The 127,425-nt window shown below is 44.7% G+C and overlaps 2 protein-coding genes across 5 annotated transcripts; one reads left to right on the plus strand and one right to left on the minus strand.

Annotated features, from left to right (window-relative positions):
• Window positions 1–19,531: 19,531 nt before the first annotated feature.
• MAPKAPK3 (MAPK activated protein kinase 3) lies at window positions 19,532–73,356 on the minus strand. 4 transcript variants are annotated; one of them, XM_039695449.1, is made up of 11 exons: window positions 72,350–73,356; window positions 65,567–65,916; window positions 33,778–33,917; window positions 32,897–32,961; window positions 30,593–30,672; window positions 29,044–29,167; window positions 27,508–27,583; window positions 27,204–27,328; window positions 25,274–25,359; window positions 22,591–22,671; window positions 19,532–21,212 (listed from the first exon to the last, which is right to left on the minus strand). In XM_039695449.1, the coding sequence occupies exons 2-11, from the start codon at window positions 65,789–65,791 to the stop codon at window positions 21,054–21,056; spliced, it is 1,161 nt and encodes a 386-aa protein (XP_039551383.1). In that variant the 5' UTR covers window positions 65,792–65,916; window positions 72,350–73,356; the 3' UTR covers window positions 19,532–21,053. The 4 variants fall into 4 exon arrangements, with proteins under 4 accessions (XP_039551383.1, XP_039551381.1, XP_039551384.1 ...); XM_039695447.1 differs by lacking the exon at window positions 72,350–73,356 and adding an exon at window positions 66,663–67,362; XM_039695450.1 differs by lacking the exon at window positions 72,350–73,356 and adding an exon at window positions 66,357–66,654.
• A 612-nt stretch (window positions 73,357–73,968) lies between these two features.
• CISH (cytokine inducible SH2 containing protein) lies at window positions 73,969–82,740 on the plus strand. The gene is made up of 3 exons (XM_039695453.1): window positions 73,969–74,499; window positions 79,020–79,243; window positions 79,726–82,740. Exons 1-3 carry the CDS (start codon window positions 74,453–74,455, stop codon window positions 80,226–80,228), a joined length of 774 nt encoding a protein of 257 aa, XP_039551387.1. The 5' UTR covers window positions 73,969–74,452; the 3' UTR covers window positions 80,229–82,740.
• The last annotated feature ends 44,685 nt before the right edge of the window (window positions 82,741–127,425 follow it).

The raw sequence follows: 127,425 nt of genomic DNA on the forward strand, positions 1-127,425 counted from the left end.
TAGCTCTTCCCTGGCAAAGCAGTGACAAAGGTTTGAAGTCCATGGAGCCCATAAGAGACAAAGAACCAAAATCTCTCCATGCCATTATGGGGCACTGACCACCACTGCTCCCCCTCTCAGCTTTGATCCTTCTTCATGCTCCTCCAAATGGTGCCTCTGTGTGTGTCCCACCAAGGTCAGGCACCTCAGAGGCAAAAGATCCCTGAGTTTATTAATCCCAAAGGGAGAGACCAATATGTACCAGGGCACTGGGCAATTATTTTGAATTTCATGGAGTTCTCTCAGGAAGTGAGAGGTCAACACATAATTACAATCCCCTTGCCCTACTGCTGTCCTTTTGTAAGCAGTGGTGTCTCAGGAACGTAGGAAAGTGTCTGGTTTTTATATGCATTGGCATTCTGAACATGCTATGCAGAAAGCCAGGGGATCAGTAAAAACTGTATTTCAGAATAAGTTATATGGTTTGCTTTTCCCAGCTTCCAAAAAGGAAACAGCAGTTTACAAGGGAAGCACTCTCTTGTGTTCATATTAACTTTCTGAAGCTGTACTATGCAAAGTTCTTTCATTAGAGCTCAAATACACAATGTCATGTTTTAAACATCCGTGGAGTTTGGGCAGATTTCTTGGGAGATTTAGGTGTGCTTTAGGAAAGAAACACAAGTACAAATTTACACGTTGCAGAGTGCAAAACCACATCCAGCTATGCCACAAGAAGTGCCCAAAGAATCCAACTTACCAATTAAACAGTAGTTCTGGAGGAAGGAACAAAAGGTGTTTTCCTTCTCCCTGCTCCTAAGAAGCCCTTGAAGCCAATTCTGCCCTTGTGCAACATCACTTTCCTTAGAGCAGCCAGCCAGGCCCAGGTTCCAGCTAAATGAGCTCAGCCAGGGCAAAGGGAAGAGCTGTTGTTTCCAGTGGTCAGGAGCCAGGTGCCCTGTGAGTACTTCTGAGTTCCTTAATTGATGCAGCTCCTGTTTCTCCCTGAGCATGCACATGCCTTCTCCAACTCTCCTGCACACTGCTTACAGAAATATTTCACAATGCACACATAACTGAAGTTCAATCTACAGCAGCCTATAACTGTTCTTTTAGCAGTGCCCTCAGAAACAGTCCTTAAACTCCCTGGAAATCCCCAGATCACAAACTGGTAATGCTCTGAGTGATGTCTGTCTCTAGAAACCACAGGCTGGAGACCTGAGGACTGAACTGGATTACAAATGATTCCCTTCCTCCTCACACAGCCCTTCCATTTACCCACTGAGTTTAACAGTGAATAGTTGCTTTGTTGCTGGACTAACTTGCACTGAACTTTTAAACTGGCCATTATATTCATCTCTTAGTGTGCTCTGAACAGAAGGTTAAGTGTAAATAATATCTATAAATTTACTAACAAATAAGGGATTTTCTTACTTAAAACATTCTGTATAAACAGAATACACATAAACAAGATGGGTTCTTGTTCCATTTTTCTGATGTGTGTTCTTATGAAGCTCTTCCAGTGGTTTTCACTGCACTTTAAAAGCTGGATTTGGTTCTACCACCATCTGAAGTCAGGGGATCCTGGACTTCCAATTCCCACAGTTTTTGTCTCAATTGCAGTTCCTGTTTTAAGTCATCCCAATGTGCTCCCTGGGATGACTGAGTTGAGACCCATCAGCTCAAGCTGCAAAGCTGTAGGGTCAGCTCTACATTCATACACCAATTTTCCTCTTTTTTTGCCTTACAGTAGCACAGATAGAATGTATGGTACATAATACTTGGGATTTTTTTCTTGCCATATGGACTTCAGTTCATAACACAGAATTTGAACCATAAAATGTCTTTAAAAGTTTTCCCTCCCCAGTTTACAGGAATGGAACTGTCTGCCCAAATGTAGAAGAAAAAACAGATAAATTTCAATCACACTCAAAGTTCTTTTCTCTTTTTATGCTACTTAACTGGAAGAGAGCTTATACTATTTTCCAGGAACTATTTTGGAGAAACTAAGTTTCATCCAGAACCTCTATTTTAAATTTGTGACATTGCAGTGCAACCAACATGAATAAAGGAAAATCTGAATGCCTCAAAACCTTATTTCCCTGACATAACTCAAAAGCACTTTTAAGACTTCATGAGAAAACTACACTGGAAGGGACCTCTTTAATCATAACCCCAATTTCTAATGGGGAAGGAAAGGATGAACACACACAACCAGCTGCTCTCAGGAGCTACAGAATTGTTAGTATTTAAGTTAAAATGTTACCTGTTGAGGTAAAAATGAAAAAAATAAAAAATTCCAGAGTCTGACTGTGAAAACCCCAGGTGGAGCAGCGCGGGCAGAGGCCTGGGGCTGTATCGGTGGGACAGGGGCGAGCTGAGGCCGTGCCTAGCAGGGGTGTCAGCCTCCAGCCCAGGCACAGGGACAGGGCCGAGCCCAGCCCGGGCAGCAGCGGGCACGGCCCCGGGCTCATGGCCAGGCTGCTAAAGACCCGCGGCTGGCTGCAGCTCCAGCCATTTCCAGCATTTCCAGCGGGCTCTGTCCCTGCACAAAGCCGCGGGTCCCCTCAGAGCCGGCAGCGCCGGGCACAGGCCCCGCTCCGAGCGCGGCCTCCCCGAGCAGGCACAGCGGACTGGGAGGGACGGGAGCACAGGTCAGGAAAGAAAGAGGAGAAAGCAGCAAAGAAAGAGGAAAGAGACACTTGAATCACAAAATGGAAGGTTAGGAGCCGTTTTCTAATCCTGGGCTCCTCACCAAACTTCCCCATCACTTAATTCTTCTAATTTCATTTACCCCATTGGTGCACAATTTGCACGCTACAAACAACTTACTGTTCTTAAAGCATTCTGAAGCTACTAGAGGCTTATTAATAAAGATGAGACTGAGGTACACTGAAGGAGAGAAAAGAGAAATTGAGAAGAATAATTAGAGTAACATGGGAAGGATTTGCAGATGATTTGAGTTATGGTGCAGCAATAAGAGAAAAGCTGAATCAAAAGGAGTCAGAAAAATGTATCAGCAGAATCCTTCCAGCCCAAACTCTACAAGACTGACCACAGAGAGGTTTGCAGGTGACCTGCTGCTGACCTTTGAGTCTTTGTCATTCATGATAAAGGGTTATTTTCCTAATCCTAATTCATTTTCAAGTACAGCAGATTAACAAGAAGGGATCACTATCAAGCTGAATAATCTCCTAGCTCTAAATAATCACTGAAAGAGGAGCAGAAAAGGAACCATAATAATTTCCTTTAACACTGTGGATGAGGAATGTGCAAAAAGCTAACACAGAAAGGTGCTAGCATGCTGTATTTTCATAACAATTGGGGTTTTTTTATCCTAAAATGAACCCAGTCAAATTAAAAAAGTAATCTTATTTATTTCACCCTACAGTGTTACCCACATACAGAATTATTCAAGATAAGGGGAAAATTATTGGTTGTCTATCTAGCAAGTTAAATCAGATTAAAATACTGTATGAATTTTAAACAGAACTGTTCCTACACACACTTATTTCAGGGGAATTTAATTTACTTAGAGAGAATTAAGCTAAAAGAACCAGACTTGCAGAGTTCTCAGTAGCAGGGTGCCCAAATTCAGCTATGCTGTGTCTTATGGCTATTTTTCAAAATTTTCACCTTCCTTTGCTGAACATCAAACACAGGATACTCACATGCTCCTACAGCTCTTAACTCAGTTCCTGCCAGCTCTTATACACTTACAGCAAGAATTCAGCTCTCCAATTTTTTATGTGTACATATGTGTGCACACATACAAACACACAGTTTCCTGAATTCAACTGAGAAAATTACAACACAATCTAAATCCTAAATTCTTAGAGAATTAAAATATAAACCATAGAACAGAATGGGAAACTTGGCAATTTTACCTTACATCAGAGCAAGATAAGAAGTAAGAGGTGTTAAGAGGAACAATATTGCCCACATTACGCAAAGAAACACCTCAAATGTGTGAAAACCAAAATATACTGGCCAATATCCAAATCAATGCACCTGTTGGCAACAGGCATCATATCTCTTAGTCTAACACCAGGAGCATGTGTGCTCAGATCTCATCAGGTGTGCCTCATTACTGCCTGCCTTTTTAAAAAAATCTTGATTTTAAGAAATAGTTCAAGTTCCAGAGAATTTAGAGGAATTATCTTTCTATTGCTCACAGCATAACTCTCATTAATCAGCACAAGCTTTCCTTCCTGTGAGCAGGAACACAATCTACCAGAGTGGAGCACAAGTCCCTCTGATTCATTGGTTAGGCAAGGTGGGGAGAGAGGAATTGGCAGCCCCTCCTGCTCCTAGGTGATGCTGTAAGATCACTGCTCAGGGCTCCTGAGCACACGGATAAATCTTCCCCTGACACAGCAGGGAAAGAGTGAACCAGGCACAGAGGAGCCTCCCAACTTCACCTGTCAACAAGACAAACTCAGCAAACCTTGTTTGCTCCCTCAGATTTATGAGACATTATTTACAAGATTTGTGTGTTGTTACTGCCTGTCCTGGGATGTTTTATACTCATCTGGGCACTGAACACTGCCTGTTCTGTAACACAGAACTCCAGCCCAGCAGCCAGCCAGGGGAGAAAAGCCATTCTAATCAGAGAAAACAACAGAGGCATGACAGACTCATGGATTTTAAGCTGTGGCACAAGAACTAACTTTAAAATATTACTTCCATGAGCAATTTTACCCTCAAATCAAATGAAACCAAAACAAAATGAAAAACACAATAAATAAAATCTCAAAAAATATTAATTTTGAATTTGAATACAACTCTAACCAAAGCATGTGTGTGAATCAAGAGAAGAGACAGGAACTTCTTGAAGGTAGCAGGGAATTGTTCTCACCATCACTGCCATGTACTTGGTGCTTCCCCAGAGCTCTACTGCTGTGTCATCATCCTCCCATCTCCTTCCATCTCCAGCATGTCCCTAATCCATTACCTGGGGAGTGTGGATCTCTCTCCATTACCTGGGGAGCATGGATCTCTCTCTCCTCCAGCATGTCCTTATCCCTTACCTGAGGAACACAGGTCTCTCTCCCTCACTGGCAATTCCAGCCTGCTGCTCCATGTGTCACCCATGGCCTCAGGATGTGCTGTGTTCCAGGTGAGAGCTCCCTGCCAGGACCTGCTCTGCACAACTTTCCAGAGGTATCCCTACAGTGTTGGCTGGATTTTTGTGCTACCGAGGTCAGCGTTCATCACTCAACAGCAACTTCTTTACTGTTCTTGCTGCACACCAGGGAAATGCATCACCTACAGCTGAATTAAAGTCACAGTGGTACTTAGCCAAGAAACCATCTAGACACTCACTTTAGGACTAATTCAAGTCTCCCCCTTTTTTTTTTTCTTTCCTTCTAATATCTGAAGATGGTACCTTGTCCTACTTCTGTGATTTCTTTCTTTTAAGACTGATTTATGGTAACAATTTTCTCCCATCTGTTTATCCATGCAACTTGGGGGCCCTGCAGCAGAGCATAAACTCATTCTAAAAATAAGGTGGCCTCACAAAAACCTGAAGCCATTACAGAACAGCCCTGGTGAGCCATGAGCACATCACAGACAGCACAACAGGGACCCTGTGGCACACAGCAGCCCTAAACTATTCTAGGCACAGCTTTATCTTTAGCAAGCAGATAAAAGATGACTCTTGGTTTTTCAATCTCTAAAGAATTAGAAGACATTCACCTTGGATTAGAGTAGGGACCATGTATGAAAAGAGACAGACAAGAGATTTCTCTATGGGAGTAATTTTTCTCATGAACTTGTTCTGATATTTCTGTGGGTTCCTGGTTACTCAAATTAATGATTCGTGACTGCTTTCAACATTTGCAGTATTAACTTACTGGATTAGAACCAAGGATTTATGGCTTCCTTTGGGGACATCAGAAAAAAAACCCCATCATCCACCAGCATCTATGTGGAAGCCTTACAGGTTTTATATTTTGGTTTGGTTTGGGGACATCTCCTATGTGTAAATCACAAATAATTATCCAGACAAACATTTAAATAATTTACCAAACATGCAGGTACTGATAATAAAGTGAACAGAAAAGTGCTAATCTACAAGCTACTAGCACCACTTACTTCTCAATGGCAACTGGACTGCAAACTCCATGTATAGGTCTGTCTATGGATAAGGGGAGAGGATATTCAGAGTGGAATTGCATTCCCTACCACAGCTGTCACCCTGCCACAAGGGAGATGTAAATGCCAGTGTAGAAAGCTCCTGGATCATGGATGCCACAACTCCAGATGCCAAGGCTGGATGTGGAATTCAGACATATTTTGCACCAGGAATGAGTTTGAAGGGTTTTGTGAAAGTCTCATGTAGGGCTGAAGAAGACTGAAGGAAGCTGTTTGCAACAGCTCTGCCTCATTGCCAGGCAAAGGACATCTCACTGATGATGCTGAATCTGCTTCTTGCACAAGCACTAAGTTCACATGGTTTAACTTCCTTATAAAATTTATTTTCAATCCAGGAAAAATGTTCCTGGACTTTGGCATTACACGGAACTGAGGAAACCCTTCTCAAGGCTCTGGATCTGTTAGCACAGCATGCATAGCCTGATTATTTTTAAGAACTCCAGAAATAAACACCTCTAAAAAATTCCCTGATCTCAGAAAGTTCATCAACATAGTGTTAAGTTCATGATTAAACATGGCAGAGGTTAAGAAAGCATCTGCCATGAAAGGAATGAAAAGCCTGGAAGAATGTAGTTTGGTTTAATGCACTGTGTATGGTTACCAGTTAATGAAGAGTACAAACTTCAACTGTGTGCAGAAAAGCTGCAGTACAGAGTCTGAGAACAGATGACCTTGGAAAAGTTGTGTTGGCCAGTCTATTTTAACTCTGAGAAATGGTGATTTTACCTTTTGTCATCTCCATGCAGAACTCTCAGTGAACTTCTGAGGGAAGGCAAACTGCTGCAAATATCACAGTTGTGTTCCCACTGTGTCTCTTCCCTCTTTTTTTCCCTTAAACCTGGTTCTAAACATAGAATCAGAGTCGTTAGGTTGGAAAAGACCTTCAAGATAATTAAGTCCAACTGTAAACCTAACACTGCCAAGGCCACACTAAACCATGTCTGACAATTCTGTCCTGCTCCCCCTGACACCAACTCCTGAGATGCTGTGACCCTCAGGCAAAGGAAGTCATTCCTGAACAAGGACTGGACACTGCATCCTGATCAGATCCACAGGGACAGAGGAAAGGATTAAGACAGTCTGTCTAGCTAAGCTTGCATACAGAACAGTGAAGACAGTGTTCAGTCCAGATTAGTCTCTACTGATATTTCCTCTAATTTAAAATAATAATTGAAAAAATACTCCTTAAAAAAAAAGGAAAGAAAAATAAAAGGCTGATAGTTGCAATAACTTTGTTAGTTTGCTTCCTTTGCTAAACCAGCTAAACCAGAAAACTTCTGTAACTTTCCTTCCTATCTAGAACACAGCCTTTGATTGCTCATGCAGAAAGCTGGCTTGTGATTATTGGAACACTCTGATATCTGGTAAGTCAAGTATTTTTACAAATAAAAATTCTATGCATTCCATGGGACACCCAGAAAACCACCCTGGCCCTCTGCCATCATTGTGAGCACAGAAAATCACACTATTAGATTGTAATTATTAGACATTGACATTGACCTGGCTCAAGATACATTTTTTTGTTATTTAGTGCCAGTTTAAATGTTAGGATGAAGGCAAGACTTGGATCAAATGAAAGGGAGAAATGATCTGAATCAGAGCATCACTCTGGGCAGGCACCACAGATAAGCAGCTCGGGTCTGTTATCACCTGAGATGATCCCATCTGCAAATCTGTAGGGCCATGGTCTCTGGATCCCTCAAGTTTCCCTCCTTCCTGCTTCTTTTAAAGTTTAATTAAAATTAATTCTTCTTATTAATTTTAAGTTACTTATTAATTCTTCTTATTAATTTTAAGTTACTCCTTGAAATGTTCCTTTTCAATCACCTGGGAAAGCCAACCCTTCTGGGTGTGCTCATCCCTTTTCAGCCTTTTGGCCTCTAGGAACAACAAAACACTTGAGTGCTGCCCTGAGAAGAGAAAAAGTGCAGGCAGGACCCAAGAGCCTGTAATGCAGCAACAGGCTCTGTGGGGGAACTGCAAAGAAAACATGGAGCCAGGGAGTGTTTCCCCTCCATCTCCAAGCAGGAAGTGACACTTGCAAAAGCAGTGAATGAATTCCCATTGCTGCTGGGCTCTGGGCTGCCAGCCACATCCTGCTCCCTGGAGAAGGAGGTGACACTGCCCTGTTGCTCAGAGAAACAGGGGACCTGACCTTACCCTGCCTGCTCCACAGTGAACCTCAACTGCTGCCTCTCTGCAGTTTATAAACTCTGCTCCTGCCTCCTGTGCTGACCTAAATACTGCAAAATGTTTGGTTTACAAACATATCAAGGGAAAATTGGTTTTGCCCTTGCCCTACATTTCCCCTTCTCTTCCCAGTTTAGTGTCTCTAACATATTTCACTTACACAAACTATGTAAACTTGTTTTTCACATAACATATTTTAGTAATTTGCTGGAATTCATAGGCTTGTGAGGGGACTCCATCTTCATTGTTTAGGTGGCCAGCACTGAATCAATTTATTTATATTAAATAAACAATTAACAATAAAAAAAATTAAATGCTCATGTTTTGATTAAAGTTTGTAAGGCTATTTAAAACAAAATTCAGCCTGTTAAGGAAAACGTTTCTTGTTATAGCTTATAATGCATAAAATAGAGACTCACCTCTTCTGACATTCATTTTTTGTTCCATCAGACTATTCCCTCTGCACACCTGCTCTCTATCTCCATTTGTCTGATTAATTATCCTCACTTCTTCTCTACAGGCTTTGACAAGTTCCTCTTCCTTCTCCAGCCTCATCCTCGTTTTTCACCTTGTGTGGCTTAAATCTCCACCCTAAATATACTGGCTCCTCTCAAAATAAAACAACATAGAAACTACCAACAAACAGTTTGAAATAAATAGTAAATAGCAGAACATCTTGGCTATAAACCAATTTTTGAGAATTCATTAATTAAGCATTTTTCAGAGTAGGAGCTGGCTGAGGGTTTTAGGTTTCCATGTGATCAGTACTCCCATGGAGGAAAAAGCCAGAACCAAAGAGGTCTTTAGGACAGCATTTCACAAATCATTTCCCTTAGATGACAAGGATGCTGAATTGATAATAAATTCTAATACGAATGCTGAGCAGCATTTTCTGTATTTGAAAGTATCACATAGGTGCATCTCAGTTTATTTTTTCCAACATCAGAATTGCCTGGTAGTATCTGCTATAAATTAATTCTTCTCAGGATTCCACAATTATTATTCCACTCTTGTCCTGCTTTCAGTTTGTTGAACCTTGCAAAAAAAATAAAAATTGTGCTGTTAAACTAAAAGATACCTGTGCTTCATCACTCATGCAGCTTTTAATATGGAAAATTTTAGATTTTTATTAGTAAATAATTGAGAAGCAGATCTATCACCTTCACAAAGATGGGTCTGAGTGTTCCTTGGGAAGGTGTAGTGGAGAGGACCAAGATAGTTGGGTGTTCCAAGTGCCTCTGTGATATGTGGTTCTGTGTTTGGTTTCCTTCTCTGCCCAAAATCCATGTAACCTTTCCAAGATTCTCCAAGGACAGCGAGTTCTTGAGTATCCTGAAATCAGAGCAGTCTCACTATTCTCCTTTCTCCATGTTGTGAGACTGGTACAGGTTTGAGCATCACCATGGGTCAGTTGTGCTGTGTTGTGTTGCTCACCTGTGTGAGATCACACACACTGTCCCTGCTCTTGGGCAGAGGGGAACAGGGTGTGAGAAAAGGCCAAGTTGCACAGAAACATTTACAAAGCTTCACATTCCACCAGCCTGTTCTTCCACACAGATCTAAACCACTCTGCACATTTTAGATGCTCATTTCATTCTTTTGCCCTGAAGTTCTGGCTGTGATTCATTCTTTACATTTAACAAAGAGAATCAGCTCACATATGTAAGGTGAGTTGTGGGTGTCCTGACAGAAGGATTTGGCCTTATACGTCCCACCTCCAGATATTTCTATTCTCTTTTTCTTTTTTCCCCTCCAAGCATGTTGTTACTGTCCATGAGTCATTTCATTAATCCAGAGAGAAGGCCAGAAAACAAGTGAATAAACACCCTGCTTCACAACCTTCTGCTGCACTGTTTACTTCTCTGCTAATGAATGAACAGCTGAAAACCAGAATCCTCCTAACTGGGGACATTCAAAGGGACATTATCTCCCCTTTGTCAATGGCTGGTGCCTGGCCCAGCCAGTGACTGCACTGCAGGATCACAGGATCATCTCTGCATGTTCCTTATAACTCACACAGTGAGTGCAGTGACTGTAAATCATAGAGCAGTCACACAACAGTCTGGGTTGGAAGGAACCTTAATCCCAGAAACAGTGGAAAGGAACATACCTGCAAGTCAAAAAGAAGAGCACAGGAATCTTTTACCTTTCCCATTAAAAAAATAAAAATTAAAAAATAGTTTGAGAAACACAAAGAGCTGTGATGCCACACACAGGGGCCTGCCTGCAGCAGCACAAGGTCAGATCTCATGTGAAGCAGGCTGGAACTCAGCCCACGCTCTGAGTCCTGGGCTTGGCTCTGTGCACATGGCCAGGGCTCTCCATTTATCATGGATATGGCTGGCAGCCACCTGAAATGTCCTGCTCCCCCTCCAGAGCTGTCAGAGCCATCCTATCTCCAGTGACGTGAATAAAGACAGAAGATCAAGGACTAAATGAGAAACAAATTAGAGTAGTCTCAGTTTTGCCTTGCCAGTTACAGGAATTCAAGGTCTATGTGCCATCATGGAAGCCTGGCTTTGCCTGTCCCTTGCAGACCTGCAGCTGCAGGTGCAGATGGACTGCTGCTCAGTGCAGCTCACACTCCATCCCAGCTCATTTGGGAATCACAGAATCAATGAGCCTCCCTCAAAAGCACAGACAGAGCTAAACCTCAGGACCATAATTTCTAACACTGTAAGGTGTTTAGTAAGTCCCTTTCAACTTTAAAGGATAGGAATGTAACCTTCATAAAATAAATATCTGATGCCCAGAGATGGCACTCCAAGTAACATGCAGATTATTATTAATTATTTTCAAAATAAGGCATGAAGCTAAGCTTGTGCACTTTACATATGCTTTTCCCTTTGTTGCTAGATGTGCTTGAGATTTTGGAATTTAGTTTAACGTTTATATTTCTGCACTTTGATGCACAGTTGAACATACCCTGCTCTGATCCATTTTCAAAGAGAATCCATTAATTTTTATATCAAGGAGGGTGATGTTCAACCCCTCAGCTAAACACACAGTCCAACAGAACATGAAATTCAACATTTGATGACTTCTTTTCGGGCTCCCACTGCATATCAGGACAGCAGCTTTACATGACTCCTCATGTGAGTGGTATATTTCCATTTTCTGTGACAATTGGTCACATGAGAGGTTTTTGACCCAATTGTACACAGAGGAATCTGCCTAAAACATATCCCTGGTCTGTGATATTGCCACAGCACACTGAGTTGTGTCACCTGGACTTCTCAAGACTTACAAGGATGGACAGAGAGCCTCCAAACCTATCTGAGACAGGATGCTGGCATCCTCGTGGCTGGCAGCATTTGAGATCAAGTCACTATTTCATCACACTCCTTGATGGCTTGTGACACACAAACCAACACAAAGCTGGCATTCAGCACATCAAACATCCTTTCCCTAATGTAAGGCTATTTCAACAGAACAGAATTTTCTTATGATCCAATTGTTGCAGAAAAAAAGCCAGAAGAAACCCCAAATATGACATAGAAGTGCTCATGATCTGCCAGGCAGCTTCCCACAGCCCTGCAGTTTCCTGCAGAGCCAAGGTGCAGATACCGAGCAACATTTACAGACCCACAGCATCCCATCCTGCCAGGCCTCACCTGCATGTGCTGAACGACACAGACAATTTCTGCCAGGGCTCTTCCCTCTGCTGCTCTGCTCCTCTTCCTTGGACAAGGCAATGCCCAGGGGCAGAGGGGAAAGAGAAAACTGAGAAATGGAACCACACAGCATTCACTGGCAGAGAGAACCTTACCTGTGTGATGCTGTGAGAAAGGGCAAAGGAGAACCTGACAACAACATTTTTGGAGGCTTTGTGCCAGAGTACCTACTTCTATGCACATAAATATATATTTGTGCTTCTGAATTGAAAGCATTCGGGTCACAAAACTTGAAATACTTCTGTTTGTACATTAGGATATATAACTTCAAAGACCAAAGCAACACAAAAATCACTCTTGACATGGACATCATCATCATCCAAACAGAAAATTAACATAGCTTTTTTTTAATCATTTAGGCAGGATAGTATTTCTGATTAATAGAAATTTGAATTAAATTTCTCCTTTCATGTATGCAGCAGTTAATTCTAATCAAGCAAGCTCAAGGTCTTCCGTTGCCTGGATAGTACTAATTAGATTCTTCCACATTATGACTTCATCATATGCATCCATACATGGCATACAAATATCAACTTTCTTTTCAACAAATATGAACTTCCCTTTCAATTCCTCACTGGAAATAATTTTCTGGTGGTGGGAACAATGTCTGCTCTAAAGGAAATCACAAAATGTCAGGAATCCTACAAAACAAGTATCAGGCTTAAAAGAAAGTGCTTTGAAATTAATTTACTTGGTACAGAACGTGACCACCATGAAGGTTCTGCACAAAAAAATAACACTTCTTGTGGGACTGTGGTTATGGAAATAAGGTTTGATGTGTGTGAGTGGCTGCAGATACTATAAAACAAATATTAATAAAGTGATGACTGACTGCTGGGCTCCTGTTGGCCAGGCACGTCACTGTCCAACAGGAGCTGACAGAAGCTGCAAGGAACAGGAGCAGCACATGCCTTGTGACACAGGCTGTACCTTCTGAGCTAATCACTGCTGCTCCAGGATCCACAAGGAACAGCTTAAAAACTGACTTTGTGCAGGAATGACAAATCATTGGAGAAAACATCTGATAGCTCTCCCGAGTGCCAGCCAAGGTTTGAGCTGGATGCAGAGAATCTCTTATGAAAGAAGGAGGCAGACCGAGCTGAGTCACTTTAAATCAGGAAATGCAATTCCTTCCTACTCAGATTTAAAATATCCTACAGCATAAAACTTCTGTAGGATTTTTTTTTTTTTTTTATGTTTAGAGAAGAAGCCGAACCACTGCAGTCAGGTCTCTCTAAAGGAAGCACTCATGACTTCCAAGCAGTGTAAAATACATCAAACTATTGAAATCAAGGAGCAGAGGAAAACCAGAGGATTTTAAAGGACAATAACCAGACCACCTCATTTTACTCTTTTTAGTTGGGTGCATTTCTTCGTAGAGACCTTCTCTTTTCCTCAGAGGGTGATTTTTCCTGCAATTAGCCATTGCTTAGAACTTTCCTCCTTACTATTTTACAGACAATGAAGTTTTTTGCTTCCTGCCAGGTAATGGGATTCCTTGAAACTCTTCCAGTCCTTTACACCACAAAGAGTTCAGAAATAAAAAAAAAAGTGGTGGTACAACAGCAATTGAGCCAAGAAAAGAGAAAAAAACCCTTGCATCATGGAATGGTAGCCTTGGGACAACTAATTAGAATTTTATTCACGACAAAATCAAACGTGCAGTGGTAAAGTGCAGATAGAAATGCAAAATTCCAAAAGCAAAAAAGAAAGGTAGCTTCACCTTTCAAGCTTTCTGCAAGCAGCTTACTCAGGCAACTTTAGGAGAGCAGAAGTTAATCTTCAAAGATTATTTATGCAGTTATTAGTACAGAACGTGACCACCATGAAGGTTCTGCACAAAAAAAATAACACTTCTTGTGGGACTGTGGTTATGGAAATAAGGTTTGATGTGTGTGAGTGGCTGCAGATACTATAAAACAAATATTAATAAAGTGATGACTGCTGGGCTCCTGTTGGCCACGCACGTCCCTGTCCAACAGGAGCGGACAGAAGCTGCAAGGAACAGCAGGACATGCCTTGTGACACAGGCTTCACCTTCTGAGCTAATCACTGCTGCTCCAGGATCCACAAGGAACAGCTTAAAAACTGACTTTGTGCAGGAATGACAAATCATTGGAGAAAACATCTGATAGCTCTCCCGAGTGCCAGCCAAGGTTTGAGCTGGATGCAGAGAATCTCTTATGAAAGAAGGAGGCAGACCGAGCTGAGTCACTTTAAATCAGGAAATGCAATTCCTTCCTACTCAGATTTAAAATATCCTACAGCATAAAACTTCTGTAGGATTTTTTTTTTTTTTTATGTTTAGGGAAGAAGCTGAACTACTGCAGTCAGGTCTCTCTAAAGGAAGCACTCATGACTTCCAAGCAGTGTAAAATACATCAAACTATTGAAATCAAGGAGCAGAGGAAAACCAGAGGATTTTAAAGGACAATAACCAGACCACCTCATTTTACTCTTTTTAGTTGGGTGCATTTCTTCGTAGAGACCTTCTCTTTTCCTCAGAGGGTGATTTTTCCTGCAATTAGCCATTGCTTAGAACTTTCCTCCTTACCATTTTACAGACAATGAAGTTTTTTGCTTCCTGCCAGGTAATGGGATTCCTTGAAACTCTTCCAGTCCTTTACACCACAAAGAGTTCAGAAATAAAAAAAAAAGTGGTGGTACAACAGCAATTGAGCCAAGAAAAGAGAAAAAAACCCTTGCATCATGGAATGGTAGCCTTGGGACAACTAATTAGAATTTTATTCACGACAAAATCAAACGTGCAGTGGTAAAGTGCAGATAGAAATGCAAAATTCCAAAAGCAAAAAAGAAAGGTAGCTTCACCTTTAAGGTTTTCTTCAAGCAGCTTACTCAGGCAACTTTAGGAGAGCAGAAGTTAATCTTCAAAGATTATTTATGCAGTTATTAGTTGCTCTAGAAAACCCCAAACCTCTATTTATTTGGTTCACTACCAGCATTTACTCAAAAGTTTCATTTATAAACATTAAGCTGATCCTTGCTTTAGACTAACTCAGAAAAAAAACCCTGGAGTCTGTACTGTAGATCTATCTTTAGGAAAACATAATTATTTCTGAATCCAGGAACTGCTCTGGGTTGGAGCAGCAGCTAATATCCTAACCAGAATCTCCTTGAGCATTACTCAAGCAGTAGCATTTTTATTTTTAAAAAAACCTTAGTCCTCCTCCCCCACCAGTTTCCCCATTTCTCTTCTAACACATTCCATTCTAATTTTAGTCTTTTGATAAGGTTTTTTTCCAGATCAACCCACTCTTTTTCACATTTAAATAATTTTCAGTTTTTAAAAGAGCTCAGTTTTAGCAGGTGCTTCAGTAGCTAGGCAATAAGAAGTCTCTTGGGAACATCTTCCATGTTTCCCAAATGGATTAGCCTGGAAGTTTGAGGAGAACACATTAGACAAAATAACCATGCTGTTTAAGAGTTTCATTCCAGCTTTGAAATTCAGAGAAAGAAATGCAGTCCCCAAAAGAAGCATTTGTGCTCCCTGTTAACAAATGAAGAAACAGCTGCTACACTGGCACTGCTGGGATGGACCTTGGAGGCAGGGAAATTCAACAGACACACTCAGAAGCCAGACATGGAAGCAAACAATGCAGCTCCCCCTTTTTGGCATTATTCAGCTTCAGTGTAGCCCCAGGACCAGGAATTCTCCATGGTTTGCAACCCTGGCCCCAGTGAGTGCATTTCCCTGGCTCACAGTGGGAAAGGGCCCAGCATGGTGCCAAAGCAGCAGAGACTTCCCCAGGGCTGCAGCCCCTCTCAGCTACAACACGTTTGTTATCAGCAGCTCTGGGAACTGAACTCAAGGCCAAGACAGCTTTAGAATACCTCCCCTGATAAAAGAGAGCCTAGCCCTGTCCATCATCTCCAGCTATTTGAAAAACACCTTTTTCCTCTTTTGGCTCCTGGAAACTCAAAGCACTGCAGTACATTTCAGCAACTGCTTCTTCTTGTGGTCCCAAATTGCAGGAGGAAACCCACTGACAGTGATGTCTCTGTGCCTTCATGCAGTTAGAGCAGACCTGTGAGACTTTGGCATCTGGCAGATTCATGAGGCAGGAAATTTAAAAATAAATTTAATGCTAGGCATCATTTACAGATCTACCAGAATAGATGTTCATCTACAGTCACAGGGTTATCTTCCACATTTCCCTAGAGTGCAGCAACATCCTCCTTCTCCAGTGCTAAAAAAGACTAATAAAGAGTTGAATCTATCTTGCTATGTCTGTACAGAGGTAGCACTTGCAGTAAAAAAAGTAAGTTGGAGTAGAATACAACAGCAGACATTTCTTATCTTATTCTTCAACATGACATATCATCCCCCATTTCTGCTCCCTTTGCTCCATTAAATTCCTCTAACCACACAAACTGGAAATAAATAATCCTATTTTAAAGCTGGACTTAATTCTCAAAAAAGAATTTTCTTACCTGGTGCAAAGATTTCAGGGAAACATTTCCTCAGCAAATGTTATTACCGACATTTGCTCTAACCTCTATTTTCCACAGGTGAGATGCATTTCAGCACGGAGATGAGGACTTGCCTGTTAGCTTGCAAGGATTTTTAACAAGATTTTTTTGTTTTGAGTATGTGTTCTCTGCCTTTCAATTTTGCTTCATTGCCTTCATCCTTTTTAGGCTCTCTAAAAGAGAATTAACCATGTCCATTCCCAGCTTTGCCAGCTCCACTACCGAGAATAGTTGGGTGAAGAGGGGAAATATTGGAACCTAAAAAAAAGAAAATTCTGGTATTTCCACAATAAAACTCCCCAAAACATTTATTCTTAGAAAAAATGAGTTTTCCTGCATGTGAAGTCATTCCCTGCTTGCTTCCTTCTCTTTGTCCCTGAGGTTTGTTAGCTGAGCTGGCTCCATCCTTGGGCTAAGCAGGAGAACACATCAGAGCAGCTGAGCACACATTAACACCTCCTCCCCACCTGGACCACAGGTCTAAAACAGTACAAGTGCTCATGATTCCCTGCAAGTAATTAAAACCTTTGGCTCTCTCCTCCTCACTAAACCTTCCTCTTCTCAAAAGCACCTCTGTCTAAACATGGGCCAAATAAAGTGTGAATTGAAAAGAGGACAGGGAAATTAGATCAAACTGAGTATGTAGCATTCTCATTATCCCTCATGTCAGACAAGTCAGAAGCACTTATGTAATTGGGCCTCCAGACTCAAGGCAGTGAAGTGTTAAGACAGAAAAGCAATCCCAGGACTGCATGCTGGGTTTTGACAAATAGAAAACCACAGAATTAGGCCAAGAGCTTATCATTAATGTGAGTTTTTAATTGTAGCATGTCAAACCCAGGTTCACCATGTGCCACATGTGGTCAAAGAGGCAAGAACGTGTGTAGTGCAAAAGCTGGGAAAGTGAGGGAGGGAATTTCCTGGGTGCCTGGGTACACATTTGTGTGTGGATCAGAGCAAGAGCCCTGGTGAGAGCCCATGAACCACGTGTGTGAGGAGCACAGTGCAGAGAAACACAAGGGGAGGCAGCAGCCCATGAGCAATCACTGTGAAAAGGGATGGGGGTGGGGAATTGTGCACAGTCCTTTTTTTAGCTTCTGCTGTAGAAAATAAATAGACCTTTTAATCTGTGTTCTCCTTGAAGCCTTCTCTATTGACCATTCATTTCTTCTGTCCCTTCCCAGCTCTTTACCTCCTCTATATGGCTGATGAATATGCAAATGCATAATCAGTTCTGTAATAGCCTATCCTTTCTAAAAACAGGCTATAAATTTGGATCCTGAGCAGCAGGTTCTAAAAAGCCTATTATATGACATGGCTGAGGGAAGAGGCCAAACACCACCACGAGCTCACCAGAGCTCTTTATAACGTGTGTGAATTCAGGGAGGAGGAGGGTTCTCCCCAGAGCCTTGCTGGCAGCCAGAGGGACAACACCTTCTGCAGAGCCATGCACCCAGAGCAGGGCTGAGACCCTGCAGGGTGTGGGGAGCTGAGGGCAGGCTCAGATTTGGGGAGCTGAGGGCAGGCTCAGATTTGGGGAGCTGAGGGCAGGCTCAGATTTGGGGAGCTGAGGGCAGGCTGGTTTTGGAGCGCTGAGGGCAGGCTGGTTTGGGGGAGCTGAGGGCAGGCTGGATTTGGGAAGCTGAGGGCAGGCTGGTTTTGGGACGCTGAGGGCAGGCTGGTTTGGGGGAGCTGAGGGCAGGCTGGTTTGGGGGAGCTGAGGGCAGGCTGGTTTGGGGAGCTGAGGGCAGGCTGGTTTGGGGAGCTGAGGGCAGGCTGGTTTGGGGGAGCTGAGGGCAGGCTGGTTTGGGGAGCTCTCAGAGCCAGCAGGGCAGGGGAGCGGTGGTGCAGCGGGGCCGGGCGGAGCAGAGTCCATCGGGTGCTCTGTACATCCCTACATCTCCATGGAGCACACAGACCCTGCTGGGAAATGCCTGCACCCAAACCTGGTCCCTGGCAGCCCCCCCAGCTCCAGGTGACACAGAGCCAGGTACAACACGAGCTGTCCTGCTCCACTGGGCTGCAGAAGGCAGCAGTGCCTGGAGCAGGGCAGCAGTTCAAAGCTCCAAACATTGCAGGGCAGCTGCTTCCCAGCTCCCAAGGAGTCTCCTCCTTCCCTCTGTGCAATAAACACAAACCCTTCTGTCCAATACTTGCATACACTTCCATGTCTGCCATTTTGAGGCCCTCCTCTGGTTTGTGCAGGGCTTTACAGCATTCCTGGGTGCTGTTGCTGCAGGGTAGAAGGCAAGAACTGTTAGTCTGAGTTTAATGAGATGGGATTGTCCTGCTACACAGGGACAGAAAGCTGAAGGTGCTGTACCAAGTGCCTCAGTTCCAGCTTCTGATCTGCAGTAAATACTGGGACCCCACAGGAAGGAATCAGGCCCAGGTGTGCTTTACAGGTTTTTTACACCCAGGAACAGACACATCTTTGAGCTCCAGACTGAACTGACAGGCCAGGAGGTACCAGGTGGGAACTGAGAGCTCCTGCTCAAACCTTGGCCAAGGCAGAGGAAAAAATGTTGGTTTGCAACAGTTTCAGTGGCACTGCCATTGAGACAGACAGACAGACACACTGATCGCCCTGGGAACATCCATCACCCCAAAGGGGCACAGAGATGGAATGGCAGCAATCATGTACATACCTCCCTCAAAATAATTAGATAAAGGGACAGAAACTTGGACCTGGCTCTAATTCCAACTGTTGCATCCTGAACACATCACAACTCTTCATTTGCCGGTAGTGAATTATTTGCATAATTCATTGGAGTAATATGGCCAAACAAAAACATACAGGACATGCTATAATCACAGATACCTGAAATATGAATTCATTTTAAAACACAACTTTACAGAGATGGATATTTAATACCAAAACGTTGTGATCTTATAAAATGTTCAACGTTGGGCAGCCTTTAAATGTGGACATCACGGAACATTTTCCTTCTCCCCTTCCCTGTGACCTTCAACACAATGTGTCTTGCAAAGCAATGCAAACTCTGCAACAACTCAACAAAAACAGGGATGACAGAAGGAAGGAATGTTAAAAACTGATTTTAATAAATCATGTTACAAAACCCTAGGACCAGTTCACAAAGGAGAATTGAGGTCTCACTCACCACTCTGAAGATGGGAACTGGGCTCCCCAGACAAGGTCCAAAGCCTTGAGCTGAGCTTGGCTGTGTGTCACTCTGATCTGACAATCCAGATCCACTCTGGAGCCCTGTTTTCCTTTTTGTCTTTTTACACTCTTGCAAGCCTATTAACACACCAGTACTGTGTGCCTACCTCAAAGGCTACCACTGGAAGCACATCATATTCATCCCAGACTCTGATAACTCTTTCACAAATATTTGCTTCACCTCAACTAAAAATAAAGCCAAACCCCAAAATACAGTGAGAGAAAATATTTTGATCACAAAATAAAACATACCAGCAAACCAAAGCCAGGTTCCCATGAAATGACAAGAATTAAAATAGGAAAAAAAAACAATGGGTGGATGTACTTAAAAGTAATCTTCCTTCAGCAGCGAAAATCTTTGGATCCTGAAACACCACTAAATCACCACAAATAAAGTACCATCCTCCCCCCTCCTGACCCCAGGAAACAAACCAACCCCAGCACCCCACAATTTGCTGTGATCAGCACATTTTAAGCACAGGATCTGGAGATAATTACCAGAAGGGATGCTGGCAGATTCCAAGGTCCATTCAGAGAACATGCATTAGCCACTTCTCCCCCGAATTTCAGAAGTCTCTCTTCTAAAGCAATCCCTTACATGTCCAGCTGCACACCCTGGAGGTTGTGGATCCAAGGGGAACAGCAATATTCTCTGCAGAATACTTTCAACTACTTAAATCCCGACTGAAACTCTTCACATAAAGTACCAGTTAAATGGAAAACATTACAATAGAGGGGTCTGACAGTGGCAAAGATACAACATAGTGGCTACAGCTCAGAAAATTTACATGTTATCTAATGGGAATCCATGACAAACTCAAATTATCACATGAGGCTACACAGAAGACTTTATGGAAATGGAAATGTATGGATGCTTTTTCCTGTAACAAGAATATCTGTTTACAGTTTAGGTGATATTCTGTAACTATAGGAGGTAAGTTGGGAAATATAGACTATTACCAATTCTACTAAACTACTAAAACACTCTTAGCAGAACACTTGGCACTTTCCTATTCCCCAGTTTGAAACAGCAGCAGAAGTTAATCTTGTAGATGGCTGTTAAAGCCTCAGTGCATTAATGTGCTGAGACTGCCTCCTGTTCTCTCTTCTTGTCCTACACAGCTAAAGCCAACCCAAAAACCTGTAACATTTCTGGCATTACTGTCCCTTCCCTTGCAATATGCAACAGAATCATGTCAGATCCATTAGTGTTCAAAAGTGATTCAAGTTATCAAAACATTATCACACTGCTCCCTCTTTGCAGATAGCATCTTGACAGTCTCATTGCCTTTGTGGTGCGGACTGAGGCGATCCCATGATTTGAAATTGCTCTGTTTAACTTTTATCCCCCGCCCACAGGTCCCTCTTGGCCTCTGCCCTCACTGGTTGTTGCAGCCCGGGGCCGCAGAGGAGGCGCCCGCCTGCTTCTGCTTCTTGCGCCGCTTGTTCAGGAGCCGGTTGTTGGACGTTTTCAAGTCTTTGATTTTCACTTGGTCATAGTCCACCCTCATGGTAGCCAGAGCACTGGTCATCTCCTCCTGAAAGCAAATAAGCAATGTAGTGAAGCCCCTGAGGCAGCGAGCCCACGGCCACCCCACCCTACAGCCTGGAGAGGAGGGACACAAGGAGCCCTCTGTCACCCCCCGGCCAGCAAGGGCTGAGCCCTCTGTGCACTGCACCAGGAGCCAACCGCTTCACTGGGGGCTCCTTCCCGCAGGGGCTCAGGCAGCAGGAGCTGTTCCCACAGCATCTCACAGTGAGCACACAGGACCACGCTCTGCTGCCCTAAATTCCACGTGTCCCTGTGCCCAGCATTTCTCCCTGGCTGGCTCTGCGCCTCCACACAAAGATCTTTAAAAGTCTCTGCTTCAAATTCACACACCTCCTCAGTTTGAATTAATGCTTAAGTACAGGAACATTTTAAACTTTTTAATAAGGTTGTAAAGAAAAGTCTGTTTAAGTAAACAAATGTCTAAGCATTTGGTTCAGGAAAGGAAAAACAATTCAATATCATGGGTATGTTGGTAGCTTGAGGGAATACCTCTGGGACCTACCCATAAGCACAAGCATAAGAAATTCTCAGAAATATGGAAAATAAGGCAGCTAAATGAAAATATCTGCTTGATCTCTGATTCAGAAGGAAAATGTTGCCTAGGTCCTAAAAAGTTTTACCATTACACAGCTCAACAGCTGAGACTACACATCAGTGATTTAAATAAAATCAGTAATCAATAAAATGCACTACAGGAATGTTGCAATTATCAAAATTCTAGAAATTTGAAGTGCAGAAAATTCAAAATTAATTGTAAAAGCATGCCAACTTGTTAAAGGCCAGCAGGAAAGAGTTAAGAGTTTCAGTGTGCCCTACAGCTTCACTTTGCAGGAAGCATTCAGCAGTATTGGTACACACAGCAGGTGAGGCACCTGCTTACATTAAGATAATTCTTTTTTCTCTCCTCTTCCCCCCGCCAAATGTCATAACAAGACAAGACTAAGGTTATTCAGTGTTGTTCCACAATTCAAAAGCACTGCAGAAAACCAGAATGCAGCTCAGCCCTCCCACCTGTCCCCCTACATTTTCATCACATGCTTCACTGCAATGAAGTTCAAACTGCCCCAGCACTGTCCTTCTCCTCCCTGGGTACATGCAGTGCCTCAGCAGGGGCATCATTCATGCCTTTGATCATAAACACCACCTTTGCTGGTATCTGGTGCAGCTGTAAGGCTGCCAATGAAGCTCAAATAGCATTCCTTCTTTTTTTAAACAGTTCTCATATACACTACTGTTCTAACCAAGACTGTTTGTGCCACCCTTGTTTGACATGATTGTATTCAAAATAGCCACAGTATCCAAGGCAGCACATTTCATCTCCTATCACACTTGACTGAAAGAAATCTGAATTTGGATTGACTCACTTTAACTTCATCCCAGTGGTCTTTATCCTCTTGCAGGACTCGTGCAGTGTGAAGAGGTGTAGGTGGCACTGACATTGATCTCTGAGAACAAAGAAAAATACCAAAAGAACTTCTGAAAAACAATATTTGGGAAGTGATTTCGTGCTCTTCTCTGTGTATGAAGAGCATAAAATTTGATCTAATATCTTCCAATGGCCCTCATTATTCCTGCTTCCAATCACTCCACAAATGAACTCGTGTAGGAGAACAGGACTACATTCTCCATGCAACATTTAAAGAACAAAAAGAGAGAGAAATCAGTGCTGAGCTTCTTTCACTCTACTCCCTTCCAGTCTGAACAATTTATCCAACCAGTGTTGGATAAATTTTTATGTATGTTTTAGATTTTAACTGTCATTTCACTGTTCATTAGCCAATGTCTTCAAGTGGTTAATTTGACCTTTATCTCCTAGGATTTGTTGTAGGAGACATTTTCTTGCACGTATGCATTAACTGAGATCACTATGACACAATTGTTCTGAGCAAGGCACAGCTCAGAAGACAGTGCATCCACATGAAACTGAGATCTCTGCTCACCTGCCATGAAAGATCAGGAGATACTTTACATTAGAAAAAGGGACAAATTCTAAAGCATGAAGCACAGTTCCCTGGCTGAACTCAGCAAGAATCATGGCAATTCTTGCCAGCCCATAACCCAAACTACAATTTCACTTGGATATTCTATTTTCCTTATGCTTTCTACCCAAACTTGCTGTTTACTGCTGTGGCATCCTACAGCTGCATGTCAGCAAAGTCTAAGGAGATCCTATAAAACAAACCCTACACTGGAACCAGTGCTTATGTTCCCCTGGGCTCAGAGCAGCAGTGCAGCAGTCACAGAAGTGAAGCAGAAATCCTGACTCCTGTATCCTGTGGACAAGCACCCCAGCTGGCCAGGGTACAGTTTTATCAAGCACAGCTGGGACATGAGAAATGGAAAACAAGCAGACTGGTTTCAGGGGTGTCCCTGTCCCTGCTTCCCTGTGGAAGGTGCCTTCTGCTGTGAGCTGCTGCTTGTTCAAAAAAAAATCTTATAGACAAGGAACTAAATGAGTCTGTGCTCCCTCCACCTGAACTGACAGTTTTGCCTACTTCACAGTAAAACACTTCTGTCATCCCTCTGAAAAAAAAAAAGGAGGGGAAAGAAAAAAAAAAAAAGGAGACACAAGCACCCTCCTCCGCTGCTTGTGCAACTCCCCAGACATGTTTCCACTTTGGGATTTAGGAAAAGGGAGAACACAGACATTCACTGTATTGGTCTTTCCCTCTCCCTCCCTCTGCCCCCTGTGAGCAATAGTTCTGCAGAAAAGAAAGCCAACCTGCAGCTTCCTTCCAGGAAGGGTATTGGAGCAGGGCTGCAGTTGGAGCAGGTGCAGCAGAGTCTGCAGACCCTGCCTCTAATCTCCTCATTAATTGGCTCTGTGCATATTCCAAGTAACAAGTGTCACTGTAGGTGGCAGCTTCCTTAGCTATTAGGCACTCACTCCATGAAATTCCTCACCAGCTGACTTCTGAAACACTTTTTTGGGGCTTCAGACACTCAAACCTGGAGGTATTTATTCTGAGCAGTGATTACATTTTTATTTGGTTAAAAAATACTCAGAAACATTGCCTGGGGTCTGTTCTACAGAGTCTTTACAACCTCAGTTTCTCAACTCTGAATGACAACACCTTTCTACTTCATCAGGATGTCCTACAGCTGATTCCAAGGGCTTCCAGATCCTGCAGCAGGTATTGTAGGAACAGGGACAATCAGCCACACCTCTGCTTCTGCCCCATCCTTTGAGGATCAGCAGAGACACACCAGCACTGTGGGAGCAAAGGGAATTCTACGGCAGAAATTATTCTGTTCCTGGCTGGTGATTCTTTGGGCAGCGACAACAAGACTGGTATTTTTTTAGACACAAATGTGAGAAGTGCAACCTACTATTTTGAGGGACACCTACAGAGCAGAGATGGTATCATGAAACTCAGTCTTGTAACTTCTGGGATTTGTCTCTTATTTGAAATAGTCCATGTTGTATTCATAAAGTATTTTTTTCTTTTTTCCCCAAAAAATTCTTTTAAGGAGAAGTAAATTCAACCAAGTCATAGAATGAAACCTGAACTGGGACCATGAATAGCTCTGTGTACCACCCTACCTGGCAATCTCTCACATGGCAATGAGACCCTTGCTCCTCCCCCATGCATTTCCAAACTCTGGCAAGGATGAGAATTCCCACTGAGCACAGGAGCATGTTCACCCTAACACAGCTATGCACAATGGTGTCTGAGACCACTAATAATAGCTCTTTAAATCCTGCACTGATGAAGTAAGCACACAGAGTTTATTTTTATATTTTTAAAGAGAGTAACACATGCATATGCTGCAGAGTCAACAGAGACTGCCTGCTCACAGAATATAGAGACATTTTTGGCTGTTGCTTCCAAGGACACGATTGTGGGTGTCTCCCCTTGTGTGTCCTCTGCTAACAGCAAGAAGAATTGTGGTTTTATGGGCAGGTGACCCTCTGTGGAGGGCACAAGAGGTTAATTAAGGGACCAGCAGTAATAACAGCCCTTCTCTTGCTGTGCTGTGTGGAGCTATACCCAAGTTCTGCATGTAAGAATCAATTTGTGGTGGAAAAAGAGATCTAAGACTCACATTAATCCAAGGGTGATTCATAAACTGAGAGACTGTCATCCTCTCTGTTGGGTCAGTCTTCAGTAAATGGCGAATGAGTTGTTTGGCTGAAAAACAGAACCAACAGGGCATGGTGTAGTCTAGGACTGCATTCCCAAATAACCTTGGGAACACAAGGACCTGCTGAATGAGGAAACACAATTTTGCAGAACTGAAAACACCTCCCAGTTGTTGTGACCATGTTAAGAAGCCACGTACAGTGGGGCAGGTTACTGTGTTTAAAGGGGCAAAACAGGAAAACACCCAAAACAAGAGGCAAGAAGGAAAGAAAAGACTGGGAATTCCAGCTATGCTCTCTACATCACCAAACCAACTGCTCTGAGAGCAACAGCTGGAGGACAAGAGCACAGGGACAGAAAGCTGCTAAGCTGCCTGCCTCAAAGATGGCAACAAGCTGGGCATTATGGGCTCAATGAATACATAAACTGATGTTTTGAGAAATGATGGAGGACAGCAACTGCCACAGGCTGTGGAAAAAAGGGACAACAAACTTTGACAACTGAGAGACCACTAAAAAGACAAAAAAGTAAAATAAATGGATTGCACAAACTGGCTTTGCAGCAGCTTTCTGTGAACATGGGATTTGCCAAAGCAAGAGCACTAATAACTGAGATATGAGATGGTGAGAGGCTAGACAAGAGTTCCATTAATGTGGGTGGACAGACTGGAAACACTGCATCCAAAGGAAGTTATTTAGAAGGACTTACACAAAACTTGCTTAGGAAACCTATAAGAACTTCTCAATAAGAGTTCTCTTTTAGGAACATCACATGCAAGATGACTAAACGCTTGTAAGAAGTTGCCAGAGGTACAACTTTAATTTGTTGAGAGAGGCTGCAAAGGACAAGGACAGAACAACACAGGGAAAAAAGCAGCAACCTGCTGAAGGTGCCTCATCAGCCTACAGAGCACCCACAGATGAGATGATCTTAACAGGATGGAAGGTAGAGGGCCCTGTCTCCATCCATGCAAGCACACAAAAACCCAACCCACAGTCCAAGTGCATGTTCTCTCACTGAGCTCCTCTAGCCTGTTTTTAACTGCTGGAATATGAACAAGACCCAAAGCAGAGAAAATATTAAGCCAGTAACCCATGACTAACACATCTCCCTCATCAATGTTCAGCAGACTGTGCTGCACACAGCCACAGGATCCAGTGAGGGGTGAAGATGCCACAGAGCCCAGCAGGGTCCAAGGATAATTTGTTACTGCTAAAAAGCAGACAAAACCAGGATCACAGCAATATAAAGGGCTTGTAAGAAAAACAGATAAGCCCAGATATTGCTGACCCTTCCCTTTAATATGACAGGCAGGTGAGACTTCCAGCTTATGAGACTGTCAGGATAAGAGGGAATCAAGAATACCCACTTTCAGGACACTGATTTGAGCCCAGCAGCTTTTGATCAATGACTTATACAAAATAAATTGTTGACCTTGATTTAAGTGGTGGCTGGCCAATTCCCACATCCCAAAAAGCTAGCATGAAAACTTGCCATCTTTGCTGGCTGGATCACCAAGGAGAGCAAAGACTGAATAAATTCTTAAGAGAGTTTGCCTTTCTCCCAGCTCAGCTTGCATTGGAGCTGTCCAGGCTGTCTCCTTTCTTGGGATTAGAGATTTCTGTTTCAAGAGGGTTTAATATCAGCATTCACTAGCACTAGCTGGATTTTGAAAGAAGGTTTTCAGTAGTCATTTACTGTTTCTAGCACAGAGATTGCTGGCTGGTATCTGAGTTCCCAGTCATCCTCTGCAGCACCTTACAAAAAATTGATTTAAACTGTGGAAGAAAGGGAAACAAAAGCTCAGACAGAATTTTAGAAATAGTCTCTTTGTAAGCACTGCAGCACTGCATACCACCATGCCCACACTCTGCACCAGGGAGGATTTCTACCTTCCTCTGATACTTCAGCCCACTCTGGATTGGGAAATCCATATTGCCCCATCCGAATTCTTCTCTTCATCCCTGGAGAAATGGCTTGACCGGTGTTGGAGTAGAATGGAGGGAACCCACACAGGCTGTAAGAGTGGACAAAAGAATTTTCATAACTAGGGGAGTCCTTTCAGCTTTTAAAAAATTTTATTCAAGCTTATATTCTACTGCAGGCTGCAGGATCCCAGTGAACAATTACTTGTGAGTGCAGATTTAACAAGTTGTGTTCTCTTTCTGTTCCCCAAGTTCCTTCCCAAATACTTACAGAATATATGTGATGACACCCAATGACCACATGTCACATGATTTGTCATACTTCTCAGGACCAAGGACTTCTGGGGCTGGGAAAGATTAAAACCACATGTAAATAAGAGTACCAGGTATTTCTCTTCATCTCCATCACCTTGTAAGTAGCAGCACACTTCAACAACAGGTACCAGAGGCATTAAAAAACCACAACTCACTGCAGGAACTGGGTAGCACTTTCAACTGACAAGATCCTAAAGGCATCTAAAGTAGCTTTAAAAAGGAGTAACAGAACTGGAAAAATGCCCTACTCCTCACCTTGGTGTCTCTCTGCTCAAGGGAGTACTAAGATTACCAAAAAGCAGAAGGAGCTGCAGCTAAATGTGTGCAGGGAGACACTGCACTGAAAGAGGCAGGAGCATATGTTCCAGCAATCAGAATAGAAAGGCCCTACTGGAGCTGTGATAAAATTTTGAATGATACCTGAGTGGTGTGTTTAGCTCCAGCAGCTACAGGGCACTGTATTTTTCTTTGGCCTCCAGAGCATTATATTTTTTCCACTAAGTAACAAAATTAGACAGAGATACATTTAGAGGGGAATTTTTTTTTGTCCCCTGGGGCAGGTAAACTGCCAGGGAGCTTGATTTTGTAAGGAAAATTATTCTTTAAACATATGAGCAATCATGCTGGTTTATAAAAAGGTGTTGAGAAGGGAAATGTCAGCTTGTTTATACACAAATATAAAGGCATAAAAACATGCGTGTGTAAACTCTTTAACATTTTATCACTAAACCCAGCATACAAAAACACAGAAGAAGGCATCAAAAAAAGAGTATTGCTAATGTGATTATCTGCTCCCAGTGAATAAGTCTCTTTCAATACAGAAAACTATACAAACTTTTATCAGAGAAGTAATTTTTCAAACAAATTAAGTCCTTTTTCCAGCAAAGAAATTCCAAGCATGGAGTGCCCCAGTCAAACCATATGATGAATGACTATTAACTCAAGACTACAATGAGTGCATGAAGGACAGTCTGCTGTGGCATTCATTACACAGTGCTTCAACATTGGACAAAATGAAGGAAAAATTCTGCTGTGATTAAGTCATGTTGGTTCTTTATTACTAATTTCTCAATTTGCCAGCTTAAACAAGTTTTACAGCTGAGGCAATACTCTTCTCTCTTATTGCTTTAATTTAAGCTACGGGAAGTTTAGCACAGAAATACCCAAATATCACAAAGCTCAATTCAAATAATGGCTTTTATTGCATCATTCAGAGGAAACATCAGGATTGCCTCATGTGTAATCAGAAGGAATTCCCTCTCTCTCCTTATGTACCTTCATTTGTATCTCCTGTGAAGGCATTTTCCTCTGCCACCAAGGCAGAAAGCAGGAGCATTGAACTGTACTGGAACCAGACTTTAGCTTTGGATTGGATCCCAGTTTAAATCCTGGAGGCTAACACTTCACATTGCATCCAGAATAGAAGATTTCCCACCCACTTCAAGGGAAAGAATGACTGAAACACAGAAGAAATGTGCCTTGGATAACTCACCCACATAATAAGGAGTGTAACAGGGGGTCTGCAGTGCATTTACAGTGGTTTCTTTGGCAAAGCCGAAGTCTGTGAGTTTGAGCACAGTATCTTTGTCTTTAGATGTGTAAAGCAGGTTTTCAGGCTGGAGGGCCACCAAAAGAGGATAAACAGGACAATAAAGAGATGTCTCTAATGAGCTGACAGGTCAAACCCACCACCACCATTTAGGTTTTCTTACTTCTTTCACGACCCCACCAAACACAGAGAAAGCTCCCTCCCAACAGGCAGCACTTTTCCTCAGACTAAGCACCAACATCCTTCTTAGCAAGGTTATTTGGGAGAGAAAACCAAAAAACCCTGTCCAATAGGCATCCAGTCTGGCTTCTTGAACCTCTCCCAGTTCCCTGCCCTTCCTGGGACTGATCTGTGTGTGACAGCAGCTGATCTGACATCACACTGTGCCTCAAGCACCCGAGGGGCAGGACAAGGGAAATCCTCAGCCAAAGCCCCCATGAGCAACTGACACAGCCCCATCAAAATTAACTGATACAGACACAGTCCCTTTGCTGCTCCCCCTCCTCTGTCTCCTGAAACCTGAGTTAATTCCACTCTGCTCCATACTCCATACAGACAGAAGTGGCATAGAGGGAAATACAAGCTCCTGTGCCCAAGAACAGGGACAACAGGGTATTTCCATTATTTCCAATTAGTTCAACTTGTTTCCCAGTTTACCCCCTGGTGACACCATGATGTGTCAGCTCTCCCTCCAGCTAAACACACAAACATCTGTAGAAAATCCAGCAGCTCAGAGCTGTGGAATTGATCTGATGCCTCAGTATCATTACAAGCCCTGCTCTCCTGCACATCCCATCCCCTGCTGTGTCCCTGCACTGGAAATGCCAGAGTGCAGCGAGCTCAGCTTTTCTTGTGCTGTGCACATCAGAGCATGAACACAAAATACAGCCCTGCAAACTCTATCAAAGCCTCACAAGAAGACTGGGGTTCAAACTACCTCAGTAAACACTGGCAGTAACTGACATCTCCCTATTTCCCCAAATATTCACACACTTATTAAGTGGGTTAAACGCATAAAATTGATATTATTCCTCCAAGAGTTTCCCCTTTTTCTGAATGGGGTTTTGCTCTTTGGGGTTTTTGTGGGTTTTTTTGGTTTGGTTTATTTTTTTTAACACAGGTATGATGCTGAAAGCAACTAATAACTGGCAAAGACTGCACCTAGAGGCATCTATGAGTTATAGATTCACTTGAAGGAATGCTATTTTCTTGCTAATTAATGGATTGCAAGTGGGCAGCACCTCTTTAACTAAGCATCTGACTATCATGAGATTGTTCTGCATTCCGTACACAACTGGAAGGCATTAGCACACATGAATATTCCAACCTTGGACTAGTTGCAAACTAGTGAGCAAATCCTTTCTCACACTGGCAGAGGAACAGGGACACTTTGGCCATCTGACTGCACTCCCAGTTCTGTTAAAATCACTGCTGCCCAGGATTTTTCCTGCCATAAGTTCCATCCCCCAGCCCACACACCTTGAGGCCTCACCTTGACATCTCTGTGTGCAATGTTCATGGAGTGCAGGTACTGGATGGCTGTCCCAATGTCTCTCATTATTTCAGAGGCCTCTATAAACACAATTTTAGAGAAAGGTCACATTAACATTCCCACTGAAATTCAGGGACATGCTTGGGAATGCTTATGGTTTACAAACAGCTTGCTGGAACATGGGGCAAGCATCAAGACTAGAGAAACCCTAAAATTAGCCCTAGCAGCTGTGTTTTGGGTTTGCAGGCACCAAGCCCCCGACTGCCTGGCTGCTCAGTCTCCTCCTGAGCAGGCACTGCAGCCCAACAGCTCAGATTCCTCAGGAGCTTGGAAATTCATGCTTTAATTTGCTCACCAAAAAAAGCAGCAAGAGCAAGAGCAGAGCAGGTACACAAGCAGCAACTGTTAAGAAAAGGAGCCCCAACAAGAACCTATCTCTGATTGTCCAGGACATGTCCTTGGTTGTTTGAGACAGAAATTTAACTTTCAGCTTCTAGTTCAGGGGGATGAGCTATCAGATTTGCTAAAAATAGAGCAACATAACAATATAGTAATTGTAGGATAGGTCACATCTTAATTCCTCCCTGTCTTTAGAAGTTTTTCATCAGGAGGAACAAAACCAACAGTTCTATTCAGCAAAGGCCAAACTGCCACCTTTGAAGCAATTTCAAAAATTTAACATAGCCCCAGTGGGAAATTCTAGTGGTGGAGTTACCTTGCAACAGCAGTGCTCTGGGAGTCTGGAAGGGTTCAGTTACACAGGGAGGGGTTTCAGAGAAGGGAGGAATGACATTTCCATGTGAGCATTATATCACATCTCCATTGACAGGGAAACAACAGAAACTTCAACCTGATCCTCTGGGCTCTGCATAGGCAGAACTTGTACTGCAACCTGGAATACTTTTTCACATGGCCTGAGAGTGAAACTGTACAATCTCAGACAAGGAAAATCAGAATGCAGAAACATTCCTATTCTTTGGGGAAAGCCTTGCACAACCTCCTCCTTCCTGGTCCTAATGGGAAGCTGAGGCTATACAAACAGGCAGTGAACCTGGGGAATCCAGTGGCACAGGGCTCATTTACCTCAGGAAAGAATGAAGGTGGTTTTTTGTTTAACCAGGTGATTTCTGTATTATTTTATTATTGTATTTTAAATACAATAATATAATAAATATTAATATTTATATAAAAATATAATACAATAAATTTATATTATTGTATTTTAAATACCGAGTAAGTATTTATGTTATGCAATGCTCTATAATGTAGAAAAGTAATGTTTTTAGTAGAATGCAGTTGCTAAAATTCATGGAATCAGTTTTCTCCCTGGAATTTGTATTTTAGAGAAGAACAAATAAAGTTTCTAAAAATGCTCATTTTCCCTGCACAAGTCTCTTAAAGGACTAGAAAGGATTCACCCCAGGCTAGGAAACACACAAGAAGATAACAGACTGGCCTCTACCCCAGACCTGCAAAATAAGTCACAGTAATTTGCAAGCTTGGGTGTGTATTTTTCTGCTTCTAATCATTTTGTCAGGCCAATAGTCACAAACACTATCACCTTACAAACAATAATGGTTTCACTCTGAGCAGAAATGAGCTCTTGTCTGCTGTGAGGGGACAAGGAGAACCATGGTCAAGCAGACCTGTGGTTCTCTGTCAATAACAAATAGCAAAGAAGATAAAAATGGCAAGACTAGTCTAGTGCAAGCTCTGTCCCTGCCTCATGGCAGGGCTTTACCCTTGCTCATTCCTCCTACAGACAGGCAGGTTTGTTTACAGTGTGGTTAATAACACTTCCTTTCAAGCAGTGCTTTAAAACCCTTGAACAGGAGATGTTTCATCAGATGTGATTTGCTCATTACACTCATGACCCAACAGTGTGCAGTGATGCTGCTTGAGGGACAGCCAGAGAGAGATCCCAGCAGGAGCTGCACTGATCACAGCAGAGGTGCTGTGGCACAGGACCAGGAATCAGAGCAACAGGCACTCTCGTGGTACAGAAATGAAAAAGCTGAGCAGATTTGTAGAAAGATTTTTCTCTAAACCTTCCACATTTTGCCTGAACTTGGCCAATTCTCATAATTCCTGGTTCTTGGGAACTTTTCAAAATCACTCTTCAAACACAGTGGGATAAACAATAAATAAATATTATATAGAAATAAAACAATAATAACAACAACAACAAACACCACCACAGATAAAATCAAAGAAAAATTCCTAAAAGGAAACAGGGGACAGAGAAATGGAGAAGAAAGAAAAAAATCTTTCACAAACTTTAGAATTGAACTTGCAATGTTTTACCTCTCTCAGTGAAAGCTTGGTCTCCTCTCTCCTGGATCCTGCTAAAGAGCTCTCCTCCTTCCATGCTGAAACAAAGAACACAAAACCCCCGCCTTATGTTAGCAGAAAGGACAAAATTAACACCTGCCTGTGCATCCATATAATTTCATGGAACCACAGCAGGAACAGATAAAGATTACAATCTGCCTCCTATGTCAGTGCTTCCTGAACATCACACTCACTCACATCAATGCAGAAAGCCATTCTAATATGGCATAAATAGAAAACAAAATAAGACCAGGGAGTTTCGATGCTTTCAGTTTAATGTACCCTGTCACAGGGAATATGACACACAAAGATGGGAAGTCAGATATGCTGGCACTGGAAGGCTGACAATAATCTTGTTTCATGTAAAGGGTGGAGAGGAAGAAAAAAAAGAAGCAAAGACACCTAAAAGAATTATTAATTTGTCCTCAGTGAAAAGGACAATAACTGTGGTATTGGAGACTAGGGAGAGAATAGGGAAAGTTAGAGTCAAAATAGCTACAACAAGACAGATCACATTGGATCATTGGATTTACATCTGAACTTGGAAGCTGATCACAACCAAAGCACAATGTATTGGTAGAGACATCTTTCAAAGGTGTTTTAATCAGTCAATGATTTAATGAGGACAATTGCTATGGAGCACAATGAAAGTTTATTTTCTGATAAAGGTTCCTCATTCTTCCAGCACACAGGATGGCTGGAGCAGCTGCACATTTCCTTATCAGTTCCATAAAGGGAACAAGACATTTCCTGTGCAAACCAAAATTGTGCTGCTGAGAAATCTCCCAAGTGCCACCTAAGCCAACACATTCTCCTACTCCCTCCATCCCTCCAAGGCAGTGCCTGGTCCATACCATTCCATGACAATGAGCAGGCATCTCTTTCCATTATGGATGTTCTCGTACACATCCAGGACGTGGACAATGTGAGGGCACCCCGAGGCTCGCCAGTGATACTCCACTTCCTGACGGGCCTTGGGGTTGTCGTACAGGAGCTGTGGAGGAAGAGCAGAGAGCAAAGTCAGCGAGGCACCATGGCTCTGCCAGCAACTGGCACCAACGTGCTCTGGGGCTCAGAGATGAGCTCCAGATGAGAAAACCTTATCCAGCCAAAGGATGAGAATCCATCGTGACATTTTCACCTTCTCTGGGCTGTCCAACTTGTTAGACTGAGAAATACAGAAACAATTGGTTCCTTAGAGCTGGAAGGGCCTTGAATGACAGTGAGGAGGGATTTTGAATCTGAGATGGAGACAGGTCTATCTTAGCCACTTCTGGATGGGAAACAGCAAATTTTTCTTATGTTTGCAAAACTTTCAACAGAGAATCCCCCTGCTAAGGACAATAACTCTCCCACCTGCCCCCAGCTGCTGGGAGAAGAGACTTTCAGGTGGGAGCACTGCAAATCCTGTAAGTAAAGTGAGATGTGAAACAATGAGGTCTTTTACTCATTACTCTGAATGTACTCCTTAAATACAACATACTTCTGACCCCACCAAGGTAAGAAAGGGACCTTTGGCTATCTAGATGCTTGAACTTTTTTCTGTCACATGCAAGGCCACTTTATTTTAAAGGCACTGATCTCTAGAAGGGCAGTGAGCTCTCATCCTTCCTGATCCTGCAGCCCCTGCACAGGAAGTGTGTCCCCTCCTGGCTGAAGCACTGCTCTGTACCTGACACCACAGCTGAGCTCTGTGCAGTAGGGGCACATTGCTGAATCGTGCCTGCTCCTCTCTGCCTCAGCTCTCCTGACACCACTAACACTTTGTGACAGAGACTCCCTTTCCTGCACATTTGTACAGCTCCTGCACAATGCAGCTGTGGTCTGAGTTTGGTATGGTATGCCCTATGGTAATAGTCATGGACATGATGGAGCAGCAACAAAACTGATGCTATATAAAGCATCGTTAAATGTAGTGAAATAGAATGAAAAACAAGCAAAGAACAACCACCTCTGATGTATTTATGTTACAAAAGGCCCACAACAACTGTTTTCAGACAGGCAAATAAAAAGTATCATTAATGACTATTAGGCCTTAGCCTGAAGCTCTTTCCACTCACATTTGCTATTAGGTTCCAGTGAAAACACAACTGCATGATAATTGCTGAAAACAAGAATTAACATGTAACCTGTCATTAGGGACCTATGAATCAGAGCAGAAAACTACTTCCATCCAATAGCCAAGATAAGCCATGAATAGTGTCACAGGCACCCTCAATACAGGCAAACACATTTTTGAAAGGTCACAGGAAGGAAGATGCAAATTCTGTTCTTCAATACAGACAATTTACATCACTGGGTAAAAAAATCTTACACCTCTTTGCTGCTTCAGCATCCCTTTCAGCAGAGCAGACACAGTAATGTGGCAGGAAAGGCCTGTAGCCCTTCATACAATGCTGGGGAAGGGCTTGGGAATGACTGGAAGGAGGGTAAGCTTGTCTTCCAGGCTGGGAACAGGAGAAGGGTGACAAGTGCTCCTCTGCTGAGGGCACATCTTTGTTTTTCTGTGAAGCACAGGACGGCTGCAGGAGGGGACAGGTGGGCTCAGGAGGGAGCTGGCCCTGCAGCTGAGTGTGCAGCTACACCGTGCCCACCCCGGGCCCCTCAGGCGGGCTCCAAAGCTCCCACATGGCACCAGATCCCAGCAGAGCCGGGGCTGCAGGAGCTCTCTGGCCAGGGTCACTGCCCTGGCAGCCAAGCTCCTTCTGCAGGGCTGCCATTCTGCACCCAGAGCACGCCCTTTTGGGATCACTGTCTGCCTCTTCCTTCCTGCTCCAGCCTGCTCTGGCCTCATTTCCAACAGAAAGAACTTCCTAAAGAGAGAGATGGCTCCAATTTGGACAAAGAGCCCGCTAGTGAGTCCAAGTGCTTTGCTCCTTTCAGCCACAGCCCATTCAGCAGCCTTTCCTTCACAGCCTCTGTGCTCTAGCTCAGTAGGACTGTCCATCAGAATTTTCCCCTCTGCCCTTCTGAGTTTGGGCTGCTGCCTAGAGGTCTCTTCAAAAGTTCATTAAATTATGTGTGCCACAAGAAAGCCCAAACAGCCTCAGGACTAACCAGGCCTTACAGTGTTCATTGTTTGGATATTACTGGATTAATGCCACCTCTGAGCAGGACACTTCCAAAGCTTCTCCTCTATCCTGTGCTACTGATCAGACATCCCCATTCTCTATACTAATAAAGCTGCACTATCATCTGTGTCTGTTGTGCTTGCACAGTGCACAGAGATGCTATTTTTCAGGTTTGTACCAAGTGCTTATGAAAATTGTTTCAAAGAATTCAACTCTCCCTCTCTGAAGAGCTTTTACAAGCATTTGGATGCACACAAGGATGCTGTAGTTTCTTTTCTCCACACTTCAAATAAGTTTTGTACACTTCGTGCCAAGACTGAATGCACTCACGTCAAGATGACACCTGGAGGAGCAGAGAAAGCGAAATTCAAAAATAAAGAGCACATACACATACCAAGTAACATCTGATGTACCAACCAACTGTTAACCTTTGGATTTCTCTTCTGAACTTGAAAAATAAATTAAATCTTCTCTTTTTGTCTAAAACTGGAAGGCAGAACTGTACCTTTTAAGACATTTTAGAGACACAGACACTTGTAAATGAAAGCCATGTAGGGTTGAAAACACCCATTTCTGCAAAATTTAGGTGACAATTTAGAAACACAGTCTAAATTTTAGACTTGTGATTAAATATCACAAACTTGCAAAGAACCTAAATGGATATTTTGCCATCTTCCTGAGCCCAAATAGCAACTATTCTTCTATTGCTGCAATAGCTTTGATAAGACTTCAACCAGGTTCCCTGACATTGTACAAAAGTGCAGAAGCACTTGTGAAAAAACCCAGAACTTCAGATCAGTTTTCCAGTGGTTTGAGGGAAGAGCAGCTTTGCCCTTAGGAGCCCCCAGTCACTGCCCTGAAGTTCCCTCAGGGCTCAGCTGAGTCACAGCATGTCACGATAGGCTGGGGGCAGGATCATGAACCAGCCCAATTTCAAAAGCACAAACACCCCAAGAGAAATGCTCCATCTCCCAATTTCTCATGAGAGCCGGTGACACAAAGCACAGCAGCCTTTGCACAGCTCCATGAGTGTGTGGTCAGACAACACAGTTTGCAGCAGGAGCTGCTCAGTATAAACTGGAGTTTTGCTAGCTCAGCATCACCAAAGCACTGCCTAAAAGCAGCAGATGAAACAGGGAGGTCACCAAAACCAGGGTGATAGATAGAAGATAAAGTACAGGATGTGATCCACACAACTGTCCTCAATATCTGAAAAAGCTGAAGAGGGAAAAGAGCAGCACAGAGGGAGTGCTCAGCCTGTTCCTGAGGAACAAGAGGGCAGATGCCAGCAGACACTCCAGGATGTGCTGCCAGTTCAGGGCCTGGGCAGGGCAGGGGGCCTGAACTCTTATTCTGGGGCATTGGCCTAGCTGGGGTTGGGGAGCACCTGCCAAACAAATTCTAAACTGCAGTTTGGAAGGCTGGCTCTGTGGAATTTCTTCCTGTGCAGAACTACTTGATAAAAAGGAAGAAAAAAAAAGGGGAAAAAAAAGTGACACAGTATCTTCTAATAGCCTTTCCATTGATTGAGTGTGGTATACTCAAGGAAGGACAGCAGGAGTCCTCATGCCTTAATGGTCTGATCTATACAGGAAATAACCTCAGGGCTCCAGGGAGTGGCAAGTGATCTTCTGGACACTGAAACTGTAACAACTGAGAGGGGAGATATCATGGGCAGGGGTAGGGAACAGGCTGAGGACAGGAAACAACCACTTCTCAGTACTTTCTCTTCAATATGCACTGCCAGATTACACAGATTCCTGTCAGACCTGCTCTCTGCTCCTTACATAGAGATTAAGACCTCCACTATGTTTTTTTAATTTGTTTTAAACTTCAGCAGTTCTTCCTAGTTCCAAACAGGAGCTGTGCTTGGATTAGAAGTGTTACAGGCTGAGTTCTCATCTACTCCATGTGCTACAATAAAGCAGCATCTGACACTGCAACCATGTCTTTCTTATATGCTCCAATTTCAGAATCTGAATTCCCCTTCACAAAACAATCAGTTTTATAATCTCTGTGCTATCTTCCTCACAGGAAGGCTTCCCATTATTAAAGAAATGGAACCTGCAGAAATGTTCAGTCCTAAGGGTCCTCAGCATGCAATACTGACATATAGGCACTTATATCTAGCTTATTTATGTCTCTAGCTGGGAAATAAAAGGTCTAAGGGGCTAAATGTAGGGACTTTTTTGCTTGTTTTCCTCTTTGTGTCTGGCTGTTACAAAAATGCTGAGTCCTACAAATAAGCCTTGGGAACTGAATTCACCCTGATGCACAGAACCTGACACCATTTGCAGCAGAGCAGTTCCTCCAGTCATTCTTTATTCAAGGGGGTAGATGGCAAAAAGAGGCTTGGATAATGTTTCTTTCATCCTCTCCCTCCCCTATGCCACTAAAAGAAAAGGGGAAAAAAAAAAAGGAAAATAAAAAGAGCTATCGCTATGGCTTTGAACGTTTTGTCTTTTATTACATCCTGATTATTTCCAATATATCTTCCAATTCAATGTTAACAATCTTTATCTGTTTCCAGATCTCTTCAGAAGGGATAAAGCCATCCTTTGTGTTAGAGCAGCCAAGGAGCTGAAATGATCAAGGTTTCCTTCCTCACGCATCAGCAGTGTGTGCCTGCAATGGCAGCAAGTGGGAATCCACTCCTGCAAGTCTCCAAGAAAGCACCCATTCTGTTCTTTAAAATGAAAGCAATACAACACACTTCTGCTGGAATTATTTAGTCCTGAAGCATCAGTCTAAGGGCTAAAACCAGGGCAGGCACAGGCAGAGAGTCATCTGTAAACCTTTCACTTTTCTGCTGTTATTTCAAATCCAGCTTAGGCTGTTGGAAATTAAACCTGCTTGGAGGCTTCCTTGAAACAAACTGTCACCCCAATTCCTGCAGAGCTGTCCAAGCTGCCACCTCAGCTCGCATTCCCTGGCCTCTCCATGGGGCTCAGACAGACAGCCATTCCCAAAGGTGGGCTTCTCCAAGCTAATAATAGCAGCAACAGTGGAGTAGAACAATTTTCCATCACGCCTGCCTGTGGTATCGAATCCTTTCCCTCACCTACTGAGGGTCAGGGCTGTACTGCCTGCACTGAAGGGCCTTTCTCTGCCCACCTCTTCCCTCCATTCTTCCAGTCTCTACTCAGCTAATCCTGGAAATGGCAGAAGCTGCAGCAGATCTTTGGGGCTTTGCCAGCACAAACCAAAGTGCAAAGGGCTCCAGGAGGATTCTCTGCACGTGGAGTCAGAGCCACGCTGAAATCAGCTCCCTTCAAATTCCTGACACACATGTTTTAAAGGGAAAACAGGAGAAAAGACTGGAAGGGACAAAGAGAAAAAGAACAGTTTAACAGAGAGATTTTTCTTTTTTCCCTAAGAGTTTGAGCTCTGGATGTACAGAAAGTCTGCTGAAGAACTTTGCTCACTCCTGTTTCTTCATCCCTAGAGAGCACACACCACATAAATATTATTTTGCTCCAAGCCTCTCTCTTGCAGTGAATCAACCAGGTCTCTCAAAAATAACTTTGGTGTGGTTTCTGAATTTTATTTATTGTAGCAGTACTTGAGTCACCACCAGGCACTCGCTATGACTCTACAACCTGAGGTAAATAAATGAGATATAGCACTATTAATGCTCTAATTACACATGCAACTAGCCATTCACTCTGCAAAGGTCAGCTGTCTTTGCTCATAAATGTTAGTGGGGATACAGGGAATGATGTTGAAATGGCAAGGCTGGGGGCCAGGATACATTTCAAAGGTATCCCCTTGCACATGTGAGGTTGACATAAAAGGAAGCACAAAAATGAGCCAAAATGCCCACAAAGAAAAGTGACTTCCCTGATACTCTGATAATCTTACATGGATGTATTTGAACTGCAGTGCCAAATATATGAAACTGTACATTCAATACCATGGGCTATACAGAGATTTAAATAAAAAGCATGCCTTGTATTTGGCTAGAACCATAATATTACTTTGTGTTTTAATACTGTGCTTGTTCTGTGTGGATGGAAAAATATTCCTACTGGCATTGTAAGATTCCAGCTATTCTCAGTTGTGACAGGATACAAACCAGCTGCATGTGGCTTCTGTTGTATTCAAAACACTGCAAATGGATTTTAGAAGAAAAATAAATCACCAACAGCTACTAACATGCTGCTACCAGACAGGAACAGCCTCAAACACTTGTTTATACAAGAATGCCTAGAAATCAGCACCTCTCTCTACCTTCTGATGACAATTTCTACCACAAAATGCTGTTTAGCCAGAACTGATAACTGCATTCAACACCTGCAGTCAATATTCAGCAGCTGGGGAGACCTGCTGTAAAGCCCTTTCCAAAACCCAGACATGCTAATCTGTGATTAAAATAATCTCTAGCTTTGCCACTATTTTCACTCTTCCTAAATTTCCAAACTGATGAAAAGGAAACCTAAAATCCCAGCTGAAAATGATGACATTTCTTACTTTGTAATTTTACTCAAGTGTCTGGTATGAGGTTTGCCTTTGAAAAGGGAAAGGAAAAAAGAGGAGAAAAAGAAAAAACCTCACCCCTCAATACAGACTTCACTCCTGCCAGCCATGAGTTAATCAATTCCGATAACAAGGAGTCAGCTGACTTGGCTTCAGTAATTTATACAACTCAATCCTTGGTGAGCAAAATGAATGGACCTTGCTTGTGAAACTTTGCTGTGTAAGAAAATTGCAGCAGTACAAAATACTGTGGCACTTCCTCACATCTTCAGCCAATCAAACTTTCCCTCTGCTATGACTTTAGCTATTCATAGAACACTGAAGTAAATTCAACACTACAGTCTTGATTTTCCAGGTGTCTAAAATCTTTATGCTTTGAATCAAAGCAAATAAAGGATCACTTAAAACTTGGAGATGAACCCTACGGCAAAGAGTTTTGACACCTGCCATAGTGAAATCTCCCACAATGAGGACACATCCTGCCTGTCCAGGACTCAGAGTTGTCTTGGGGCCAGTCTGAGACTGAGACACAGCTTTCCACAAGAACTAGGGCCATCACAAAAACCTCTTTCTATTTTCTGAAGTGCCAGTTGTATTTCCTTACCTTTGATGTTCTTCTGTGCAACGACTGTGATGCAGCAACACCTCCAGAATATACCAGCAGTTTTTGTGGCCATGAAATGGGCAGGAACAGTTTCTAAACTCCATTTAAACCATCCCTAATGCCCCCTCCTCCCAATAATGTTATCCCATGCCATTTCTGTTATATTTTGCTATATTTTTGTCTTACATCTCTGGGTTTTTTTTTAATAAAGCAAAAACTCCTTTACAGAATATCTAACTAGTAGTGATATTCTACACATGATTTCCACAGAAAGAAGGGAAAAGAGAAAATATAGATGTTATTCTGGGTGCTCTAATTTCAGTTCTAACTGCCATGAAAATCACCTGTACTGCTGTGTGGGACAGCAGGGCAATGATACCAACATTAGTAAGCCATGGCACAGCTTTGCTGGAGCAGGATGTGGCAGAAGGCACTGGGAAGATCTAAGTCTGATGCTCTCTTTCCTAGCCTTTGCTCTAATCAGCAGTATGAAAATTAACACAGATGTGATAATAATAAACAAGGTAAAAGCAGAAATTAGGAACATGTTTAATCTCATTAACCACAGATAACAGTAGCTCTGAGAGAAACCTGAGCTGTCCCCCAGCCTTTCTCTGTATTTTTTGCATGTGTGACTACAGTCATGAGGATTAAATCACTCAAGAACTCCCAGGAAGGCCTTGACAGAGGCTCTCTGGGTTGCCTGCTGGATTCCTGCTGTGGCTGTTTGCCACAGCAAATTTCTTTTCACCCTTCTCTGCACACCAGCCCCATTTTGGGACAGCTGACACCTCAATGAGCTTCCCCCCACACCTGCAGCTCTGTGCTCCTCCACAGCCCCATCATTTGGCAGAGAAATTCAGAACAAAGATACTGTCCTGTCATACCGCTGCCCACACACCTAAACTCCCTTTTAGCTGACTTCCCATCCCCTTCCACATGAATTTCAGGCTGCCATCCATGCATGCAAAGCTTGGCAATGTGCCATCCCAGGCCAGCTCTTTCTCAGAGCTTTTCTTCCTCGACTTCTCCTTCCTCTACACCCACATTTGTGCATTCTGTCGCATGACCAAGCAGTGTCTCTCTCCTGCTGCACTGTCTGTCTCAAGTACTCCTAAATCATCCAAAGGACCCAGAAATAAAACTCTCAAAACTCCCTTCTCCCATTCCATGGGGCTCATCTACTTTGTTTAAGCATTATCTTAAGGGGAGACTTGCTAAACGACATGGGTGGCACTGACAGCAGCTCCACGTCACGTCTCTGGCAGCAGAGATACCGAGATCTGACCCAGTTCTTGGGAAGCTGACTGGAGTGACTCTGGCCAGCACAACATCAAACACTCAATCCTAAAAGCTGTCACCTGTGGCAACTTAACTCCTCTGCAAAAATAAAGCAAAGCCCTAAAGCCTTCAGCAAGGACATCTGTAAGATTTCTTTAGTGCTTCAAATCACTGCTCTATGTTTTCACACTCGTGTTTGTGCAAGCTCTGCCGTCGGCATTTTCAAGCAAAGATCTGTATCTGTTTCTAAGGCACAACTCAGTACACAGCTCTGTGGATGGAAGCTTAATGGTCCTCCAGGCATAAAGATCCCTGGAACTGCTTATTGTGTACAGCCACGACATGACAGAATAGTGTGACTGTGAACAGAAACAAAACTCTGCGGCATTCAGCAGAGCTAGAAATGCAAAGGAAGCCATTAAGAGAAAAAGTAGATTGTTCTCCCAAGAGTTCTTGTCCTTACTTTGTCTGGATATATGTTCTAAAGCTAAGTAAACCAGTACACACGAAAAGCAAGGAAAGAAAAGAAAAATACTCCAGGGGGAGGGGGAATTCAACAGATGGAATCAACACAGGCAAGTGACACTGCAGTAAAACTGTAATTTATGTTACAATTCTCATTGATGGCTTTTGCTGGGTGCACTGGCTCAGCCACCTCTGGTTACAGCTCTGCTTTGTCACAATGGCAGCAGAATCCAGCACGACTCTCCTTTCAAGCCCCATAGCACACTCCTGGAGCAGCTAAAGCCTTACAGAACTCATTACTTGATTAAGTACTCTTTAATATCTACAATGCTGGAAAACACTTCTTGGAACGCAGCTGGGATCTGTCAGTTCATACAAAGCCATAAAGTCCTTCACACTTCCCTTCAGAAACCTTAAACACCCTGCCAGCCACCATTAATTAAGATCTCCTCATCAGGTAAATGCCCCCTCTTCCTAATCCACAGCCTCCTGACCACAGCTCCCCTTCTCCATCCAAACCTGGCATCTGCCCAGCCCATCCAGGCTCCCACCCTGCCCTTCTGAGAACCCAGTCCCTGGAGACTCTCCTGGAATAGCTGAGAACTCCTGTTCCTGGTGAGTCACAGCTCCCAGCTACTCCAGGCAAGCAGACTTTATTTCCCCAGTCATCCCGAGGGAAGGGAATATCTTTCCATTGTGCTGCTCACTTTATTTCAGTTTTTAGCCACCTTGTCTACTCTAAAGATTTTCCCTGTCCCAGGATATACTGTGGAGTGAGAGGTGTGAGCAGAGGGCTCCTTCCCCAACATTCATGTCCCATTTTTTGACACAGGTTAGAGAGGAATGGCCCATGGTCCCTACAACTAGCTGACAGGAAGCAGCCGGACACTACAAAGGTAGAGCAGAGCAGGAGCAGCTTAAATGGAAGGGTGGTTTTTTGCCAAAATCAAGAGCATTTCCTTCCTATTCCTGAATATTTTCCTCTCTCCTCCTGCCTTGTGTTGGCTGCCTCATGACTGTACATGAAAAAGGAAGAGGAGGAGGATCTCAGGAATATTTGGAAGTCTGATGTTTTGATGTCTCGTCTAAAGCAGCACCATGCTGAGAGGACTGCACAGGGGTCAGAAAAATGAGATGTAGCAAAAGCACTGATGAAAAACAAGAATCATTCCAGGAATTACATCCTTTTCATGTTTCCAAGCTGAAGCATATCCATCTCCCTTTCTTAAGGCACTGTCCTTCCCCTCCTCTCCCTGCAGCAGTAGCTGCCTGTGGTACACTGCAATGTTGGCTCACTTCCACAAGTCAGCATGTCTGAGAGAGAGTCTGGGTTGAGGCAGGGGGAGGAGGGAGTGACAAAGCTGGGGCAACAGAAAACAGACTCAGGAGCCACCTGCCTGCTTCCAGCTAGGATCAATACCCTGGAAACACCTGCCCCATGGAAGTGTTCCTGACTCCTGAGGTGATGCATTCACAGAGGCAATGTGTGGTCATTGAGTCTCACTCTCCTGGATGTGACCCACCAGGGAACAGGAAAACATCCCTGCACTGAAGCCATGCTAACAGGAAAACAGATTGTCCAAGCATGCAGCTGCTGCTCCCTCCACAGAGCTGCTCCAACACTTCACAGCAGGCAGTGGCAAGGGGAGAAGGCACTCAGCCATGATGCTCTTCCCTCTGCCTGGGAACACAGATCCCCAGGTGGAGACTGCAAGGGTACGGGGAATTTGCAGATTTTGAACATCATGCCACACCCCAGAAGATGTGGATGACACCTGCTTAATATGCAGGATTTTGTCCAAGACCTGTCAGGTGGTGGTAATTTCAACTTCCATGAGCAAATCCAAAAATGCTTTATGTCTATTTATATATGGCCATATAACATTCTCCCAAGCAGGGGCTGCTTTGAAAACCTTTAGAAACCACCTCTTGATCCATCTTCACCATTTCATAACCAAGGGAGGGGGTCATTTGTTTGTAAATTTTGACACATTTGACCCTCCTGTCCCCCACTGCTCTCTAATGGGAGTTACAAGGACTGCTCACAACCAGCAAGAGACCACCTCCAAAGAGCACCCCAGTGTCCCTGCCACCACAGGCTTCTCCACGCCCAGAGCTCTGCTGTGGGTGAGGGAGGAGAACCCCTGAAGGTCTAGGGAAAGAACATCAAGACAGTGATGCATTGTTCTCATCACACAGCTCTGCAGGGCGAGCTCAACCAGGTCATCAAACGCCATTCCTTTCAAAACACTTCTTAATACTAAATGATGATATCAACTACTGCAGGAGCTGGAGACATTTTTCAAACCTTACTGCATTAAAACTCAAAACTCCTGAAGTCTCAGTTTCTTCTTAGAAGTGACTATTCCAAACTAAGAGGCTGTGATATTTTGAACATGGGGGGTACTCTGCCAGAATTCATAGTTATCACTATCTGTATTTCCAACTGCAAGATTAGAACTATTTTAGTCAAACCTAGAAGTTTCCACATGAAAATCTACAGCAGATTGGTAGAAAAGCATTCATAGGTCCTGGACAGAACCACCATGAAAAACCACCAAGAGACCCTGGATTTCCAGATCAGATAATGCAAAAATTCCTATTAAGTCTGGCTGCAGAAATCTCCTTGCAGACCCTTGCTCTGCCTGAACTAGGTAAGGGTCTTCCACTTCAGTACCTGAGTCCTTCCAGCTCTTACAGACAACTCTTTGCATGCCTGCAGTGTGCAGTGCCTCCCAGTTTTCACACCTGAAACACAAGCTGGCAAAACAGGGACACAGCCCTGAATTCCTCAGAGCCCAGCTGAGGGGGAAAAAATGTCTATTTTGGGAAGGGTATGGCTATTCTCACTTCTTGTGAGGAGTTTTAAAAGTTCCTGCGTGTCTCTTAGTGCAGGGGATACAAATTGTTGTATTTGATAAAGTTTTCATGAAATCACAGTATCATTTTCTGCTCAGTTTTAACGGAGGTATTTCCAAAACCAATTGTCACACAACAAAAGAAAAGGTGAGCCTTAGCAAGAAAACCTCCTCAGGGATACATGGATTCATTAGAGGGTGAGGGGGATTCAGAGGAGAGCCTGTAAAAGGAAGATACCCCAAGGCAAGTTTCTCGAGAGTGGCAGAAGCAGAGAGCTGCACCCAGGACTCTCAGGGGATGCCAGGCCAGAGCTGCATTTACTTTCTAGATTATACACTGCCACAGCAAGAACTACTGCAAAAACACTCCTGCTGCTTCCCAAAGGACTGTTACAGAAATATCTGTTTCACTCACGTATCCCAGGGAACCTTCTCTGAAAAGACCACAAGAACTTGGGATTTGGAATGTGGAAGTGAAGCCTCTTCATAACTCTGTAACGTGCTTACCCAGGCAATTTCTAATAAAGGGTGATTCAGCCTCTGAATCAGAAAGAAAAATTATCTTGCCCGTTGAGAAAGATGGAATAAGGTTTGGCTGCAGGAGCAGGACTGAAGTCTGGATGCTTAACTCAAATGACTAAGTGCCTATTTTTCACGACCCAAATTCTGGCTAACCCAGAATAGCACCAAACCCACAAACCAAAAAAGAAAATAATGTTATAAAAAATAAAGTTTCATCTTCAAATTAGCAATGATTTAGAGGAACTAAAAATGAAACAGAAACCAATCCAATAATGTGAATCAAGTGAAGTGAGCCACAGAGCCTGCCATGCTCCTTTAGACATGTCTGGAAACTTGAAATTTTACATTTACCACAACCCCACCTCCTGCTCTGCCCAAAAAAGGTCTGGCTGCAACTTTTAAAGCTGCACTGTGCCCATGTTTTGGAAGTTGTAAATCAATTCTCCCCACCTTTGAGCTCTGTTCAACTCTGCAGGCCTTGGCCTTGAATTCCTGGCTGTTTTGCAATGTGTGCAATAACTTTATTCTCCTGGATACAACCACACAGTTGTCTTACATACTTTGCAAGAGGTACAAAGTCAAACAGATATCTGGCAGAAGAAAAAGAAATATATTTAAATCCCAGTGCTCTCTGGCACTTGAAAGGTGAAATTTAAAGGTTGCATTCTGCAGAGATAGCATCAAATGTAAATATTACAGATTTATAAATAGTCTATAGTGTTGCACATTCTTGCAATATTTTTCAGTCCAGATTTCATCTAGGCCACATATGATAACATTATCTCCTTTGACTATGCAAACCTTCCAAAACACATTTGTTCTTGCCTGTCCTAAAATCCAGGGCACACAGTCAATAGTCACATTCCTCACCTTATCTTTCCCATCTCCACGCTCTTTGCCTGTTAATACTGTCACCATAGATTTTCTTATTATCAATAATCTCTTGTGTTCAGTGGGGATTTATTATTTATTGTGCCTTTAGCTCAGACATCTTGTTTCCAAGTCTTTATTATTTGGGTAAAGTATAGAATTCACAGTGTTAGCTACCACTTCAAGACATGGAAGAGAGCAGGCATCACATCCCCAATCCCACATCTTCCCTCCCTCTGTTCCAGCCCTGGAGCCTTCCCTCTCTCCTGCAATATCCCAAAAAGGATCCTTTGCATTACACAGGGCACACAGGGCTGCCAGCTCCAAAAACCCAGAAATGTTTAAATTATTTTGATACGTTGATATTTTTTATACAGTTGAGCTGCTAATGCCAGGCCAATAAAAACTGGAAAGGAAAACCCAGCCTGTACAGTGTATTTTCCCACCAGGGCCATTTGCAGTGTGTCTCGTGACCACTGCACACACAGAAGCACCTGTAAAGAAGTTTTGGCAACTCAAACCCCTGCAGTTCTGATCCAGTTTAGGCAAATGAGGTAACTTTTGTAAAGAAAATGAAGCAGTAAAAACTGAGTCATCATCTTTGCACGTTCCTGGCTAAAAAATAAATCAATTAGCAGTAAAGCAGACAAGGCTCAGGTTGCAGGTTTCACTGGAAAGGCTTCAGAGGAACAAAAGAAGAGCACTGAGCTTCATTGGAAGGGACTGATGGCAGCATCAACATGAACCTGAGCACCACTGAACTCCTGAGCAGTGTTCCTGGAAGGCTGCTGTGTGATCCTCTCTCCCCGTGGCACTGACTCCAAGGCTCCTGCAGCTCATGGCCCTGGAATTCCCTGGAAGATTTCACCATGGATTTTTTCTGACAGGATAATGAATTTACATGTAGGCAACCCATGGACTGTTAGGGCTTGGTTGAGAGCCTAAGCTCTCTCTCCAAGAGACTGGAGTCAGGAATCTCAGATCCTTTTCTGGATCACAGACTTCTTTTGGGACAAAACCTGTCTTTGGATGTCACTTTCTCACGTTTTACTGCAGTGGGGTGCTTTGGCATAAATTATTTGGCAATCTTCAACAGAGATGACAGAAACTGTAATAAATCCTAATAATATAAATTCTGTGCACACAGCAGAACTGAGCAATTCCATCAGTTCTGCTGTTTCTCTAAATTGTTTTCTCTGAACCATTTAATACCCTTTCAATAAATACATAATAAATAAAATGTTGCAGAAAAAAAGAGAACCATTTGTCTATCTTCTGCCTGCTAATAACAGGTCTTTGTGATAATTACCAAAAGCAAAATACGTATTTTATAATATTATTAAAATGGCCTTTATAACATTAGTGAACTTCAGGATTAAGGTGCTTGAGTAACCCATTGTCTGTATTAAACACAATATTATTACACATATTCCTCCCCATTTAACTTCATCCTTCCAGCAGAGCACAACCTGAACCCAGTCAGGATGCAGGCGGGGATGCAGGGTGACAGGAACTGCCATCTGCAGCCCCTCCCATCTCCCCTGCATTCCACACTGACACTGCAAAGTGCAGAATAAGAAAGAAGGGTCTTGTGGTTTAACCACAGCTGAGTGCTACTCTGGGATTCTCCTCTTGCTGAAGTCTCCTGCAATGCTCAGGAAGTCAGCTGAGCCACACAGGTACTCTCTCATTGCCTGTTCCTCATTTCCTCATTTTCATCCTGGGGCACAGCCTGGGTTTGAAAAGCTCCACTGAGCCCAAGAGCAATCTGTAGCTGTGGGGGAACCACCCTCATCTGGGATATTTCACAGGCAGCTCACAAAATTTGGTGGAATTTTAAAAGTTTAACTTCTTCACCTGCTCCACATACACAAAGTAGAGACAATGCAAACTCATCTTAAAGCTGCATTGTGAAAATAACAGTGATCTGTGATCCAGGCATTAGAGTGAAAACACCTCAAAGCACAACCAGGAGGAAATGAACAAAAACCAAACCCTGTTTTCAGAGCAGGTCTAAGCTAACCTGCAATAGAGAAATCCATACACTGAACAAGGACAATGAAAGCAGCTATTGAAATCAATCACTTACCACTCCAATATTTTTGTCTGTGCACTGAAAAATCCTTAAGTGGGATAAAAAATACAGAGTGCAAGATAGTCAGAAGTATAAACACAGCATAGATCCTGACATCTCCTACAAATGAATGCTCAGTTTACCAACACAAAGCTGCTGTTTATGAGGGAGCTTTGTGTATGTGAGAGCAGACTGATCATTATAGATTTGGAACTTGGCTGAACTTGGGATGATTTTAAGGGTGACAGGGCAAGACACGCCCAGAACAAAATTCACCCTTCTATACACCTCAAATCCAAGTAACTGGCAAATTACTGACAGTACATTGTATTTTACGCAGACAAAACAACTTTTTCCTCTAGTTTTATTACTGGAAAAGGTTGAAAAAATTCAGCCCAAACAACTCCTGCAAAACTATTTCAGTTCAGCACAGGAAAAACCATCCTTCAAATCTGCCACAATACTAACACGTGTGAGGCCATGCAGACCAAGGCAATCCCACCAGGAAGCAAAGCTCTGGGTCCAGCCCAATTCAGCCTCTTTGCAGAGGCACTGACCTCACAATAGCATCATTTTCCCTGACATCTATTTTTTTTTTCTTTTTTACATGAGATTTATCACATTAGTCACAGATCTGATGTCTTCACCAAGATAAACCACTCTCTCAACTTACAGATATTTTGCCTGAGCAAGGACAATTACTTTGGTGGTTATTTTTGTTTCTTTCCACAATGAACTCTGATACTGCCCTAGAGGCTAATTACATCAGGAAAGTAATCAGCATTTTGAGATGCCTTTTCCTGATGCTGTCTTCAAACCACATCTATTCAGCTTTCATCACTGCTCTCCCTTCAAACACCCTTATCCAGAAGGATCTGCTTTGGAACAATTCAGATGGCTGATGTTTCCTTGATAGGCAGTTATCTGCCACTTGATGCTGAGATTTGCAGGCTGCAAAGGCAGTTCCATCCACACGTGAAGTGGTTCCAGCACTGTTGCAGCAAATCAGACCAACCCTGATGCACCAAATATAACTGAGGGTCTCCATAGAAAGTTCTTTAACTTCCACTGTGCTGTCATTAATTAATCCCCAGAAGGGATAAACTCAAGTATCTGCATGCATTAGGCTTAATATTTTACTTCTGCTTATTTCTCACATCTTCTGGAGAAGTACATGTCTTCCACTTTGTTTTGATTTTGTAACACTGTATTGATGACTTTACTGTTATTAATCTGTACCTCATACTTCTGCTTGAAAATCATTTACAAAAGCAGAGGAATCAATTGCTTAACACAACTCTCAGCATCTTTTACTGCAGCTTCTTCATTTGCTTTGCTCAAACACAGCCTAATTTTTCTGGAATAGTAAAGAATCAAAGACTTGAATAAAAGACTTGATACCTTTATTAATGCCTGATTGATCCAATAATCAAAACTAGGAATTATCTTCATTTCAGCATTATATTACACAAAATTGTGCCACTACACTGCCTTTAAAAATACATAATTTTCTACCACTCTGATTTTGTTTTAACTGAAATTATAAAATCAATAATTCTTAAACTAATTTATCTGATTGTTCTCTTCTTTCAGTAAGGGCCATTACCTTCATGTCTTTCAGAACCACGATACTTATTAGTTGGTTTTATTTTCCTCAGTTCTACTGGGCTATACCAGATACTTTGTGTACCTCACTTTTTTAATCTTACAAAGCCTGTGGGTAAGTAATTTGCTGCCTCTTTTTCTCCCACTTCAAACTACCAATAAATAGGTGAAATTAGAAGATAGTTATTTCATACTCCCTGACTTGTGCGGCAATGAATATTACATTTTATTTTAAGAAGAGAATTTTAAATAAATGTAATCAAACTAAAGAAGTCTGAGACTGTTTGGCCAATTCTATGGCTTTTATAACACTTCTGTCCATTGCTCCAGCAGAGACCCCAGTTCAACAGCAGTGTCAGGGAAGGGGAAGCAGGCTGATGCACAGAAGCAGCTCTGGGAGCAGCCAAGCTTCCTGTGCGCCCTGCAGTGCTAACAGCTGGATCAGCTTTTCAGTCAGCCAGCTGCAGACACAAATCCCTGACACCAGTGCTGGGTTACAGCTCTCATAGGATCAGAGTATTCTGAGTGGGAAGGGACCCATGGGGATCATCCAGCCCAGCTCCTGGCCCTGCACAGAATCCCAACATCCCCACCCTGTCCCTGAGAGTGTTATCCAAACGCTCCTGGAGTTGTGGCAGCCTTGGGCCCATTCCCTGGGGAGCCTGTTCAGTGCCCCACCATTCCTGGGGGAAGAACATTTCCTGATATGCAACCTAAACCTCTCTTGCCTTCATGTCATTCCTTTGAGTCCTCACACTGGTCATGAGAGTGAGGAGATCAACACCTGGCCCTGCACTGCCCCTCCTAAAGGATGGTGGAGACCTCAGTGAGGTCTCCCCTCAGTCTTCTCCAGGCTGAACAAACCAAGTGTCCTCAGCTCCCCTCCTCATAAGGAAGACACACTAAGAGACTGAGCTGGGCCCACCCTCAGCATCTGTGGGGTCACCATGCAGATCACCCTGATCAACTCACTGCCCTCAGCCTTGGAGCTGGGTCACCCCAGCAGAGAAGCCATGTGGGAGATGGTACCCGAGATGCCTCTTGAGAGCATGTGCATTGGGGGAACAGATACACACATCCCAGAGTACTCCTTGTCCTCATGCAATGAAAGCCTGTCCTTGGCATGGAGTCCTTGTGGGGCAGTGATTGTGGGGCAGTGATTGTGCTCTTCCCCCAGGACAGCTCCATAGGCAGCAGCCACTGTGCAGAGCAGCACAACTCGAGAGAAACAGCACAGGGAATGCTCCCCCTGCTCCCCCAGCCTGCTAACACTGCATGGAAAAGTTACAACTGCATGGAAAAAGTACTTTGGCCAAACAGCAGAAATACTAAATGTGCCTCATAGCTCCTCCAAGTCTTCCATGGGAACACTTGAACAAAATAACGAGGTAAACTTTGGCATATTCTGCTGAACAAAAGCCTCGTTTCCAAATTTTTCTACTCACGTTTTTTGGCAAATCTTAAGATGTAAAAATATAATCCTGTGTGGATAGACAGGAAGGTGTAAATGTGGAAGTTGGAACACAGACCTCATGGGGACAGTGTTAAATGAAAGAACCTTGGGTTACTGGAGGGTCAGAGGCACAAAGACAGCACAGTTACATGGAACAGCAGGACCATCTGCTTTGGGACTCCTCTCTCCTATATCCTTGATTCACAGGATGTACAGGAGCCTGAGTATTCCCCAAAATGCTTACTGACTTCTACTTTCACAGTCAGTGAGCAAACAAATAGAGCTTCAAAACTGAACTCCCAGTTCAAGCCAACTCCAATAGGCTTTTCAGGAAAAAGGCAGAAAGGCATCTAACATTTTTGGTTTGGTTACTCAGCCTACAAGTTAGGGTTTGTTGTATATTTGTAGTTACTAACAAGCCTCTAGTGGGCTACAGTTCCCAGTAATTAATGATTATTTGTTCCCTTTTCTCTAAATAATACAAATTTTGGCTCTCATGTTCTCACACAAAGATATATACAAGCAAGAAAAAAGGGCAAACCAATGTATTTTATTTCAAGCTAACAAGGTCCATGATTTCAGAAAATAAGAAACATGCAAATAATATACCAGAGCTTGTATTTCTATATAACTAGTAAAAATAAAATAAGATTGGGGGAAAGCCTCACTGAATGGGGAGCATATCAGCTGTAAAGAAAAAGTACAGACATTACAGTTCTATCTTGCCTCAGAAAAAGTTCAAGTGCAAATTCTGGTTTTATTTTTAAAGCAATTTTACTTTTTCTCTTTTTTGGTGCCTTATTAAAAAAAAACAAAAAAACCTTGTGTATTGAAAACCCCAAATTTAGTAGTTTGGAAAAAAAATCAGAAGCAAATTTAATCATACTTCAAAACTACAATTTCTATTTATTGACTGCAAAATGAACTCAGAAAAAAAGGGGGAAAATTATAGAGTTATAGAGTAATGTCTCTTACTTTCCCCTCATATAATTTTTAATAAAAATTTTGAAGTTTTGTGGTGGAAGCAAAAGTTGACATTTACTGACATTTAGTAGTTAAAATGTAATCCTTCCAGAGAATGAATAGCAGAAAAAGGTGGGGGTGGAAGAGAAGGGAATCAACTTCTGCTCTGATTACATAGAAGAAACAAGTTAAAAAGCGTGGAATAAACTGAACGAAAGCACAAAACCACGAGTACTTGCAGATGAAGTTCTCCCAAACAAGGGGGAGGACATCAGAGTTCCCAGGAATACTGATTTTGGGCTCCCTAGAAATACTCCCTACCAAACAAGAGTCAGCTCTGGACCATGAGTGGCCATCAGTCCCAGCACAATCAGAGACCACTGCTCCTGATGTCTCAGCTGCAGGAATCAGTGGCCAACACACTCTGACAGCTCCCAGCGTGCCCAGGGCTCTATTTGTGTGGTTAGGAAAGTGCTTTATAAATGTAATGAACCCATTTCCTAAAAGCAAACAGAAAAATAGAAAAACCCCACAAGCTTTGAAGCAGGGACACCAACTGCTCTGTGCAGATCCAAAGAACCAGTCAAGAATTCTGTGTGATGATGCAACAATATGTGCACAGGAATCTAAAGATTGTGAGAGTCCACGGGAAGAAGGTATTTCAAGGAGTAACTTGCAGATTTAGATTAAATGTGGTATGAAAGTGTAAATTATTTTATTAAAGTTAATTTATTTTTTAATTAAAGTTTAAGTATCATTTGAAGGCTTGAACAGACACCTCAATGCAGCCTAATTTCTCAGTAGGGTCACTGCATCAGAAAAGTTCCTCCTATGAATGTTTTCAAGTTAAAAAGTTGAAACTGAAGGAATTCTATCCTGGTGAGCTCTTTTGCAAAACACCAAGACCTGGTAGAATTGGGAGCTTTAAAAGATACTGGTCTTCAGAGAAGGTGAGGAGCCCTTGGTAATAAGAAGCAACATAAACCAGAACGTTTATATTAATAATATATGAACAGTGTTAATCTCAGCCAAAGAGCATTTAATGCTCTTGTGCACATAAAGGGGGAATGACAAGCAGTAGTCTCCTGGTAATCCCTTACACAGCAGGAAACCAAGGGATGAGGAGACACATTAATTTTATTAATTTTTAATATAAAACAGAGCACTGCTCCTTGGTGATGACGGTGCTGTGTTGTGCACACAGAAGTTGGTGACCAGTGGTGATAAAAACACCTCCCCCTACCAAGCCATCCCTATTTTAACTTGCTCAGATGCAAGATCAGGTTTAAAAGACAGACATTTCCCTTTTGGTCTGCCCAGTCACAGCATCCTCAAGAAGCAGAAATAAATATCTGGAACTTGCATGACTGAGATAGAAAGCAGTTGTTGAGCACACAATACAGCCACAGCACCTGAGTGGCCTCAGTTTAGGGGGTTTACATAAACAAAACCAGAAACACCAACCTCCTCATGAGCTTTGATGCTTGGGACAGATGGGAAAGAAGACAAGGGAGAAGCTCCACACTGAGCAGGATCGTGGATGTTTTTCCATGCTACCCTCAGATTTCTGTCACACAGCCCTTTCTCACACTGACTGCCCAGGCTCCAAGCTTGAGCCATTCTCCTCTTGCAGAACTGCCCTCCTGTGAAACCTGCTCCCTTCTTGCAGGACCAAGGAAAAATCCTGCTTTGGTTTTAGACCCAAGTAGTCCTACACAGTCATTACCTCACATTGCCAAAAATGAAGACTGCCACAAACAGCAAGAAGCATCTAACAATAAATTCCTACTGCTGTGTTGGATGTTTCATTGAACCAACACTTGTGAGAACTTTTTCCTTATTTTCCCTGGGAAGCTTGGCTTTTGTGCACACAGCACAGCATTCACCCTCCCTCACACCTCCACAACTGATTCAGACAGCAGAGAGGTGGGAAAGACTCAGAACTAATAGCTGTCATATGAAGTGTTTTATCAATAATGTATACTGCTGTTTTCTCCTCCTCCTGAGTGCAGCAAGAGGTCAGTTTTTGCACATCCCGAGTGTCCTGTCCCATTTTTCAACAGTAACAGACTCAGAGGCCCAGCCCAAGCCAAGGCAGTCACAGCTGTGACAACAGAGACACCCTGGCAAGCAGGGTTTGTGAAATCCAGCTGGAAAGGAAAGCCACCCTCACACTACCTTCACCTTCATGAGGCCTTCAACAACAGCATCTCAGCACCAGGAAAGTTATTACAGGGTTAAGAGACTGGGGAAAAGTTCTACTTGATACCAACCCACCAGAACTGGGGCTGTTTCTAAATCTATTGACCTTTCCCCATGTGCCACTCTAAGCTTGGCAGTCTGCTTCCCTGCACCCTGGTGCCAGCCATCTTAGAAGATGCCACTTCGTAGGTTTTCAAACACTTAAAAAAAAAATTAAAAAAAAAAATCAACTTTAAACCCTCCCAGCTAAACATGATAAAGGTGGAAAACCACCTAATTCCAGCACACAAGACAGCTATGCAGATATTTTGCCCTTATTAAGCACGACTTATGTACCATGAACTGTGATGCAAAGCCAGATACTTGTCAAGAAAGTGAAATGAAGAGTAACAATACAACCAGCTACCAAAGTAGTTTGCAATTCTATTCCAAGTTCCAGATACAAAGCTTAGCCTTTAAAAGTCAATAGCAGACATGTAAAAATTGAATTAAAACCTGCACTGGGGTGCATGATTTAATCATATATTTAACCCAGTCTAAAGTATTAACTACCCATGTCTGAAGTTTCAGCTTCTGGTTTTAAGTGGCTTTAGCAGTTGGGTTTTACCCTAATCCACATTAAAGGTGTAAATAAGGAGCAGAATGTGTCTGAAAAGAACTTTCAATAACATTACACTGTTTGTATTTCCACAGGCCAAGTCTCATGAAGTGCCTTCCTGTCCTGCCCTTCAGAAGAGGGGGAAAAAAAAGGGATCCAAATATGAATAGCTGTTGCAAAAAAACCTATTTCACCTTATGTTTACAGCCAAGTTTGGACAAGTACAGGTTGCCCAGGAAGACACACCCTTAACATGAAACTACTGTGGAAGGGATGGACATTACCCAGAAGCACAGCCACCAGCAGAACTGAGACCACAGCTCCTTTTCCCTCTCCTTAGACAGGAGGATATTGTACCCCTGAAGCAGTAGTATATTTAACACAAGAAAAATAATAATATGCCTTCTGAAGCTCAAAGTTTCATTATTTATCCTGACAGTTTTGTATTTATCAGTTGTAACAACAGGATCTGGAAGATCACAGCTAAATTTGTACAGTATATTAAAACTACAGGGGGTTTCTTCACATTTGAAATGCTCAGAGAAGCTCTGTTTTCTTTCAAGATCTCCACAGCATCACAACCTCTCAGCTCCTGGGGCAATGAATTTCACAGGTTAATTGTGTTTTAGAAAATCCTTTTAAATAATGCAATATTCCAAGGTCAATAGCAGGGAGGCTCAGTTCCCACCCTAAGGAAATGGGTGCCTTGGAAAACCCAACCAAGCAGGTTTAATTGGAGCAGGTTTCACATTACTGGGCAAGGTGAAAGGATTGACAATTTTTCATGTTATCATTCACACACAGGCATTGAACATGGGTCAGAAAGAATAATGCTCTGCTCCCCTTTATCACAAACTTACTGCTACAGGGTTTGTATGTATGCAAAAGCCCTATTTTGTCCACAAAAAACTCTTTAAAAAGCAGAGGACACAGCAGCACCCTTACAACAGAGGCTTGAAAGAACAGGAAGCTTCAAAGCATCGAGGAACCATCAAGCCCCATCTACCTCCCAAGTGTCAAATTTTGACTGTAAATTGATTGGAAAGGGAAGAGTAGAACCAAATGAAAGGCTTTCACTCTTCACCAAGACAATGGGGACGTTGTGCTGTAGCGTGGCTGCAGCAAGGCCGGTACCGTGGCACAGCAGCTGAGCCAGAAAATGCATCCCCCTCCCCTCCCTACCTTGGATCTCTGACATCTTTGGTGCTAACAACTCGTTGCTGTGGAAACCAGACTGCCTCTGACAAAGCCACATTGACTACAAGCAACATGTGGGAAAACGGAATAAGGCCCTGAGAGAAATTAATCCTTTACACGAAAAATAAATATGATTTTGGTTAAAAATTGAGCAAGTAAAGGGGAGCATTTCTCAGTGTTAGAACAACAGGCAAGGATGATGCTGGCAAATGCCAGGCCTTGTGGCACTGGAAAGGGATTTTAAGGACATTTCATCCCTGAAATATATGGCAGATTCAGGGCTAAGGAGTACACAGGAGTCCAACACAGAACACAGGTGTGTGAGGCAGCTGCTCCCTATCCAGTTTTTAACTGCTCTCCTTTGAAAACAAAACTACACCCAACCCCACCCCACAGTAACACAGAAGGCAGGGCTGGTACAGACCAGCACTGAAGGGCTTTCACAAGGCCCAGGCTGACTCACACCTGGGCAAAACACCCAGCCAAAACCTCAGCACAACCAAGCCCTGCCCATGGAGATCAGGAGCTGCTCCACACCCTGCCATTCCCAAACATTTATGTATCTCAGAAATGCCATCCAAAAAACCCACATAAACAATCAAAAATTTTTTTCTGATTTCTCCCCTTACAACAGTCTCAATAAATCTGTCCTCAGCCCTTGTTGACTCAGATCCCAGGAGCTGCTTTAGGGCCTGTTACTTGGAATGCCAGCATCCTTAAGAGAGTATTCAAGAAAAAAAAATCCTGGGAAAAAGCCCATGGACAAGAGCCAGAGAGTTTGAACTGGCAAGACTTAAGATCTGTGCCCAGTGCAACTTTAATAAGACTAGCTCCTTATCCACATCATCTGAAATTACTCATAAAGATGGCACACTCAGAGTGATTTGTTTGGGGTTTTTTAAAACAAATTCAGCAAGCAAACTTCTCTGGAGGAAAAGTTAACTTTTATACAAATCTAATATTTGGGTTTTTTTCTTAATACAGGCCATGAAAGCTCCAGTGCAAAATGCCAGGTATCACAAAGATTCAGGAACTGGGAGGCCACTCATGATTTACATGCTGAGCAAGAATCCTCTCCCCCTTCACTCCCGAGGTATTAAAATGCTGCAGCATTACAGCTTAATCTCATTTACAGAGCTTTGAATCATCTTAAGTGCTTAGGAAGTCTGTGTAAAATACCACAATCCCTGCAGTTTATATACCCTAATCCAGACAGACCACACCACCAGCTTTCACTGCTGCTGATGGGAAGAAGTTCTCACGGTTTTCCAATGAGTTAAGCAGGTCATCTGCTCTCCCCCTCCAGCACTGGCCACAGCCCTGCCACCTCCCTTCCCATCAGTGTCGCTGTGTCCTCGGGGAGTGCAAGAGCCACACAGACTGCACACAACTCTGCAGCACCAAAAGACATACAAGACAAAAAGCTCTCTCTGCACACAGCTGTACTGTTGCTAATAGAACATTACACACCGTCCTAAAGTCTGGTGTCCTAAAGATACATTTATCATGGAAAACCTCCAAAACAGGGAAACAGATTCAGGTCATATGAGAAATAGGAACTTCTTCAGGGTCAAGCAAAGACCAACTGCAAAAATATTTAGGGATGCAAAATGCTGCATGATGGTGTAAATAAATCAAAGATTGTATCATTTTTTAAAAGAAAAAATAAATCACTGTATACAGTGAAGGGATTAAAACAGTACAGTCTTCACAGGCAAGATATTAATCCACTAACTTCCTCAAATTCCCATCAGCTTTTGTTCCCAATAACGGTGACATCTTCCTTCTCTGTGCTTCCCATGAATTCATCACAGCATGAACATAATCTCTGCTTTCTGCTGAAACTGAACTGGCACAAAAGACAACAAGAAGCCATTTATTCTCAGGCCAGGGTGCTACCACAGACAGAGGAAAAGACGCTAAGGAAAAAGGGATGTGTGTGAGCCTTGACATTCAGGTGTGGACCTGATTCTTCCCAACTGTTATCAGGTCTTTCCTATCTGGGAACCTCTCTACATGATATGACCATAAGTGAATACACCTGAAGTACACCTGTGTTGTAAATTAAATTTAAAATTCTTGCATCTTGCTCCCTTGTACTTAAGCTGATTTGCAAAATCCGGTTACCTGTAACGAGACTCCCACTAGCACAAATCAGCGAGGTTTTCCTTTGGTTAAATGGCACGGCAGGATTTATACTCTAAAGCGAGGAGGGGGAGACAGAGAAGAGCCTTCTGGTCCGAGGGGTGCCAGGCGATCAGCGGTGTGTGACCGAGGCACACACGTGCTCTGCTTTCAGCACCTTCCCCGCAGCTGAGCAAGACACTTATCTGGAACTTTAGCAGCTCTTTGAACCTGGCAAGGCGGGAACACGCCTTGATCTTGCCGAGCTTTGTTGCCATGCAAGTCAGGCTGTAACGTGTGCCAGCTTGCTGAGAGACCGGGGGAGAACAGAGAAGCATCAACATAGTTTTGCCTTTTCAAGATGACTTAATGGTTTATAGCATTTGGCTTTCTCTTTCTGCTTCTTAGGCTTAATTAATTGCCATTAAAAAAATAAATTTATTACATACAGTTCCATTCTTTCAGACCGAGCCCATCTTTTTTTTAAATTATTTGCTATATTTCAAATAAGAGCAGACCAGTCAAGAATGTCAGATCTTCAAAGTAAATGGATAAGTCCCTGTTTTTTAAAAATTAACTAGTCCAACTGACACTTAGAAAGGTGCCAGTCTGGCCCCAATAAGTACAAAGTGCTCAAAGACTCTGGTCTTGAATGACTCACTGGTTTAAAAACAATTCTTGTAGCAGTAGAAACGACCCACTTTTTAATCGACTGGAAGTTATTTTAGGTATTTTATGCATATTTACATAATAGTCACCAAGATTGGCACTGAAGGATAACATTCAAGGACCAGTCTGATGCTATCCATATTTTAGGCACTGCTCTGTAGACAGGGCTGCCATTTAACTAGAACTCTTCTGAACTCCTATTCATTCTATGCTGTATCAGCTTTGATGTACAGCACAGCTCCCGGACTTCCTAACTCAGACTAAGCTGGGTTACTGACACTGAATTTACTGTAGCATGAGATAAACCAGCATAAACACTCTGAGAGAACATGGTAGGTAAGAGGGAACTATGGAATGCTTCACTAGAAAGTGCTGATTTCCTCCAGAAACACACAGTCATTCCAGAAGGGCTGCTTCACCCTGGATAAAACCTAACCAACCATTACACTTGGTTCCCCAAACTGTCATCACAGTTCTAAGCTTAGCACACCATTATTCTTCCTTATGCCAAAAATGTTGAAATGTTTCATTCCTAATCTGGCATAATTCTCTTCTAAAAATGCAGTCTGCAGCATCTAAGAAGATTGTTAACATTTCCTATTCTACAAGCAGTCATCAGCCTAAAATAACCTTCACTTTCACTGTGTGCAGTGCTTTCTCCACTGCTGCATCATTTTCCTTGGTCATCATCTTACTTCAGGCAGCAAGCAGGGTATTTTACAAGCACCAGCTATTTAGATAATTTGCAAAACAAATACTTTGGACTGTACAGTCTCCTGTTTGTGAGCAATCATGACCTAGCTTCAGGGTAAACTAACTGGAAACAGACTATCCCAATAATAGCTTTTGCATAACTATTTAACATAATCAGAAACATTAAAACTGAGTGGGAGACAGAAACACAGCTCAAGACTAAATAAAACTGAGGCAGAATGCCTGTCTCTGTCCACAGCAACTCACCTATGGAAAGCAGAACAACATTCTCTAGATAGTCCTACGTGCAGGTCCCAAGAATAATTTTGGGAAGGACTTATTTTGGAAATTTTTTTCTCCATTACCTGTTTTCTTTCCTTCTGAGAAGAAAGTTATGCTAATACTCTTGAGCATAACAGCAGAGACTCCTACTCTACAATTATCATTTCTATCATTCACTAAACATTCTTCAAACCTAAAAGGCAAGGAGAGTTCAATTTTGTGTTTGCTTTTTGCTTTATTTAACATTTGGGCTATGCCTATTTGTCTTCAAATCAGCAAGTTACAGTCACTTTTCTGCTGGCACTCAGCATCACACACATTTTCCATGAGGCAGGGGATGGCTCAACTCACTATTTGTTCCAGAGGATAAGGTCTGTGTGTAGATGTGGTACTTGGGGGCATGGTGCAGTGGTGGCCTTGGAAGAGCTGGGTTAATGGCTGGACTTGATCTTTAAGGCTTTTTCCTAACCTAAACAATTCCATGAAGTAGCAGGTCCATTCATACACTCTCCACCTGGACCTGGGAGTGTTGGGTGGCTGCAGGCATCTCCACTACACATAGGATGTGCCCAGTGCTTAGGGGAGAAGCATTTCACCCCTGCTACTCAGGAGTTACTCGTCCCAAAAGTACCAATGCACCCATAACCAAGTTACTCAGCTTGCCTGAAGTTCCAAGGGGCTTTGTTTTGTGCCCATGCCCGAAATCCTTTTCTTCTGGAAAGAAGCACCATCTGTTTACTGAAGATAAATAGTATGGCAATGATATCTAACACTTTTTACATCCTGAAACATCCACCAAAATCCTGAGGCTGCAGGTGCAGAGGAACCCCAATACCCTGAAGGAGGCTCTCTACCTCTCTGTTCTCTCTATTCTTATTATTTCTTAATTCCAGCTCTGAGCCCTTCCTACCATCTTCCACAAAAATAAAGGAGATCATCAAATACATTGAAGTATTATTTTGACACCACTTAGCAGGAATTTGTGCCAAAAAAGAAATGAGGGAGAGGGAAAGAAAGAAAGAAAGAACAACGAGCTGTAGGTTGGGTTTTTTTTCATGGAAGGCAAGTCCCAGGACTTCACATTTATCCTCACAGGTAACCAGCTATTTTGGTTTACTCCTCTCCCTGAAAACAGTGAGGAGTGCAAACACCAGCAGAGAACACTGGGGCTGATGTCAGTGTTAAAGAAGTGGAGGTTAAACTTGCCCTAAAGCCCGAAAAGGTAAAGTGAACAGAAGGGGGCAGGCTGGCAGAGAGGAGATAAAAATAGGAGTGACTAGACTTCACTTGACAGCTATTTCTGGATCAACGAGGGAAAGAGATCTGAGAAGCTTTTCTATTTGTAAGGGAGACAGAGACCAAAACATAGCTGCCTTCTAGAAGGCCACAGTCCTGCACAGCAGTTTTGTTTATGCTTCTAGTTTTCTAAATCCTCGTGTTCTCACTATTTGGAAACAGTGCTGTTCAGCCAAAACGTCATTATGCGTCTAAGTGAGAAACCAGATGAGATTTTCAGGAGCAGGACAGCAATGCCTGTGGCATTTCAATTGAACAGAAACAAAGCTGACAGCACATTGTAAACTGGGCAGCAAATCACAACGCCAAGCAGAGTAAACTAAGCCACACAGTATTTTAGGAAAATAACCAAAACCCTGCAGTAGCTCCAAAAGGATGTCTTGTGTTTTCCCACTCCAAGATGATTAGTGAAATTCTGACCTGTTCCAATTATGGATATGGACTAACAACAACAACAGGGACCTCCCAATTACAGCATGGAGTGCTTGACTGATGTATGGCTCTGGGGATGAATATTTTTGCCTGTTCAAGCCCTTTCCTCTTGAGTACCTCTGCTAAAATTCCCTCCATTGAGTAATTTCTATCCAGACCCTGGCTGTGCTGGCTCTGTTCCCGTGTAAAAGAAAACCTGCAGGCAGAAAGCAGTGCCATCTGCCCAGTCAGGAGCTGCTTTAATGGGCAAGTTTGATGTGAAGGGGAACAACCTATTACACTTTATCTTCAGCAGCAGGAGTGATGTTCTTCCTTTCCCAGGAGCAGGTTACAGCAAGCACTCTCATGCCTGAAGTATTTGTCCACAAATATATATAAATCTCAATGGATATGTGCAAGCAACCTCCAGAAAAAAATCCATCCAGCATCCCTTTTTTTCATGTTCAACTTGCAAGTCAGTCTTTCAATTTCTCTTTACCTGTCATACCAGTTGGGTTTGCTCTGTAACAGCTTCATCAGTCTCCACTTTCTATTCCTGTACATGAATGATAACCCTGCCATCACACCTGAGAAGAACAAGCAGTGGCAAGGCCCTGTTGTCCCTACACAGAGAATTCTGCTGTGAAAGCATTTCTGAATATTTTTTCCTAAGCTTCTTGTCCCTTTTACATAACTGCTTTGACTGGATGATTTGCTCTGAACTGTCATCTTGAGCAGGTTTGGGACTTGTGTGGCCCAATTCAGGTTTCACGAGAAACAAAGGGAAAACTTCCTCTGAATATTTTCATCCTTGCAAATATCTTCAGGGCTGGGAAAAGATCTTTCTATTCTTGCAAATTAACCAAGCAGAGTTTTTATCCCTCCTTGTTGGGTAATCTTCTCACTAGACCATCTTTGCAGAGAGCAGTGGATTCTCTCTGGGCTGCTGGCAGTTTTACTTAATTGCATGTTTAACTTTTTATTCAGCACTTAAACCCATAAGGATGAGAAATGCACACATGCAAGCAGCAAACTATTATCTGCCATTCAAACTCCCTAGAGAACTTATAAACATCTTAATATTGCTGCCATACTTCTGTCCTGTTCAGAAGAAAAGTGCACACGTTCCACAGCTGGATGGGAAACAGGATGGCAAACACATTTAGAGGGTAAGTTCAGGGATATTGCTGACCTGTAATGACTGGGGAAGTGGAACTTTGGTCCTTAATGTATATTAAAAGTTCTGAAAAAAATCAGCCAGCTCAACCAGTGCTAAACACAAACAGGTATTAGAGACTTCACCACAGGTTCCTCCAACCCATCAAGCAGAAGATATTCTATCAGGGCACAGCAATTTCCATTCTCTTCTCCCTCTCCCCAACTCTGAGGGCTAAAATAAAAAATAGTTTCCAGATGCTAATATAGATTGGAATATATTTCCTCCCTCATTCCAGAGCTATAAAGTTTGCTCTGGAATATACTTGTTGCTACTGGATTGCCCTCTGGCAAGGCAACTTCTGTTTTAAAGTGCTTCCAGCCCTTATGACTGCAAACCCTTTGAAGAATGAATGATCTCTAACCAGCAACAAAGCCACTGAACTCTTCAGAAACAGCAGATCAGCTTTAACATTAATTTTTAAACTTAGCATACTGTGATGAAGGATAATAGTTAATGTTGCTAGCACTCAAAAGGACCTGATTAATGGATCTTCTCAGAGATGCAAAGATGGGACACTCCCCATGGCAGGTGCAAAACCCCAGTAGCTGCAGTCTGTTGTCAAAACCTCCAGTTTCCCTACAATAAACTTGTCAGTCAGCTACATGAGGCTAATACAAAAGAGTGTGACAAACTACATGAGAGTGTTGGAAACACGTGAATTAATCAGCAAATTATTTTTAAGCTTTTCTAGTTCCTCTGGGTTTTTTTTCAGTACCCAAAGCTGCCAGGTATCTCCAGGCTGCTCTACCATAATGCACAGGCTTTGGTGGAGACAGCAGTTCTGTCTGCTAGAGACCATCTCCAGGCCTTGGCAGAGCCTCCAGCTGCCCACTGGCAGATCCACCCTGCTCCCAGCACACATGGATTATGTTTAGGGAAAGGAAGGATACCCGAGAGCCTCCTGGACCCACCAGATTAACACCAGCAAGGAATCTGTAACTACCCATAAGTAATTCTCATGACAATTACTTCAGCTGCTTTTAGTCTTCTGGTACTGAACCATCCTGGTTCTCATTTAGGCTGCTTTTTTTCCCCAATAATGTCGTCTAATAGCACCAAGGAAATTTTCAAGTTTAAAAGCTGCAGAACAAAAGGCAAGTAAGCTTTATGCTCTCTAATAGATGGTTATTGCTCCATTTATTTAAGTGGTACTTACCACCATAAATATCTACTAAAATCACTTGCCATACTGGTGTAATCGGTGCTTCCCCAGGAAATATCTTTTGGTAAATTGATTGCAAAAATAAAGGAGGAAAATAAATGAACAACTAGAAATGTTCCTTAAAAAAAATCTTCATACAGAGGAAAGACTGAAGATCAATGAACATTTATTTATTTCACAGCTTAGGCCTATTCACTGCACAAGATCCAAAATAGTTTCCTTCGTGAGTATTGCATAATACGTTCATTCAAAATCTAACAAGTTTTCTCCCAGAACACACCAAGACACGGTTCTCTCCCCCGCTTTCTTGTCTTTTAAATATGAACACAAGAATTTCACAGCTGATAACATTATTCTGGAAACTACACAGAATATTCTGGAAAAGGCTCAACTGGGACTCCAGTGTTGCAATAGCAAATGTTTTCACATATTCAGATTCTTCACGCATCACTTTTTGAGAAAGGTAAGCACAGAACAAGTAGCTTTTACAGGGAATGAACTTTGGCCTCCAAACCATAAATAAGGAAAAAAAGACAAAACACACATACCTTCAAAGCACATTTCTGGCCTGTCTTCTTGTTGAAACACTCCAGTACTTTGCCATTGATTCCTAACCCTAGCACACGTTTGGAGAGTTTGTAGTCGTCTGTAACTGCATGTTTTTTTATCTCTAGTTTGACATGGGCTGTTCCCCCAGGCAAAGATTTCACGCTGCTCTTGCTCTCCACATGACTCTCTGCCTGGGATTCCTGTTCACCTTCACTTTGTTCCATATCAGGGAAGAGTCTGGGACGACAGAGATACCCGACAGATTCCTGTGGGGTATCTTCAGCAGAGCCCCTTCTCTTAAGCAATCAAACCCAGTGCTTCAAGCGGTCCATTTGCTCGCCATTTAGTCCTGAGTAAAAATGTAAACAAGTGTTAGTAATTGATGTCAACTAACTTGTCCCACCTCACCGCTTTTTCTCTTAACAAGATGAGCAGGTGCCAGAGAGAACAGAAGTGAAGGGTCACCTCAGGAAAGCACACTTGGGCTTTACAGACCTGTCACCCCACTTCCAATACACACGGCTCTCAGTGTGCAGGTATAAATCACTGCTTTTACTGCAACAAAAAGTAACTGAGTAACTGCTGAGTGCTGGAGTAACACTACAGCTAAGCACTGTACAAGAGAAGAGAGCTTCGAGCTCATAAACCCTCATCAACCACTTGTTGCCTCAACGTTTTATGTAGAAATCCTCACCGTGGTCCCCTGCCTCATCCCGACACTCCCAAATTACGCAAGAGAGCCACGAATACCTGGACTGAACCCCAGAGCGGCACTGCCTGGCCACGCACCGAGCCCTGGGACTGTGCTTTGATTGCCTGGGTCCACATGCTAGGGTCAGGGACCGCCAAACCTCCCAAAAACTGAAGTCCGTGGAGATGCCATGGCGTGGCTCCCAGAGCCGAGAGGGTCCCGCCGGGCACTTGAGGGGGATCCCCGGGCGGGTCCCGGTGCCAGCAGCCCCGTTAGCACGAGCAGAGGGGCCGCTCGCTCAGCCCCCCGCGCTGAGGCGGCGGCGGAGGGCGGGAAAGCCCTGAGGCGAAGCCGGGAGAGCGGGGGGCGGCGGCGGGAGCAGCTCCACGCCGGAGCTCGATTACCTGCGGTGGCGGCGCGGCCCCAGCCGAGGCTTCCCGGAGCGGCTCGGGGAAGGCGGGCTCTGCCTGGGTCCGCCCCGCCGCCCCGGGCAGGTGCGCGCCGCCTTCCCGCCCCGAGCCGCGCCGGGCTGCCCGCGGCGGGACCGGCCCGAGCCCCGACAACCGGCCAGGACGGGGCCGGGCCCGAGCGGGGAGCGGGGGCTGGCTCCTGTTCAGGTTCCACTGCTCGGGCTCCCCTGAGCAGCCCTGGTGGGGAACAACCCCCGCGGTGATTTTAAGGTGATCTAGGGCGGTGATTTAATGCACGATATTAATTTATTGGGGTGAACGGCCCTGATCGAGGGGGGAAATGAGGCTGCGGCGGCGGCTCGGGGCTGGTACCGCAGCGCGCCCGCGCGGTGGCACCGCCGGCCCTTCCCCCGATGGCTCCTCGGGAAGGGGCAGAACCGCCACGCTCGCCCCAAACCCTGCGTTAAACAGGCAGGAGACGCGATAGCGGGCAGTGATCCTGCAGGCGCTTGGCTGCCGAAAGGGTGCTCTCACTTAATGCAGTCACTGAACGCCACCAATGACGCGGTCAGTGTTTCTCGGCACTTTCGGATGCACAGTCAGGATACCAAAAGAGATGGTTCCCACAGCAACTGTCGCTCATCACTGGTGCACAGAGTGTGGTTCCAGGGATGTGAAATGCTGAGCTTTTTTCCCTACATGTGAAGATGAGTCATGCATCGAAATGGAACTGTATTCGTATCACTGGAAGGAGCTTAAAGTTCACATGCTTTACAAGTTAAAAATACATTTGTCATTTTACGTAACATAATGGCATCTGGAGTTCTAGCAGATAGGAAAATAATTAAAAGGGCTAATGAGCCCTTTCTCCAAGGAATAAAAAGTAGTTCAACTTAGCAGGATGCAGATCTGCAGTACATCACCATGTGATGTGATGCTACAGCTATTCTGCCTCAGGTTTCCCTTCTAGGCTTTCAGCAGTTCAGCTGCTGGAGGGCCTGGTCCTCTGATTCAGTTCACTTATTCTGGGCTAATCAAATCACCGAGGAAAACAGCTATTTCCAATCTTTTCAGGTTTAGCTGTCAGCCGTCTCAGTCTGCATCACCTCCCACTGCGGTAGTCTCAGAGAAATGTATATGCAACTGTGAGCTCCCAGGTTGCAAACTTCAGTAACATGGTTCTGCAGTCACCAGCTTGCTCTGATTTTCCTTCCCATGCCTTCTGCCTGTCTTTGCTTTTCTGGTTGTCCTGGATGGTAACTTCCTTCTCTTTGCAACAGGGAACTATTAGTTTTCTTCTCCACACTAAGTCACTGGAGGCCAGACCCTTCAGAAAATTTCTAAATGTATCCAATCTCTCCTGCATTTTTTATTTTTTACATTTTCCATGTAACTCTCACCCAAAAGCCTACGGCTGCCCAAAGCAGGGAGGAGTTACACTGACTAGCACATTGAAGCTGGTAGAAGGCGATTTATGGCTCTATTCTAAGAAATATTAAATGTTGCAAAAATTCCAAGCAGATGTCTGCTTAAGGGGTTGCTATTTTCTATAGTGTGTCAGAAGTAAGGAATTTCACTAAGAAACTATGACTATTAACTATTACAAGAATGAGTTTCTTAAAAAATAAGCTGTGCATGGAAAGCAACGAGGAAAGATGAAGGAATGAGACAGGATGTGTGAAATTAGTTCTCTCATAACTGAGAGAACCATGAGTTGGTTCTCTCAGTTATGAGCCATCTCCTGATGAGAACAGTTAAACTGGGATGATAAGAACCACATTTTTGAAGTCAGAGGAGTATCTCATTGGATGAAAAGCTTGTTTGGGTTTACCACCTGATGTTGCCTGGATATGCTCTTGGCAAAGCCCATCATTTTATCAGCAACCAGTAATAAGTTTAAACAGGGCAAAACACTAAAAACCCAACGTGAACCATGGTTAATAAGGCCTTACTTCAACCCTCTGCTCAGTTCAACCACCATAAACTCCTAAAAAGCCTTTCTAGCATCAGCCCAAGTATCAGACAGCCTCACCCTACACAAACCAAAATGACCCAAAATAAAAAGCAGCTCCTGAAGCCTCTCTTGGTGCGCGTGACAGGTGGAGCTCCATTAGCATCCTCTGGAGATGCTAATGGAGAATAGACTGACAGGCCCACTGCAGCTCCTTGAGCCAGGGGATGTTTTTCACTCAAACAGATGTTTTTATTTATTTATCGATGTTTGCTTTTTGAAGTTTTAAAAAACCCCTAAAACAGCACTATTACAAGCTAAGAGCCCACTACAGGAAAAGTTCTTTCATCTTCACAAAAATCCCTAACACTGTAAATTAAACATTAATCCTACTTTACCAGAAGTCCCCAACAGCAACAACATAGAATAACATAAATTTCCAAAGAGAATTTGGTGTAGCTCAGTTATGCCTGCTTTGTCCCAAAATAAAACAAAGCTTATAGAAGAAAATGGCAAATATTGAGGTCCTGTTCTTTAAATAAGCTTAGGGGCAGCAATCCCTTTCCTCTAACCAGTGTCTTAACCTGGTGAAGCTTTTTATTTTAGCCAGCTCACAGTTTGGATATGTTCTCCCTGATTTTATCATGTCTTCAATATCACAGATACCTGCTTTACACAGCCAGACCACTCTGTTTAAACAGAGAAGGTTAATTTTGGCTGTTTCACAGGGTATTTTCACTGCCTCTTTGTTGTGCTGTAGCAATTAAATAACTGGGATCAAAGACATTTCAGACTTTCAAATGTCTCATTTCCTAATAAAAATGAAATTAACTGAGTTTGCTGTCATCTGGAGAGCTAGGAAAGCTGACATCATCAAATGTTCTCTGAGGGATGGCAGATCTTGAGAAGTGATACCTGAATGGCACAGGGATCTCAGTTTCCTTATAGACAAAAGTGATTTGCTTGGTGGTCAGCCCTTTGATAGCAATGTCTCATGGAAACAGCTGTGATAAAGAAATTATCAGCTGAAAACTAGTGACTTGTTTTTCTGAAACTTTGCTTTGTCTGAGTAACAGCTCTCTATTTTTTCCTGATGTTATGAGAAATCCTCGCTCACGGGATGCATTATATAGATGTCACCAAAGAGAAAATCCTCTGTACTGTCAGGTTGAAGTGAGGACACGGCTTTGTCTGGTTGGGTGGTTGCAACAACCTTATTAAATCCCCCAGGAAGTTCTTCAGAAACTGCATCTGTGATATTAAAAGAAAGAAAGGGCAGCTCTACAGAGTAACATTTTGATATGAAGGAGAACAAAAGCAGGCTCTTGTAGGATCTTTAGTTTAGACTGTCATGTACACAGTGGTCTGAAACACAAACTATATGCATGTTTTTTTCGCCTGTCTTTTGGCTCTGCTCTGGAGGTGTCTGTCTCAGACTTATCAAAAAGGCATGAAAAAAACTCAAAAAGCTCATCAGCAAACAGCCTGGCTCTTTTCTCTCCCGGCTGACACAAAACCAGGTTTATAAAGCTCTTTCATAGGCAATGATCTTTACTGATGCTTTGTTGCTAGAACAACTTCTCTTTTATTCTCAACACCCTCTGTCCTTGTGTCCATGGGATTATAGCATGGTTTCCAGGAGGAATTAAAATTCTGGCTATGAAGCAGCTTGTCGTTAAAGAAATGGAAGTCTCAAGAACACCACTCTCACCATCTGGAGAGCCTGTCCTGGTACCTGACTTTGCTCCCCAAGATTAATTCCTCCATGTTAGCACATAACATGTATTTTCCTATAGAAATACAGACGAGGATAGAAAAGCTGCTTTTTTATGCTTGGCTTCAGACACCCTACCACAGGTACCTTGTCTTGGTCATTGAGAAGGTTTTGGGAAGCTCCATCTATATTCCTCCACAGTTTATTGATGGGGGAGTCAGAGAGATACCAGCTGGATGTTTCCCTTTCAGCAGACATTAAAAAAAGATACTTTTTTTTCCACAGAAGAATCATAAATCAAAAGCATGAAAAATCTGCTAATCTGTCTACAGGAGATGGTGCTTCATTTTATGCTGCAGTGGAGCAGAGGAAATTAATCTCTTTCATTGAAACATCCTGCAACTAATGGGTATGACAGCATTACCTGGTAGTCCTGGGGTGGCCTTCCAGACCACTCAGGAATACAATTTTTGCAGCATTCAAATCAAGCAGCAAAACTCCTAACAGATGCCACAGTGCCATCACCTTCTAGGTCACCATGTGCCACAAGCATCAGGACAACGGCTATACTTGAGCTCCTTATAATAACCCAGGATATTTTTTCACAGCTTGAAATAAACCCCATTCCTTTCTGCACATCCTGCTTCTCATGGAGCCAGCTCAGATGTCCCTGTATCCATGGCACAGCTCACCCACACCCTGGAGACTCCTCCATTGTTACTCACCAGGTTGGGAAATCCAAACCACAACACCAAATGCACCACCTGTTGTTGGTTACAGGAATTGGTGTGTCCTACTCGGATAACGAGCTGGCCCCTCTAAACAAGGAACAGCTGCTCGTTATTGGTAACCTTGGGTCAGTGGGGTTTGTTACACTACAGCTCAGGGCAAGGGCCAGGCACTAACCAAAGGGGTGACTTTCAGTCTCTCAAGCTACTGGTGAAGGTAAATCCAGTCCCCGGGCATACAGACCCCTCTCAAGAGTTACAGTTCTGGATGTCACTTTTCATTTTACATCAACTCTACAAGATCACAGGACTGTCCAAATGCCCAGCAGAAGTCATATAACCCCGCAGTGGGAAGGGGCTCTGGCCACCGGTTTTCCCAAGCACACATTTAGCAGCAGATGGTGCTGTTGTGTCAGTGAACTTTCCTGAGGGACCTGCCGCCTCGCTATTCCTGGATTTTCTTCCCTGGCTTTATTGTGAGCTTTGAGCTTTCTTTGATACCTTTCATAACTAAATCCTAGCATTCAATGATGCTCATCATCACTCAACAAGATTTCTTGTTACTGCCTCTGTAATGTCCTTTTTATTCAAGACATATAAATGAATATAAACTGGGTTTAAACAACTGATTTGTGTGAATGGCAGCACTTTATATTGACTTTGCAGGGTCTGGGACATTGGCACATCCGGCACACTGTGCTGTTCCCCTCTTGGGGCATTGCCCTGTGACAATGAGCACAACGTTCATGTCGAGTGATGAAGCACTGCTGAGTGCTCCTGACTTCAAACCGATCACAGGTTTCTTAGATAAAACAGCCCAAGCATTAACGTGAATATTTTTTGAGGTGGTCCCCTAAAGAAGTTTCCAACACAAATGGAAGCTCCTTTCATTGATGCGCACAGCCATCAGCTACTTCGAGACAATGCTCATCTCTCCGGGTCCTGCGGGACCGTGAGCAGAGCGGCTCCAGACTACGGCTGGAAAACCAAACCGGGAGAGCGGGACGGGCACTGGGAGCAGCGCTGCGGGCACAGCTCCTGCGGGCATGTCAGCTCTGACACTACTGAGCGTACCTGCCCTGCGCCCGAGACACGCAGGGCTGCTCAGCCCCCGCACACAGCCTGCACAAAAAGCCTCCTCCAGGCGAGCATCACTAGATGGAGCCCAATTCTAAGTGAAAAAAGGATGCAGAGAGCTCCTCAATGCCGGCGCCGGGCTGCAGCGCTCCTGCCGGCACACCAAGCTGGGACCTCAGCGTCCTCCCGAGGCTGACCACGAATTAAATACCTTCTGAATGTGCAGGTGATTTGCCGGAGACAAGAGCTGCTCCCACCTCTGTAGTCTAGATCTGTTCAAATCCATCGTGCTGCTGCACCATTGACAGAAGGTTTAAACAACCTCGGATTTAGATGTTGAAGGGGCACAGGCACGCAGGTGTCCTCTGCAGCCCTGAGCCAGGACGACAAAGGGCCCTCCGAATGATCGTCTGAATGTTGTGCTCGCTGTGCACAGGAAAGGTGAGGATTTAAATTCCTCTGCCAGGCCCTCACCTCTCCTGCGAATTTACACACATTCAGAGGAAGTATGAGCTGAAGTCTGTCAGGTTCAGAAGCCAACTGGTCAAGGAGTGCCTGCAGGCTGACATTGCCACCCCTTTGAGATGTCCCTCAGAGTACCGAGATGGATGGACGGATACTCGGGATACTTAGATGGCCCTCAGCACCCATCTCTTCGCATAGCTGGGTATTATTAGCAGCACTCATTACTGCACTGCCCCTGTTCAGGACAGACAACGGACGGAAGTGTGCAGGAGGCTGAGCAGCTGCCAAATGAAACTGTAGGGAGTGAAAGCCTGAGTCAGGAGCCGAACACAGCCTGCCTGCTCCCAGGCTCATTCCCAAGAAGGGAACACCCTTCTAACCTCACCCTTATCAGCATCCTGCCTTCCCCTCTGCTCCCGGCCCCATCCACTTCTGAATGTTCTGAATGGCACAACGATTACTAATATTTTTTTCTGTCTGCCACCTCCAATGGCGACCACTCTCATTCTGTCTTATCTCTAATAAGAGAAGAGGTGGCAACTCGTGGCAGGGAAAGACAAAATCAACCAAGCTTTTGTTATAAAGTGTTCAAAAATAAAAGGTTCAATAACCCTAAAATAAACTGAAATATTTCCTCGTGGGTTGCCAGATTTTAACTCGACAGTGTTCTATAAATGTAGGACAAAACGGTGGTGGTGTAGCCTTTTCCAGGAGCCGATACCCGATTCAAAGGAGACTCCCGGGCGACCAAGACAACCCTTATAGGACAACCACTGCCCAGAGTAGCAGACCCTGCAGCACACCCTCCTCCTGCTCCCCAGGTTTCACTGGAAATTGCTCCAGCCCCTGTTAACCCCTCCAGTCCCACGGCCTTGCCCCTCCCCAAGCACCGGTGCTCGAGCGACCCGGAGAGGCGCCGGCAGCTCCGGGAGCATGCCGGGGAGGCGAGGCATGAAACGACAACGCAAAACTACAAATGCTTAAAAACAAGTGGAAGGAGAATGACACAGAGCTGCGCGAAAGCCGAAGGGAGCCGAGGCCGGGCGGCGGCGGTGGGCGCTGCCGGCCCCGCCCCGGGCGGCCCCGCGCATGCGCCCAACCCCGCCTGCCCACCCGGCCGCCGGGAGGGCTCCGCTCCCCTCCCTCCCTCCCCTCCTCCCCCGGCCATGGCAGCATGGACGCGGCCGTGCTGGACACAGCTATTTATACCTTCTCTTTTTTTTTTCCCCTCCTCCCCTCGTGGCTGATATAGGAAGAGTGATGCGAACACAATACGATTCCAGGAATTCCTCACTTCCTGGAACAGATTAAAAGGGATACACAAAAGATTACTAAGGAGGTTTGCCTTTTTTTTTTTTCCTTTTTTTTTTTTTCCCCTCCTTTCACGGAGCTTCATTTCTCCGGAGCCAGCGCTGAGACAGGTCGCTGCTCCGGCTCTTCCCGCAACACTCGGGGAGATCTTATTTATTGGTACCTATTTATTATTATTTCAGAGTGCTCTGAAGGAAGATCAGTTCCTCTTTAGATATATGTAATTTCCTTTTTCTCTGGTTATTTTTTTAACTTTTTTTTTTGCTGCTGTTTTCTGAAAAGCAGAACAAGAATACATTCTTTTTTTCTAAAGCACTGAGAGTGCACGCATTTTCTTGGCCAAAGTTGCTGAAGTCTTTGTCGGACAGCTGTCTTCTGCTTGGCTTTCCGTGTCTCTGAAACAACCTGCAGAAGGGCTTTGCTGGGACTCGCCTGCCTTCTCTCACCGTGAACCCCAGCTAGAGGCTGAACTCGCTGCTTCGGGGAAGCAAAGAAGGCAAGAAGAGAAGAAATCATTTCCCACCTTCTTGAAGACTTAATGCTTTTCCCTTGGTCCGGGAGTGACATGATCCTCTGTGTTCAGGGGTAAGATACTTAGCAGCCTTCTGTGGAAAGCTGTGCTTTGATAATTGTAATTAGGAAGGTTCTCTGTGACAGTTTTCCAGCTCCTGTGTGCTGCCATGTGTAACTGTAATGGAAGGGGAATGACTTTGGTCGGCCGAGCGCTGAGTTCTGTATGTCTGTCATGTGTGCCTGCGTTTTAGATTCCAAGGCCAAAATCACGGAACCATAAGTTATTCCTGATTTCCGTGCTTTCTGCTGCTGGAAAACGACACGGTATTCAAAGTCTTTGGGAGAGCAAGAATAACTTGGAGGGTGTTGTTCAGTGCGGGGGACACGGCGCCAGTGCGGACACAACCCAACACCATGGGTGCTCTCTAAAGTCCTTTTGGAATCAAACTGCTTACAGGGAAAAACTTCCCTAGAGTTTAGGTGCTTCTGTCTATTTCTAAGGAGGTATTTATGCTAAATTAATGTCAGTTTTGTGTAAGTGTACGTACATATACACAGCTTTCTGTAGAGTGAGAGCCACAGGGAGCACGCAGATAGTTCCACATCTGCCTTCAGGAGAACAGGTGACATCCAAATGCTTTCTCTGGTGTCAGGACTGATGTGTTGGCACTTCAGTGTCCCTGGACCAGCTTAGTTTATCAGCTGAGGAATACCTGGTGTGCAGGAATCACCTGGTATTTTTACATATGCTGCATACTTGGAAATTGTGAGCGTTTGTTTCAGTCTGAGCCGTGATGTCAGATTTTCCTATCACTCCAGTGTATGGCGGATTTTCCTCAGAGTAAAACCTTCCTTGTCTGCATTCAATGACTGAAGCATGGGGATTTCCCTGCCATTTCCCCCCCAAAATCTGTTCCACACACAAGGAAAGCTCGTGTTTACCACTACTTTCCTACTACGTGAGGGGTTTGTTTTCACTCTTATTTTCAGTCTGCAGCTGCAGTTCCTACAGCCATGGCAAAGGGAATTCAGTTTTCAGCTTGGCCTTTGGGAAACCCTTATCTGAAGCTTTTCTCCAGGGTAAACATACCAGAGCTACTGCTTCCCTTACCCACCAAGAACTTATTATGGAGCCAGATGTGTAGATGTTTTCATTCTAATGTCTATTTTGAAGGCCACTTATTGCTCCAGTTTCATTATCCTCTAGGATTTAATATATCCTGGACTCTATACTCTCCATCCTATTCAGACCAAGCTCCCAATGGAGTGTTGGGATGCAGCTGATGGAAGGGAGAGCAGCTCACACTTTTTTTGGTAGTGTTTATGCTGTGTTATGAAGTTTAGCTTATCAGCACAGTAACTACAAAGCCAACATTAAATGGTGTCAGACATATCTGATTCTCCTGAGTTTTCTTGCCATTCCAAGGCTTTCTGAAACACTAACTGCCAAAGCCCAGGGAAGTTCATTTGCTGTTTCTCTGGAGAGTGCACCCAGACTCTGAGCTAGACATGCCAAATTTCACATGGTTGTTGCTTCCTCCACACAGCTGTTGTATGAACACTTTGCTCTATTCAGTCCCGATTTTCCACGTCTTTCCTCTGCTTTCTCTCTTACAAGCACTATATTGCAAATCCTACTTTGTCCCACCAAAGGGCTGACTTCTTCATGTCAGCAGACCTTTTTCAACCTATCCTTATCCCAGCAAACTCTTCTTAACCCTCTTGCAAGTGCTCTTGTGTTAAAAGCTGTAGTCTCTATTACTTGCTGATCCCTCTGCTCTCCCCTTCCTGTGCTTGGAGCTGCTCTGTTTGCTCCCAGCAGCAGCTCTCCTTTCTTCAGCCTATGTACAAAGTTGTTTAGGACACCAGCACCTCCCAGTCTGTCGAAATTTCTAATCCTCCTCTCTTCCACCATGTTCCTTTGCGCCTACAGCCGCACTGGGAGGTTTTGTAGGGGCATAAGGCCAGTGTACAGAAGGAAAATAGGAAATGTGTGAGCCCAGCCTTCCTCTGGCTGTGGTGGAAGGATCCCCACAGTGTCTGCAAGGGGTCTGTGCTCCTCCAGCCTCCTCTGGCACAAAGTGTAAGGCAGCAGAGCACGAGTACAGTGGGAAAACTCATCTCAAGCACATGGGCTCTGTAAAAGAAATCGACTGACAAATTCACACAGTTGATGTGGTTTTTGGAGGACTGAACTGTGAACTGGTACAGCCCTTGAAAGTAACAACTTTCCTCCTGATTCATGGCAGACATTTCCCTGTGTAGCTTTGCTATCTCTCCCTTCCTTCCCTGCCTCTCAGCCAATTCCTGATTTCCTCTCAGAAGTTGGTATATAAAAAGAAAAAAAGCTCCACGCTATGAAAATCTTTATGTTCCAAACCTTTCTGGAAGGGTAGGCCAGAAAAATTTCCCAGGAGAAAATAAGTGCTGATTTCCTCTCTGAAGTTGGTATATAAAAAGAAAAAAAGTTCCACGCTATGAAAAATTGTCTTTATGTTCCAAACCTTTCTGGAAGGGTAGGCTAGAAAAATTTCCCAGGAGAAAATAAGTTCAGAGAGATTTGGCACTTGGACTGCAATATTCGAGTTCTGGCAAGTGATGATGCAGGACTGATTTTCCTTTGCATCAGTCACAGTCATTTTCAGCTTAGGGAACAGTTGGTGTGAGAGACACTGCTGTGCCAGCAGGCCCAGGCCACCCTCCTTGCACAGCACCAATTGGTAATTAGGTTCAGCAAGGCAAAGATCAGAATCACAGAACATTCTGAGTTGAAAAGGACTCACTAGGATGATCGAGTCCAGCTCTGAATGACCCATATGGGGATCAAGTCCATGACCTTGGTGTTATTTGTACCATGCTCCAAGCAGCTGATCTGGCTTATGGTCCTCCTTGTTCAAAAAGGGAGTAATGCAGAATTGGGAATCTCCTTTCCCCAAAGAGACAGGTAGCTAGGTGTTTGTGAACACCGTGGCATTAAGAGGGAGACATCCAAAGATCTTGAAAAATGGAGCCCTCAACACCTATAAATGTATCTCCAGGAGCATTTAAAAGAGAAGTCCAAGCTTTTCCAACATTGATCTCTAGGTATAAAAATATATCCAGATGTACAAAAGCCCCTGAAAATGCAGGTCCTGCGACCAAGGGCCCCTGGTGAGGACAAGAATCAGCAATCACTTTTACTCAGCCTGGCTTCCTACCCATTAATACAAATTAAGAAACATAGATTAGATACCATGAAAGCCAAGCAGGTATCCTTCTTCTGAAATGTGATTTGACACATGGAAAAAGAAAGAATGTTCTTTCCTAAATACCAACAGAATAGCAGGGGGTTTGCTATGTATTGCAAGGGCAAGAGTATCTCTCTGTAGATTTAAATTTACCTTACTCCAAACCTCCATGGTTTGTTTAGAAATGCAGAGATGTGGAACTGATCATGGCTCTCACTTACAAGGTGTGAAGGCACTTTCAGTCCTCTCTAATCTACTTTGCTCCCACATCTCTTCTTGTTCTCTGTCCCATACTTGAGTCTCAGCAGTTTGAGGTGGTAGAGTGCAGCTATGATCAGGTGCAGATCAGTTTACAGCACATTTATTTATGTACCTGAAGTGTCCCTGTTCACATAGAGCACAGGGAAGGAGGACTCTCAGGAATCTTTAAAGTGTCTGAAAGACAGGTGTGTTGGGGATGGTGGGGGATGTAACACAGGACATGCAGCAGGACAGGGGACACAGAGGCAAAGAGCTTACACGCACTGGGATAGAAACTAATTTTTGTTCAGGAGCTTGCTTGGGAATGAAGACTTGCCTGGCCTCTGACATCCATCGTCCCCTAGAGCTCTGCTTTCCTTTAGGAATCCCTGTGCTGCTGAGGAGGAGCAGCCATGACCCTAGAGAGCTCCAGGCTCTGTGAAAATGCATTTAGATGCTGAATAGGTTCACCACTTTAGGCCACAGGGGAATACGTGCTCTAGCAGCCTGGCCACGGCAGAGCCTCCTCCTGCAGTCCTGCAGGGGTTGCAGCCACACTGACTCCTCCATCAAGCTGCTGAATGGTGGGGTGGGTGTAGTGCACAGGCTTGGCTAAAACAAGAATTCCCACTGTTCTCCTATGTGATCAGCTCGCTCTGAGTTCTGACAGATTCATTTAGGATCAGGTCATCCTTGAGCAGAAAGTGGGTAGGACACAACCCAAGCTATTCCCAATTCTGCTTCTAATTATACTGCAGGAAATGACAATCCCACTGGCAGAAACAGACATGCTCCAACATTGTAATCGTGTAACTGAAGCCGTAAACTCCTTACTGCCCCTGAAACTCCTTATTAAAAGGCGGCATCTAAAAACTTCAGGTTCAAAATCATTGTAAATTGCAAGACTGACCATCTTCTATAAGGCCAAAGAGGCAAACTCACTGTCCCTGTTTCTAAGGGCTCATCTTTAGCTGTGTTCCTTCCTCCTCCCTTGGCTCTCTCAGAAACAATGGTGCTGAGGATCTGTTTGTCAAACATAACACGCTGTATAATGTGGCATGCACTGAACAGATCCTGTAACTGATATCAAGGCAAGGAGAAATAGCAATGTGCCTTTCATTTCAGACCTCATCCTTTGCTGGCGGAGGAAAAGATCAGGACACTGTCATTCAGGGGCATTGAGGAATTGTCAGAACCCATCATGCAGCCTCTCCCAGTTATGGCCTTCCAGGAGGAGTCTGCGCCTGCCCTTGCAGCTCCAGTTCCAGACAGCAACCCACCTCAGACACGGGACCCTGAAGAAGACCTTCTCTGCATTGCAAAAACCTTCTCCTACCTGCGAGAATCTGGTAAGACTCAATTGCAAAGTCAGAGGCTCAGAAGGGTGCAGGGACCCAACTCCACAATCTCAGCACCAGGAAGAATCTCCTAATCCCACTTCAGACAGGAACCTGGTTCTGTCACAGCCATGGCTGGCTCTTGTGCACACAGCAAGTGTATCTGCAGTCTCTGCAAACTTACATCATTTACTAATTTATTGCTTTATCTTTTGTAACTGAATTGGGAGAAGGAATTGCAAAAAGCAAATTGCGTTTTCTCTGTAAACTGCAGCTGCTGCAGTTTACAGACTCATCCCAAGCCCCAGCACAGCAATGGCAAGCATAGGCAGGAAACTTTAGAACTTGGTCTTAATTTATGAAGGTCTTGCCAACTCTGGCTCTGGTTGCTTCCCAGGCCCTTAACGTGGTTGTCTTCAAGATTTCCCTAAATATACTGCCAGTCCTAGAATATGTTCTTTCCCTAACAAATTCTTTCTCGGATGTTTTTCCAGGTTGGTACTGGGGTTCCATCACTGCCAGCGAGGCCAAGCAGCACCTGCAGAAGATGCCTGAGGGCACCTTCCTGGTGCGGGACAGCACCCACCCCAGCTACCTGTTCACGCTGTCCGTCAAGACCAACCGCGGGCCCACCAACGTGCGCATCGAGTACACTGACAGCAAGTTCCGCCTGGACTCCAACTACCTGTCCAAGCCCCGCATCCTGGCCTTCCCGGACGTGGTCAGCCTTATCCAGCACTACGTCTTGTCCTGCACAACGGAAAGCAAGACCGAGGCTCCTTACCCGCCTCCGTCTCCTCTACCTCCCCTGCAGAAAGAGCTGGCAGCAGCCGCGGTGCACTTGAAGCTGATCCGGCCGCTGGGCCGCAAGGACAGCATGCCCAGCCTGCAGCACCTGTGCCGGCTGCGCATCAACCGCTGCACGGCCCACGTGGAGCAGCTGCCCCTGCCCCGCCGCATGGCGGAATACCTGAAGCAATATCCTTTCCAGCTCTGAAGCGTGGCCCTTCTGTCTCAGGCACGAATGAGAGACACAGCCACGAGAACTTTGTGGCTCCATCCCACTAAAGGCAGGCACGGTGAAGACCTGATTATCAGCAGAGACTGCATCCATCTTTCCTTTCCCCTTCTCTTCACATCCATTCCAGCCCCAGGGAGGAGTGGGTTGTTTCAGTGAGCAGCGGGGCAGCAGCTGAGCTCTGACCCTCGGGCTGTGCCAGCAGTGGCTGGGAGAAGCTCTGCAGGCATGGCCACACTACTTGAATGTCAGAGTTGCTGTGGCACCGGACATGTTAACGTTGTTATTTTTGCTATTTATTTCCATGGCAGTTTCTCTCCTCATGGTATTTTTAAAGCACCTTTTACTTTATTTTTTTGTTTGTTTGTTTCTTTTGTGGAATTAGAGATAGCATAAAGGCTCCCAGCCAACTGGCAGCTGAAACTCTTTGGGAATTTGGATATGGATTCACATCCAAACAGCTTCTGTTTGAGCCTGTTCCTGTGACAGGTTACAGGAGTCCACATCCAAGCTCTCCTAGGCTTCTGGGGTATATGAGACTCAGATGACTGTGTCCACACCCACCTCTACAGAGGTAAAGACTATTTGTTTTTTTCTTCCTTAGCTACAGAGGGTATCATAACCTCAGAGCACAGTGGGAACTCCCAGAGATGTGTGCTGCATCACACGTGGACAGGAGACTTCTTTGAGGAAGCTCTTCTTCCTTGAGAGCTCTACACAGAGATCTGGATAGTGAGGTTGGGCCAGGGAGCACTCATCCCATTTTTTTCCATCTTCTCCATCTCCAAAGGAAGTTTGTGGCAAAACATTTCAAAACAAGTAATTAGAAACCAAATTTTCTCATATGCAGGCAGAAGGATTTCATTTCAGAGCACCCTGTGTTTGGCTTGTGTTTTTAAAGTGCTGTTCCCTGCCCTTGCCTGAGACACAGGGCAAGAGCAGGGTCTCCTCGAGCAGGGGCTCAGAGACAGCTCTGCTGGGCTGCACCAGTGACACGCACAGCTTCAGGATATTTATTTATTTATTTCTGGGGTAACACTTAGAGGCACCTCAGCCCACAGAGCTGTCCTTGCTCCCTGCTGCCACGATGCCACACTGCTGCAAGCTCTGCTCCTGCCAGCATTAGTCACTGGCCACGCAGCTTCTGCCAGCTCCAGGCTGGAGCACACACTGGAAACCACAACCCAACGTTTCTGTTTGCCAAGGTCCAGACCTCTCCTCCCCCCTGCTCTGACTTGCATGTTTGTTACCCATAATTAGGCTTTTGGCTCGGGGTTTCCTTCTCACCCCCCATCCCTTTCACCCCCTGCAGATGAGGCAAATGGCTCCTCCCCTGCTCTTTTACACACAGGAGGGACAGACAGCAGATGGGATCTGCCCCAAACCAGCACACACAAGTTGCCCCTTCCTGTTCATTTGCTGAATCTCATCATCTTCCCAGCCTTGCCATCGAGTGAGAGCAGAGGAGGGAACAGACAGGTCTACAGAAATTACATGTGGCTTATTTTGCCCCTAAGACCCCCTGACTTGGTCTAGCATGAACCAAAATGAAGGATTCCTTGTTCATCCCTCCCTGGGACTCTAAGGTTCTGTAAATTAGAATGGCCAAACCTCCAGCTATAGCTGAGTGTTGGAAGAGAAAATGGAAAAAGATGGGATGGTGACCCAGGAGACAAGCTCAAAAAATGGGTGAGTTTCTTCCACCCTATCTTAAAGCTGCCAAAAGGGACAAGATGGCCTGATGTGCTTAGTCAGTGTCCTTTTTTTTTTCTCTCCACATTTATACAAGTTTGTGCTGTTGCAAGCTTTGTTTTTGATACTTTGATGATTGACAGTGTGCATGTGTGATGTCACGTTTGCTTTTTGGTATATCCTTCCCCCTTCCCCTCTGTGGCAGCAACCATGGAAAGGTACTGAATGAGAATGAAAATTTAGAAGGCAAGAAGGAAAACTTTTTAAAAAATAATATAAATGATAAACCACTGAAAAGGCTTCCTTTTATCCAAACACCTCTATCTGCCTGAGGACACTGGGAACAAGGAAACCATGGCTCTCCAAGGAGCAGCAGTGATCTCAGGAAGCCCACACAGCTCAGCCACAGGCCTGGTAGCTACAGCTTGGGAAAAATCAGTTGGAGACGTGTACAGCAGGAAAGGGCAGGTTGTTCAGCTCTCTGAAGCTTGCCTCCTGCTTGGTCTGTTCTCTGTTGGGGGTGATGGGAGGTCAAGCTGTGGGTTTGGCTCACTGCTCCAAGAGAGCCCAGGAGCTCCTGGCTGAGGCCAGACTGAAGGCTGTGAGCTCCCACGGGCAGGGACCAGCTCTGTTCTGTGTTTGTTCTGCATTTAGCACAGTAGGGATCTCTAGGTGCTACTGCAATACAACAAATAAACAATACAGTTACTCCAAAAAGTCAGTTTCTTCTATCTTGAGACAGTTTGTTAAAAATTATTTGACTCTGGATTTTAAATAAACATTTTAAATATACTTTAAAGCCACTCAAAGTCTTTGGTAAAATCCAAATGAATGAATTAATTTTCTGCTTAGAGAAATCCTCTCCAAGAACACAGGGCAAACTCTTGACCATTTTTTTCAAATAAGACAAAAAGCCTTTCAACAAAAAGAAGACCCTTCAGATGCCTGGGAAAATAAACACAAAATCCTCAGTGTGGGCCTGGTTGCTGCTGCACACAGATGAGCAGCAGCAGATCCCAAGTCCCACGTTAATAAGGACTGAAGGATCATTTTTAATGATGTGGAAGAACACAGGAATGATACTTGTATTGTTTCTGTGTGCCATAGAAAACCAATACAATGCAGGGGAAAGAAGGCAGAACATAAGTGGGCAGATGATGCTTTGGGTTGGAGATCCAGGGCAGATCCATTTTCCCCTTTCCTGGGGTGTTGGGCTGCAGTGTCCCTGTACCTGTGGTCTGGCCCTGCAGCCTTTCACACCACCTGAGACACCAGACAGCATCTGGGGAAACCACAGGGACATGGATGTGCCCTGTAATGTCAGAGGGAGCCAGAGGACACCCCATCTGTCCAGCTCCTGAAACACAGGGAACACACTGAGGCAATGCCACTTCTGAGAGGTGACTCCACTGTGGTCCCTCCGTGCTCCTCTTCCAGGAGAGATGCCCAAGAGATGTCCCCCCATCCTGCCCAAAACAAGCATCATGTGCTCCCATCCACTGCAAAATGGAAAACACTCTCAGAAAATAAAAAACCAACAAACTGAACTAGTTCCTCTCCCATCCTTCTCCCTCTGTAAATCCAATGGCTTCAAAGTTCAAAATACTGCTTTGAAGTATTCCTGAAGCATGTGCTGTGCTTCCTATGCCAGCCATGGAGCTGGCATTCCCTAGCCAGTATTTCCACAATCTCATCCATGTGAGTCCATGGATGGATTTCTATTGCACACCTAGTTCAAAATACTGCTTTGAGGTATTCCTGAAGCATGTGCTGTGCTTCTTATGCCAGCATTCCCTAGCCAGTATTTCCACAATCTCATCCATGTGAGTCCATGGATGGATTTCTATTGCACACCAAACCAGGAAATGTTAGAAATGCCATAATCTGTTCCTGATCAAGTTGTTAAACAAAAACAATCACATCCCACTTGGTTTAATGGGAAATATGGAAAGACATCTATACAGGGTAAAAGCAAAACACAAAATAAGTGGAAACATGAAAACAAAAGAAGGAAAAAAAGAAAACAAAAGAAGGAAAAGCTGCATCCATCTTTAAAGAGAAACTTTGCAACCCTGGAAAAACCTGGAAAGAAAAATAACATTTCTGACACATTACTGAGTGATTTCTTAATTTCTTAGCTGGGCTAAACCCTTCCTCTGAGTACACATAGGAAACCCTGCTGTTTCCTTTCCACAGGCTGAATGTGGAGATGATTGGCATGAGCCAGGCTGGTCCAAAGCTGCAGTCACACACGCTTTTACCTCATCAGCTGTTACCTTAACAACTCCCACTCCTACACCTTCAGCACATTTCGTTAAAGAAAACAGGTTCATGTTGTGAAAACTCCTGTGCCAAACCTCTGTGCTCACTGAGCTGATTTTTACAGTTGAGTTCCACATCCCTGGAACCAGGAGCATTTGTGGCAATGCATACTGGCCTTTATCAGCTGCAACCCCTCTCCCAGTGACACCTGTATGGTTTGTTGAGCCAGTGCACAACAATTTGGATTTTCTCTCGGTTTCTGTCTGTAGATAGGAACCTGGGTGTGGAGCCCTCACAGAGTCTGAAAAGCAGACTGATAGGATTGGGAATAGAAATCCCAGTCTGTGAGTGAAACCACACTTCCATGGCCCACTGCCACAGCAGAACTCCCCTGCAGTTTGTCAGGCACATTTTCTGTCTTAAGTCATCAGCCTTCTGAAAAAGCAACACATGCAAGGGTGAAATAACCAGTTCACATGCACATATCCCTGTCTTTTCTAACTTACTGAAATCTTAGTCCTTTCCCCACATCCTCTCAGGTGCCCAACATCCCCCAGTCCAATCCAGTGGAACCAGAATCAAATCAAGTGAATCAGCAGAGTGTATTTACTTCTCTTAGGACAGACATGGTCAGGTGTTTTTAGTTACTGACCTATTACATGTCATTTCTAGTCCAAATTCCATTGTGAATCTTACCTGCAAGCTATGAAATCAAGGGAATTAAAACCAAAATTAACTGGACACTGTTTGTGTAGCTGTTCTGCCAAACATTCTTGTGTTCAAATCTGTCAGAAGCCAGTATCACAGCCCTCTCCTGTCTGTCCCTAATGGTTGCTGAGACCCATGCAATCCTGATGGAATTACAGTATCCTCTTCCCCTGCCCAGAAATCATCAGCAGTCCAATGGGCTGAAGTGGAGGATAAAGCAATATCCAGTGAAGATGTGCCAGAACAACTTTGGGTGCCAAGCAACATCCTCCATCTCCCTCAGTTCTGAACAGCATTGTCACAACATTCACATCATGCTGTCAGTGACCCCCTACCCATCACTCACAGGGGAAAGAGGAGAAAAACCCATAACTCTGGGCAGCTCCTTAGAAAAAAAGCCAGAGGTAAAAAGGTATTAGAGATCTGCCCTGTCCTTGGGCAGAAACGTCCATCCTCTGTGTGTTCACAGCTTCGAATGTGGGAGTGCAAGGGGAGGCGGCGGTGCGGCATTGCCCAGCGCAGGGTGAGGAGGCCCGGGCGCTGCTCTGACAACACGTTCAGACTCAGACATGTCTGCTCCCTGCCCACAGCCAGGCCTGCCGCTGTGGGCTTCTGACAATGCTGGGTGCCAGAGCCCAGGGAGCAGGAGCACGTGGAGGCACGGCTTTATCTGGAGGCTGCTGCTGCCTGGAGTGAACCCGGTGTTGATCTCCCGGCGCCGCTCCCCGAGAAGCACAAACCATCATGTGGCCCTCGGGAGCAGGCACGACCCTGCAGCATCCATCAGACATCTGTCATCACCTCTGCTGTGCAGCAAAAAAACATCCTCAGGGAAAAATGACAAAGTGGCCCTAGCAATAAAATTAGAGTCTTTCAGTGTTCAATTATGTGGACTGAGGAGTCTACATAAACATACTCTTCCAAACTTTAGCAAGAACTAGTAATTTTTTCTACTTGAAAATAATGTATTGTTCAGAAAAAAAAAGGTTATTGGTAGGCAACATGTTGACCAGAGAGAAGAAAAGTAATTTTAAGGGTTTCACTGATAGCCTGGGCACTAAATTTCAAAAGAAAATTATGGAAATTAAACTACAATTTGAACTTCACATCATAACAATCTTAACATAATAATTCAGAGTATTTTTTTGGATTTGGAAAGGGGAGAGAAAACAACAAAGTTTCAGAACTCCAGTTTATATTCACTACAGATGAGACAACAAAAAAGGAAGTTTTACTGCAAACCACTGCTGGCTTAGTCCTTCAATTCCCCTGTAACCAGTTGTGGCAGTGGTCACAGCTGGAACCAGGCTGTTGGCCCATTGATCCCCCCTGTTGCAAAATCCTCATTTGATTAATTTAAATATAGGAAAGAACAGACCCAGAGGAAGCAGCCTGGCCCAGCAAAGGAGAGGGTTCAGTCAAAACTGCTCCAGCCTGACATACCAACCTAGATTTGCACAGAAGGGTTTCCTTTCATGAACAAGAACTGCCTTCCTCCTGTTGCTCCTCTTCTTCAGACCTCACTGGCAGGGTTTTCCCCTCAATGCTATTACTTCCTAAATGGAGTATAGATGCACTTTGCAGCAGCTCAGATTTGAGCTGCAAAAACTGACCACAATGTTAGTTTTTGTCAAAATAGCTATTTTAAGAGAACACTCTATCTAGCCAGGAAAGGCATTTGTTTTAATGTCCCCCCATGGTACTACAGTGACAATAAAAGCTTGAAATAATACTGCAGCATTAGATTGCCCAAACAGATCATCAGAGACTTGGTATTTCTCAAAAACCTGATATAAATATGCCAGATGGAAGGACAAAGGAAGAGCTGCTCAATCAAAACTCAGTGGCAGAGCTCAGCCAGGACTGGAGTTCCTTGGACTCTGGCCTGGGCAGTAACTCCATCATGTGACAGCCTTGCTCTGGAAGATACACTGCAACTTTTCCAACTGTGGCTCTTGGAGAAATGCTGCCCTTGCTGTAACAGCCCTGCCATGGAAACCTGTAAAACACAACAGGCTAAATCCAGGTTCCTTTCCCAACGAGTGGAATGGGAATTCATTTACTTCAGGTCTGAATTTGGCTCACTTAATATTCCTAGTTTTACAGACAAGAATTTTATCCCTGGTGAAATTCTGACAGGAATTTGTCTTCAAGGGAAATTGTAACACTGAAGTGCTGCTGATTTAACACAAGAAAACCCTTACCTCACACATTGTCTCCAGCATGCACAAACCCAGCATGGAGGTTTTTCTTTTAAAAGCAGAAGGAATGCCCATGGGTGCAGTTTACAATTAAGTTCTGGCTTTCTTGAATTCACCTACAAACATTCCAGTCAGAACATGTGCAATGCTGCTTCAGGACGTAAACATCAGCCTGTGGAAAACTGAGCAGCCAAGCCTGAATTGATCTCAGCAAACTTGTTTCACCTTGGCTAGGACAGAGCTTTCTGTGATGACAACTCCTAAAAAAACAACAGATCTGGATTATATCTGGGACAAAGAGACAGCAAGACCCATTGCTCATCTCCTGGGACACCCTTCCCTGCCAGCTGTCCCTCACTGCCTGCTCCTTGTGGGCTCACTCAGTGCAAACGAGCAGAGATTTAATAGCTGATCATAGACTGCAGAGGCTTCAATGTCAGGGCTGTTTCCTCCCTGGAACAGCAAGATGGTTTGAATCTAGCTTACAGAAGGCAGAGCTGTGTTTATACTTGTCAGAAGTTACCCAATTTGGCAAGGATTCTTCCCATCATGCAAGTGTCACCACAGCCATTGCCAAACACTGCAGAGGCAGAGTTCAAAACACTACCTTCAAGCCTGGAATTATGATGAAGAAATATGTTGCCCAGTGCATATGCTATATGTTTGCACTTGTCTGAAAGTGCTCAGCACTAATAAAAGGTGTTATTATAATTAAAACATAAATCTGAAATAGCCTAAAGCATGACCTAATATTATTTATTATTTCCAGGGAACATTTTGGAAAATCTAACTTTTTGAAAATATCTCACTCTCCTCTAAGCCCTTGGTTTTGGAATACTCCTTACATTCCTTTAAAATTCTTTGTAATTCACCACTTTTAGTGCTGTTCCCTCCAGTCCTGTGCCATGGAAATCACCTTGGCTGAGAGGCACTGGGCAGCATTTTGGGAAGAACAGGACAAAACAGCACTGCAAGGCCAGGATGGATCAGCAGGGGCAGAACAATCTGGGTGTGGGCTGACATGGAGACTCCATATTACTCTTTTCTTTCCAAGAACACAGGAGATTGAAGGCTTCCCTGAGCACACAGAACCTTTTGCTGCTGCTGAAAGCCTCGGGAGCGGGGTTAGCGTGACCTGCCAGGCAGCTGACTCAGGACTCTGCAAAAACCCCTCCAAGCCCAGTGTGCAGATGTTGGAACACCCTCCGTGCCCTGGGATACTGAAAACAGCTGGGAGGAAGAGTTTGCCATGGAGCTGGCAGGGAAACACTTTGGTACAGAAGGTGTGGATTGTGTTGTGTGGGGAATAGCTGCACTCTCCACAAACCAGACTGGGCTCCTGCTCCTACGGTCCCCACGACTCCTTCAGTCATCTCTCTTCATCTGACATGCCCATGCACCTCAGGCTGCACACGACCTTCTAGCTTGGCTCTGGGGTAAGGGAGGAATTTCCCTGAGCCTTGCCAGCCCACGGCAGGCAGGGAGGAGACCTGGTCCACACCACGGGCCCCTCCTGCTCAGAAGTGCCACGTGAAGAAGGCACCTGAAGGCAGTTTTGGCACCTCTTAGCTCTTTTCCTGCCTGGCTGGAGAGCACAGCCTGAAACAGGAAACTTCACTAGATAAGCCAGAACAAATCAGGCACACAGCTGAAAACAAAATAACTTGTGCCAGTGTCAAGTGACAGTGTGACACTGACTGGAGCAGTAAGTGAAGATGTCACATGCTGGCTTCTGCTGTTCCCTAAGATAGAAGTGCATTGGCATTAACAGAAAATATGCATTGATCATCACGTTGGTATTAGTGCTTATACAAATTATCATTCCAAAGGGATGGTTCAGCACAGCTACTGAAGTGGAAATACTCCACCCATCTTGGATAAGAAGTGACGTGGGTTCAGAAAAGTCCACTCTATGACACAACCAGACAAGCCAATCACATATTATCAATCCTGGTCTACTTGACTAATAAACAACAAAAATAATATATTACTCTGCATATGCTTCTCTACCCAGTTTGCAGGAGGCAACAAGCAGGATTTTGCATGTTAATTTTGCAGTTTGTTTTGCATTTGCCTTTTGACCTATAATTACTCCAATAATTACCTCGTTAGTCTCAGCTCTTCTGAGAGAAATTAGCTGATGGAAGAACAACACTCCTGTCAAAGAACTTCTTAAACCAAGGACAATCTTTGTCCTGTAAGTCAAAAGAAACATTCTCTTCTTATGCTTAAGTGAAATGGGAAACTGTCAAAGAAGCTGATTTTTCTTTCCTCCCATTTCCCACCAGCAGCATTAATGCTTAGATGAGTTAAAACCCAAAAGGCCTACAAGAAATACTGTATATCCTACAGTGATGCTATAACTAGCACCATCAGTTCTTACTGGACAGAAGCAGAAAGCTCTCAAAATTCCCAGTTATTGACAAAACAAATGACCTAACTCAAAGAGAACATGTTACAGGCACTGGTGGTTCCAGGTAACCCTGGATCTCATGGAACAGCCCAGCAAACACCGTGTGACGCAGCAGCTGAGGTCACACTCCTCACGGGGTTTATCTTGTCCAGCTCCAGAGATATAAATATTCCCAGTGCTTGGCTCTTCCAAGGTGTTTGCTTTCCAAGGTGGGCACTTCAAACAATGATGTCACGGAAACCAAAGTATAAGGGAATTATTTTTTTTTACCCTTTCCTTCCAGCCTTCCTAAGGCTGATATAATCAGTGCAGCAGTGCTTGTTTGGAGGCAGCTGATGATTAAAGCCTACAAAAGGAAGCACTTCAGGTTCTGACACAGACTTTTCATGTCCCTTTTGCCTTGTAGAGATTGCTTTTTGATGCAAAGGGAAATAAGTCAAATGAGGTTTATATGTTATGCTGCCAACCAAAGGAAAAGGGGAACCCCAGGCCCTTTAGCCTCTCTGCCATTAGGTATTCATGCCAGCTGGAATTATTGCTAAAGAAAGAGCCCAACTCATTACTGGGGAAGACACCCCCAAAAGTCCACCTGTGTAAAGAGTGCCAGTGAGCAAGGATGGTTCCCATAGACCCTCTTCAGTTTCACCTCCCAGCCCCAGTTTTAAACCTTGGGACTTGTGCATATGCCAAGATGACTGCATTAAAAATCAGCATGAAATGTGTTTGAAGTCCAGCCCCATGGACACAAACCCCTTAACTTGACCTTTATCCTGAAAGAACCATGGCTGGGTTACCTTCAACAGCAACAAGGAAAAGGAGAGTGGTATAAGGATAGAAGAAAACCTGTAAATAGTTAAAGCAATGATTATCACTACAGCAAAATGTTAGACACTGACAATCTGCACTGAAAAGTCTCTGAATTTTTATATTTTTTGATTGCTTAGATCTATGAACCTCAGCAACAGTTCTTCTTTTTCTCCTCCTTTCCCATTTGAACTATGTGCACGTTCAAGGAACATAAGAAAAATCAGTAAATAGAGGAAGTTTCCTCTTTGGTTCCTCTTTCTGTTTTGCAGAGATGTTGAGCCTTTGTGTGTCCTCCCCATGACCTCCAGTGGGGAGGCAGGAACAAAAAGGCTGAGGACACCAGGACCCAGTGTACATCTCCTGCATGGTACTTGACGGAAGTGCCTGAATGAATGGGTGGAGTTTTCAAGTTATTCCTCGTTTCTGTTCCCCGTGCTGGTGATGTACTTCCACATCATCACAAAATACCTGAGTGATACAAAATGATCAGTGGTGACCAGCCTGCCCTTGAGACACACAAAGGCAACCACAAGGTTCAGCAGCTGAGGATAAACTGGGATGCTAAAGGCGCTTCAAACCCTACACGGTTACCAAGTAACAATTTAACTTCTGTTTTCAAAGGCCAGCTGTTCCTGCCGAAAGTGGGTCATTTCTTCTACATCAAAGTCAAAGCAGCCCGACCGGAGCTGTGTTCACTCAAACCACTTATTCTGGGAGTACCAGGCAGCTCCTACTGCTATCTTACACTCAAAGCAATTCTGTGCACCTTGTCAAAAACCCTTTGAACCACCCAAGAACAGAGCTTGAATCGTTCCTTTATCCCCAGGGATGACACAAGGCTACGTGAATGCTTCCCGTTGGGTCAGTGGATTTACAGACAGTGACATGGAGACAGGGGCTGCCCACGGGTGGCCTGGGAGGACCCTAGGTGAGGGGCCAGGAGACCAAAATGTGCTCAAGTCCCCCAGACTGCCTCCTCTGACCCAGAAGCTCCCTGGCGCCTGGCTGGCGCCGCCGCAGCGGGAGCGGCCTTTGCGGACAGTGGGCAAAGCGCCCGGCGCCAGAACAGGGCTCGGCCCGGGCCTGAGGAGTCTCACCCAGGGCAGCTTCCAAACAGCCCTGAGAGCAAGCCCAGAGAATTGCTTATGGCAGCACGCAAAGGGGTTGGTTGTCCACGCCGCCGCCTCCGCTGAGCTCAGCCCCACACCAGCAACCTCAACACAAAGCAAGCCAGGCCCAAAGTTACTCTGTGCAAAGGTGACTCTTTCTTGCCCTTGCAACGCTGCCTCAAATCTGAGCAAGAGCAATTTGTAAGTGACCCGAGCTCCCTTCTTCCCTGCACTGCCAGAGGAGACAAGTGCATCGGAGGGGTAGGACCATGAAGGAAAGCACCAGTGGCTTCCCTTGTCCCCACAGCAATCAACACCACATTTCAGATCCTGGCTTTACATGCTCAGGAGGCAAAGCCGCCCTGGCTTCTCACCACAGAAAGTCTTCCCTTGGTCCTTTCCCTCTCCAACTGCAAACTCTGGCTTGACCTCTGATCCCAGAGCTCGCACCCTGCTCTCTGTTGCTCTTGCACAAACCCAGTGCTGTGCTGCCCTTCCTTCCCACCGTGCTGGAGGCAGCTCTGCTGAGCAAGGAACCCCTGCTGCTGCCTGGGAGCTCCCCTGATGGAGCAGGAGCAGGGCAGCACTGGAGGACCTGAACAGGACTGACTCCTTGCTAACAAGCTTTTCATGGAAAGTTGGATTTGTTACTAATTACATCTAGTTACACACTTCTCGTGACAAATATCTCATCCACCCTGTGTTTACTTGACAGAAGAGAGTTAAGAGGATTTGCCTGGAAAGGAAACAACTACAAACCAGCATTTCTTCATGCTGTCTTCATACAACATATCTGATTAGTTTCACTTCTCTGCACTGTTAAATGCCAAGTCCTTTTGTTATGATTATTAGTCTTATCTATATATATGAAAATATATACACACACACACACATACAATACACACACACACACATATATATATATGTACTATCCTTATTTTTTTGAGTCTCCAATGCTGACCAAATGAACTTGGAAAAAGAAATTTTTAATTGTACTCAACCCCCCCCCGCCCTCGCCTGGAGAACTACTTTTGCCTTTTCTATATGGTGCATTAATACTTTGTAATGTATGAAGAATTTCTCCCATATTGTGGAAAATGTGGTGTAGCTCCCAGCTGTCACCCAAGTGCATAGAAAAGGGCACCTCACAAGAACTCTGTGCAGCAGTGGCTGCAGACAGCCTAACAAAAGGCTTTGATGTGGGAATGGAGGAGCCAGTGGGGGAAACTCAAGTTCCTGGGGCAGGAAACAAAAGCAGAATCCTTTCTGATTTTCTCTAGCCAAGAACCAGCATTACGTTTGGTGCTGGCTGAGCACGATCCATGCATCAAGTGTGACATCAATAGCAGTATCTCTTTCTTCTGCTTAAACTGTGAAGGGCCACCTGTGCAGGCAAGAAAAATATAAATCTTAGTGCCAGTGGCACCTGATGTCTGAGGTGAGGCTCACCCCACACTACAGGAGTGGGAATCAACCCTGAGAGGATAACTTCTCAGAGCAACAGTCCATCGTGCGGAGAGCCCAGCAGAGCCTGCAGGAGGGTGGAAATCCCTGCACCTCAGAGCACCCCAGATGCCCCATGGTCTGGTCTCAGTGTCAGACATAAGGCAATTAAGTCATTTCAATGAGTTACATAAAGTCAATCTCTGAGAAAACACCGAGTACACAGAGCATCAGCACCTGAAATCCAGGCACTGCCTTGCTTCACTCTGACTTCCTGACAAAGACAAGCTCCTGAGCTCAGGGCAGCTGAAGCTGTGGTTCCAAAGGTTTTCAGCCTCCAAGAATGCTCTCATGCAAAGCAGCATTTTCCTACATGGCAGCTTCAGTCTCACAGCACCAAGGCAGCAGCAGCTTCCCGTGCCTGCTCACACCTCAGGCTGCACCCACAGCACACCGTGCCCAAAGCAAGCTGGGGTGGGAAGAAGCTTCCAGATCTTTCCACTGCTATCTTATTTCCAGACTGTAGCACAGGTAGATTTTTCATTTAATGTGAACTCCCTTAGGCCCCTGCCATATGGATTGAGGTGGTATTCGTCCCTTCTTCCCTGGTTGCCCTCAAGCATGAGGCAACAGATATTTAGTCCAGATAAAAAAAGATACCAGTGATTCTGTAAATATGAAAACATCTGTTGGATGACTGATCCAAAAAGATCAGTTCAGACCCCATCACCAGCCCTGTCCAGAAATACAAGTGAGGAAAAAGGTTAAATCACAGCTACAAAATTTGCAATTCATGTTTGTTCCTTTAAAAGCAGAGAGGCAGGAACAGTGCAAGTAAAATAGTGAAAGGTGAAAGAAAACATCATACAAATGGGAATAGGATGTAGAATTACAAATATCTAGTGTAAGAAAGGAGTGGACAAATTTATCTGCTGAGCCTTTGGGTCTCTGATGAGCAGGATGCTGACAGCACCCCCAGGGTGCCTGGGGGCACAGAACCACAAAAGCATGGCCCAATGTCCTTACTGCACAGGATGCTGCATTAAGACCCTCCTGATGCGATTGAAGCTGTGTGTAACACTGTCACTCCCTCCCTTTCCCTGTCAGGCTGCAGAAAGGCAGCTAAATGAGCTCTTCAAGCCATGCAGGCTCAGGCAGCCCTTCCCCCATCAGGTTTCTGTGGAAAGCCCATTGCTCCCTGGGGTCATTTCCATTGCGTTTCAGCTCTTCCAGGAACTGAGCCGTGCTGACAGCAGTCCCTCCTCTGCCACATGCCCAATCAGCACACCGAGGGAGGGATTCATAAGGAAAATAATTGAACAGCTTTATCACAAAGAGAAAAAAAAAGGAAAAAACTCCGCCCAACCAAAATCTACTGCTTTGCTCTAAGAGCAAATTCTATGAAACACAGAAAACACAGAAAGGAAGATGGATCAGCTGGAAATATTGCCTAGGGAAGCGCACAAAGCCGAAAATGAACTTTCCCTGAAGTCTGGAAGGAACCTCACCTGGCCTGCACCTTACACTGATAAGGGGGGTCTCAGTTTGGGAAGCAGTGCCCAGAAAGGAGGCAAAGATGGAAGCCTCCCTCACTTTTAGTGAGAGCTGTGGGGCAAAAATCCACTCGGAATTGACCCCGTGACAGGAATTGCTGCTCACTGTGCAAACCCATCCCCGGTGACCACGCAGTGAAGTGGGGGAGGTAAGGCCAAGGACAGCGAGCACACAGCCTTTGTTTGTGGAGCTCCAGTGCTGTGTGCTCTCCTGCTCCGGGCTGCTGGAGCAGATGGCTCTGAGCTGTGGCACTGCAGCACCTCCTGCCACACGGGGGGAGTGAATCATGCAAACACCCCCATTTGCACCCTGGCAGCTTTAGGGGCTCAGTGTTTGCAGCTGTGGGGTCAGGGAGGGCTGTGTAGTGGGGCATCGGCTCCTGCATTGCCCTTTACTGTTAGCACACATGGTTTGTGCAGCCTTTGAGCTGCTTAAACATCCCCTTGGGACTGAGAAGACAGTCGATAAAGACAACTGCTAATGCCTTATTCCAGGAAATTGTGTTGTTTCTAAACATTTCACCTGCTTCTGCTCTCTTCAGCCTTCTCCCAGCCTTCTCGTGCAACAGGAGACTGAGAAGGGGGACTGACAAACAAGAGAGCAAACAAAGAGGGAGAGATATGCAGTCTCAGGAGGGAATTAATACATTGGCACTACATCATGTTGCAGCCATATGGTGCTGTGAATACCTTTGGAAGCTTCCTATCCACTGCTGAGCAAGAAATCTGCACAGGCCTTCCCCAAACCCCAGCCAGGAGCCAGCTCACAGGGAAAACCCTCTTCCAAGGACAGCACTAATTTCAGGTTGGACAGATGTCTCCCCTAGCTAAGGAGGCAGGGAATGTCATGCTGGGACCAGGACAGTCTTTGAACCTTACACTGTAGCTATTCCCAGGGTAACTTGTCTCCAGCTGCTCCACACTCCTTGGTGTGCTAGCCCTGGCTGTCAGCAGCAGTTCCATGGAGCCCAGCAAGTGGGATTTTCCACTGAAATCAGTGAAATCAGTTCAGCTCCACTGAACACCCCAGAGGAGTGGCACAGAGAACACCCCAGAGGAAGAAGGGGAAAAGCTGCCTTACTCTAGGAGCCAAAACAGCCCATGGCACAACCCAGTTAGCCAAAGGGTGGGCAGCCAGTCCAGCCTGCAGGGGACACAGCCATGCTCAGTGTCCCAATCCCAGGCATTGCTCAGAACTCACAAGGAAACTTGCTCAGGCAGGAACTACCTCTGCATTTGATATCGGAAAGAAAGGGGGCTCTCTTACAGGACAAAGGAAGTATTATAGCAATAAATTTGTGTGTTTAGAGAGGGGGAGGATCTGTTTGCCTTAGGACTTCAGTTTCCCATAGGAAAAGTAAGCTGAACATCTTCCTGATCCTTCAGATTAGGTAACAAATTCATAAAAAATTAACTCCTTGACAGCTCCTCCGAGGAATCATTGCACAGCTTGTTTGAAAGCAAGCAGCCAGAAAAGTTGAGACTTGTTTCACCCTTTGCAGACGCATGTAACAAACGAGTTACGTGCAAACTTCAAAGCAAACCTTTGCTAGAAAGAAAGTCAAAGGAAAATGCAACAATGCATGGATCAAAAATCCCTCAAGACTTCACAAACAAAAAATATAATTGCTCTGCTTCTCAGCCACTGATCTACAACAACAGCAAGAAGTTTCTGTCATCAAACAACCCCTCTTTCTTGGCAGTCAGCAACAGCTGAAATGCAGGGTCTATCCACATAAGCTGCAGTTATAACTGACAGAATTATGACATGGAGCACCTGCATCAATTGCAGAAAGGGAAAATGAGAGAAGAAAGAAAATATCTTCCCCCCCCACACCATTTTCATACAGAATTTTCTGGTTTCCTCTCAGCTTCATCCTGTCTCTTTGCTGCAACAAGGCAACAAGTCACAAACCCAAGGAGTCCTGTGGCTTTAAACACACACCTGCATCCAAAATGAGAAGATTTGGTGAACAAGAGGAAAATGCAAACATGAAAGAGCAGCTACTTCTGCTGTTTTACCTACATTCAGGCTCAGTGGAGATGCTCTGAAAGAATTGGGAATAACTCCCTTAGAGCAGAGCATCTACAAACAAAGCAAATATAATTGATCTCCCAGTTCCTGAAGGACTTTGCACATAAAAGTAACAAGAAGGGAACTGAACCTGTATGGGGAAAAATGAAGACTCCAGCTGAAGAGTTCACAGGCAATCTTTTCTTCAGCAGCTTTATTCACTAGCACCTGCATCAACTACACACCAGCAAAAACTTGGGGAGACCGGGAAGAAGCTGTGCCAAGGAATCACCCTTGTGAATCACCCAGCACTCACCCTTGTGGTATAAAAGCACAGCAGGGAGAGGGCTTGAGGGAGGGTGGACTGGAAGGGCTGAATCCAGGATTTCACGTGTGTCCAGGTGAGCAAGAAGCAAGAGAACTCCATGCAGACCACAGACAGGAAGGATGCTCCAAGTGCAGCTGGCAGAGCTGCTCCTGCCTGTGGCACCTGAGACCCCAAGATCTGGTGAACACCCCACTGTGGCCTCCCTCCATGTACCCCTGGTGCCAGGGGGTCTCTGCCCACGTCCCTGCAGAGCACATGAAGCTCTCAGAGGGACATTATCCTAGCACAGCACTGCAACTCTTTTGTTATCTTTCTAGGAAAGAGCTAAGCCTTTTGATCTCCCACCAAAAACTGAAAAGCAAATTAAATGTTAATAAAACCTTAATAAAGAGCTACTCTTATGCATTTTAATCAGTTGTTCATAGAAACCAAGCACATATAATAGACTAAGAAAATGAAAGGCAACAAGGAAGTTGCTATGGCTTTGATGAAACAGCTACTCCAGCATCATAAGCCTGTGAATGCATTAAGGTGTTTTACACAAAGAGCAAGAGCAGCTGCTTCCCCCACAAACACAAGCATATGCTTCTTCCCAAACCCAGGGCATATGTGAGCTGAGAAGACGTTGTTGGCTCTCATTTTGTGGAATTTTCTCCACAGTGGAAAAATACAGAGGAAACAACAAAGAATGAAGAGGAGGAAAGACTCAAAAGCAGTATCAGAAAGTCTTATCAAACATTACAAGCAGAATCCCAATAAATAAATAGGGAGAGGTTTAGGGGCTGACTGGTACCTGAGAAAGGCATTAAATGTTAAAGTAAAGAAACAGTCTGCACTAAAGTCTAGGGGAAAGCTGATGGCACTGAACAAACAGCCCCAGGGGACAACACACTTGCTGGCTGGAACACAATATGACAGAGCTGTGGTTGTCAGCCCAAGTCAAAAAAGAGCAGCAAAATTCGGGGTCAGAGTTGACACAGAGTTCACAGGTCTTAAAAGGGTAGGACTAGGCTGGAAATAATGTGCAAAATGATAACACCCCAATGAAAGTCACAGCACTGATGAAGTCAAGGCCTAGGGGTCTCATCTGGTCTGGCCAGAAGGCTAGAGAGTGTGAGTCCTTCCCTCCTGTCTTGGAGCAACTCGAGAGAGACCCCTCCACACGTGCCCTTCCCAAAATCCGAGAAGGCAGGCATTGTCTGCAGCATTGCTACAGTGACTGAGAAAAGCGCCTTGGAAGCCAATATCCAACTTAACAACTTCCTCCATTCCCTGCTAATTTGAAGTCAACCCAAAGCAACTCAGTAACTGCATGTAAAAGATGTTTTTAAAGCCAAGTGCTGTGAGAAATTCACTCCTCTCAGGCTGCCAGCAGCATGTGAAATAATTTTAACTTCTAAGTGGGCAGCAAAAATAACATTAATTTGTCAGTGTCATGCTGAGTATTTTCCTTAGAAGCTCTACAGGGCTTTAGAGAAAAGCTCCCATCATCTCCTGCTTTGGAAAAAGGGAACACACAGCAGAGGCCTGAACCCGGGACAGGCCAAGGACTGATGAGTCGTGGCACTGGGAAGCACAAAGCGTGGGACAGCAGCACCAGGCAGTGGAGCTCGGTCTGTCTTGCTTCACTTATTCAAGGCCACGTGGCTGTGGGATGTTTCAGGGTCCCAAAATCTCTGTCTGAGCTCCTGGCACCCTCTCCGACTCCTACCATGGAGATGATGACTGATGGCGGGAAATTTTGACCTTTTAACGCCATATCCCTTTTCTACATTCCTGTGGTCACTACTGCTGTCTCTTATGTAGCAAATTCCTTCTCTGGATCCCTCAAGAAGCCAAACAACATTCTGTAGTAAAGAGCTGAGCGGGGCATAAATCTCCAGCCCCTCCAGTCTCTGGTAATCTTCCCGCTCCCGTGGCCTCATTCCAAGCTTTTGCCCCCGGCCACGGGGGAGCCTCAGGTCACTGGACGAGCTCTTTTGCCATGCTTGGAATGGCAGCGAGAATTCCCTGAAGCGTCCCGCAGGGCCCGGGGCCGGTTCCCGGAACTGCGGCTGCTGACTGGGGCCGAGCTGTTCCTAGAACCGCGGCACTCGGGGGGGCGGGCACGGCGCCGGGGGATGGCAGCGGAGAGGCCGCACGGCACGGACCCTCCCGCTCTCCAGACACTGCCCTCTCCTTCTTCACGTCATCCCACAAGGGTTGCTCTGACCCGCTTTCCTCAGGGCTGGCAGGGCGGACGAGCCCAGCTGCAGCTCCCACCTCTCCCCAGCTCCCCTGCCCGGCGCTGCCTTCCCTGCCCCTGCCCCTGCCCAGCTTTGCTCTCAGTGATTTCAGCCCCTGCCATTGAAAACGGCTCTGCCAAAGGCAGCAGCCACGCCCAGGCATCGCACTGAAAATCCTTTCTAGCGTCAGCACACAGTATACCAGGAAACATCAGCGATAATAAATAATGCCGAGATGGAAATGTGCCATACAACAGCGAGGTCTGAACTAGGCTGAGCCTAACACGGGCAATCCAGGCTGGGCATAATATCCAGTACCAGTTGGGCAGCTGGGCACAAGGACCACACAGCAGGGCAGTCCTGGGCCCTCATTTCCTAGAGCACCTTTTCTGCCTCAGGCTTTTTCAGGAGCCACCTCAGCTCCTAACTCTGTTCCAATCAGCTTTGTGCACAGCCAAGCACACACCTAGCTATAAAATTTATTTCTAGATAAATAGATGGCTATAGCATGAGCCAAGACATGGTTGAGACCAAGTTCTTAGCTAATCCCATGCAATTACTCTGATTCGAGAAAACTCTGCCAAGCTGATGGAGAAGGAACCTGGCCACAGTCTGGGTTCCCCAGCTCAGCATTCAGCTGCAGACATTTAGAGTTTACAGAAGGAAGCTCGCTGGGCACCTGGCTGACAAGTAACAGCCAGAAAAACCCAGAACATGGTGGATGAAAAATCAGGAGCTGAAAGTAAGTAAATAAAATAAATGGATTTCCCTGCTGTTGACAGCACATACTTTTCCTTCAATCATCTGCACTGCTATGAAAGGTGATGATATTGCTCCATTTACTGCGTTTTTCCTGGCCTGTCCCCAAGGCCACAATACTGTGTGTTTATTTAGTTTTTCATAAGGTCAAAAAAGCATATTGGGGTAAAACAGAAAGTTTACTATGGACTTTCACCTTTGGGATCTTAAACCAAGTGTAACAACTGCAATGAAAAATATTTACAGCTGTCTACACATATTGGGGCCAGGGGGGGCTTTTGGAAGAAAGAGGGCTTTCAATCCTACATCCTTCTCAACAGCTTCCTTAAATATTATTTATTACACACAAGAGGAAAAAGAAGAAAATATCAAGATTTAGACTGTACAGTGATCCCAGAAGACAAACACACTACTGATCCTTTCAAGCCATGAATCACAGACGAGTGAGGCACTGGTCTGTGTGGAAGAATTCCAGCAATAAGCACTGTTGTTAGAGAGCAGGCACCTCTGTGCTCACACACCAGCTTAAATGGGTGTGCAGAAACTGGAATAAGCAAGTGATGTTCAATCCTGCCTTTTCCATGGCATCCAAAGAAACACTGGCTTGGCTAATCAGCTTACTTTCCTTGGAATCCTCAACAGGCTGTAACTTCACATACTTGTACACCTTGAGATGTGGTTTGTAAAATCAGGCCACTGAGCATGCACAGTGCCCAAAAGCCACTCTGGCCTGCTCTTCACAGCCCCATGGTCTAGCGGGCAGACAGTCCTTCTCCTGGTTGTAGTGGCCAAAGAAACAGCCAGAAATCAAGAGGACCATGAGCCTGACCCTGGTCCACAACCTGGTCTCACTTTTCCAGATGGAACAACTGCAAAGGAAACCATCCCTTGCTACACAAGTGCAGAACAAACAGCAAAAATCCACATCCCATGACACCTTGAGAAGTCAGAACAAGGCAAATGGGGAAGGCCAGGAGCTCTTGCTGAAAACCAGCTCACACTGACTGGACAAACCTGCACTGGCTTTGACCCAGCAGCACAATGTCTACAGTGACCCCATAGGAATGCAGAGCCTGACTTCCCTCAGATCCAAGCCTCTTTCTGACACAGAAAGAAAAGAAGAAAACACATTATAAAATACACACCAACATCCCCAGGGGCAGCTGTCTTAACCCAGGGGCTGCTGTTAAGCTGCAGCCTTTAGGATGGGGGTTTCCATGGATTACTGCTGCCATCCACAAAAGATGACTAACTAGAGGATGCCTACTGTCAGGAGGACTTTCTGGTGGCAAGTCTTGAGTTACTTGTGTTGAATGTGTTGACAACCAGTCCCCTAATGATGAGTAGCAAACAGTCCCTGAGTCTCTGAATGCCTTGGGCGTGAGCTGACAGGTGATGCTCCTCTTCCTCCACCCATGCACTGAGTTATATTCACTCTTTCTTAATTTAGCTCCTCGTCTTAAATTCCAAGAAGTTTCCTTGAGCAGTCATCTCTAAAACTGAGACTAAAATACAGCAGGTCCAGGAATGTGAAATAGTTACAGATTCATCCCAGATATGTGAAAAGGTTAACCATTCATAACCCCCTCAGCACCAGCATCATGTGAAGCAGAACCCCCTTTTCAAGTGGCAGAGTAGCAGCAGCAGATGAGCGGGACAACAGCTTTAGGGAAAATTCTTTGGAGGTGGGAGCTGGGCCTCATCATCTCTGATTACCTATTAGTTATTAGTTATTAGTTATTAGTTATTAATGTCTGGTATGTGTGGGATAAACATGCAATAGACAGCTACACAGAAAATGTCTTCAATCTATTTAAGTTACAGCTGCTGTAACTCAAACTGCTAATAAGTTACAGACAATATAGCAAATTTAATTCTCACTCAGGCAGAACACATGAGGTGATTTTACTGATATGGGAGAAGAAAGATGCAGGAAGCACTCCAAGAAATAAAACCACCATCCTTTTTTCTTTCTATTTAGAAACCCAGCCATTATTTTTCCTTATTCTTCACTCCAGTTCTGCTAGCCAAAATAGTGAAATTTTGAATCCCAGAAAAACAATCTTATGCAATTCCACACTTCAAGCAATGTAAAACTGCACAAATTGAGTACATAACTCTGCCTTTACACATTAACTTTTCAATACAGTGTGTACCATCACTGCTGCCAATCTGCACACACAGGGTACTCAAGCCTGATCAATCATTGTCTTTATTCCTTCTCCATAACTTTGTGCTGCTGCTTTGTCTTGCCTTTGACAGGACCTCAGAGCTTCCATCTTTTCTCAGAAAACAACTGAATCAGCTGAACAAGATGTTCCTTCTTTACTTCTTCATTATGGATGTACTCTTTCTAAAGATATCAAGGCACAACTACAAGTAATATTTACCCCTTAGGATGGTGATGAAAGTTGCTCATCACTGCTACAGCATCAGACACCTGCCTTGTGCCCTAGGTCCCATGGGATGGGAGTATAGGAAAAGAAGCATCTAGGAGAGAAGATCTGCTCTCCACATCCCTCTTCAGTCCCTCTGGGATCTCAGAGTTTAAGCACAGCACCAACTCTGAGTGTTCAAACAGCCATAGCCTATTTCTTAGAGAACTCCTTCAGCCAGCACTCATGTAACTGCTGAATTTTCCCAGCAAACACTGGTGGCTCAGGCTCACCTCACAGGACTTTAATTCTATACATATCCCCAGCAGGTCTTTCTGCCCAGATACCATAAAATAGAGTAATTCCCCACAGAGCTGTTTTCCAAACAGCATTTGGATTGACTTCATTGATACTCAGAAATTCTCCACTTTTCATTCCCAGCTACACCTATCACAGCTGGGCAGCCCCCAGCAAACACTGGTGGCTCAGGCTCACCTCACAGGACTTTAATTCTACACACATCCCCAGCAGGTCTTTCTGCCCAGATACCATAAAATAGAGTAATTCCCCACAGAGCTGTTTTCCAAACAGCATTTGGATTGCCAGGATTTGACTTCATCAATACTCAGAAATTCTCCACTTTTCATTCCCAGCTACACCTATCACAGCTGGGCAGCCATGAGATTCATCCCAGCAGTTCATCACCCCTCTCCTGTGATGAACTGCAGTTCTCTGCTGGGGTTGCTGGAACCAAGGCTTGGGCAAAAAACCTTGAAAGCCTGATCCAAGCAAATTGCATCAACGCTCAGCACTGGCAGTGTGCCAGTGCTAATTACTTCACTGCCAATCAGTTTATCAGGAGCACCCAGCCAGTGTGCTCATCTTTCCAGTCCTCTCCTGTGTCTCCTAGTGCTCCACCTTTCCCTCCTCCCCTGCTGAAACATCTGGGTGGTACCCATAGAAGAGAAACATCTTCTAACAGGGCAGTTTATAGAGACAACAAGGGCTCTAAGGAACAGGCTGTAATTAAATGCAGTGGACAACAGAGTGAGAAACCATAGCATAAATGTTAAGATGCTTTAGGTCCAGACTGGAGCATCTCCTCTGCTGCTCAACATGGAACATGGAGCTAGTGCCTATACAGAAGGCAGGAGGCAGCTGGAACAGTGCTGCGTGGGAGAGATGCATTCATTCTCCTCCCTTTCCTAGGAAGGCTGGGGAAATTAAATCAGGTCCAAGAACTCTTTCTTCTCCATTAACACTCATCCATCACCACCTTTTTTGCAAGACAGTCTCTCCCATCCTCCTGGCTGCAGTGACTTAGCCAGCAGCCAGGCTCTTCCAGGAAATCAGGGAAGAGCAGAATCCCTCATCTGCCAACCACCCAATCAGACAGTGGGGCAAGAGATTGTTAGAGGAAACACTGTTTAAAAAGAAACTTCTTACTCTTTCTTGGGATCTGGTTTCTGTGTAGAATGACACACAAAGAAACTCTTACAACACACACAGTGAGGAATTCAGATTAGGGAAGTACAGAGAGAAGCAGAGACAGCTCTGACCCAAGCTTGAAAACTTGCAGATCCTCAACAGGCTTGAACTAGAAGGAAAAAACAACCTCTGTTAAATGTTCCTACTTGAGGAGCCACAGAAAACTTGGTTTAAACTGTTGTTTTTTGGGTTTTTTTTGACACAGACAATCTCCATGCCTGAATTTGAGGTGGGAGGAGGAAGTAAATGGCTGCCAACCTAGCAAAGCAAGTCAGATCCCACCAAGGACAATCCTGAGTAACCGATCCTGAATGGAAAAAATGAACTCATGTCTTCTAAAGGGGTGACTTTAATTTAAAAAAATCTCAAAACCAGACAGAGCTCTAAGCTCTTGTGCCATTAATATCTATAGAGTATTTTCAATACTTCTCATCCATATGGTATGTATACATAAAAAGAGGAGCAATGCAATTTTGTGAGCTTAAATCTTGGAAGGGTTAAACAAGAGCTGGTGAAAAAGTCTCTAATTCCATAGTCTGGGTAGCAGTACTGGCAGTGCAGCAGAAGGAATGCTTATTTACAGGTTGCTCCCTGCAGGCAACCTAAAGAACAAGTGATCAGGGAGTACAACTCACAGGACTCTGGCAAACTTGATTAGATTTAGTGAGTGAAGCTTTCCAAAGCTGGTCATAAAATTCCCTTTCATCTCCCCCTGGATCATATGCAGCCAAATACAGCTGAGGGTGCCTTTGCCATCCTGTCCAGAGGCTGGGATTCACCTTCTAAACATTTAAAAGCACAGAGTCTGCAAGGGCACAGGGGCAAACACACACTGACCTGAGCTGCAGGGAAGGATGAATAAAACAGAAAATATGGAACAGTTTACTACAGATTTGATCTATGACTCAACAATTTGTACAGTCTGCCCAGGAAAGGCTGGCAACCTGAAACTGATGTAAAAATAGAGCCTTTTAAAAGAATTCCAGAACCAATCAAACCCCTGTAACAAACCCACTGAACATCAGGTTGTCACCACACTGTGTTGCGACACTGTGGAACTTCCCAGAAAAAAACTGTCCCCAGGACAGAGCCACTTGCGCAAAGCAGAAACAGCCACTGCTGTGACACGGTGAATCCTGCACACACACAGCCCCTGCTGTCACACACACACACACAGAGCCACCGCTGTCACACAGTGAATCCTGCACACACAGAGCCACTACTGTCACACACACACACACACACAGCCACTGCTGTCACATGGTGAATCCTGCACACACACAGCCACTGCTGTCACACACACAGAACCACTGCTGTCAAACACACACAGAGCCACTGCTGTCACACAGTGAATCTTGCCCACACTCATACAGCTACCACTGCTCCTCAGCAGGCAGGAATGGTACTTGCTCAAGCATCTGCATATGGTGCAGCCACACACAAACAGAGCAAACTGCTTGTGCAGGTGTTTATTGAATTGTACCAGCAAAAGCTTCAGTAAGAGATATTTGCTGTCATGAACTCAGCAAAGCAAAGAAATAAAATAAAAATGCTGTACTGACGTATCCCTCTTCAGGGAGGGGGTTTTGAGAACATGGAGTCTGCAGATTCAATTTTTCCTGGGCTCTGATGACTTTGTGGTAGAGACAGGTGAAGTGAAACCTGAGTAAGATAACTCTAGCCAGAGAGTGAGATAGAAATAAACAATATTATTCCTGGAAAGAAGGGATAGTAGCTGTCCTTCTGCCAAAGTGCACTCCAGTCCAGAGCCTATTAGCTGCAGATTCTTTCCTGGGCTCCACCTCCCAGTGTCAGGGCAACAGTCCCAGGTCTTGACGTCAAAGCTGCCTTTTGTTTGCTGCACAGACTTTCCCCTTGTGCAGGTTTAGCAGACTGAGGCACTGCAGCAGATGGGCAGAGAGCTCTGCTCTGGCAGATCTGCAAACTCAACACAAGCCTCCAAGGAAAGTCCCCTCCCCACATTACTAATATCAACCATTCCAGAGGGGAAAAAAAATAGTTTAGTATGTCTAATTTGTTTTACGTCTGAGCTGCCCTTTTGCTAACCTTTCATTCGATTTGTGCCCTGGGTTTTATCAGCTGTGGTTTTATCTTGCATTATTTAGACTGCAAGTGCTGCCAAGCAAGGACTCTTACTGTAAGTATAAGACAAGGCTGTAAAACTACATCCTTAGCTATTCCATATATTAGGAGAAAATCCTTACAGACATGGGGGATAAATTCCCAGTGTTCCAGAGAGCTCAGAGAGGGGATGTCAGAGGGGGAATAAAGAATGAGACCACGTTCTATCACAAAATCCTTCCACCTCTCCAAACTTAGGACAGCTAGAGGCAAACTGATTGTTTTTCAAAGTCAGAAGAGCAGCCTCTCCTCTACTCTCCTGCAGGGTGACTTGGACACACACAAATGATTCCTTGTCCTTTCCATCCACCTGACCCCAAACACAAGGTTACCCAGCAGTGGGAGCATAGGGGAAGAGGCACCTGCAGCAGAACTTCCTGAGTTAGGTCAGGCTTTCCCTGCTGGAAGCCCTTTAAGATACTCCTGTAGCACTCATTATACGATTACACCATATAAATTTGACATTCTATTAGAACCTATAGCTTTTTTAAAAAAAAGTCAATAAACAGGAGACAAAAAAATAAAAAAGAGCAGTCACATAATGCACACAGAAATGGGCACAGTAAACACCTGCTACAGATTCCCAAGAGGAGATTCCAGTCACCTCACATGCTCACAGTTAAGAGCTGACCATGTCTGCAATGCCTCCTTTCACAGCAATGAACCTGACATTGGCTGGAACATTCCACAACACAGCTCTTTTATTCCCCTGCCACTGAGCACCTCCAGACCTTCTCCCTCCACCTACAGCAGAGGCCTAAGCTCTTACTCCTGTTCTCCAAACACAGATGTGCTTGGAGGCTCCTTGTTCCCCTTCTGAAAGCTGGGAAGCCTTTGGTATGTCTCAATCTTGTATGACACTCCAGCTGGTGCTTTGTGATTCTTGCAGGAGTGCTGTTACTGGCTTGTACACCTGTAATTGAGTGAAAACCATGACTACTATGTCTGGCTCAGGCATGGGGCCAGCACTGCTGGGATGCTGCATTCCTGGGCTATTAGTAGCTAACAAGATGAGCAGCATTTGCTCCTGCTAATGAACACCAAACCAAACCAAACCAAAACCAAACCAACAAAACCCCCAAAACTAACTTTCTATGATCTCTGCTGTCAGAACAACAGAGAATTCTATGCTCAACCCAGGCTAAAGTGTTTCATCCCTTGTACTGTGCTGTTTTGGGAGGCAGAATGCAAGTTCTTGGTGTTTCAATACAGTCTGTTTGTCCATCTTCTCCTTCTGACCTGCACAGAAAGCCAAACTTCCCAAAGAACTAACCCACATCCACTTCCCTGGGACAAGCTAGTCACTACTAGTGTGAGCAGATCTTCATTCAAAAACACACATCCTGGGTAGGAGGAGGGAGTCCTCACACAGTCACACTTCCCTCCCTTGCCAAGCTACAAGCACACAAATAAACACAGGAACATTTATTCTCTTTTCAGCTCCTTCCAGTGTTTTCAGAGAAGTCATCTGGCACAGAATGGAAAGGCCTGTTCATTTCCACTTGCCCTCTACCAGCAGGGAGGCACAAGCTGGAGCTCAGGAAGGTGATTTCCTACTACTGACACACAGGTGGTATTGGGGGCAGGTGTCAGAAGTCCAGCAGCAGCTACAGCCTGATCCAGAGCTCTGCAGGGCAGTGCTGCACCAAACCAGGCTCTGACTTTCTATCAGCATGTCCTGGAAACCCACACTGCCAGGCAGGTCACAGTGGAGATAAGCAGGACTTCTTAGACCTCATATGGATCCTTTCTCTTATCATAAAGGCTTGACAAAACTGAGCCCTGGGGATGACTGGCAGCCTGAACTTATTTATGTCACAAAGTGCACTCTAGAACTAGGCTGTGATGCAGAGAGAGAATATTTCCAGGTGCTGAAGAGGCAGCTATTTCAGTAGCTCAGCAATCTCCTCCCACTCCACTGAAGTAGGTGAGCAAGTGCACAAGGCTTATTCCAAGTGCTCTCAATGCAGGAGTCAGCTCTCAAGAACACAATAGAACAAATGCTCATAGCAGGGGTGTCAGGGTGGAGCAGCTGCATGGGACTGGTTATTGGCCTTCAGAGAGTCATATATTCCAAGCTCTCCCTGTCACTACAAGGGCTGAGAATATGTTCAAAAATAAAAGAAAAAAATATCATATCCTAAACTATCTCATGACAAGAGAGACTTATAACTCTAGAGGCTTGAAGGAAGACAGCAACTATGCAGAGAGAATCCCCTGATGCTGGAGACTGAGAGCTGGCACCAATCTAAACTAAGAGCCAGCAGCAAGGCAAGCCCACCATCATTGCTTAGAATAACTGCTTTTAGCAATCAGCAGGCTCCTGGGCAGGATGTGTGCCACAGAAGCTCTGCCTACTCCCAGCTCCTACCCCTTGTCTCCATTCCAGACTCAGATGATGCAAGAACAAACTGCCAGTCACAGGAGGATGATCACTGGTACATTTAATTTGTAGATATTTGATGGGGTGCTTCCAAATTAAATAATAGAAGCCAGCCATGTAACTGAAAGTGCTCAGCTACATCCCAGCTGTCTCAAGGAGCCAAACAAATTCCTTCCCACCTCCTGAGCAGCGAGTGGCTCTCCATGCACTGCCTGCTGAGCAGAACTGCCTTCCCACCCCAACGCAGACACACAAGGAGCATGGGGCAGGCACTTCCATGGCTGCCTTGACTTCCCTTTCTCTGTCACTTTTCTTTTTTTCTTGTGATGTTGGTGAAAAGACCTAAGGAAACAGAAGTCCTGGGAGGAAGTGAGTCAGGAAACCTGTACCACGTTTCAGGGGAAGTGTGACTCAGAGTGCTCGGAGCAGAGCTCGCCTCTCCCTGGTGCCCTGGAGGAGGTGATAAGATTGTGTAATCCCCAAGATAACTTGCTGCACATCCTAATTCTGCTGATCCTCCCAGGGGAGGGGTGCTTCTGCCGAGTACTGTACATTAGCTGATTTCTTAGAATAAACTGTGACAGCTCCCTGTGAGCTCACTGTGTGGGAGGGGGTGCTGGGCTCCCTGCCTGTGCTCTCAGAAGAACCAGGAGCAACAGAAACACCGAATTTATCAAGAGCACAGCAAAGACCTGGCAAACCTTGCTTGGTCTGTTTGTTCTTCTTGGGGACAAGAGCACTTGACAGCCACAAAGGAACCAGCTATAAGTGGAGGAAAGATAAGAAAGAGAGAATTTGAGGACGAACAGGACAAATGTGGTGGACACAAGAAGGGAGGAGGCAGTCTGTGCTGCTCGGGACAGGGGAGGGGACAGTCAGGAGCACAAGACACTGGAGGAAAGAAGCCAAGAGTGCAGGCCAAGCAAAGGAAAAGAGAAGGGCAGGGAGGATGGAGATAAGATCGCTGGGAGAGTCCCTTGGGAGTGATGAGGAAAGTGCAGCGATAACAAAACGCCCCTGGGATGGAGCAGCAGAGAAACCTCACACTGAGGGAAGAGGCCTCTGTCCCTTCCGAGTTCCCAGTGCACACCAGAGCCAGAGCTCACGTCTGTGGCTTTCTTCTCATCTTTAAGTGCCATTCCTGAAAAACAACTAAAGCCTTAAAGCCAGGGAATGCAAGAAGATACAAACCACTGCCCTGTCCAGCCATACAGGATTCTCCCTCTTTCCTCCTGGCAGAGCAGGGCCAGCACTCCCAAGCTGTGCCACTGCAGCACCTGGTGCAAAGGGTCTGGAACACCAGTAGGCTTCTGGAAATTTCTGCTGTACAAGTAAAGCTCCCAGTCACCTTTGGGAGCTTGATGGCAGCTGAACTCTCAAACTCCAACCCTCTGCTTTCTGGAGACTTACAAAATTGTTTGGCAAACAAGCTACTGAATATGAATGGAGAAGGAAGCAGGAGCCAACAGTGATCAAACCACCCATTTCAGAGACTTTTACCCCCAGGTGAGAGGCAGCAAAGCTGCTGGCTGAGACTCAGAAGACCTAGAGCTTACTTCTCTTTCTTCCCAGACCTGTCAGCTTTCCTGAGACAAACCAATTGTGCATCCTGGGCTTCCAGGCCCCTTTTCCCCCTTTATTTGCCTCACTAGTATCAAATCCAAGCTTCCCAGGATATGGTTTCCTGTAACATTAGATGCATCCCAGATTGCAAACTGCTGAATGGGTCTGTAATGGAAATGATAATGAGCACTTTAGGTTTCAAGCCTCATATTTCTAGGACAATTGTCACAGTTCATATGACCAAACATCCCAGGGCTAGCAAGCCTGGGAAGAAATGTAGATAGGATCTGTGTGCAGGAGAGCAACTGACCCTGCAACTTCTGGTTACAAAACAGGAACATTTTTGTCATAAAATGTAAATCAAAGAAAATTCTCATTCTTCACCCATGAAAATTCCAGGCTGCTGGAAATAAATTTGTTGGAAATTTGTGAGTGTTATCATAGTCTCATTCCTTATTTCACTGTGATCAGCCTGCTACTCAGAAATAGGATACTGTATTTTATTCTTGTGGGTGCTATCTGCAAGGCCACAGTGGCAGCACCAAACCCATCACTATCATGCCTGGCAAGTGTGTTAGTTATTCTGCACCCTGCAAACACTCACCCACCTTGTGAGCACAGCACAGGGATGGGGCTGTGTCCAGACAAGCAGATACACACAGATTTCTGTTTAATGATGTTTTGTGGGCCTGACTCAGCTGCTGACACCTCCTCACCACACAGGATGCCTGCAGTCTTTTGCAGCAGCTCTGTTTTTCCCTTTGAATCTGTGCTAAAAGGAAAATATCAGGTGGAAGCTATTTTTCTAGTTAGTGTTTTTCAAGATGCTGCCTGGCCTAGATCAATTCCAAGAACTGAGGCAGTCAAACAAAGAAACCCTTAGAGGCTGATCAGCAGCATGAGCATTGCTGCTCTGGCACCTTCCCACGCTGTAAGAAGAATGAGCACAAACCAAAATAAGACCACACGCAACAGAAGGGCTGAGCTGTGCACTCAGGGAGTTGCCAGTGACAGCACCTCCAGCCCCCCTGCACCCCCACAGCTCCAACCTGTGCTCCTGCTTCCCTGCAATGCACACTCCAGGAGAAAGCTGCTGCTCCAGGCAGGTATGGGAGCTGCAGATGGCCTTGGTCACTCAGCTCCTTCCCCAGAGGCCAGACCCTCACCAGGGATCCCCCACAGCCTCTTCCCTGCCTCCCAGGACTATGGGATGCTGGCTCTGAAGCCTGAAATTCAACTGAAGAGCAGCAAAATCCCTTGAGGGGACAGGATGGGGCAAAGCAGAGTCTTGTATGATCCAAGTGCTCCAGCCCTTCTTCCTTCACCCTCTGTGACAGAAAAAAAACCCAAAAAAACAAAACAACAACAACAACAACAACAAAACAAAAAGATCAGCCCTTCTTCCTTCACCCTCCGTGACAGAAAAAAAAAACAACAAAAAGAAAAATAAATCAGTCACTTCCATGAACTCTGCACAGGCACAAAAATCATCTCAATAAGTTGTCTCATTACATGCAGCTACCAGTGCCAGCTACCAGAAATGGTGGCTTTGACACCCCAGGTAACCCCAGCACCTTCTCTCTCCTTTGGGTGCCTGTGCCAGATGCCCATGCTGCACTCATGATAAGTTTGTTTTCTTTCCCAGATTACTGCAAAGAGGAGCTGACATCAGGGGCCAGCTCTCATCAGAGTTCTACTGAGAAAGTAAAGTATCAGTGCTGACCTGTGTCAGTTGAGAAGTCTAAGCCAATTTTAAGTATAGGGAAAGAAATAGATTTTTTCTAATCCCCTGAATAAAGGCAGCCAAAAACACCGAAAGAGAAAAACCTTTGGACTATTTCTATTAATTGCATCCATGGAAATAACACCAGACATGCCTACATCTGCCTGTTCTGGTCACTTTAAGCTGTTTCCTGATCTCATCAAACTCAGCTAAATTTGGCACTGGGGCTATGGCTGTGACATTCACAGCTGGGGAATAACAAGCTTTGAATCAGTCTAAGTAAAGAAGCAAATGAACCAGTGCATTTCCAGTGGTCTGGTAATAGATTGTGTTTCTGGAGATCTCTCTGCCTGGGGACCCCACAGGCACTAATAAACTCCAAGGATGCTCAGCTGAACCACAATATCAGTATATCCTACACTACTCAGGGAAACTGAGGCACTGGAGAACCCATCAAGCAACAAGAAACAGAATCCAAATCATAAACTATAAACTGCTCCTCCCTATCTGTAACCCTCATAAAAGCAATTTCATTTAACTGACTGGAATTTACCTGATGGCATTGTTGTTACATGGCTCTAAAAGCACAAAATCAGACATTCTGTGCATCAGTGCACATCACCCAGCTGGAACTGTCTTCTCAAGGCTTTTCTTAACTAGGGCAGTTCTGGGGAAGTCTGTGGCTGAGTTCTCTGCTCTGCAAAAGGCACTTCCCTCACTGAGCACAGAGGAAGACATGGCCACTGTACAGCCTGGCTGAACAACTGCTCTGCTTCAACTCTGATGAGCAAAAAAACCAAAAAATTGGGGTCCCAGCATAAACCTGGACAGCCTGAGTTACATCAGGGATGCATTTGCTGATGGTGTGACACTGCATATTTCAGAGAGGCTTCCAGACACATGGCCCCTTTCTGAAAGGGCACATTTTGTAGCCTGCCTTGGTGCAGTGAGGGTTAATGGCTAGTGAACAAGCAGGATCAAAATCAGCTCATCTTTTCCATTGAAGCAGAGAGTGCTACAGAAAATGCTGGTTTCTTGATGCTCGTTGTCTCTGTGACTTCCAGGAACAGTGAGCTAAACTCAGCTGTTCTTCCCAGCACCAGCTGAGGGGGCGGCAGGGGATGGAACATAGCCTGTTCTTGGAAGGCAGGAAAAAATAAGGCTCTGGCAGAGCTGTGCAAACTCTCCTTTCTCCCCCCTCTTCTCCCCAAAAGATTCTTTTCAGCATCTCAATGCCTCAGTACAGCTGGGTTGGTTTTCCTTTTATCATCAAGCAAACATAAGAACAATGCAAGAAGACAATTCTCAAGCAGAGAGAGGTTAAGTTAATCAAATAAATAACCAACAAGCTCATCTCCATGAGCCCCAACATGCCCCATGATCTTGCTCAGTTTAGTCCATGACCTACTATATTTCCTAACATTTTCTTGTTAGATAAACACAAAAAGTTATAGAGCCATTCAGCTCATAGAATCTATTTTTGGCTGCTTTATCTTGAAGCATTATGAATTCCAAGGGATGATTGGATATTTGGACTTCTCCCAACCTGGCTGACTGTGAAGGGAGCAGACAGTAACCTCATTGCTATTCTTCTGTGGAAACAAACATCTTTTCGAGATGACAAGTATCTGGCTTGTAGGTACAGCACTCTGAATGAGACTCAGGGAAATGGAGCAGTCACCAGCTGTGAGGAATGTGAGAAAAGCCTTGAGGCACAGAAAAAAGGAACCAGAAGGAGTTTGTTTTGGGGTTCCCCACAAGCTGCCCTAGAAACACAAGGCAGCAGCACAGAGCTATGAACAGAGGGAGCAATCCTGCTGCAAAGCTTGCAGTCAGTGGCACAGCTGGCTGAGAATTCACACAGCTTTTATAAAATTCAAGCCTGACCTTGCTGGACAATACAAGAAACGCTGTGTCAGTGTGCTGGGAGGTGTGACAGCCGTGTGACACCCAGCTGGGCACGCGTGCCCTGAGCCAGCGGTGCCCTGAGCCAGCCCTGGCCCCGGCAGAGGCTCCGAGTGGCGCTGCCATCCCTGGCCCGGTGCCACCAGGGGCTGCCCAGGAGCTGCTCCCCGAGATACAGGAGCTGCCCAGCTCCCAGATAAGGCTCTGTCCCCACTGCAATCAGTCCCTCACCTACTGCAGCGCTCAAGCTCTGGCTTTGTGTCTGGTGGGGGTTTCTCTCAGCTGCTGGATGGAAGGAAAGCTCCTGCCTGGTTACGTGGGATGCCAGAGGCCCTGCCATGCCCAGGCCACACACCCACGTCTGGGAGACAAGCAGGCTTCATTGCTGTCTTACCTGGATTTTAGGGATATTAAACACCCACCCAGGGAATAGCACAGAAAGCAATGTAGAGTGAGCAGCAAATCACAAGACCAGGTTTACACGCTGTTGAACATTTTCCTCCCTCAGATTTTCAGGTTCTCAAGCAGCAGCTTAGCGACTGAAGCACCCTGCAGTCCCTCCAGGACTTCTGAACTCCACAGCATGACACACCATTTATCTCTGCTCCCTTCAATTAGGAGCAGGAAGCAGAGAATTGGGCACTGGGCTCATTTTTAGCTGTGCCAAACTGATGACCCAGCTCCTTGCCTATAAATCAATGTAGATGTGCTCATTTATGCTCTGTGAGAAATTGGTTCATTAGCTAGAATTAAACAGAGGCCCAAACCACGCCATTTAAACTTGAACAGTGCTCTTGAACACCCTGTTCTGCCCTGGATCTGGGATTTGCTTGGTGCCTTCCTATATTTAGCATACAGTAATGTAATTGAAGCAGTAAAATTAGACCCACAAATAGACTGGTTTCTCAGTACTTAATCAAGGACCTTTTCCTAGAACTGCAGAGGGCTGAAATTAAAAGAAAGGAATGTGTGGTAATCAGCCCCATGGAGGCAGGAAGAAACCACTATGAGTTTAAACTCCAAACACACACTCTGGCCAGCTGAATGTACCCTTGTTTAAATTAAATGTGGCTTTACAGTGACCCAGGCCAGGGTCACACTGCACAAGCCCCTTGAGAATGCACAGCCACACATAGGGAATTAGAGAGCAGATACAAATCATGGTCTGTGAGTCATGAACAATAATAATGTCCTTGGACCTCCCATCTATAATAGATGAAGGAAACAACAGCTCTAATAACAGGTACCTCTGCAGCAATGCTAATCTGCCAGTCCTGTTAGTTTGTGAACAGTAACAGGTAAAGAAAGAAGTGACTGAAAGACAAACCCAGTGTGCAAACTGCACAATGCATAAACCAGGCAGCAGTCACACTGCAGCTGGAAAAATGTCAGGAGACTGCAGCAATGCCCTCCTTCAGATTCACTAACAACAGGTTTTGAAGATAAACTGGAAGACTTAATTTTCTGGCCTTTTCTTCTGAATAATATCATTTTTACTGGGGTAATGCTAAATAGGAGAATTACATTTTAAAATAATTATTTCTACTACCAGTTTTCATGTGATCATTAGGAAAAATGTCCTCTTCACATTGTAACCTAACAACTGCTAAAAGAATAAGACAAAGAAAATATTCTGTAAGCAGAAACACAGTCAGACATTTAAGAAGTGCTGAAATGCCTCAGAAACTGCAAAGCTTGTGGCTGACATCTGGAGCTGTGTTTTTATGGATTTCTACAATACCAGCACCCCAAGCCTCACAGTGCCAGTTAGGACATGCAAAGACTGATGCAAAGCTAACACCTAAGGAGGCATTTAAAAATGCATTTCCAGGCTGTATTTTCCAGCTTTGGTGATACCCTTGAAGAGGTCAGGGGTACCTCTCCATCTCTTCTGCAAACAGATGGAACAGCCTGTCACACTCACAGTATGGCCCTAAAAACATCCTCAAGCAGCTTTTGCCAAAGAAATGTTAGGACTGAAGTTACTTCCCAGATGCTGAAGCTACTGATTCCTGGAAATTTTTTTCTGCATAACATGGGATCTCTGCTAGATCAGACAGATAATGTAGAGAGATTAAGCATTTCCCTGAACTGGTTTCATTTACTGCATTCCCACCCCTAAAAGATAAGGATAAGCAGGGCCCCCAAGCTCACTCCCCTCCAAGCTCACCCTGCACAGAAAAAGCAGCACTGGGCTCTAAAACTGCATCTAAAAATCACCTACTGAAAACTCCAGATACTGAGAATTGATTATATAAAGCTGCACCAGGAAAAGCATGCCTTGTGTGGGGCAGAACTTTTCAAGACAGGTCTACAAAACATTACAGCATAATTAAGCTTCCATAAATACTAATAATTCCATTTGTAATTCAATTTCTAGTTCCACCCATTCATCCAATGATTAATATTGCTTTTACATCAGCATTACAGATAGCAGCCTGATAATAGGAACAAAAGATTAGACTGAGAAGCTCATTTGTAATGAATGGAGATGAATAATACCAGGTGCAAAGTGCAAGAGTACAGAAACTGAATGCCCCTATCTCAGAGCTAACTGAACACACAAAGGCCTCTCTATATGATATTCACAGGTACTGGCATTTCCTAGAAGACTGAGAAGAAATAATTTACCCTGAAATTATGAAACGCTCACTGGAGATGTCAGTACATCTGAAAAATACACATTAAATAACAATTCAAGGAAAAGCACTCCAGCATTTTAAGAAAATCAAATTACCTTCCTAGCAAGGCAGCTTTAAGAATATAAAGTGGAATTACCACCTCTGCCATTGTGGTGAACACATCCAAGCAGAGGCACAGGAGACGCTGCGAGACAAAGCTGATGGGGAGGTGGAGGACTGTGCATATATTTATATATTAAAATTACAATAAATATTTTTATCATACAACTGAAATCAGAATGAGCATATGAACAGTGTAATATTTCATCCTTAGCTTTGCCTTTTTGGCAAGGGAGCCAAGCAGGCAAAGGCTGTTCCTTTGATGAGGTTTTCCTCTCCTGCTCCACCCTTTTGCAGTGAGGAGCTCAAAGGCCTTGGCTTGGAAGCAGCACCCAGGCACGTCTGTCTTGTATCTTTGAAGCCTCCTTGGGCAGCATTTCACCCTTTTATACTCCAGTTTCTTATGCAGGAGCAGTCTTCTCATCCAGGCCTCCAGCCCATAGCAGGGAAGCCCCTGGTAGTGCCCACTGGAGACACAGCCAGCACACAGAACCTTCCTGGGGTTCTGCTTGGAAATCCTGTCCTGGAGCAGGTACAAAGGTGGGAAAACTCCCCCAGTTCATAGGCTGCTCTACAGAGCATCCAAGCCCTGCAGCTGCATGGTCCATGGCAACCCCAAAAGTGCACCTGCAAGCAGACCTTTTCTTCAGAGGGAGGCTCCAAGCTCTACAGACTCCATGCCCCCTTCCTCACCCATCAGAGGGGGAATTACTGTTTTCAGCATCTGTATCATCACTCAGAATATTTCCACAGGAAATTAATTCCTGTGTAAGCAGGAGTTTAACTCACTGGTGGACAGAATACCCAGGAATAAACAGCATGGGATCACCCCCTCCACCAGTGAATCCAAAATCGACATTGCTTTGGGGAATGGTGGCCTGGAACCTAAGCCAGCCCACTTGTCTCTCAAGTCAGCAGCACTTCGGGGCTTTTCTTGATCCAGAGCCTTTAAAAATTTATTTATTTGATTCCATGACTCCAAACAACCTGTTCCTAAAGAAGCTGACTTGTCATTCTGTCCTGTAAGAGTCAGGAGAGGCTGTAAATGCAGCAGGCACACAAAAGGATCATCTCCCTCAGGGCTTCTCTTAAGCCTCAGAGAAAGAGGGAGACAGGGAAGGAGCGCTGTCGCTGTTGACCTTGTTTTAGAGAGACAAGACATACTCTTTTCATGGAGTGAGAAAGGTTTTTGGCTTATTCACACTTTATACAGAGTTTTACAAACATCTCATGTCTATCCCCAGCTGGTCAGTAACAAGCTGTTACTCCATAATGACTGGTCAGTTCAGCCGAGGTGTTTGGAGATATTGTTTGCATTCTTCTTGATGGTTTGGAATAGTTGATGCAGGTGGCAAGTTACAGTCCCAAGCTAAGAGTTCTTTCTCAGGGAAACCAGCTGGTGTTCACTGTTGCAGGACTCTATTATCAGAAAAGGCTGGCAGCTTTCTTACAGCTATCAAGGCAGAATTCAGTTTGTGAGGCTTCTACAGCCCACTGCTTAGCCACCACAGAGCCCTTCACTCTCAACTCTCACACGATTGTTTTGCTTGGCTAATTCAGTTTTCCTTTTGGCACATTAAAACCCCAGGGTCCTGGATTTCCCCACCATTAAGACCTGCCACATGCACAGCACCTCTCCTCTCAACACCTCTGCTGGAGCTCTTGCCTGCACGTTATCTGAACATGTACTTTCTAAAATGCTTATTACTAGTTGGTATTTTATGATACTTTTCTTTTCCTGGTGCCTAATAATTGAGAAATTAATTCATTGTCCTCCTGTGAGTCTAGTGTATTATTCTGCTGTCATCCAAACACAGATCAGAAATACTTACTAAATGCTTCTACTTATTTTCATCATCATTAACAATTGCAGCATTTCCATTTCAAAGAGACCTTATACAATTCCTTTTTCTGTTTCAAGTAGAATGTTTAAATTCTTTAATGCCCTTGAAGATAGCAGCCAAGGATAATTTTACATTTTCCTTTTCATTTCTAGTTTTCTGCACTTCATTTCTAATTTATATTAACTGTGCTCAGCTCACCCTCCCCTTCCACACTGCTTTCACATTTTTGTTCCTAATGCTGTCTTCACCACTGAACAATGTTTAGCTTTTATGAAGATAACTCTTTCCTGAGGGCAAATCACACTTTTTGCACTGTTTTTAAAGAATACCTAATTCTAATATTGTTTTCTTACACAACACTTGCCAAGTTTAACTCAAGAAGTTTTTTAACTTCGCTTAAGTTATATTTTATAGTATTAACTGGGAGAGTCTTCTTTTTATTTAGGTTTACATTTAACAAGGTCACACTCATGCTGCCACTACCAGTTCCCACTCCAGCTGTAAAATCCTTTGCTCCCAGATGTGCTGGGTCTGTTGAAACACTATTTAATGGTTTCTTGGAAGTCCACACTGCACATCAATCCTTCCACTCGAAGAAGCAGCACCTGCTGATCTGTGTAAGCAACCACCAGACATTTATGTTCTCAGGATGCACATTCCTGCACTCCCATTGTCCCTGAGACCATGTGGCACAAGGGACTAACATGTACCTCCACCCCCAGCACAAGCTCAGGACACTGCTGCTCTCCTTGGCATGTACAGCATCCTCCCACTGCTCCCACTGGTGCTGGACTTAGAGTTAGACCTTAGGAGTGTGCTCCAAAAACGGGTGTGAAGGAAGGGAATTAAAATATTATGGCTGGGAAATTGCAGAGAGGGATAAAGCAAGAGACTGAATCAGCACAGTGCAGATCCTGACACAGGCTGGCAGCTGGGGATTGAGATCCCACTGCCTCAGGGGGACTGAGGCAAGGACAAAAGGAAGGGCAAGGGAAGAGATCGTCAGTGAAAGGAGAAGAAATCCTCTTGGGTCTCTTTTGGCACAAAACCCTTCTGGTGGAAGCAAGAGGAAAACACAAGGATGGAAAAGGACCACATGAACAATACATTTCCTGAAAAGCTTTAATCTCCTAGGACCATGAGTACCTCATGCCACCCAACAAGAAATTATTGCTCTGTCTGGTCAAACTGTTTCCTCCTGGCACCTTCACTGAATCATCCTGTGCAAAGACAAAGACAAACCTCCTCGGGGTGGCCAAAACCAACTGCACAAGACACTTCCAGCAGGCTGCTGTTAGGCCCATCAGGATTAGAAAAGCACACGATGGGACCAAGCACATGACACTAGAAGTAGGAAACAGCCCCTTTGCAGCTCTGCCCTTGACTCCAGGACTGATGACAGCTGTCACCAGTACCTGTGGTGACTGTTCCTGCTGCATGTGCACAAGAGCAGCACAAATCTAGGAACCCCTGGCACAGTTACAACCACAGACAGAATTCCTCTTTGCTACCCCTTAAGCCAGGAGGAGTTCTGAGAACTGCTGCCACATGTTCCCTCCATGACTCAGTGCTTAACCAGCAGCTCTTACTCAGTGCTGGCTTCATTTTCAGAGTGATTGCAGTGTAGGGTCCCACAATCAAAGCCTTGCAGAGGAAAGACCAGAGCTGGGCAAATGTGTCTATGAAAACATCTAAATGTTCTTCTGGCTGCAAATGAACAGGAACAGTGGTACTCAGGAGGGCTTCTGTCCTTTGGGTCTCACTTAGCCCCTCTTATCTGAGAAAAGTCTGTCCCAAAGCCTTCAAAAGTAGCCCCCCCTGATCTCTGAGACTCTGGTGACAGCCTGGCTTTAGCAAGCAGCCAGCACTGAGGTCAGTTTGGCTGTCTGCCACTCAGCTGTGCCATGTCCTTACAGTGCTGTCACTCTGTAAGGGCTGAAGGCCACTTCCAGCACACAGCCACAAGGCACCTTCCCTTCCCCTCCCTGGCCATGCCTGGTGCTGGGGGTCACAGAGGTCTCCAGCAATGACTCACTGCTGACAGTGATCAGGGAATTCTGTGCTGATGCCCAGAGAAAAAAGGTGTCTTTGTGGGTAAGTTTTTCCAGATCAGCACCCTGACCCTCCATCCAGGAGAAAGGCACTGAAATTCTGTGCTCTCCCTTCCATGCAGAGGGAACATGGAGGAGGAGGAGTGAGAGTGCTTGGTGTAATGGGAAAGAGCTTTGAGAAAACCAAAGAGCTTCTCTCCCACTTCCTTGTTCTCTTGTGACCAACCCTTATGTTACCCAACACAGGTAAGGCTGGATTTGTTTTCTTTCACTACACATGGAACTGAGAGACAAAACAGTAACAACCCTGTGAAGTCAAAGCTTTCACCTATCCTTAGGTTAATGGGGGAAGGAACACTAGGAAAAGGAATATATTTACTTTTCAGAGAACTCTACAATTAACTGTACCACTGAAAATTAATATTAAGCACAATTCTCCACTTCTTTTCCTGCTCACACAGAAACAAGTAGTGCTATTAAGGAATAAATATTTGGAATGAATCAACACAAAGCCAATACAGCACCATTTTGCTGAGTGCTGCAGCCTCATCCCCACCCTGTGCTGAGCAGCACTGATCCAGCCACAGTGTCTCTCTACCAGGGAGGAAAATCAAACAGATGAAAAATTAATCAGGTGCTTTGAGACACCTTGACTCTGCCAGAAAGATGTGAAGAAGCATTTCTGCAAACCAGACCTGTGCCCAAGCTGCTGCAAACACCCTCTGCAGGTGACTAACTCCTGATTTACACCCAGCACCTGCACCATGAGCAAGCACTTAACAGCCCTCAGCAGCCAGGCAAAGGCCACTGGTGACAGGTGTCCCCACTCACCACATCAAATACCTCACACAAAGGTCAACTATCCCCAGCATGGGCCAAGCTCAGCACACAACACTGGCACAGCCCAAAAACAAATAAACCAAAACCCAAATAATCTGGTCATAGTTTCTATTGTCACTTAAAAGAGAATGAGAAAACCACCAAACTCTTTGATGCTCCACAACCTGTGACACTGTGTGTTACATCATAAATGCAGCTCTTGGATCTCTCTCGTTCAGGTAAAGTCACTGAAAAGCCCAGGAGCTTGATGTGAGCTGTCAGCTTCAAGTGAGACACCTGCCAGCAGAGCCAGGGGTGTGGAGACAACACCCACCTGAGCTGGTGTGATCAGAGCAAGGGATCCTCTAAACAGCTTGGCAGAGATTGTATCAGAGCTGGGCAGGCACCAGGCACAGCCTGAGTCACTTGGCAGGAGCCACCTACCATTAACCCCTGCCAGCAGGGGTTGTAGGTGGAAAATTACAGGTGTGTGGCAGATCAAGGCTGTGGAACAGGTCACTCTGAGGGGCTGTGCTGCAGATGCTTCACCAGGTGTCAAAGCCCTCAGAAAATGGGTAAAACAAGAAGCACTACACCTTCATAGTAACAGCTAGAGGCACCTCACACATACATCACTGTGATCTTCCATGGCATTTGCAGCTGAACTTTTAGCAGATGATGGCCTGTCTCTGTGTGATATCCATTACTCTGAGCCACTGAAAGGAAAGGCAAATGCCTGCAGGGACTGCACTGCTTCTCCTGGTCAGCAGCAGCCCAGAGGAGTCAGAACAAAAGGCACAACACTGAGGCTGGAGTAGTTCCTGATTTGTACAGATCTTTTCAGGGTATTATATCGTGGTAGTTCACTTCCTGGAGTGGATTTCCTCTCCAAGGTCTGGCACCACTGCCTTGAACACAGATCCCCTCCTTCTTGTCCTTCACAATTGTTCAGCTACATTTAAATCCCACCCCTGCACCCTGCTGACTGCTGCCTGGACTCCCTTGGAGCTAGATGTACAAAAGAAGTGTCAGAATCCACAATCCTACACAGAAAAGGGGACATTAAAATCAACCTCCTCCTTAGGAGCTGGGCCACACTTCCCAGCTGGGCACTGAGCTCTGTATTACCAAGACTGTAGAATCCCAGGCACAGCCAGGAAAAGGAAACATGGGGGTAACCCCCACTGCCTTCTTCCTCATTTCATTAATTCATCTTCTAATGCCCATCTGCTCCTTCTTTTGATCTGCTGCATTCTTACAGAGACTGCAAGCAGTGATTGAACTGAGCATGGGAGACCCTCCACATCCAAAATGACCAAGATTTGCCCCCTCAGATATTTTTACAAGCCAGTGGTACAAAATCCAATGGTGTGGCACTGGTTATAACTGACAGATTTCAAGAACAGGCTCACTTCACTTGAATCTGAACCAAGCCAGAGGGTTGTGCCAAGTTCCCTCCTGCCACACTCCCCATCTGCCATATGTAAGGGTGTTTATAAATCTCCATAGCTGGCTTGTCTTTCAGAGGAAGTGACAAGGTCCAGTCCATTGTGGGTTGGAATTGTGCACTGCACAAAAAGCACCAGGCTCCTAATGCCTTATGGATAATGGCACAGCTCATTTTAGTTCTTTACCTTTCCTTCAGAGCAGGAAGAAACTATCTCAGCAGAAGTGACCAACCACACTGGCACAAAGAACAACCCCAGCTGCCAGGAACAGGAGATGCTGAGTGTGGAGACGGGAACAGGAGATGGGGTGTCCTTTGCACCACAGCTGCACTAATGTCTTACCTGAGACACAAATGGGCGACACAACTTCTAGGATAAAGGCCTTTGCTTATTCAGTGCAGGGATTTTATCCCTTTAATGGAAACATCTTGGCAGTCATGGGTAGGAGCATTCAGATTACAGGGCAACAGTAGCAGTGTTTTTCAATTTATCTTGTGCAACACACTCCAAACTCTGTTCTGATCAAAGAAAGTGTTCTGAGTCCCTTCAATGGGATCTATGAACACACCTTTGGGCATTCATGTACTCCACCCTGCATTATTTACTGTCCAACTGAGCCTGATGCAACCAGAGGAGAATCTCATTGCACTGACCCTCTCACCAGTGGAAAGAATGAAACTCAGCTTGAGGGAGGAGCTGAGCAGGTCATTCTGACAGGATAAGCAGGAACCGTGGTAAAATGACCCCTTAAACGGAAAAAACACCTTGAAATTTCTTTCATCCCAGTAATGGGTACAAACCAGTAAACACCATTCACCTTCCTTGTCTTACTGGAGAAGTCTGCCTGGGTTGCTCCACAGCTGCCTCTCCATCCAGCTGAGGGTGGGGTCTGACACCCACTGGTGGCTTTCCCAAGCTCCCAGATCTGTAGGGCAGCCCTGTGGTTGTGTAACCCAGGCTAAACAGGATTTTGTGGCTCAGTCCTACAGGCAGCAGAGAGATGTGGCAGTGACACATAGAGAGAGATGGGAAACATTTTCCAAACATCTTCCATTATTCTGTGGGTGCTGCCACTCTGGAACATCCACAGCTGAGGGATTCTCAATGTGATTTACAGAAACACACCAGCTCTTGAGGATCCACTGTTCTCAGCTCAAACATCTGCAAATCCTTGAAAGTTTCAAAACTGAGCGTGTACTCGGCAAAACTCCAAGTTTACAACTACTCATTTTTCACAATTCTTTCAGTCCTCTCTTACATCCACTACAGTTGATTATGTCCACTGCTTCAGTTTGGAGTGAACAGTAACAAAAAGGGAATGCAAATGAGATTTGAGTCCTTTGTTTCTGTTACTGGTGTTTGTTGAAATGAATATAATAAAAATAGCTCCTCAATGGGCAAAAGTTTCTTACATTAACTAAGACCATTACAAAGAAAAGGCATGAAACCAGCACAACAAAAGCACCTTCATTAGTTTCATTTAAGATGTGAGGGAGAGAAACAATGGAGTGGCAGAGGGAAGAAAAAACATGTAAAGAAATACAGAAATTTGCGTTGACTATCCCCTATAGAGGTTATTCTCTATGTTAAATTGACAGAAAGTATAAAAGAATTTGGGGGAAGCCTCAGAAGGAGATAGATCCATCTTAACTATCATTTCCCAATGCTTTCAACTTCTTAGGGAGGAACATTTGCTGTATTGCCCTCTTCTATTTGCCAAGAGAGAAGACTGTATGTAGGCAGCTTCTCCAAATGCCTCTGTGTTGCTAAGGCAAACATCTCATGACAGCTTAGAACAAAGATATTCTTGTCATAGCTGAACAGGCATTGTTTGGACAACTGAGGAGAAAAGTTTTGTCTCTATAGAATGATAAGTCTCTAACTCCATTTTTCAATTACTGCAGAAAAAGAAAAGTCAAAGAAAATCCCTTCTCCCTGCAGACTACAGATGTAGGACTCACAAAATCCAACCACTAGACACAGTCAAAACTGGATGTCTGCAGAGCCCAGCTGCTCTGAAACTCTCCTCTCCTGAAGCTGATTTGTACCTTGCTATTGATTCCTGATTACAGCTGCTCAATCTGCTCTTGCAAGTCACCCTCCTGTCTGGACTGCTGGGCCAGGCTGTCTAAGGCATCTGCATGCATGACATGAAATGAGACTGTGGCAGAGAGAAAATTTGCTATTGCAGGCTCCTCAGGCTCCTTTATAAAGCTCCCTTGGTTTCCATTTCTCCCTTTGAGACACTGCTCCAGAATCTCACTCCAGTGGTTTAAAATCTAATTTCCAGGCTAAGTTTATTAATAGCAAATTTGTACCACTTTGTCCTTGTGCCCACACTGATCTTTATTACAAAGGACTTTTCGTCCCCTCTAGTATTTACTTGGCAAATGAAGTGTTTACAGAGAGACAACCCATTCCTTCCCAGGCTTTGTTTTACAGGCAAAACAAATCCCTCTCTTTTGGTTTTCTCTTATCTGCCAGGCTTTCTGACCCTCATGCCTCCTCCCAGCCCTGTTCTGCACCTGCCCATTATTTGGGCTGAACCCCACGCAGAGTTCTTGGCACACTCCTGCAGCTGTGTTTAAACTCCCTGTGTGCAGCAGGGCTGTCTCCCTGAAACCATCCTACAGCCATGTGAGCCCTCACTCTTCTCACCATACATTCCTTCCAAATCTGGAGTTTTTCTGGCTCAGGCAGTGAGTGACAGAAGGACACAGTCTCTATTAGATGCTCAAATCTCAGACCTGTCCTACTCAGAAGTTCACAGCCTTTACCTGGAGTGAGCAAGTTCTAAAATGCAGCTGAACACATACATCCCCTAAGCCCTCCCTGCTGCCATGAACAATGGGAACATCCTTCTCCTAACAAGGCTTGGTTTCCCCCAGGCTTCCCTGCTAATGAAACATCTGTTCCCTGCTCATGGGCAAACTCCCTGCTGCCTGCATTTCACTGGGGGTTCCCTGCAGTTTCCAGCACCATGTACTGTGCTGTGCTGTCTCACAGATCCCAGCCTTTGCAAGATCCACTTTCAGTATAAACCCAGGCTAGGAACAGTAGCATATGAAACACCAGTTAAGAATAAGCAAAGGCATTTCATACATGCCTGAAGAATCAATTTGGACATAGCTAGACCCAGATGTTAGCCTAGGAAACAAATTCTTCCATAGCCCAGATCTGCTCCTCCACTGTGGATGCCACTCCCAAACAGAACGCATTTGTTTGTAACAAACAAGCTGTGTCTGCAGTATCAATTCATTTTGTTTTAACTACACAGCGTAATAGCTGCATGAATTTAAGACTGATACACCCTCCACCTGTGCTGGGATCCACACTAGAATTTGGTTCCCCAAACCATGGATTCCCAGCAGTGCCTGCAGTGACAAAGGCTGCAAGGTAACCACATAGACACCTTCCTCCAGAAGAGCAGCCAAGGCCCACCAATCAGACATCCCATTTCAATGTAAAGCAGGACAGGAAAAGAAACTCTGGCTCCATTAATTTTGGCCCTCCCAGTCATGCAAGCCATCTTCCTGTCACATCACGTGTCACAGCTGAGACAGCCACCATACACAGAGTGCCTCCACACAATTTCAGAAAGCTTCAGCCCGTACACAATAACACCTCACCTCTTCAAAAGGCTTCAAGCATCTGCCCTTCTTGTTCTTCAGCCAGCCTTTCATCCCCCTCAGGTTGATGCATTGCCCCTGTGTGCCCTCTGCTCCCTTTGGAGGTTGCTCAGTGCCCCTGGGGACTCCATGGCTCATTGCTGTCAGTGCTGGTCACAGCTGTGCCCACTGGGGATGAGGCTGGCACAGCCCCACTCCAATCACCACAAACTCTTTACCTGCATCTTGCCTGCTCAGGACATCCTGGGGTTTTTTGGAAGTTATTTGTGCTGACAGTTCGGGCAGCACTTTGGAGCACAGAAACAGGCATGGGACATTTGGCATTTCCTGCAGGTGGAGGAGGCTCCATGAAGAAGGACCAGGGAGAGCAGGAAGTCCTGTCCCCTGTGAGGGCAGGAGGGACAGCAGCTGAGCAGCACATTCCTGCCTCAGGAGAAGGAGCATTCCTGAATTCCCTCACACCTGACATGATGTGCCACAAGCAGTGCAGAGCCAGGGAAGGGCAGCTGGTGCAGTGAGGGGATTTTCAGGACTTTCATTATGGAGTCTTGGGTTTAAGTGAGAACATCCAAGACTTCTCTACTGACAGCACTCAGGAGTGCAATGAAGAGGCTTTTCCTGGGACAGGACAGCAGAAAAACCCCAGCAAAACAACTTCTTGGGAAGAACTTCTTATAAGAACAGACCTTTTCTTTGATTTGTTTTTTGAAAGAACATTGATAATAGTTCCTGCCAAAGCTCCTTGGAACGGCCTTGCTTCTGGCAGCTCAGAAGCTCCATTCCATAACTTCCAAATTTTATCTTAAAGAGGTCTTTATCCCACATGCATCATTATTACCTTGTCCTAACATGATAAAAACAGTGAAGTATTTTATTACTTTTCATATCATTAAGATGAATTGCTCTTTACTCCATAATGAAATGTTACCCAGCGTTCTAGATTAAACCATTGCTGGGTGTTGTAATGGCAGTGCCAGATTCTCATTACACTGCAAACAAGGCAGTTCTTGTTCTAGGGAATGAGATGTTTCAATCATATTAAGCAGCTGCTGTTGTTATTGATTAAAAAAAAAGTAACTACCATTTTTTTATATAATACATGTACTGTGACCTGCTACAAGGCTTTACTTAGCAAATCAACAGGAAGCATAAGCAGTACAACAACTTAAAATGGATATAACTCAAAACAAGAATTCTGAAATCCCAGAGCAAAACACTTCCAAAACCCAAAATCTGGGACACGGTGTCCTCATAGGAAATTTTAAACATTATTTCATTCAGATTACAGGGAAAAGGAAAAAAAAAAAAAAGCCAAACAATCTTTACAGCGTCAGAATTTCCCAGGAAACAGCAATTCTGAGTTAGACTCATGTACCTTAATTCCAAGAAGCCCGAGCAGGATTTTCTGCTGGGAGCAAAGTCCAAGAGGATCTGGATGGAGGGAATTCTGCAGGGATCCACAGCACAGGGAGGTCACAGCAGGGCAGGCACAGCTGGTTGCAGGCTGAGCAGAGCCTCGCTGGAGCAGTGAGGCACTGCCAGACTGGAGAA

The sequence above is a fragment of the Passer montanus genome, unplaced genomic scaffold (assembly GCF_014805655.1).
Source record: "Passer montanus isolate IOZ18808 unplaced genomic scaffold, ASM1480565v1 scaffold9, whole genome shotgun sequence".
NCBI classification, from domain to species: domain Eukaryota; kingdom Metazoa; phylum Chordata; class Aves; order Passeriformes; family Passeridae; genus Passer; species Passer montanus.

Excerpts from the sequence above, each read along its gene's own strand:
- MAPKAPK3 (XM_039695449.1), bottom strand. The coding sequence starts at position 65,791 with ATGGAACAAAGTGAAGGTGAACAGGAATCCCAGGCAGAGAGTCATGTG. Across the intron at positions 32,962-33,777 it reads CTGCTCATTGTCATGGAATG|CATGGAAGGAGGAGAGCTCT; the intron begins GTATGGACCAGG and ends TCTTTGTTTCAG. Across the intron at positions 21,213-22,590 it reads ACCACTGGGATGAAGTTAAA|GAGGAGATGACCAGTGCTCT; the intron begins GTGAGTCAATCC and ends ATTTGCTTTCAG.
- CISH (XM_039695453.1), top strand. The coding sequence starts at position 74,453 with ATGCTTTTCCCTTGGTCCGGGAGTGACATGATCCTCTGTGTTCAGGG. Across the intron at positions 74,500-79,019 it reads ATGATCCTCTGTGTTCAGGG|ACCTCATCCTTTGCTGGCGG; the intron begins GTAAGATACTTA and ends CTTTCATTTCAG. Across the intron at positions 79,244-79,725 it reads CTCCTACCTGCGAGAATCTG|GTTGGTACTGGGGTTCCATC; the intron begins GTAAGACTCAAT and ends ATGTTTTTCCAG.